Genomic DNA, 144179 nt, shown 5'->3' with positions numbered 1-144179 from the left:
CGCAGATCATCATCTACTTGAGAAGAAAAAATAACATAAGAATAAGAAGGGAGCGAAAACAAAAAAAAACAACAACCACTATTACAAATTATGAGTGAGAGTGACTAAACAATTAATAACACAACTATCATAAATTTTCTGCACACCCTTCAAATGAAAAGAAAGATTAATAGGTGTAGATGATGCACCTACAGGATTATGATATTGGGATGAGTAGTCATAAAAATCAATGAACAATTGTACAAAGATCAACAGAATGGCGTACAGAATCCTGCTTCGCTGTACCATATGGTTTATATTAACAGATAACAGAGTTGAGCATCTTATTCAGTCAAGAAACATCGCCACTTTGTCCTTGAGACTGCTTTTCTTCTTTGTCAATGGGACTAGTTCCTCTGCGCCAATGTTATTCTGCCTTTGTTTTTCAAACTCACAGGAGAACATCATATCCTCTGTGATTAACTCAATCTTGTTTTTCTCCACACGGGGTTTCTTCAGCAAGGGACCCAAAAACAGATCTAGCATGTCTTGAGCAGGGTCACCTGTTCTAATGGGATTGACTACACTTTCTTCAAGTGCCAAAGTTCCAGTTGAATTATGAACAGACACTATTTCTTTATGTGTTGGTGATCTCCTGTTGCTTTGAAGAGCATTGGGAAGCCCTCCTGACTCATCCCCAGAAAAGGCAATAGTTGTATGTGGTCTTTCGACTTCATGTTCTCCATGTGATGACCATTTTTTCTCGCTATGTTCATCAGTTCTCACATACTGCACAAGAATAAAGTAACACGAGATTTCTTTACTTCTATTTCTATTTAAGTTGCCCTTATGCCTAAAAACATCACAGGCTCTGTTGTGAAGTAATTTGTCCATTTAGGCCATGTTTGTTTGGGCAGACATGGCCTTGGGATTGATTAATAGTCCAACAAATTCATAATCCCATGTTTCGCCAAGAAAATTGGGATCCTAACTAATCATGCTAACCCCATATGGGGAACTATTGAATCCCAAGAAGTGGAGCAAATTGGAGATTAAGAAGAGGTTCAGACTAATTGGCAAAATTACAAAATTGAAATGATTTTCCCTCATAATTTTGAGCCAATCCAAACATGCCATAGGATACACAACCTAAAGAGATTGATAATCCCTGGACTAACAGTCCTGCGAATGCTAATTCCTTCCAATCCAGTCTGGCCAAACAAACACAACCTTAAGGTTATTAAGTATAACTCAAAGATCATATTGTACACTACATTAATACATGAAAGTATTTACTTGTAATGACACAACCGAAGTCGGAAAGTATTATATACATATATCCAAATTGCTGTTGAAGTAATAGGGGATAAAAAGAAATCACCTCTTGTGCAATGCTCATTAAATCTTCCATGGTTAATTCTCCATCACCTTCACCCGGAGATGGATTTTCAATTTCCTCACTACTCTCAGACCTCAAACTCTTTGCTTCTTGTTGTTTTTGACGAGCACATTCCCGAGGTTTTCTCCCACCTCTGGTGCATCTTTTCTTCTCAAACACAGTTTCGCGGAATTCACTATCACTACCTACATCTTCTTCACGGCATAATTTTTTTCTTCGTTTCTTTGACTCACATTTCGTGAGTAAACAAGTGTTCACCTCTGAAGGTTCCTGATCTGAAACCCCAAGAGGAATGTCTTTTTTAATCCGTTTAATCCCTGCTGTCGACTTGGACTTGGACCGAAGAGATTGGGATGCTATTCCTTCTTTCACCTTGTTATTTACATGTTTGTTTTCTTCTTCAGATTTGCTTACTTGGTCAGAAGCAGCTACACCCAACATCCATAGGGGTAATCGCCGCTTGGTACCCAAATCATCCATTATTCACACTCTGTTTGGTTTCGTTTTCAGAATCTGTGTTTTTACCAAAAAAATACTAAAATTTAGTTCATGTTTTTGAATTTTCAAATATTATTTTTGCAATACACACACATATATATAGAAACTGTGAGGGTTTTACCCAATTAGTTTTTAGTAATTTTCAGAAAACAGATTCTGAAAACATCCAAATAGATTCGTACTCTCACTATCTTCTTCGTGCCCAGATATGATCAATCAAATCCCAATGAATTACTTATCTACACAAAATCAAACAACAGTAAAAGAATTACTCTACTTTTTGCAGAGAAAACGAACTACGAAAACATAAATAGTGTGAAAATCAGCAATGATATCAAGAATTGGCTCAAAATTGACAATTGTTCTGATGTGGTTTTGCTTTGTGATGAAAAGAATCAACTACCAAAATCACATCAAAAGAAAGAACGAGAGAAAGTAAAGAAGGAAAGAAAGAAATAGGTGAGGGATACCTGAATGTCATGTGAGGCTCTGGTTTTGAATAGCGATCTCAAATTCGAGCAAACGAGCGAGAGAGAGAGGTCAATGGTTGGGGGCTTTTCTCAAATTAAGTTAAATTAGCAACTTAATTCTCAGGGCCATTTTCCTAAATAAGTTAAAATAGTAAATCAATTCTCAAACTAAGCCTAGTTTTCAAAGAATTTTTAGAATGAGCTAACTCACGGTTCACAATCGCGATTTCAACATTTTTCCGCCTGCCCCGCGTGGAAATGGGCAAAACTTAAATTCGTGGTTACAAAAAGTGCTTTCGATTAACAAATCGCGGTTACAAAACCCGATTTTAATTAATTTTTTTTTGCTTTTGAACTCGCTATTACAAATAACGATTTTATCCAAAAACATTCTTAATTTTTTTTGCTTTTGAACTCGCTGTTAGAAACAGCGATTTTATCCAAAAAACATTTTGTTCTTAATTCGCTGTTGAGAACCACGAGACTTTTCTGAACTCGCTGTTTGTAACCACGAGTTTAACAAAAATCATTTTTCTTATGAACTCGCTGTTCCAAACGACGTTTTATGAAAAGCAAAAAAAATCATATTCCAAACGACGCTGTGAACTCGCTCTTTGTAACCACGAGTTTAATAAAAATCATTTTTCTTCTGAACTCGTTGTTCCAAACGACGTTTTATGAACACAATTAACCACCCTCTTTCAAACCACGCTTTTTTGCCAAAATTTTTTTCTTCTATAATTGTTGTTATGAACCACGCTTTTAGCGTAATTTTTTTTTTTTAGTTTCAATTTAATTGAACTGTAAAGAAGAAATTTTGTTTTTTTTTTTTATTTCTGTTGTCATTGTTTTGGTGATAATGTATTTCAGAATAATTTTTTGGGTTAAAATTGTTTTACTGTTAATTTTTTTTTCTTATCTCTTGTCTTTATTTTGGGTTAGAATGTGTAATTCAGCATTTTTTTTTGGTTTGACTAAAGTAAATTTATTTTATTTTTTCTTATGTTTGTTTTGGGTTAGAAGGTAATAATGTAATTCATAAATTTTTTGAGCTTTAGTAAAGCCGTTTTGATGTAAATTTTTTATTTTATTTTATTTTTTCTTTGTTTTGGGTTAGAAGGTGTTATTCAGTAATTTGTTTGGGCTTTAATAAAGCCGTTTTCATTTAAATATATATATTTTTTCTTTTGTCTTTGTTTTGGGTTAGAAGGTGATAATGTAATTCATAAATTTCTTTTCGCTTTACTAAAGCCATTTTCGTATAAATTTTTTTATTTTTTATTTTTTTTCTCTTATCTTTGTTTTGGGTTAGAATGTGTTATTCAGAAATTTGTTTTGGCTTTACTAAAGCCGTTTTCATGTAAATAATATACATTTTTTTTTTCCTGTTGTCTTTGTTTTGGGTTAGAAGGTGATAATGTAATTCATAAATTTCTTTTCGCTTTACTAAAGCCGTTTTCATGTAAATTTTTTTATTTTTTATTTTTTTCTCTTGTCTTTGTTTTGGGTTAAAATGTGTTATTCAGAAATTTATTTTGGCTTTACTAAAGCCATTTTCATTTAAATCATTTTTTTTTTCTGTTGTCTTTGTTTTAGGTTAGAAGGTGATAATTTAATTCATAAAACCTTGAAGAAAAAACACATAAGTCTCCCACAAAAATACATAAGTAGTACAGACATAAGTCTCGGACAACAATACATTGTGGACACCATGAACTGAACACACAATACATAGATAAACATAACAGTTAGACAGACAAATATTAACCAGACAATCTGACAAACTCATTACGGAAACACTTACTCTAACATAGACATTACATATTAATGCATGACCTAATATTGGCGAAGTGTAGGCATTAACACCTAATTCGCGCTTAAATCGGTAGGTGGCTCAGAGTCCGAACAATCCGAAAGCTCAGCGTCAGAGACAAGCTGAGGATCCTCCATGATACCCTTGATAGCCGCATCATTTGGTTCTGTTTTGTTCTTCTGGGCATCCTTCTTAACTATGTATAGCTGCATATCGCGGGCTAACCTACGACCCATTTGAGAAATCTCACGTTGTAGTCTTTCACATAGTCGATCAACATTATCAGGATCTTCCTTTTGGATCTCAACTGAACGTGCTTTTGACACCTTCAGTCGATTTTCCCGACATAATCTTTCCATTTGCACTCGCTCTATAAATAGTACGGGCCACTTCAGAAGTCTAGCGTTTGCTAAACCATAACCTGTTTGATTATTTGATGGATCCTCCACCAAACCACATGGATCTCGATAGTACTTGGGCATGACAAAATGTCGCTTCCCAAACCTATCATTATAAGCACAAGAGGCATCTAACAAAGGAAATGGTGTTTCATCTTCAGCATCGCCACTTCGTCTTCCCCCTCCTCGTCGTGAACTGTCACCCCTTTGCAAGTTCCTACCACCTCTGCGATTCCCACTCCCTCCCATGAACCATGTAGCCATGCTAATTTTTTAAAACAAATGAATGATAATTTCGTAGGGCGAAATGAGTTGTAAGGTTGTGTCTTCACCTTTAGTCGTTTATATAGTTGGTTATGAGCAGCTTTAGATAGATGGCCCTGCATGACAATCCCACATATACGAACAAGGTATGAGTTGTCAGTAGAATGAAAAAATAGAGAAAAAGAAATATTGTGTACCAAGTCACATGACTTGACAATCCATCTGCATATACCGACAAAGTAAGGCATGCTCACTGTAAGGTAAATCAGTGAATTCACTGTTGCCATGTGACTTTCTGAATTGAGAATCGCACATATATTAATAAGAAATGAGTTGTCATTGTAATAAAAAAATCGAGCAAAAAATCGAGAAAACCAAAGTCTGTGCACCAAGTCACATGACTTGACAATCCGTCTGCATATACTGACAAAATAAGGGCATGCTCCTTGTAAGGTAAATCAGTGAATTCACTGTTGCCATGTGACTTTCTGAATTGAGAATCCCACACATATCAAATTGGTGTTGAGGTAAATCTATTTGTGTATAATTAATTGTAAATAGTGATTTTCACAAGCAAATCAAGTAAAATCAATTGGGTTTTAAATTCCTTACTAGAGTCATCATTTTGATTGGACTTCCAGGAATTCGAAGCCGACTCTTTCTTCTTTCCCGATGGAGATTAAAATTCTTTACATATAGGATCCCTATTTTACGAGCCCCAGTTAAGAGAAGCTTTTCACCGAGCTACCTATTCTGTTTTATGTGTTGTTCAAGGTGGTTGTTCGTTTGTATGAACTTTATTTAGTTCCCCAATTGGACCAACCACTTGGCTTTGAGTTTGTTTGTCCAGCCCCCCAAGTTTAGTTATCTGTCAACCCCCCGTTCCTTACTAGAGTCATCATTTTGACTGGACTTCCAGGAATTGGAAGGCGACTCTTTCTTCTTTCCCGATGGAGATTGAAATTCTTTCCCGACTCTTTCTGTTTTATGTGTTTTAAGTATTCACATAATTCAACATACATTAATCCATTTGTTAATCCAGAACATTCATTAACTCATTACAATTCAATAAAGAAAGTCATGAACTGATAAATATGCAGTTATAAATGTAGTTATTTCATAAATTTCAGGTTCATAAAACAAATACTTGAAATACATCCGTACGTTAGATGAACAACAACATTGTCTTACACTCCAGTAACGAAGATATGAGACAACATACAAATATATATGAAAGATAAAGGTGTTTGATTTCTCATTCCTCATCTGACATGTAGTAGTCAGAGAGATATTTGTCATTGTTTAAGACATTATTTCGCTCAATCACTGTCAAATCTCTGTTGCTTGCTTCTGCCATTTCGGTGGCTAGCTGAAGCATGAAATGTCGACATCTCCGCATCAACATTCTGTTGTTCTCCTTCTTAATTCTGCTAACTGCTTTTTCATAGTCACTAACATTTCGTCTAGCCATCGTCAATGAACGACGATGAGGTACCGGTGCCCCAAAGTTACGTAGATCATTAAACAATCCTTCTTGCTCCGTTACCCTGAACGCCCATTCAGCTCGGATACCAGCATAATAATCCTTCGGACTCGAGTACTTTTCGCTCTTGTAGTCATAAGTAAATGGAGGTAGCAGCCACACTTTCGGATTTCTTTGCTGGCGTGAACTTCCTGCACCTCTTGAAGATATTGTTCATAAAATAAACAAACAAATAATAATAGTAATTGTAGATATATTACTATTGTTATGGCTTGAACAAACATCATACTGGGGGTGTCGCTATTTATAGACATCATACTGAGGGTTAACTAGAGATGATTTAGTAACGATAATGCATGCTGGGGCACTATGGAAGAAGTGATACCCGTGATATTATTTTTTAGCTTTTCATTTCATGCAATCCTGAGTACCCGTGACTTTGTGTACCTATAATGTAGTCACGAACGTGGTTGTCAGATAAAATCATAATTGTAAGCCAGAGGATGACAATGCAATCCCTTCATATTGGAGCAGTGTGTTGTCAAATAAAACAACATGCAGTGAGTTGTCATGCGTATGCCAACTGACATGCTTACTTTTTTAATACAGTAAGTAGTCACTTCAAATTGACGATTTCAGTACAAATTGGTGTTTTCAAAAAATTATAAATGAAATTAAATGCTTAAATTTTCTTTGTTTTAAAGTAATATTCTTCGTAAACAGTCTACATTTTATCTTATTTTCACTTAATGAACTTCACAGTCATCCCATTTTCTTCTCTTTGCATTTTTTGCTTCTTTTTATATTCGGTAAATTACACTTTACTCCTTCAGTCCATCACATAATTGTTTATCAACATTATTGCAGTGTGGTCGTATTGATGTGACTTAGATGAATTCTGAAATGTGATAAAAAAATAAAGCATTTATTCGCGCTGCAGAAAGTCACATGCATCACGTAATGTGAGGAAAAAAGTGACAAAGTATATAAGCATGACAAAGTCAGAAAGTCACATGCATTACTGCATCACTGCATCGCTGCACAAAGTCACATGCATCACTGCATCGATGCACAAAGTTAGATGCATCACTGCATCGCTGCACAAAGTCACATAGCATCTAAGGAAAAAACAAAGCATCCAAATTATTACGTATGTTCAAGTAATTGCTGAGCATCACTGACAAATGTTGGACGTACCACTGCGCCGGGCTACAATTTATTATCATACCATACCTACTGTGTCCTTGTGAATTATGCAATCTATTAAAATTTTGTAGGGGTGTCATAACAAAATAACAATAAATTAATAAATATGTCAATACACCTAAAAAGTAAAACAAATTTCTAAATAAATATTTCAAAAAATTTCAGGCAGAGAAAATTGACTAATTCAGACGTTTAGTCCGTTGATCAGCTTGGTTTTTATTTTATTATTTTTTTTTTGTTTTTACTTTTTGTTTTGGAATAACAATAACTTATGCAATTCATAAAAGTCGAAGTGACAACTCCTATCAAGTTGATGCATAGTTGTTCAGGTCATAAAAGTTGACACGACAACTCTGATGCATAGTTATTTACAATAATTTCATACATACAACTACCATGTGTATATATGGTATAAATATCGCATCATTCCACAACAAAAGTTTTACAACTATTTCGAGCGATATCATCATGAGATATACGGTGGTTGATCTATATTCAGCAATGGGTCGCTATTGGGTTGCAGATGGAGATGAATTTGAATACCCAATAAATCCAAATTTGCGTTCCTCACGTGCCGCCGTCAATACCATGAGAGCTGAGTGGGAATTTCGCAAAACTCGAGCAAACGTTCTCGTTGAGCTATGTCGTGAAGTTAATCTTAAATTTTCTCGCCGGTTAGCCATGCGTATGCCAACTGACACTCCACAGTTGTTGCAAAGGGCATTGCATCGTATCCGCGACGAGGTTAATCGCATGACCCAACGTTTGCAAAGGTCCGGACTAATGAAGACTGCAAATGAGCATGCCGAAGATGGGTTAATGAATGATGCACACCAGTACTACGCCTGGAGCATGGATGTTATGTATGAATCTGATATTGAGATGTTAGATGATGATGATAATGAATGAAATTGTTTGGATGAACGCCCAGGGCATTTCTGTAATGCATGCAATTTGTAATGCTTATCCACGACTTATCAATGAAGGGAGATATTTCAATTGTTTTCGCATATTTCTTGTAATTCTTCATTTACTTTCTCTCTGTTATTGTTATTTTGAAGAACGCTACTTGAACTACACTTTCATGTTTTTATGCATTATTGATGTGGAATATAATAATGATACTTAATGAAGTACATGTTCATATAACAAATAGTTGAAATACACGTTTAAGCTAGATGAACAAAAATATATATGTCTACATTTTGTTTGGTTATCATTGGTTTGTACCTGAAAAGAAGACAATGAATGCAATCATTCAGAAAAGTGAAAGAAAAGGGAAAACAAAATTATGTGTTTGTTTAGATATTTATTTTGTTTCCTTTTTATTTATATTTCTCCCCACAACTATCCATTATGCAATGTTTACATTTTTTTTCCAGATTTTTTTTGTATAAAATTTTTACTAACCAGTAGCAACACAAGTGGTCCTCCAATCTCGTTCAATAATAAAATCCTATCAATTCTTATCCTTTTTTTCCTGTTTTCGTTGTCATTTTTATGGAAATCATCAAAACAAGTAAGAATAAAAAATTGTAAAATTATATTTTTTGAATAAATAAGTATGACACATTTACATCATCTGTACAAGTTTGATATACAAAAACTATAACAAAAACTATCAATAAAATTAACTATACACTCCACATCACACCCGCTAATGCCCTAACCTGCCCCCAGTCCCACAATCCTGACCGTGGACCTCCCTCTTCGGTCTCCTGCGGTAGACTCTCTAAATATCGGGCTCCCGCAATCGTAAATGCGTATCCTGTGGAGCCTGTGACTGTGACCCCCCCTCAACTGCATGTGCTGCCCCTGATCCTGTCTGTGACGGAAGATCGGATACTGCTGTGAGCTGTGAAACTCCATCATCTGGTGCAGCTATATCACGATCTGCAGCTGCGGCTCGACCTCTGCCTCTACCCGCACCCCGACCTCTGCCGCGACATCCCCCACGACCAAAACCTCGGCCTCTCCTGCGCGCTTTGGGGGGGGCTCAATAAGCCCCTCAGCGTCAACGTGGGAGATGTCAGTGAGAACTGCATCCTGTGTACTCATGGTGCGATCGAACTGTTTGGTGGTGGTAACTGGGTAGGTAGGGTAACAACGTCATGCATATATCGGGGCGGTGTCCAATCAGGGTCAGGCACATAACGTATGCCAGTATGTTGCGTAAGATGTACGTCGAGGGAATCTGCAGATATGTATGGGGTAGTATGTGGTGGGGTGACTGATGTCGAAGGAGCTGATGTGGCACGCGCTAAAGTGGAAGGCGCTAACGTGGACTGCGCTGACGTGGATGGCGCTGATGTGTCTGGAGCAGCTGCTGAAGTGTGTACACTGTAGTGGCCGAAATGCAAACGGTCTCCCCGATGGGCAAGCTGGAATGCTTGGTACAATAACTCGCAGATTTCTGCAACGGCCTGCAAGGCATGCTGCCCATCACGTCTCAAATGGGCGTCCTCAGCCAAGTGAAACGACCTCCCAGCTCCAACCACCTAAACAAACATTCAGACGTATTATTAGGCTACAGTTGACTGAAAGTAAATAAATTATGATTTTAATAATTATCTGACACATAATATGATACTCACCAATGCCTCAAGATAAGGGCCAACTCCCTGATATCCAGACTTAGACACGTGGCTCGGATTCCCGACTAGTAGGTGTGTATGTCGCCGATACCACAACATGTAAGGGTCGGAAGAGGGGATCACCTCATCGCTGTAGTCAGCCTGTACAATACTATCCTGGCGGGCATCCTATAACTGTATATATCGCATATAAAACAGATGCCAGTCAGTGCCAGCTCGGCCACGCCTATCAGTGATGTGCAACTGCCACTCAGTGTCGAACCGATCCGGCATGGACTGCACCCGACCAAACTATCGGAGGACACGATGGGGGAGATGCCACTCAACCACATCAAAACAAATAAGTGGCACTCTCGCCATCCATATCTCCTAACCCAGTCGGCAGTAGTCGGGGAGCATACCGAGGACCCCAGCGTAAGGCTGCCAGATAAACTACAATGACGACAAATAAATTAAATTTTGCTCGTGAACTCAAAACATATGCAATGAAGAAGACAACTAAAACGCAATCAAAAAATTTCATACCTCGCCCTGATCATCCGATCCAATTGGTCTCTATAAACTACCACTACGTGGGTCGAGACGACCTCGTGGCCCATGTCAACCCTCCACCGGTTACCTCGCGGTCCAGTGGGCAACTGCATGTCCCCCTCACCCATAGGCAGCTCACCAGGACCAACCAGTTGCCGCCTAGATAGGGCAATACGAATCAATCTCTCCCATGCCCAAATTTGCAATAGTTTGAACACAATTAGAATACTGACATATGGCATACAATATAAATTGACATGTAATAAAATTATTACTAACCTGTAGCAACACAAGTGGTCCTCCAATCTCCCTCATACCCACCTGAGCTGCTCGACATAGCATCCTATACAACCATGCCAAAGCCGCGCTACCCCAGCTGTACTGCCCAATCTCCTCAATGTCTCTCAGCAATGGCAAGTACATCAGCTTGACCAGGTTCTGTGACTTATCAGGGAGAAGTACCCCCCCAATAAGCCACAGAATATATGCTCGAGTATGCTGCTGTACCAACTCATCTGGAGCATGATCTGGAAGATGAGCAAAGTGCTCGCCCAGCCACCTCACCCTCACTCTACCTGCCTGTAAATCTGCTGGTGTAGGTGCTACTCCCAATAGCTCAACACATAGGGCTATCCACTGCTCCGTCGCGACAGATGGGTCAACTCCAGTAACTGCTCGGCCATCAATCCGAAGACCATATAGGGCGGATATGTCCTGCAACGTGACGGTGGCCTCCCCGATCGGGAAATGGAATGTATGAGTCTCTGTGCGCCACCTCTCGACGAGAGCAGTGATGAGTGCGTGGTCCAGTCGAATATGCCCGATACGATACACACCATAGAATCTTGCGCGTAATAGATACTGCAAGACTTTATGGTCCAATGGGTGCTCCCACAATCCAGAATCTGCCCGACGGCATGTCAACACGGTGCGTGCCTCATCCTGCACAACAGAATGACCAATTTAAATAATAACATTATCACGAAATATACAACAGAATGCAATGTATTTTAATTGTAGGCGTAAAGTCCAACAAATGTTATTGCATACCGGACGGTCCCACATACTGTCAGCCTGATGTGCCTGTCTGAACAGTGGAACCTCCTCAGGTACATGTGCCATGAAGCCTGTGCAACTGAAATATTAGATCATCCATATCAAAATCTCATTTAATCATAACATAATAATAAAGAAAACTGTAATTATTGATTTTGTACTTAACGATGTAAAATACAATAAAGTAAATGTTATGGGTTCGAGAAAAGACAAATTTATGTGCCACTTACACGGAAGCAATTCGAAATTAATGATTACATTTATGGCATATTTGACAAAACTTAAATATTGATTTTGTAATGCTAAAAGTTTGAATAAATTATAAATTTTGCAAAATACATATAAAATTTTGTAATTGTGAACAATGACTGCAGCATTCCAATTTTTAAAATTTTAATTTATAATAGATTAAATTTTTTTAAAATTTGTAAATTTTTTAAATTATAAAATGTGAACAATGATTGCAGCATTCGATATTTAATTTATTCAAAAATATGAAATTTTGAAATGGTAGAAGAACTACGTGATTAAGTATAGAATCATGTAATACACATTTTCAATCAAGTACACGGTGAAAAACTAGTACACATTTTTAATAAATTATACAAGTTTGAATAAATTATACATATTTTCAATTTTGCATTACATATTTTTGAATCAAGTACACATTTTGTAATACACATTTTAAATGTTCGACCCCGTTTACAAATACAGAATTTAAAAATACATAATTAAATGATCTATTACAAATGAAGAATTTCAAAATGATATATTACAACATGTAAGTATTACATAGTCTTCATCGACCAAGTCGCGCCGGACATGTTCGCCTGTCATGACCTGTCTGGTGGCACTCACTGTAACGAGCTGTCAAACGCCTGTCTGATATATCCATCTCATTCGGAATACGAGCCATAGATGTACGACCCCGTTTTACTTCTCGCAGACGAACTTCATTAGGCAATAAGGTCCACTGCGGATCATCCCAATAATCTTGATGCGGTATTGGATTGAATTTAGTTTCCCAAACCCTCATGTATACAGGAAGCCTATATATTGGATCAACGTACTGGAATGGATTGTCACCGCATTCAGACATTACAGCAAGCATATGAGAACATGGATAGTGTCTTATCTCATATTTCTCATAACTGCACGTGGGTTGATTCATCCGCACAATCTGTCTATTGCGACCTCGTCCACGGCGAAAAGATGTTTGCACCTCAAATACACGGCGGGGCCTATAAGACAATATTGATACAAACTAATCAAGTTCATGTTTTTAGGTGTAATTAACTTAACAACATAATAATAACAATTTTTTCACATTACAAACTAACTTGTCGTACGATATCAACTTGAAAGTATTTCCCCTTGCGATACCCTCCTCCATAGTTCTTTGCATCTCTCTAGGGTATTGGAACTCATTGCGTACATCTGTTTTAGCTTGGGCTCCCATCTCGTCAAAATATTTGACGAGTCGTCGAAATGTAAATTCAACCATAGCTGAAATAGGTAAGTTCCTTGCACCTTTCAAGACGCTATTGAAGCGCTCTGCATCATTACTGGTCAATACCCCCCAGCGATATCCACCGTCATATGCAAGGGCCCAGTCCTCAGGATTCATCTTGTGGACCCAATTGATGGCTTCTTGGTTAATTGCCTGTATCTGATCTAAGTAACCATTACACTTTCGTCGTTGATCAGCACTCCCTGCTTTCCACAGAAGTTGTTTGAGCTCCTTATTTCTGAAATGTGTGTTAAAGTTACTGCAAACATGTCGAAGGCAGTGCCGATGATATCCAACAAATTTGAGCGACGGATTCAGCCAATGCCGCCTCACAGCAGCTAAAATACTCTCAGCTCGATCAGATATCAAAGTCACTCCCTGTCGGTCCATGACAATATGTTCCTTGATATTTTGAATGAAGAACGACCAAGACTCCAAACTCTTCCTGTCGACAACAGCGAATGCAAGCGGTAATATTTTGCCATTGGCAGTGACAATCGTTGCTACAAGCAACACACCAGTGTATTTACCGTATAAGAATGTACCATCTATAGTTATAACAGGCCTACAATATCTAAAGCCATCGATGACAGGTTTGAAAGACCAGAAAACAAAGTGGAAGACGGGCATAATGGTTGTATGCCCGGTATATCTGTGCTTCCATGTCACGATGGTGCCAGGATTCGATGTCTGTAATGCATGCATAAATTTAGGCAATTGCCTATATGATTCATCCCAATCATCGAATACCATTTTAATTGCCTTTGCCCTTGCATGCCACGCCTTCTTGTATGATATACTATAGTTCATGGTCTTTTTTATATCTTCGATGACATTCTTAATCGGCATATCAGGTTCATTCTGCATACGACAATCAAATATGAGTTAGATTATCTGGATGTGAACACTATAAACAAACAAATATGTATATATATGTAAACATTTATTTTTTATACTAACCGAAACTTGTCCCAAAATATGAGAAGCAATGTAACTGGAGCTAATATTAGTGTGGTCCCTGTTCATTTGTGGGTATAAACAATGGTGAGGACCCCTGTACTGCTTTATTTCAAAAAGACCATGTTTCCTACTAAGAGATGCACGCAACCACCAACTGCAGTCGTGCTTGCAAACAGACACCCAAAGGTCTCGCTTGGAGGTTACGACCTTATACTCTCGATTATTTGTTGCATGGTACAATTTCACAGCATGTAGAAGTTGCTTCTTATCAACAAAAACCATTCCTCTGTCCAACTCGGGATTTTCAGCGCTCCAGATCCGGTTACGGGAAACGACATCACGGGTACTAATGTCAAAATCACCACCCATGTGAATGTTGTCATAGAAAGGGATTTCAACTCTAGGTGGAATGGGGGCATTTTCAGGGTCAACGGGAGCTTGGGCATCATATTCTTCATCATCATTATTATCTGATCCGCCTAATAAATTATCTTCATCACACATATCATTGTCATCATCGTTTAGGGCGACATCAGGACCGTACATGTCACTGTCAGCAAACTGCACCTCGTTCACTATTTCAGCCATATTACCAGCAACTTCAACCAGAGTGGTATGATGGCTGCATGTGGGCACATCTTCTGTGTTACTGTCAAATTCATACCCATATCCACCACGTGAACTTGATTCTACACCATGGCCCTGAAATGACTGTTGTATGTAGCCCAGTGGATAACATTGATCTGATTCATACATAGGAGACTGAAACGCTATTCTGTCAATCCCATGCGTCAGCAATGTAGTGAACGGATGAGAATCCATTTGTGTCATGTTCGGGATATTGTGTACAATCTCTTTATCAATGTAGACTTCCAAACAATTTTGTGCTTGAAAAGTTGCACCGATACTTAATACGGTGTTCAACGCCTCATCGTCATTGATTAGTAATATCTTGTATTTGCTGTGCGCTTGCCACTGGCGATAAGGATATCTACATTTGAAGGTCAATCGGACACTTTCCCCGTAACTTGCCACCTTTGACGTAAACATCTCCTCTAAATTGCTAAGCATAGTGCCAATTTGCACTGCATATATCCCTTTCGGCTCAGCATCATATGATACGCCTTCATCGGGATCTCGAATTATGTTTCCCCCCAGTAGAAAATAATTGGAACAGTGTCCATATACTTGCTTCAATTAAGACAAAAAACATTAAAATAGCAACAGTATACTTATATCTCCTTGTACTTGTAAAAGAATTATATGAATTTTAACTCATTCAAGTACAATTACTTGTGACGCAAAAACTGTATTTAAGTAATCATGAATTATAATCCAACAATCATTATTCATTTTTTAATTAAGATATGAGTTAAAATAATGATAATGCTTTAGAGTTTTTAGCTTTTTAAGAAAAACATCTTACAACACATACGAAATTAACATCATGCTCTTCTGTTATGCTTTTTACATTACTTATTATGATTAAGATCATGCTCTTGTGCACATTAAATGTAATTCAGCTAAGTTTTAGGTCTAAAAAAAATCGGGGCATTTCCCTAAATAAGCAAAAATAGTAAATCAATTCCCAAACTAAGCCTAGTTTTGAAAGAATTCTCAAAATAGGCTAAATCGCGGTTGTGAACCACGATTTCAACACATATACGCCTGTCTCGCGTGGGTTCAAACCACGCCAACCCTTTTTTTTTTTCACTCACTCTATACTTTATATATTCATTATGTAATTTTTTTATCAAAAAAAAGTAAAACATTTGCTTGGTTAACTAAATTTTTTTTCTATAAAACACAATTTTTTTCAAAATGTCAACATAATTGTTTAAAAGGTATTCAATGTATTTGGTTTGAGTTTTTTGGATTTAGTTGTTTGAAAATTGAGTTTTGTGATTTTCCTATTTTTTTGTTTTTTAATTGTATTCAACATAATTGTATTTTATGTTGTTTTTTAAAAAGTATTCAACATAATTGTATTTTTAATATTTTTTCAGAAAAATATTAATTTTTTCAGCAAAATGTACTCAAAAAATGTACGCTTTTAAAAAATTTTAGTACATTTTAATATATATTTTTTGAGTACGTAAGTTTTTTTTTTTTTTGGATAAAATCGTGGTTTATAATAGCGAGTTCAGAAGAAATTTTTTTTTGGATAAAATCATGATTTATAACAGCGAGTTCAGAAGAAATTTTTTTTTGGATAAAATTGTGATTTATAACCATAATTTAGGGAAATGCCCCCTAAAAATCTTTTATTAATTTTGGATTAATTTTGTATAAATTATAAAAAAATGATTATAAATTATAAAGTAACAACATTTGTAATCATTAAATAAATATAATTGATGTAAGTCGATTTAGGTAATTGATAAATTATAAATCTATGTAATTTACATAAACTTATAAGTGTAAGTTGTTAATCTTGTTACTTTGAGTGTAGGTAAACTTATGAATGTAGGAAAATCCAACAATCTTATGAGGTAGGTAAACTTATGAGTGTTGGTAAACCTAACTTTACATCAAAGTAACAATATTTCTAATTTACCTAAATTTCACATCATGACATAAATTATGAGTGCAGGTTGTGACTTTATATAAATTATAAAGTGTTGGTAAACTTGATTTATACATAAAGAAAACTTATTTATACATATTCGTGACCACGCTTGTAAGTAAAATATGTAAAAACGTGTTTTCAAAACACATATTGAACAAAAATTCAAAACCAGCACTCACTTTTCTTTGTCACAGACACTGACACTCACTCTCTCTATCTCTCGCTCTGACACACACACCCACAACACTTACACTCACATGTTTCACATGAAACATATATAATTTTTAATATATATAAATTTTATTTTATAAAATTCAAAACAATTAATTTTTTTTAATTTAATTTTTCTTTTGAAATAAATTATTTTTCCAATTATTTTTATTTTTTTTCCAATTAAATTTTTTTTTTCAAAGGTGGGGGAATGACTGTCATAAATATAAACCTCAGGGGTGTCAGCGTAATTTACCAAAAACAAAAAATTACATTTTCAGAATTAAAGTCAAAAAATAATCATTTTATATAGTTGATTATTATTTGCTATTATCAATTATTATTATATATATTTAATATTGGTTTGAGTTTTACAAAATAAAATTTATATATATTAAAAATTATATATGTTTGATGTGAGTGTTGTGGGTGTGTGTGTTAGAGAGAGGGATAGAGAGAGTGTTTGTGAGTGTCTGTGACAAACAAGAATGAGTGCTAGTTTTGAATTCTTTGTTGAATTTTTACATTTTGATTAGAAGTGATTATTATCCACAGGTCAACAGTAAAACCGTGGTTTGCAACCACGTTTTCTGAAGATAGAAAGAATTACTTAACAAAAGCATGGTTATGTATAAATCAAATTTCCTTAATCAGATTTACTTTTAAAAAATAATTACTTCAAAATTTATGTATAAATAAAATTTCCTTAAAAACGTGATTTGTAACCTAGACAGATATATCAATAATTTTGAATATGAAGACATTACGAAGATTCTTCTTTTATTTTTCTGTTCATATAATTTTATAGTATAATTTGTATCAAGTATTGTATTTATTTTTTCTGTTCATATAATTTTGTAACAAGTCATACAAAAATCTTAAATCATAGTGTAACTTTTTTCTATGAAATTATTATTTTTTTCATTGAGTTCAAATAACTCAACTGATTTTGTATGACTTGTTCTTAATTTTTATTTCAAACATTGTTCACGTCATTTTTTATAACTGGTGGTTCAATTAGTGAGATTTATGGACAATTAAAGAGAAGTTTATTTTATTTGCTCAAGCTTCTGCCAATAGGGACCTTAATGACAAAGTTATTTGGTAGGTTATTTCCTATGACATTATTCCCTAACTTAGGGAAATAACCTCATCCGAAATAACGTAGGAAATAACTTAGGGAAATAACGTACAAAATAACATAAATAAAAAATTAATGAGCTCTCATAATTTTAAGCAATATAAAAAACATAACAAAAAAATTATCGACCTGAATCGAGTCAAACTTGAGTTTCATTCATATTAAAGAGCTCTCATTATGTGTTAAAAATTATGTATGCTCCTTTCAGATCTCAAGTTGAACTCTCAGTATGTGTCATGTTTATAGGTATTAATTGAGATTTGTCGGATCTACGCGGAAGGGACGTTTGGTGCGGATTGTAAGATTAGTCGATAAATACGTAAACTAATTCAGACATCCGACTATCATAAAAAGTTAAAACTTAATTGAATAAACATAATACAGGCGCATAGAGAATAAGTCAATTGGATAATTCAAATGGGTAAAAATTATCTAGAATGACTCATTTTATAAATCAAATATTTTAATTTTTTCAAACATAATTCCTAAACAAATTTTTTTTTTTTTTATATCAAATGTTTTGATAATAGCATGTTCCATGACGACTTGAAAGGCCTCTTTTGGCAAAGAGGTAAAAAGTAATTTTTTGCCTTCTAATTTTTTGTGGATCAAATTATTCGACCTCTAATGTTTATATCAATTTTTTGTGGATCAGTTCTAAAAAGTCATTTATTTATATCAAATTTATAAAAGGGAATGTCATGAAATTTAAGGAGGAAAAACTCGAAAATGAAATTCAACCCTAAATGGGGCATGAAATTCAAGTAAACTATACTTTTTATATTTAACCACGATTAGATTTGAATTTAGTGCATAAATTTAGTCAAACCAATTTTTCTTATCGTAGGGGCATGTGGCATCAATGGCATATTTTAAAGTTTTCTTTCTTTAAAAAAAAATTTAGTGTACTACTTAAAGGGTCACCCATACAAAATATTAACAATCACAATCACTCTTTAAAAAAATTTAACAAGAAAACGAAAGAAGGCCTACACCGACATGAAATTCAATTATCTGACTTTTCTATTTTGCCATATCCGTATCTCCAAAATATATATATATATATATATATTTGTTCCTGGCCAAAATGACGAGAAAACTTCCATAGCAATTTCTTATCACAAATTTTGTTCCTTACTTTTCAATTTCTTGTTCTTACTTAAAAAATTAAAATTTAGAAAAAAATTATTTTTGTTACTCTATTAATTTTAAGTTATTACTACTCCACGTCACCTAATTAATAATAATTTTTACAGCCAAATTAACGTTTCTCTTTCTTATGTAATTAATTAACAGCATTAAAATTCAACAAATTATCTATAATTAAACACATTCAACAAATTCAATAAATTATCTATAGCAAAAGATTTCACATTCAACAGATTATCTATAATTAAAATTCAACAAATTATCTATAATTAAACACATTCAACAAATTCTCTATAATTAAAATTCAACACATTCAACATTCACATTCAACAAATTATCTATAGTTAAAATTTCACAAATATAAACCCTAACCCTAATTTATTATTTTTGATTTCACAACATTTTATTCACAAATATAAACCCTAACCCAAACCCTACATTCATGAACCCTAACCCTAATTTATTCACATTTTATTCACAAACATAAACCCTAACCCTAATTTATTCACATTTTATTCACAAATATAAACCCTAACCCTAACCCCACATTCATGAACCCTAACCCTAATTTATTCACATTTTCACAAATACAAATATATTCACAAATATGTAAAGTAGATGATAGAAGCCATACCAACGAGAGAGAGACAGTATTGAAGCAGAGGGAGCTCGACAGAAAGAGAGAGCAGGGAGCACAGTGACAGAGAGAGGAGTAAGAGCGAGAGAGAGACAGCAGAGGGAGAGAGAGACAGCAGAGAGGAGTAAGCGTGAATGCAAAGCACGGGGCTGGGGGAGATTATATACAAGTTTTAAAATCGTGGTTGTGAACCACGAGTTCACTTAATGGCAAAAAATTTGGGCAAAAATCGCGGTTATAAAAAGCGAGTTCAGAACAAAAAAGTTTTGCTAAAATCGTGGTTTGGAAAAACGAGTTCGAATAAAATTGTGGTTACAAATAGCGAGTTCAGAACAAAAAATTTTTTCAACAAAAGCGGGGTTGCGAACAGCGAATTCAGAACATAATTTTTTTTGATGAACTCGTGGTTTGTAACAGCGAGTTCAAAGGAAAGAAAAGTTAATTAAAATCGCGTTTTATAACCACGATTTATTAATTGAAAGCGTTTTTTGTAACCACGAATTTAAGATTTCCCAACTTTCACCCGGGACAGGCGGAAAAATGTTGAAATCACGATTATGAACCGCGAGTTAGCTTATTCTGGGAATTCTTTGAAAACTAGGCTTAGTTTAGAAATTGATTTACTATTTTAGCTTATTTAGGGAAATGGCCCTAATTCTTAAACTAGGCATAGTTGGACAGAATTTCTAAATTAGGGATTGTGAACCACACTTTGGAAATTTTGTAAAATCGTAAAAATGTGTTTTGAAACCACGTTTTTATTCGTTTAAATTAATTATTTTTTTTTCTAAAAATGTAATTATGAATTACGTTTTTAATTAAAAATTATTTTTTTTTTAAAACGCGATTACAAACCACGCTTTTAATTAAAAAAAAATTTCTATTCAAAACGTGACGGTTTTAACTATATATTTTTTTTTTCCTGAAAACTTGGTTGAATTCCTCGCAGACTTCACTGGAGAAAAACAATCCCATCCTACCATTCTTCACATACCAATGCAACGCAAACCCAACTCAACTCAACTCAACTCCTCCGAAATTCAAGATCCACACCAGAACCCTGTAAAGCCGACTCGTCTTCCTCAATCATCTAGATTCAAAAGAACAGAGAAGAGAGAGACTGAGATTGAATTGGATTTTTACTTATGTAATGTAATGTAATGCATCAGAAGAAATCTGAAGTTCAGATCGGAAAAGAAAGCAGCGGCGTCTCTTCCGGTTTCAATCCAACACCGCCTCTACTTTTCCCTCCTTCAATCCACCAAAAACACACTCAACAACAAACCCACAATCACAATATTCGCAATTTCAATTCATATCTCCATTTAAATATAAATATTTTAGACTTGAACGAATATATTTTTTAGTTTATGTTTTAAATTTTTTTTAAACATTTTGTTCAAACCAAATACGTTTGTAATTTATGTTTTTCTAAAAATAAACAGAAACCAGTTTATAAAATTTTTATAAACATAAACTAAAAACGTAAATGTTTCCAAACGCTTTAGGGATAAAATTTATTTATTTTTATTTAGGATTTAGGGTTTAATTCTTAAAATTTATTTATTTTTATTTTAGAGTTTAGGATTTAAGGTTTAGAATTTATAGTTTAATTCTTAAAATTTATTTTTTTTATAAATCCTAAACCCTAAATCTTAAATCCTAAAATAAAAATAAATACATTTTAAGAATTAAACCTTAAACCCTAAAATAAAAAAAATAAATTTTAAAAATTAAACCTTAAACCCTAAAATAAAATAAAAATAAATTTTATACCTAAACAGTAAAATAAAAAAGTAATCATTTTATATGGTAGATTATTATTTGCTATTATCAATTATTATTATATATTAAAATTTATATATATATTGAGTGTGAGCGTGTGTGTGTGTGAGAGAGAGAGAGAGAGAGAGAGAGAGAGAGAGAGAGAGAGTGTGTGTTTGTGAGAGCGCGTGTTTGGTGCATTATTGAAAGCGTGGTTTCTAATCACGCTTTCTTTACAACACAGTTTAATTAAGAAAGTGTGGTTAGAAACCACGTTTTCTAAAAAAAAAAAAAATTTATTTTATTTAAAAGCGTGATTTGAAATCACGTTTTATGATTAACTTAAAAGCGTGGTTTGTAACTACGCTTTTATTATTTCACAAATTTTTTGCGAGAGGGGCTTGGAAACAGTGAAAGCGTAGTTTGTAATAACGTTTTAGCTTAATTTGAAAATTCCGTTCAAACTAAACCTAATTTAAAAAATAAGTTATTAATTTAACTTAATTTGGGAAAAGTACGGGGAGGGAGAGAGTGTCAGTTTTTTGGAGGTGAATCAGTTTTTGGGAGCTTCTTCTGTCAATTAGACTTTCTTCGGAAAGGTTTAGAAGATTTCTTTCGAGAAACCTGTCTGGATTTTCCTGGATATTTAATAGCGGGTTCGTAGGCAAATTGGTCACAAAATTCACCTAATTCTTTTCTTCCTGTTAAATTCTGTTGTTTCATTTGGTAATGAAGTTTAAGGTCATTACATAAGGAAAGACCTTCATCGGTAATTATGGAGCACAGTTGTCCATAAGTATACTGTTCATAAGGAATAGACATCCAGTCATGGCGATTCCGAAGTTTTTTCCTAACTCGTTCGGCAAAAAGGGTAGGAAGACCATCGACCAATTTAGCTTTCCAATGGGTACTATTAGCATCAGGGCGTTGCATAACTTTGAGGAGAAAAACATCCTTATACCAGCGAAAATGGGTAAGAGATGGGCAACGAAGGTTCTGGAGAAGCTCACGACTACGATCATGAGCACTGGTACTGGTGCCAACAAAATGGAGGATGATAGTCTGGATAAGGGTATAAACAGCATCCTGCTGTTGGACAGGCTGATTGGTGGTAGGATCAACTTCGAATTTGACTGAGTTGAGAATTTCTAACTGTTGGGTGAGAGTGAGAACATTATCCCACCATCCTTTAAGGGCTCCGGTAAAACCATTAATAATAAACTTAGCAATGGCTTGGTCATTATTACTATACTGACGACATACTGTTGCATACATCAACATCTGATGTAATTTCTTATAGATTCCATATTCATATTCACCATCTATATTCCATTCGTAAATGGTCTTGCCATGGTAGCTTCCCTGGTCATTAATATAGGTTTCTTCATAAAGAAGATCAGGTGGAGTCGGTCTAGCGTAATAGTTCCGGGTAGGTGGTAACATAGAGGGTCTGGAGGAACTATACGAATGTAATTTATTAACAGATGAGGGTTCTTGGAAATTCATTTGAATTTCATGGATTTGGGCTGGAGATAAATCATCATCATTCGCTACTGGTAGTCAGCTCTAAGCATCTGGATTGATCCACTGGATTGTCCAGGTGGCTGAGATGCAGGAGGGCGAACATGTAAAGTTTGCATTTTCTGTAAGAGGGTGTCCATAAACTCTGTATTAGAGGCTTTTAACTTAAAGTTACTAATCTCTAAAGGAGGTTTAATGGATACTAGATGTAGGGCCGCAGACCCTGTTACTGGTAATGCTAAGGTTCTATCTTTAAAGGTAGAAACAGCTTCTTCAATTTTGGTTAATTGTTTACTCATTGTTTGACAGATTAAATTAGTATAATTACTCTGTTTAACTATCAAACCTTCGGTTTTAGTAAATTTTCCTGATTGAGCATCTATATAAGTTGTAGCTAATAAGGGTTGACTTGTAGTTTCACCATTAGGAGCTAACTCTAATGCTTTAGGAGGCGGATGTAAAGCATGAATAGCTTGTCCTTCAGTTGTAGTCCAGGTTTTATATTGATCTTCAATTGCGTTTAGCTGGGGTTGGCTAACGGTTTGGTACCATTCGACAAATGGTATGATCTGCTGATATAACTCAAGATGTTGGTAATATTGAGTTTTATAATCTTCTAACTGTTCAGGGGTATGACTGGTGAAATACCATTTTCGAAATTCTTTATATTTTTCCTGGTTAAATTCCTAGTTTATTATTTTTCTATTTTTACTTCCTGGTGTAAAATCCATTAAATTTCAAAATTCATATCACTGGCCGTTGGGCTATCTGGTTGAGGTGGTTTAGTATAAACACCATGAGGAATTCTGTTTTGGGAAAATTGAATTCCTTGGATTTCTGAAGTCATAGGATCATCCTGGAGGTCACTAGGTGGCCTGCTAGGAGGTCGAGAAGGTATCTGTTGGAAGATAGAGTCTACGGACTGTCGACTAGATTCTGGAAGGTCTACCTTATAGGGTGGAATTGGCTGTGAACAGCTTCCAGGTGCAGTGCTAAAACGGTTGTTGAAAAGACTTCTTGGTGCTGTTCTAAAACTAGCATTAGAAGACATACTTCTGGTAAGCAAAGGTTTCTGAAATTGAAGGTAAACATTACCTTCGTGGGTTTGAATAACATCATCGATGTTATGTTGGATAAGCGGTTTAGGAGGGACAGTATTAGGAATTTCCCATCGTATGGGAGATGTTATATTCTTCCACGGGATTTACTTCGGTACGGCTACCTGACTACTGTAAAGATTTGTTTCAATCAATACTGTTTGACCTGTTTCAGTTTTCTTTTTGGCATAAGGATTTAAGGTTGTTAAAGCCTTTATGCAAATTCGGGAATGGACTGAAAAGGGGGGAGTTCCTGGTTTATACTCATAACCATGAGTAAGAACTCTTAATTCTAAGACATCGGATAAATTAGTGTCACACAAAGCAACACTCAGATTTGGGTAGATATCAAAATATACTGGTCCATGAGACAAGCTAGTCTCAATAGCTCCCATAATGGATGCTCGCCAGTTAAGACATCGGTCATCCCTAAGGGTGCACTGAATACTGGTATTCTGACCAAGAAGGGTCAAAGGTTTGAAGGCAATTTGTACTAATCCTATGTGGATGTACTTATATTGTTTTAAAAATGGAACAAAATCATTTATATGAATTAGTCTGATTATTTCATCATTATTCTGGATACAAGACGCATGTTCAAAGGTCTTGATGATAGTTTTACTCAGAAATTGGAAACGTCCTTTTTTGTAAATGGTGTGTGGATCTACGGATGGGATAGTCCATTTATCTAAGGCTTCCTTAACTTTCTGGTAAGCTACTAACTCAGCTGCTTCGGCTAGGGAGGAAATGGTATTTCCTATGGTTGTTACTGATTCTGATCCTGGTATTTCTACGGGATTTTCTTGTTGTTCTGACATGGTTGTATAGTGATCATATATGCCTAATTTATTTAAGTTATACTTGTATTATGTTAATTTTTAAACTTGGCTCTGATACCATAAAAGGTGCTCACTAAAGGTCAAGGCTAGCACGTCTGTCAACGACTTACAGGCATCAAACGGTCAACCGCACTCACTGCTAAATGACCTAATCCCTACGCGACTTGGGTGACAACCATAAACCATTAATTAACCTACACAAGCACAAACCCAAGAATAAATACCATCATAATACATGTATAAAGGAAATAAATTATAACATATATGATCCCATTACCTTACTGTTGAGGTGGTGGAGGCCTCCTGGCCGCCTACGCACAGATCTGTTCGTTGATCAGCACCTGCAATTCTGCTATCCGCTGGTCACACTCAGCTAGTCGTTCGGCTATGTACTATTGTGTATAGAAATCTACTGGTTTATTAAGGTAGTAATTTTTCTGGTGTTGCCAAAACTCTAAATATGTTAATAATTGTTCTAAGGCATTAACAAAGGGCATACATTAAAAAAACATTTTATTGAAGAAGTACAAATATTTTACACAGAGGGAGGTTGGAAGAGATATTACAAACGAGGGAGAGAGATTACAAAAGAAGACGTTAAAACTAATTCTAAGCCTTCTCTCAACAAGGGTGAGGAGATCACTTTTATAGAACAAAGAAGATAAAACCAAACTGACAGGTGGAAAGCTTCAAGAGGACCGACAGATTTCCGCCTTATCTTCTTATCTTCATCTTTTTCGGTGCGGGGAGCATTATTATTATTCTCCTTTTACTGTAGAATTTTTGATTGGAACGAATCTTTGCTTTTTCAAAAGCTTTTTGTCTGTTATGCCGACGCTTACTCAGCAGGGCCCTTGCTTTTACTGTTTTTGTCCTTGGACATCTTATCCGCAATTATGGCTGTTAAAGAATCCCAAAAATCTCCAAGGTGGGGTTCATCTTCTGGATCCTGCGATTCTCCAGCAAGCACATGTTCGGCTGGATCGCTTTCGGGTTCTGATGGAGTCTGACTGGTTCCTGACCTCATAGAGACGTCATCTTCATGGCCAACAGATTGCAAAAATTGATCCTTGAGATAATCCATGCTTTTGACGATCAATTCACTATCTGACAGCTGTGGATACTTCTGTTTTAATTCCTTCTGGATTTGCAGAAAAGGATTAGTAACTGGAGAAGGAGCCGGAAGGGCTGGCTGCTTTACTGAATCCCAACAAGCTTGGGTATGCTGATGAATTTTCTGAAGAAGATCTTTAATATCCATCTTATCCCACCATTTGACGAAAAAGATTCTTTTTAGTCTAGGGACTTTATTCTAATAATCGCAAGCGAAGTCCCATTTCCATATCCAGGGGATGCTAAAACGGATACTGAAGTGAACTACAGATTTACTGATGGATAAGTCTCTGTTTTTATTTAAAAATGAATATGCACGGGAATAAGCCACATGCCATTCATTGTATGCTGTTCGAACATTATCTGGTAAAATTTCTAAAGAAAGACCAAATTTATCCCACCAAACGAGGAACCAATTTGGGATATCGTTTTTAAGGACATCAGGTAAAACACGGATAAACCAAGAGTGATTCTTGATTGGATTCTGATAATAAAAAACCTGGGTAAACGCATCAATGTAATCCCAGTAGGTGTACTTAGTCTGTTTGTTCCGGAGATCAAGATCCCGGGTGGTATGCGGATGAATGCCCCAAGTAGATATGGGCATAATATGACGGATAACAATTTTACTATACTGGATAGGGCTAGCAGATTTGTTGATATCATGCAGGGTATGCTTGATTTCAACAGCCCCAGTCTCTGTTAACATCTGCTCATAGATGTACCTGTACTGGTCGAAATGAGGGGGAGACTGCTGGGTAGTAAGATAACGGCGTTTGATCTCCCATGGATCGGACATCCATTGCTCATCGGCAGATTCGATCCAGAGGACTATTTCCTCTGTAAGACTGTTAGGCGTATACGGATCTTCCGGTCTAAGGAGAACATCCTTAGCCGAGGGAGTATTGGTTTGTCCTCTCAGAGGAGGAAATTCTGATGGATCATAGCGAGGGTTATTACCCTGGCCACGACCACGCCCACGCTGGCCTTTACTGGTCATTTACTGATTTCTGTAAATATTCACGGGTAAGAAAATCAGGCAAAGAGTTAGTTTCTCCTTTAATATATTCAATATCAAAATCAAAATTGGATAAATAACTCTGCCAGGTTAAAAATATCTGTTTAGAAGCAAGATTTTTAACATCCTGTTTAAATATCTGTTTAGCAACAGAGCAATCAACTCTGAAGAGAAAATGCTGGTTTAATAAATCATCCTGAAATTTAATAACACATTTTACAATGGCTAAACATTCCTGTTTAATAGTCGGATAATTTAAAGCAGCTTGATTCCAATGTCCAGAATGAAAACATAATAGTTCTTCTTTCTGGGTTTTGGGATTAAACTGTTTTAAAATACCACCAAGACCTTCATTGGAAGCATCAGTTTCAACAATTTTCTTCCAATTGGGGTTTGGTAACTGTAAACATGGTAACTGTTGGACTTTAGCCTTTATACGTTGTACTGCTAAAGTATGTTCTGGAGACCATGGTGGAGGATTCTTCCTTAACCTGGTATATAAAATGTTAGCATCGGCAGTTAAATTATGATAATAATCTCGAACATAATTGAGACTGCCTAAAAATCTCTGTAATTGAGTTTTATCTTTAATTTCATCAGAAAATTTAGAAGCAAACTCCATGCTACGGTTAATAGGTATAATACTACCATTGGAAATATTATGACCTAAATATCTGATAGTTGTTTGAAATAACTGCATTTTTGGGGCAGAAATAACTAAACCATTTCTGATAATAACATTCTTAAAGATATTAAGATGTTTAACATGCTGGTCAATTGATGAAGAAAAAATTAAAACATCATCAATGTATGAAAGAGTAAATTCGGTATAGGGATTAAAAATATCATTCATGATATGTTGGAATTCTGATGGGGCATTTTTTAAACCAAATGGCATGACATTCCATTCATAATGCCCAAAGGTTACAGTAAAAGCGGTTTTGTACCGATCCTGTTCAGCAATTTCAATTTGCCAATATCTTGATTTAAGGTCAAATTTAGAGAAAATAATTGCATCCTGTAATCGATCCAAAAGATCTTTTTTGTTCGGAATAGGATAACGAATCCATTTTAATTTGTCATTTAACGGTTTATAATTGATTACAAGACGGGGAATGCCTCTTTCAATTTCAGCATTTTTATTAACATAAAAAGCGGTACAACTCCACGGAGAGTGACTAGGTCGGATTAGTTTCTTATCTAAAAGATTTTGAATTTCTATTTTACATAATTCCATATATTCCTTTTTCATCTGACTAGGGCGAGCTGGGGTTGGAATATATTTTTCATCAAAATCCGGTTCATAGGGTAATGTGACAGTATACTTTTTGCGATTCCAAAAAGCATTGGGAACATTACCACATACTTCTGTTTGAAATTCTGACTCAATTAATTTAATTTTCTGTTGGAAAGATGGTTGTTGTAACCTCTGTTCTGTTGTAAGAAAATGAACTTCTCGTTGTAACAAATTTATCTGATTTTGTTTACAAATAACTAGATCCCTGATTTGATCTAATTCTTTTGTATACGGTCGTGTGATAAATTCAAAAATAACTGATTTTCCTTGCAATTGAGAATAAATTCCTGTTTGGTCTATTTTCTGGATAGGCATCAAAAGACACAAAAATGGAGTGCCTAAAATGATATTTGTAGCAAGATTTTTGACTAAAACAAAAGACGTTGGAAGACATAAATCTTGGTTACAAATATATGCTTCTGGAACCTTATATCTGATTTGGAGAGAATTACCACTTGCACTGGTTAGACTCTGAGTAGTCTTTTCAAAATACCTGGTTGGAACTATACCTTCTTGGATACAGTTCATATCTGCACCACTATCGACTAAAGCAATAGTATCTTTAATCAAAAAATCAAGTTTTATTAAAAATGAAATTTTAATATACCATTTCTGAAAGGTTACTTGGTTTACAAGTAATAAATACGGAGTAGAAGATTCATCATTCAGGTTGAGTTTGAGGTTTAGATTTTTGTTCATCAATTTGGATGGTACTTGCTTTCTGGTGTTTTATCTGTTGGCGAAGATTTTTAATATCTTGAGTATTTACTTCACTGGCAGTTTGCAAATGTTTTACTTCTGTTTTTAAAATATTAATTTCCATTTTTAAATCCCGGAGGGTTGTTGGTTGTTCTAAGAGAGGTTTTGTTTGAATTCTGTTTATTACATTCTTAAGGCTGTAAGCATAGTCTGGTATAGGAGGAGTTTCCTGTATTGTCTGTTGGTGTTCGTAATACATTTTTAAATATTTTATTTTAATCTCCGGGTCTTGGATTTGGTCTGCAACAGCAAGCATATCCATTTGGGTATCTGTTAAAACATTTATACTGCTGGGTTCACCTAAGTGTAAACCATTCATTTCAACTATAGATTTCCAATAATTAATTTCTGATATATGTTCCTGATTAGTACTACAAGGACAAGATTCTTCTGGTTCTTCTTCACTGGTTGAAGTAGAATATAACTGATTGATCTCTTCTTCAGAAGGGGTTTCTTCTTCAGATGAATTTTCTTCTGCTTCAAGGGCTTGAATTATCTGTTCTTTAATGCCTAAATCAAGATTTAATTCATTAACCTTAGATTTGGCTTTGGATTTGCATCTATTAGCATAATGTCCTGCTTGGCCACATTTATAGCATTTGACTTCAGATTTATTTTTAGTTTTACGTTTAGATTTACTGGTAGATTTCTTTGGATAAAACTTCTTGGTGGTTTGCGGATGGCTAGTCTTATTAGACTTTCTTCGGAAAGGTTTAGAAGATTCTTTCGAGAAACCTGTCTGGATTTTCCTGGATATTTAATAGTTGGTTCGTAGGCAAATTGGTCACAAAATTCACCTAATTCTTTTCTTCCTGTTAAATTCTGTTGTTTCATTTGGTAATGAAGTTTAAGGTCATTACATAAGGAAAGACCTTCATCGGTAATTATGGAGCACAGTTGTCCATAAGTATACTGTTCGTAAGGAATAGACATCCGGTCATGGCGATCCCGAAGTTTTTTCCTAACTCGTTCGGCAAAAAGGGTAGGAAGGCCACCCACAAATTTACCTTTCCAATGGGTACTGTTAGCATCAGGGCGTTGCATAACTTTGAGGAGAAAAACATCCTTATACCAGCGAAAATGGGTAAGAGATGGGCAACGAAGGTTCTGGAGAAGCTCACGACTACGATCATGAGCACTGGTACTGGTGCCAACAAAATGGAGGATGATAGTCTGGATAAGGGTATAAACAGCATCCTGCTGTTGGACAGGCTGATTGGTGGTAGGATCAACTTCGACTTTGACTGAGTTGAGAATTTCTAACTGTTGGGTGAGAGTGAGAACATTATCCCACCATCCTTTAAGGGCTCCGGTAAAACCATTAATAATAAACTTAGCAATGGCTTGGTCATTATTACTATACTGACGACATACTGTTGCATACATCAACATCTGATGTAATTTCTTATAGATTCCATATTCAGATTCACCATCTATATTCCATTCGTAAATGGTCTTGCCATGGTAGCTTCCCTGGTCATTAATATAGGTTTCTTCATAAAGAAGATCAGGAGGAGTCGGTCTAGCGTAATAGTTCCGGGTAGGTGGTAACATAGAGGGTCTGGAGGAACTATACGAATGTAATTTATTAACAGATGAGGGTTCTTGGAAATTCATTTGAATTTCATGGATTTGGGCTGGAGATAAATCATCATCATTCGCTACTGGTAGTTCAGCTCTAAGCATCTGGATTGATCCACTGGATTGTCCAGGTGGCTGAGATGCAGGAGGGCGAACATGTAAAGTTTGCATTTTCTGTAAGAGGGTGTCCATAAACTCTGTATTAGAGGCTTTTAACTTAAAGTTACTAATCTCTAAAGGAGGTTTAATGGATACTAGATGTAGGGCCGCAGACCCTGTTACTGGTAATGCTAAGGTTCTATCTTTAAAGGTAGAAACAGCTTCTTCAATTCTGGTTAATTGTTTACTCATTGTTTGACAGATTAAATTAGTATAATTACTCTGTTTAACTATCAAACCTTCGGTTTTAGTAAATTTTCCTGATTGAGCATCTATATAAGCTGTAGCTAATAAGGGTTGACTTGTAGTTTCACCATTAGGAGCTAACTCTAATGCTTTAGGAGGCGGATGTAAAGCATGAATAGCTTGTCCTTCAGTTGTAGTCCAGGTTTTATATTGATCTTCAATTGCGTTTAGCTGGGGTTGGCTAACGGTTTGGTACCATTCGACAAATGGTATAATCTGCTGATGTAACTCAAGATGTTGGTAATATTGAGTTTTATAATCTTCTAACTGTTCAGGGGTATGACTGGTGAAATACCATTTTCGAAATTCTTTATATTTTTCCTGGTTAAATTCTTGGTTTATTATTTTTCTATTTTTACTTCTTGGTGTAAAATCCATTAAATTTCAAAATTCATATCACTGGCCGTTGGGCTATCAGGTTGAGGTGGTTTAGTATAAACACCATGAGGAATTCTGTTTTGGGAAAATTGAATTCCTTGGATTTCTGAAGTCATAGGATCATCCTGGGGGTCACTAGGTGGCCTGCTAGGAGGTCAAGAAGGTATCTGTTGGAAGATAGAGTCTACGGACTGTCGACTAGATTCTGGAAGGTCTACCCTATAGGGTGGAATTGGCTGTGAACAGCTTCCAGGTGCAGTGCTAAAACGGTTGTTGGAAAGACTTCTTGGTGCTGTTCTAAAACTAGCATTAGAAGACATACTTCTGGTAAGCAAAGGTTTCTGAAATTGAAGGTAAACATTACTTTCGTGGGTTTGAATAACATCATCGATGTTATGTTGGATAAGCGGTTTAGGAGGGACAGTATTAGGAATTTCCCATCGTATGGGAAATGTTATATTCTTCCACGGGATTAACTTCGGTACAGCTACCTGACTACTGTAAAGATTTGTTTCAATCAATACTGTTTGACCTGTTTCAGTTTTCTTTTTGACATAAGGATTTAAGGTTGTTAAAGCCTTTATGCAAATTCGGGAATGGACTGAAAAGGGGGGAGTTCCTGGTTTATACTCATAACCATGAGTAAGAACTCTTAATTCTAAGACATCGGATAAATTAGTGTCACACAAAGCAACACTCAGATTTGGGTAGATATCAAAATATACTAGTCCATGAGACAAGCTAGTCTCAATAGCTCCCATAATGGATGCTCGCCAGTTAAGACATCGGCCATCCCTAAGGGTGCACTGAATACTGGTATTCTGACCAAGAAGGGTCAAAGGCTTGAAGGCAATTTGTACTAATCCTATGTGGATGTACTTATACTGTTTTAAAAATGGAACAAAATCATTTATATGAATTAGTCTGATTATTGCATCATTATTCTGGATACAAGACGCATGTTCAAAGGTCTTGATGATAGTTTTACTCAGAAATTGGAAACGTCCTTTTCTGTAAATGGTGTGTGGATCTACGGATGGGATAGTCCATTTATCTAAGACTTTCTTAACTTCCTGGTAAGCTACTAACTCAGCTGTTTCGGCTAGGGAGGAAATGGTATTTCCTATGGTTGTTACTGATTCTGATCCTGGTATGTCTACGGGATTTTCTTGTTGTTCTGACATGGTTGTATAGTGATCATATATGCCTAATTTATTTAAGTTATACTTGTATTATGTTAATTTTTAAACTTGGCTCTGATACCATATAGGGTGCTCACTAAAGGTCAAGGCTAGCACGTCTGTCAACGACTTACGGGCATCAAACGGTCAACCGCACTCACTGCTAAACGACCTAATCCCTACGCGACTTGAGTGACGTCTCACTAACCCTAAACCATTAATTAACCTACACAAGCACAAACCCAAGAATAAATACCATCATAATACATGTATAAAGGAAATAAATTATAACATATATGATCCCATTACCTTACTGTTGAGGTGGTGGAGGCCTCCTGGCCGCCCACGCACAGATCTGTTCGTTGATCAGCACCTGCAATTCTGCTATCCGCTGGTCACACTCAGCTAGTCGTTCGGCTATGTACTGTTGTGTGTAGAAATCTACTGGTGTATTAAGGTAGTAATTTTTCTGGTGTTGCCAAAACTCTAAATATGTTAATAATTGTTCTAAGGCATTAACAGAGGGCATACATTAAAAAAACATTTTATTGAAGAAGTACAAATATTTTACACAGAGGGAGGTTGGAAGAGATATTACAAACGAGGGAGAGAGATTACAAAAGAAGACGTTAAAACTAATTCTAAGCCTTCTCTCAACAAGGGTGAGGAGATCCCTTTTATAGAACAAAGAAGATAAAACCAAACTGACAGGTGGAAAGCTTCAAGATGACCGACAGATTTCCGCCTTATCTTCTTATCTTCATCTTTTTCGGTGCGGGGAGCATTATTATTATTCTCCTTTTACTGTAGAATTTTTGACTGGAACGAATCTTTGCTTTTTCAAAAGCTTTTTGTCTGTTATGCCAACGCTTACTCAGCAGGGCCCTTGCTTTTACTATTTTTGTCTTTGGACATCTTATCCGCAATTATGGCTGTTAAAGAATCCCAAAAATCTCCAAGGTGGGGTTCATCTTCTGGATCCTGCGATTCTCCAGCAAGCACATGTTCGGCTGGATCGCTTTCGGGTTCTAATGGAGTCTGACTAGTTCCTGACCTCATAGAGACGTCATCTTCATGGCCAACAAATTGCAGAAATTGATCCTTGAGATAATCCATGCTTTTGACGATCAATTCACTATCTGACAGCTGTGGATACTTCTGTTTTAATTCCTTCTGGATTTGCAGAAAAGGATTAGTAACTGGAGAAGGAGCCGGAAGGGCTGGCTGCTTGACTGAATCCCAACAAGCTTGGGTATGCTGATGAATTTTCTGAAGAAGATCTTTAATATCCATCTTATCCCACCATTTGACGAAAAAGATTCTTTTTAGTCTAGGGACTTTATTCTGATAATCGCAAGCGAAGTCCCACTTCCATATCCAGGGGATGCTAAAACGGATACTGAAGTGAACTACAGATTTACTGATGGATAAGTCTCTGTTTTTATTTAAAAATGAATATGCACGGGAATAAGCCACATGCCATTCATTGTATGCTGTTCGAACATTATCTGGTAAAATTTCTAAAGAAAGACCAAATTTATCCCACCAAACGAGGAACCAATTTGGGACATCGTTTTTAAGGACATCAGGTAAAACACGGATAAACCAAGAGTGATTCTTGATTGGATTCTTATAATAAAAAACCTGGGTAAACGCATCAATGTAATCCCAGTAGGTGTACTTAGTCTGTTTGTTCCGGAGATCAAGATCCCGGGTGGTATGCGGATGAATGCCCCAAGTAGATATGGGCATAATATGACGGATAACAATTTTACTATACTGGATAGGGCTAGCAGATTTGTTGATATCATGCAGGGTATGCTTGATTTCAACAGCCCCAGTCTCTGTTAACATCTGCTCATAGATGTACCTGTACTGGTCGAAATGAGGGGGAGACGGCGTTTGATCTCCCATGGATCGGACATCCATTGCTCATCGACAGATTCGATCCAGAGGACTGTTTCCTCTGTAAGACTGTTAGGCGTATACGGATCTTCCGGTCTAAGGAGAACATCCTTAGCCGAGGGAGTACTGGTTCGTCCTCGCAGAGGAGGAAATTCTGATGGATCATAGCGAGGGTTATTACCCCGGCCACGACTACGCCCACGCTGGCCTTTACTAGTCATTTACTGATTTCTGTAAATATTCACGGGTAAGAAAATCATGCAAAGAGTTAGTTTCTCCTTTAATATATTCAATATCAAAATCAAAATTGAATAAATAACTCTGCCAGGTTAAAAATATCTGTTTAGAAGCAAGATTTTTAACATCCTATTTAAATATCTTTTTAGCGGCAGAGCAATCAACTCTGATGAGAAAATGCTGGTTTAATAAATCATCCTGAAATTTAATAACACATTTTACAATGGCTAAACATTCCTGTTTAATAGTCGGATAATTTAAAGCAGCTTGATTCCAATGTCCAGAATGAAAACGTAATAGTTCTTCTTTCTGGGTTTTGGGATTAAACTGTTTTAAAATATCACCAAAACCTTCATTGGAAGCATCAGTTTCAACAATTTTCTTCCAATTGGGGTTTGGTAACTGTAAACATGGTAACTGTTGGACTTTAGGCTTTATACGTTGTACTGCTAAAGTATGTTCTGGAGACCATGGTGGAGGATTCTTCCTTAACCTGGTATATAAAATGTTAGCATCGGCAGATAAATTATGATAATAATCTCGAACATAATTGAGACTGCCTAAAAATCTCTGTAATTGAGTTTTATCTTTAATTTCATCAGGAAATTTAGAAACAAACTCCATGCTACGGTTAATAGGTATAATACTACCATTGGAAATATTATGACCTAAATATCTTATAGTTGTTTGAAATAACTGCATTTTTGGGGCAGAAATAACTAAACCATTTCTGATAATAACATTCTTAAAGATATTAAGATGTTTAACTTGCTGGTCAATTGATGAAGAAAAAATTAAAACATCATCAATATATGAAAGAGTAAATTCGGTATAGGGATTAAAAATATCATACGAACAGTATACTTATGGACAACTATGCTCCATAATTACCGATGAAGGTCTTTCCTTATGTAATGACCTTAAACTTCATTACCAAATGAAACAACAGAATTTAACAGGAAGAAAAGAATTAGGTGAATTTTGTGACCAATTTGCCTACGAACCAGCTATTAAATATCCAGGAAAATCCAAACAGGTTTCTCGAAAGAAATCTTCTAAACCTTTCCGAAGAAAGTCTAATAAGACTAGCCATCCGCAAACCACCAAGAAGTTTTATCCAAAGAAATCTACCAGTAAATCTAAACGTAAAACTAAAAATAAATCTGAAGTCAAATGCTATAAATGTGGCCAAACAGGACATTATGCTAATAGATGCAAATCCAAAGCCAAATCTAAGGTTAATGAATTAAATCTTGATTTAGGCATTAAAGAACAGATAATTCAAGCCCTTGAAGCAGAAGAAAATTCATCTGAAGAAGAAACCCCTTTTGAAGAAGAGATCCATCAGTTATATTCTACTTCAACCAGTGAAGAAGAACCAGAAGAATCTTGTCCCTGTAGTACTAATCAGGAACATATATCAGAAATTAATCATTGGAAATCTATAGTTGAAATGAATGGTTTACACTTAGGTGAACCCAGCAGTATTAATGTTTTAACAGATACCCAAAAGGATATGCTTGTTGTTGCAGACCAAATCCAAGACCCGGAGATTAAAATAAAATATTTAAAAATGTGTTACGAACACCAACAGACAATACAGGAAACTCCTCCTATACCAGACTATGCTTACAACCTTAAGAATGTAATAAACAGAATTCAAACAAAACCTCTCTTAGAACAACCAACATCCCTCCAGGATTTAAAAATGGAAATTAATATTTTAAAAACAGAAGTAAAACATTTGCAAACTGCTAGTGAAGCAAATACTCAAGATATTAAAAATCTTCGCCAACAGATAAAACACCAGAAAGCAAGTACCATCCAAATTGATGAACAAAAATCTGAACCTCAAACTCAACCTGAATCTTCTACTCCGTATTTATTACTTGTAAACCAAGTAACCTTTTAGAAATGGTATATTAAAATTTCATTTTTAATAAAACCTGATTTTTTGATTAAAGATGCTATTGCTTTAGTCAATAGTGGTGCAGATATGAACTGTATCCAAGAAGGTATAGTTTCAACCAGGTATTTTGAAAAGACTACTCAGAGTCTAACCAGTGCAAGTGGTAATTCTCTCCAAATCAGATATAAGGTTCCAGAAGCATATATTTGTAACCAAGATTTATGTCTTCCAACGTCTTTTGTTTTAGTCAAAAATCTTGCTACAAATATCATTTTAGGCACTCCATTTTTGTGTCTTTTGATGCCTATCCAGAAAATAGACCAAACAGGAATTTATTCTCAATTGCAAGGAAAATCAGTTATTTTTTAATTTATCACACAACCGTATACAAAAGAATTAGATCAAATTAAGGATCTAGTTATTTGTAAACAAAATCAGATAAATTTGTTACAACGAGAAGTTCATTTTCTTACAACAGAACAGAGGTTACAACAACCATCTTTCCAACAGAAAATTAAATTAATTGAGTCAGAATTTCAAACAAAAGTATGTGGTAATGTTCCCAATGCTTTTTGGAATCGCAAAAAGTATACTGTCACATTACCCTATGAACCGGATTTTGATGAAAAATATATTCCAACCCGAGCTCGCCCTAGTCAGATGAAAAAGGAATATATAGAATTATGTAAAACAGAAATTCAAAATCTTTTAGATAAGAAACTAATCCGACCTAGTCACTCTCTGTGGAGTTGTACCACTTTTTATGTTAATAAAAATGCTGAAATTGAAAGAGGCATTCCCCGCCTTGTAATCAATTATAAACCGTTAAATGACAAATTAAAATGGATTCGTTATCCTATTCCGAACAAAAAAGATCTTTTGGATCGATTACAGGATGCAATTATTTTCTCTAAATTTGACCTTAAATCAGGATATTGGCAAATTGAAATTGCTGAACAGGATCGGTACAAAACCGCTTTTACTGTAACCTTTGGGCATTATGAATGGAATGTCATGCCATTTGGTTTAAAAAATGCCCCATCAGAATTCCAACATATCATGAATGATATTTTTAATCCCTATACCGAATTTACTCTTTCATATATTGATGATGTTTTAATTTTTTCTTCATCAATTGACCAGCAAGTTAAACATCTTAATATCTTTAAGAATGTTATTATCAGAAATGGTTTAGTTATTTCTGCCCCAAAAATGCAGTTATTTCAAACAACTATCAGATATTTAAGTCATAATATTTCCAATGGTAGTATTATACCTATTAACCGTAGCATGGAGTTTGCTTCTAAATTTCCTGATGAAATTAAAGATAAAACTCAATTACAGAGATTTTTAGGCAGTCTCAATTATGTTCGAGATTATTATCATAATTTATCTGCCGATGCTAACATTTTATATACCAGGTTAAGGAAGAATCCTCCACCATGGTCTCCAGAACATACTTTAGCAGTACAACGTATAAAGCCTAAAGTCCAACAGTTACCATGTTTACAGTTACCAAACCCCAATTGGAAGAAAATTGTTGAAACTGATGCTTCCAATGAAGGTTTTGGTGATATTTTAAAACAGTTTAATCCCAAAACCCAGAAAGAAGAACTATTACGTTTTCATTCTGGACATTGGAATCAAGCTGCTTTAAATTATCCGACTATTAAACAGGAATGTTTAGCCATTGTAAAATGTGTTATTAAATTTCAGGATGATTTATTAAACCAGCATTTTCTCATCAGAGTTGATTGCTCTGCTGCTAAACAGATATTTAAACAGGATGTTAAAAATCTTGCTTCTAAACAGATATTTTTAACCTGGCAAAGTTATTTATCCAATTTTGATTTTGATATTGAATATATTAAAGGAGAAACTAACTCTTTGCCTGATTTTCTTACCCGTGAATATTTACAGAAATCAGTAAATGACCAGTAAAGGCCAGCGTGGGCGTGGTCGTGGCCGGGGTAATAACTCTCGCTATGATCCATCAGAATTTCCTCCTCTACGAGGACAAACCAGTACTCCCTCGGCTAAGGATGTTCTCCTTAGACCGGAAGATCCGTATACGCCTAACAGTCTTACAGAGGAAACAGTCCTCTGGATCGAATCTGCCGATGAGCAATGGATGTCCGATCCATGGGAGATCAAACGCCGTTATCTTACTACCCAGCAGTCTCCCCCTCATTTCGACTAGTACAGGTACATCTATGAGCAGATGTTAACAGAAACTGGGGCTGTTGAAATCAAGCATACCCTGCATGATATCAACAAATCTGCTAGCCCTATCCAGTATAGTAAAATTGTTATCCGTCATACTATGCCATATCTACTTGGGGCATTCATCCGCATACCACCCGGGATCTTGATCTCCGGAACAAACAGACTAAGTACACCTACTGGGATTACATTGATGCGTTTACCCAGGTTTTTTATTATCAGAATCCAATCAAGAATCACTCTTGGTTTATCCGTGTTTTACCTGATGTCCTTAAAAACGATGTCCCAAATTGGTTCCTCGTTTGGTGGGATAAATTTGGTCTTGCTTTAGAAATTTTACCAGATAATGTTCAAACAGCATACAATGAATGGCATGTGGCTTATTCCCGTGCATATTCATTTTTAAATAAAAACAGAGACTTATCCATCAGTAAATCTGTAGTTCACTTCAGTATCCGTTTTAGCATCCCCTGGATATGGAAGTGGGACTTCGCTTGCGATTATCAGAATAAAGTCCCTAGACTAAAAAGAATCTTTTTCGTCAAATGGTGGGATAAGATGGATATTAAAGATCTTCTTCAGAAAATTCATCAGCATATCCAAGCTTGTTGGGATTCAGTAAAGCAGCCAGCCCTTTCGGCTCCTTCTCCAGTTACTAATCCTTTTCTGCAAATCCAGAAGGAATTAAAACAGAAGTATCCACAGCTGTCAGATAGTGAATTGATCGTCAAAAGCATGGATTATCTCAAGGATCAATTTCTGCAATCTGTTGGCCATGAAGATGACGTCTCTATGAGGTCAGGAACCAGTCAGACTCCATCAGAACCCGAAAGCGATCCAGCCGAACATGTGCTTGCTGGAGAATCGCAGGATCCAGAAGATGAACCCCACCTTGGAGATTTTTGGGATTCTTTAACAGCCATAATTGCAGATAAGATGTCCAAAGATAAAAACAGTAAAGGCAAGGGCCCTGCTGAGTAAGCGTCGGCATAACAGACAAAAAGCTTTTGAAAAAGCAAAGATTCGTTCCAGTCAAAAATTCTACAGTAAAAGGAGAATAATAATAATGCTCCCCGCACCGAAAAAGATGAAGATAAGAAGATAAGGCGGAAATCTGTCGGTCCTCTTGAAGCTTTCCACCTGTCAGTTTGGTTTTATCTTCTTTGTTCTATAAAAGGGATCTTCTCACCCTTGTTGAGAGCAGGCTTAGAATTAGTTTTAACGTCTTCTTTTGTAATCTCTCTCCCTCGTTTGTAATATCTCTTCCAACCTCCCTCTGTGTAAAATATTTGTACTTCTTCAATAAAATGTGTTTTTTTAATGTATGCCCTCTGTTAATGCCTTAGAACAATTATTAACATATTTAAAGTTTTGGCAACACCAGAAAAATTACTACCTTAATACACCAGTAGATTTCTACACACAACAGTACATAGCCAAACGACTAGCTGAGTGTGACCAGCGGATAGCAGAATTGCAGGTGCTGATCAACGAACAGATCTGTGCGTGGGCGGCCAGGAGGCCTCCACCACCTCAACAGTAAGGTAATGGGATCATATATGTTATAATTTATTTCCTTTTTACATGTATTATGATGGTATTTATTCTTGGGTTTGTGCTTGTGTAGGTTAATTAATGGTTTAGGGTTAGTGGGACGTCACCCAAGTCGCGTAGGGATTAGGTCGTTTAGCAGTGAGTGCGGTTGACCGTTTGATGCCCGTAAGTCGTTGACAGACGTGCTAGCCTTGACCTTTAGTGAGCACCTTATATGGTATCAAAGCCAAGTTTAAAAATTAACATAATACAAGTATAACTTAAATAAATTAGGCATATATGATCACTATACAACCATGTCAGAACAACAAGAAAATCCCGTAGAAATATTTTTTTGGGTAAATTATATATAAACATTGTGAGGTTTATTTAAAGTATAAATTATCTTTTATAGTTTAAAAGATTATAAATATTTCTTTGTTGAAAAAATTTATTTAACAAAATTAATTAAAAAAATAAAATTTATAATTATTCTCCTATAAAATAATAAAATTACTTAAATTGTTAATTGAAACATATTTCTAACATATTAAAAATTGTTAATTAATTTGATAATTTATTAGTAAGATTGACGATTTGTTATGAAATTAGAAATTTAAGAGGATGAAATATAATTTTTAGAACTACATGGGATAATTTATATTTTAATCATATATATATTTTTTTTTTTTGTGCAAAATAAAAAAAAGGTTGTGAAGGCTCCGCAAGTCTGCAACCTAAGCTAAAATATTGCTTGAAGCAACGTATAAGGGAGCCAATGGAATATAAAATTCGGATAAAAGTGTTTTTGGGTCGATCCTTAACCACTGAACCCACCCCTCACGGGCTTGTGCCTAAATTTTTGTTGGGCTATTCAAAATAGCATAACTATTTGTTAAAAGTTTATTGTTTATCTGTTGAAATATCTATCCAATTATTTGTATATGCATCTGTACAATTATTAGTGGAAATGTCCAATCATCTGTTCAGAAGTCTCATTATATGTACACGTATACAACTATTTGTTGAAATGTCTCGCTTTATTTGTATATGTGTCACCTATCCATTCACATATTTGTTCAATATCAACTACTTGTTCAACTAACTTCTACCAACTATTGCCGTTGACTTCTACCAACATCGTTCACCAAACGCCGACGACTTTCAAATAACTTTTTTAGCACCGACAATTTTTTTGTGTCATTGTCATCACATATAATTAATTCTTAAATTCAATGCCTAACGCACCCTTCAACTTGAATTTAAATTAATTATTCGGCCATCAATTATCAATTAAAATTAATTATTCTATCAAATTAGGTTTTTTATTTTTTATTTTATAATTGATATTTCAACCAAAAAAAGCTTAAGAGATTTCCACAAAAAATAAATAAATAAATAAATAATATCACATTTATCATGGAGGCACCACATTTGAGAGAGAATGAGCAATCCATCACACATAAATGCTTCACTCTTATACAATGTTTGTTACAATTTTTAAGAGAAAATTCTATCTTATTTTAATTTGAGAATCTATTTCAGACTATTTGGTACAACTTCTATTTATAATTTATTAGACAAAAATAATTTAAATAAGTTGAAAAATTTTAATTATTTAAAAATTAAGAAAAATTTATTTTTAACTTCTACTTTTAGATTATAAACTTTTAGTTATTCGACCAAATAAGGCCGATGTGTAGGTGAGTGTGCTACTCACACATAATTCCTTTTTTTATTTCATTTATAGGATGTAGGGCTATTTGGTTTGATTTATTTTGAACAGATTATAGCTTCTGACTTTTTAAAAGTTATAACAGACGGTTTGATTGAGCTTAAAGGCAATAACTTCAACTTCTATAGTTTTTTTTTTTTGAGGCATATTTGTTTGAAAATCAGAAGCAGCTCCCAGCCGCTTCTGCAAGTAGATTATGCGGAGGGGGCTTCGAAATTACTTAAATATCCTTAGCATTTGAAGGTATTTACTCTTATACCTATATATATATATATATATATATTTAACCCTAATCTTCCCTTTACTGTTCACTGAGACTCAGAGAGAGAGGGGCGATTTTCGGCAGGTGATCGGCGATTTCCGATGAGGCTCTCCTATCTTCGTTTATGATCAAGAAACCCTCTCCTCTCTCTGTTCATCTCCTTCGTCGTCGTCCCCCCATCTCCCATCGCGATTGATAATGAACAAAAGCTCTCTTTTCCAGTGAACTAGAGCACTCTCTATCTCTGGCGTTGTGTCGTGTCTGCGATTTCTGGCTAGGATTTCAAGTTGTTCTCTTTTTATCTCTCTCTTTTTCCCTCACGAACTAGAGGGGCAAAGCCCTAGCATCGCGATTGACAACCCTAACCCTAACTACCGCCATCAACGACGTGATGATCGACTTTTCGTGCTGTTGTCGACGTTGCGAGATAGCCTGATGGTGATGAACCAGAGCTCACCATCGCATCCGCGATCTCCAAACCATCGCGATCCTCATCCCATTGCCATCGCGATCATGATCTGCGATGTGAACCCTAGCCACCGACAGCGGTAGCTAGGGTTTGTTAAAAAAAATTTGATAAATTAATAAAATTGGTATATTTGTAATGAATCAATAAATTAAAAAAAGGGAACTTTTTTGATAAATCCATTTTCTAAGAGCTTTATTCCATCAAACCCATATTCTTTTTGACTATTCCATTAGGTCCAATTTGAGATAAGAAGACCAAAATACCCTTTTCATCTACTTATGTTCCATTTAGTTCACATTATTTTCTTATATTTCAATAAGTCCTATGGGTGACATAATTACCAAAATACCCTTAATGTGAATGTTCACACCGTCAACGTAAATGTTCATATCGTCAATGTGTAGGGGCCCGGCTCATGTCGATCCTCGTGGGTGCCCGGAAAAATTCGAGTCGGGCCAGGCTGGCCCACAGGCCAAAAAAATAGGCCCGGCTCGGCCTGTTGATAATATGAATATTCACATTGACAAGTTAACATTCACATTGATAGGAGTGTAAAATTGGCCTGCGGCCCGTGGGCGGCCCGAAACCAGCCCGCCGCCCAGGGCGGGCCCTGGCCGGCCCGTTTACAATGTGAATATTCACATTGTCAACAGGCCGGGCCGGGCCCGCCCCGGGCCACCCACGGGCCGTGGGTGGGTTTCGGGCAGCCACGGGGCGCGGGCTAATTTTACACTCCTATCAATGTGCATGTTAACATGTCAATATGAATATTCACATTGTCACGAGTCGGGCCAAGCCCGCCTCGGGCTGCGGTCAGGCTTCGGGCCGCCCACGGGCTGCGGGCCAATTTTACACTCTTATCAATATGAATGTTAACATGTCAATGTGAATATTCACATTGTCAACAGGCCGGGCCGGGCCCGCTCCGGGCAGCGGGCGGGCTTTTGGCCGTCCATGGGCCGCGGACCAATTTTATACTCTTATCAATGTGAATGCTATCATGTCAATGTGAATATTCACATTGTCAATGGGCCGGACCGGGCCCGCCCCAGGCCGCGGCCGGGTTTTGCGCCACCACGGGACGGGGGCCAATTTTACACTCCTATTAATGTGAATGTTAACATGTCAATGTGAATATTCACATTGTCAACGGACCGGGCCGGGTCGGCCCGCCCTGGACTACTGTCCAGTTTTATACTCTTATCAATGTGAATGTTAACATGTCAATGTGAACATTTACATTATCAACTGGCAGGGCCGGGCCCGCCCACGGCCCGTGGGCGGATTTCGGGCAGCCATGAGGTGCGGGCTAATTTTACACTCCTATCAATGTGAATGTTAACATATCAATGTGAATATTCACATTGTCAACGGGCTGGGCCCGCCCCGGGCCGCTGGCGGGCTTTTGGCCGCCCATGGGCCGCGGCCCAATTTTATACTCTTATCAATGTGAATGTTAACATGTCAATGTGAATATTCACATTGTCAATGGGCCGGACCGGGCCCGCCCCGGGCCGCCAATGGGCCGCGGGCGAGTTTCGCGTCGTCACGGGACGGGGGCCAATTTTACACTCCTATTAATGTGAATGTTAACATGTCAATGTGAATATTCACATTGTCAACGGGCTGGGCCGGACCGGGTCGGGCCCGCCCTGGGCTGCTGTCCAGTTTTATACTCTTATCAATGTGAATGTTAACATGTTAATGTGAACATTCACATTGTCAACAGGCCGGGCCGGGCTCGCCCACGAGCCGTGGGCGAGTTTTGGGCAGCCACGAGGCGCGGGCTAATTTTATACTCCTATCAATGTGAATGCTAACATGTCAATGTGAATATTTACATTGTCAACGGGCCGGCCGGGCCCGCCCCGGGCCGTGGGCGGGCTTTTGGCCGCCCATGGGCCGCGGCTCAATTTTATGCTCTTATCAATGTGAATGTTAACATGTCAATGTGAATATTCACATTGTCGACAGGCCGGACCGGAACCGCCCCGGGCCGGCCATGGGTCGCGGGCGGGTTTCGAACCGCCACGGGACGGGGGTCAATTTTACACTTCTATTAATGTGAATGTTAATATGTCAATGTGAATATTCACACTGTCAACGGGCCGGGCCCGCCCCGGCTCGCGGCCGGGTTTCGGGCCGCCCACGGGCCAATTTTACATTCCTACCAATGTGAATTTTAAAATATGAATGTTCACATCATTAAATTGCTAATCGTTCAAAAAATATTTATAAGGGTATCAAAATTAAATATAAGGGCATAAGTGTCCAAGAAAATAGTGTAAATCAAGAAAATGGACTTTATGGAATAAAACTATACATACATGGGACTAAATGGGTTAAAAAATTACTTCATGGACTTCTTGGGTTAAAACACTTCTAAATTGGACTTATCAATAAAAATCCCTTAAAAAGAAACCAAATTTTATATTATTAATTGGTATTCTAATGTAAAAAAAATTAATAAAAAAGAATCACAATTTTTTTAAAATTAAAATTGAAGAAAATGGAAAATTAACAATTGTTGCTAATTGGTATTAATAAAATCACAACATTAATATAAATACATGAATATTAATTGATATTAATTATAATGAATTAATAAATTACACAAAATTAACAAAGACATAAGAGAAAAGAAGAGTAGAAAAAAAAAAAGACAGAAGAGAAAAGAAAAAGAAAGAAGAGAGAAAAGAAAACAAGGGGAAAAAGAAAAGAAAATAAAATAAAATAAAATGCAGAAAAAGGGAGAAAAAAAAAGTATTGTAAATAAAATCACAAATTTTATATCTTATAAGGACAAAAAGGACATTACACAACAAAAGATTAGTTTACAGCTTATTTAACCAAACACTACTCTACTAATTAAATCTATAATCTCATACTTACACCAAACATGTTAGCAATTTATATTTAAAGTTATAATCATAATCTAGAATCACATTCTCACAACTACACCAAATGGGGCTGTAGAAATGAGTGTATAAATGAATGTTTACCAATCACGTTTTTGTTTTTCAGTTTATATAAAACATGAAAGTAAAAGCAAAAGCAAAAGCAAAAACAAAAACAAAAACAAAAATAAAAATAAAAATGTCAACAAACAAGGCCTTGGTAACTAGCTTCATTTTTCATTCATGCTGAAAGACCTTTTTCACACTTTCTAAATAGAATTTGATGCCAAGTCTCATTTTGAGTCATTTGACAATTTTAAAAGAATTCGAATTTAATCTAGTAAGTTTCTTTTTTCTTTTTTTTTTTAAAGAAAAATTATAGTACAACTATATTGAAAAAGTAAACATTACACAAAACAAGAAGAAAAATAACAAAACGTCAAAGGACCAAATTAGGTGCTCACACAATTTTTTTTTTTTTTTTTTTTGAGGACATAAAAACAATATATTGATAAGGCATCAAGAGTACAGAAATAAGACCAAAGGGTCATCCCAACCAAACTATAAAAGAAAAAAAAAAAAAAAAAAAAAACAACAACAACAACAACAACAACAAAAACGAATCCGCCAAAAAAACAATTACGATCCAAGGAAAGCCACCGATCTTTTCAAAGATGTGGTCAGGAAAAAAGCCTGCCGTCCCTGTCGACAACATCCCCGTTGCTGCTACCCAACGCCGCCGCCATTGTCGTCGGAGAAGAGAGGACACTTACAATGGTATGAGAAAATAGTGTAGAGAGGAGGGAACCATTGTGGGTGTCGAAATATCAAAAATCTGTGTCAAAATTAGAGGAGAAAACTCTCAAAACTTGTATTTCAGACATAAAAGGCCTAGATCTACACTCGAAAATGATAGATCTATACTCTAGGAGCGTAGATCTACATTTTGAAAGTAGAAAAAAATTCACTGCAAGTCACCGAAACTTCGCCGAAAATCACCTAAAGAGAGATGCTCTACACAAATTACAAACTATAAAAGTCATCAAAAAACTAGTTGCAATTCTAAAAAATCTCCATTTTTCTCATAGAAAAACAAGATCTAGATCAAACTAAAGCCCAAACCCGCCATTGTTCCTACCGCCGCTATCCAAACTTTGTCACTGCCTTCTTGAGCATTGCTCACCGCCAGAAGACAGAGTTGAAAAAGAAACACCCACAATAGTAAAAGAAGAGATCATTATGGATGATAAAAATTCAAAAATCTATACTAGAAATTGACAGAAAAGCCCTTGAACCTCTATTCAACATTATATACACGCGAGCGTGTATATATGCATATGCACCCATAAATTTCAAAATGGAGAAATTTCTTAATTTCAACAAAACAGAGAAATTTTAACCCCAAATTGAGAAATTTCACCCTAATGCCGCAAATCTCTAATATTTCTAATACAAAAATTGTAGGTGAAGCCGTAAAAATAAGCTATATATCAATATTGTTTGGACTTCATAGACCGAATAATTTGAATCCACCAATTTCCAATACTACTAATATGAAAAACCAGACGCAGTAAAGCCAAAATGATGTGGATGATATTTGTAGTATGCTGCATGTGTGCATAACTTATCACCCACACAACCACAACCACAACCACCACCATGTGTTCAATAATAATAATAAAATAATAAAAATAATTTTTGGAAACAACTATATATAATTTCCATCAGATCAGGATTTCCATTCCATTTCCATAGCTGCGCAATTGGGAACCACATCACTATCAAGATTTCAATATCACAAACACAACATTCAAATCCAACAAAAAAAGAAGTCATTTGAAGAACACAGTAAATATATTATATAATTAAAACACGTTTTAGCTAGCAGAAGAGAGTTCCTGCAGCCATGGTCGGACTTCCATTACCACGAAAACAGAAATTAGAGCTAACTTTAACAATTGTCTCTCTGAAGTAGGGCTAAAGTCCGTAACCTTCCTTTACTTGTTGAGAGGATCGGAATAGAATGAATTTTGATGCACATCTTTGCAGTTCGCTCCAATGCGCAGCACACAAACGAAAGACGGGAGGTGAAAAGCTCAACTGCAAATCATACTAAGGCTAAGTTTGGGATGTTCCAAAAAAGCCAAAAAGCCAAAAAGTTACTCAAAAAGTTAAAAAGTTAACACTATTCACCAAAAGTCAACAATTACGGCTGCACAACTCCCAATTCAAATTTTTCCCTACAAATCAATTTTTACAATTTTTTATTACACATTTTCCAATAAAAAGTCAAAAAGTTAACCCAAACATCCATATTTTCAACCTCAATTTTTTAGTCCAAAAAGACAAAAAGTGCACTTATTTAGTCTTCCCAAACTTGGCCTAAAAATGACATCATAAAGGCACCGTATGATAACATCTGGAAATAAAAAAAAAATAAAAATAAATTAAGTGTACAAGAAAATTATAAAGGCAAAGAAGAACATTTAATTTTTTAGATTGCCCCACCAATGTTTTGCAAACTTTTATGTGCTATTTGTAATTTTTTTTCCTACCCCGTGTAATGGCCCCCCAAATTTAATCTGGCAACCCCCTAAAAATTTGTAAAAAACTATCATTTTATTTATTTATTTTTGTATAGGGATGACTGAAGTACCACAATTGTTATATCAGAAGAAAGTACAAGCCATACAAAACATGAAAAACAAAGGCAAGAAATATTAAACCAGTAGTCATCAATAACACGAATGTTTTAAGCTCATGATATCACGGGCAATAAAAAAAGAGGTCATCATAGAGAAATATCAAGTTCCATAAATGAAAACATCCAAATGAAAAGGGTGGCTAAAATTATTAGGAATGAGTGAATCGAATAGACTTACACACTCGAGCAGTTCTTATCTCTTCTACTTGCACTCAGCAAGCAAGAGGAAGAGCTCCTCGTCTGTTATTGCTCCCATCTCCATAACCCTTTCGAGCACACTTAGGCCCCCACCATCTTTAATTGATGGACGTGCGCCTCTGAATAATATCCATGTTAGGGCATGAAAAAAAATGTCAAAGAAGGAAAGGAACAGGTACCTAGTCCCTACTAATGCAGCCATAGGTTCGTAACATAAGAATCAAAACATTATGAAGGAGAATATGAAGGTAGGGGTCAAACACCCAAAATCTAACATATACAACTTCCAAACAATAGTCACAACCAAGAGAAAAAAAAGCACCGCGTAATGTGCAAAATATTTGAAAGGGAAACACCTTAATAAAATTTAGGGGTAATTACAAAAAAAAAACTGAGTATAGCTCTCATAACAAAATAAACCTTGAGTTTTTAATTTTGTCAATTTAAGTCTTAATCTTTTGATTTGTTTTTAATCTAAACCATTTGCCTAATTTCATTAAGTAAAATCAACGAAAAAAATAGTGTTTTAGTCATTAAACTCAATGAAAAATGATATTTTAGACATTTTATGTACACCAACGTTTAGTTTAATGACTAAAACACAAATTTTCCATTGATTTTACTTAATGATTTTACAAAATTAAAAATTCAGAATTTGTTATGTTACAAGGGCCATACTCTGGTTTTTTTTTTTTTGGTAATTAAATAGAATCTCCTTAAGAATATCAAACAGACACCAAAACAATTAAATATCACAAGGGCAATTGGATAGAGACAGAAAAATAGAAAGTATGCAGTGAGGGATCTTTCAAGAGTTGATCTGCTAAATACCAAAGGCATTTAAATGGAGACAACCTTAACTTTTAATGACCCAATTGTATGACACGGATGGAATTTCATGAGAGATGTATAATATTTCTTCAAAATTTACCAAAACAACTTCTATGAACACCACTAAGAATGAGATTTGAAAATGTTGTACAACTACTTGAACAATAAACATTTCACAAGACTCCATAGACAAATACTGCCAATTCAACTATAAATAGGCATTCTAAGATCCAAAAGGATTAGGATTATAAGAGAACAGAAAAAATGGCAAACATCTTTACACCAAGAGTTGGGAGGTGTGGCAAACTGTCTACAGTACCAACAGTAGCCTTGTAATATATAGATGATGCGGACCTCACTGTTCCCACCAAAACACCCTTGCTAAAACTTTAAACATGTGATGCAGAAACAGAAGATCCATGTGGCAATTTTTCTTTCTAGAAGGCATCACCTGTTAACCCAGGGTTTTTTATTTGAAAACTAAACGAAAAAAAGTCTAAAAATTTGATCCTTAACCAAACTACCAGTGCAAATATATATAATGTCCACAAAAAGAATCCAATAGCCAACAGTTATAAACCAGACTTTACACCAACTATAACATGAAAACCCCTGAGTCATCAATTTACTATCAATTAGCAAATTATTAATGTTTCAAGGCTCTTTTGTTGGTTTAGTGGACATTAACAAAGTGAGGTATCCATGGTACACTATTTTGAGAGGTATCTAATTTCTATTTTTTGATCACTAGGCTTGGGACTGCTATCATCAGTGTTTGCCCAAGGATGATCCCAACCATGAAAAGCAAAGGGTCATCATAAAAAATCAAAGCCACCTTTTCTTTGTTCTTTGTTTCTTTATTTTTTTTCTTATTTATTTTTATTTTTGTATTTTTGGTCTATTCGATGCAAACAATTTTTGTATCCCAAAAAGTGTGAGGAAAAAAAACACAAGGATCATATCACCTGTCATTTAAGCTGGGAGATGTTTTTGGTAGTACAATGGATATAATAACTAATCAGATCTGTCCTTCACCAAGAAAACAGACAGTTTTATGTTCCACATAAATGGGGCTTCACTGATGAAAGATATTACCTTTTAAGTAGAAACTTGGCCAATTGGTTGTTTCTTTTGGCAATGCAATGATGCAACGGAGTTCTTCCATGGTAGTCACACCTGTTCATATCCGCACCAAACTGCAGCAACAGCTCAAGCATCACTGGATTGCCACGATGACATGCTAGATGCAATAATGAACATCCTTGAAGACAATTTTCAGGCTTGGCAGAATCCTTAATTTTCTGACAGACCACTGGATCATTTTGTTTCTTTTGCACTGCATGGAAGCCTATTTGAGGATCTTCTTCATCAACATGGTGATACAAATTGACATCAAACACTTCATCATAAGTAGTGTTGATAATATTTTCACTTGATGTCACAATTAGGCGATACACTTCCCTCAAGTTATCAGTCCTAACAGCTTCCCAGATGTAGGCAGCTTGAGAAGGAATGCTAGATAGATTTGCTGCTTTATTGACTAGCAGTTTCTCTACATACTGGATTTGCACAATCAAAGTTAGGCCTTATTTCCAACATTAGAGCCTATTTTGACTATATAGTGAAAGATTCTAAACACTGGTGAAAAAATAGATTTTAATATAATACTCGATCAAATGATTAGGACTAAGTTCTTTATTGGTCTTAAAAAGAAACAAAAACAATGACAAGAGAAAACAGCATATATGACAGAGTTCCAAGATATACAGGGGCGGCTCCAAGGCTTGGTCAGTGGTGTCACCCGAACCCCCTGGTTGAATTTTTTTATCTATTTATTATATAAATATTAGGTTTTAGGAAAAAAATTAGTAATTGAACCCACTAAAATACAATTTTGAACCCATAATTTTAAGTCCTACTCTTTTGAACCCACCAATGAAAAAAGTTCACTTTTTTAACTTTTACCTATTTTTTGTTTAAAATATTTTATTTGTAAAGTCATATTTTTTTTTTGGGTCTACTTTTTGTTTAAAATATTTTATTTGTAAAGTGATAGTTTGTATTCTTGCTTTGGAAATTGGAGACCTGACGTCAAGGTGCATCAATCTTTTGTTTACTTTTTGTTTAATATATTTTATTTGTAAAGTGGTTGTTTGTATCTTGCATTGGAAGCCAGACTATCCTTGCCAATGCCATCTCTTTTCATTTCAAGCTTCAGGCAAGGCGGCAGATGGCTTAGAGAAACTCCAAGCTCTCTCTCATTCTTCATCACTCTCCACATCTCTCTGTTTTCATCATCAATATTTTCCAACAACGACATCAACTACTCTACTCAGTTATTAGGTAAATTTTGTAAAATCATTTCTCCATTTTATAGTATTTTGGATAGAAACAATTTTTGGGGTAAAAATTAGGGCTTTTTTTTTGTTCAATAATTGTCTTGTTTGTAAATGTATTATGTATATTTTGTTTGTATATGTTTTGTTAAAACATCAATATTGTTTAACTTCCCCCTTATATTGGGGCTAAAAATTAGGGTTTTTTTTTTCCCCTTTAGTTTTGTTTTTTGGCTCACTATTTGTTTATAATTTGAAAATGTATTATTATGCATATGATGCTTCAATGCTTGGTATGCTTTGTTAGAGATGTTACGTTGCACTGTAATTGATTTATGAGTGGTTGATTTGGTGGTATGTTTTACAATGTTTTTCTTTATTTTTATTTGCCAATTAGTTTTACCGCTATGGACAAATTTCTTAAAAGAAAATCAACAGTAGCAGAAGATTCATCTCCTACAGAAGAAACTTATTCTAAGCAAAGTCATGTAGATGTGAACAATCTTCCATCTGACCCAGGGCTACGACAAAAAATTTCTTCTTATCATCCTAACAATCAAGATGAAATCAGAAGAGCATATTTACAAAAGGGTCCTTGTCAAACTCTTGACCACAATTTTCCTCAAAGAGACATTAGTGGAGTCATGCGTCGGTTTAATCCTGCTTGGTTTAAAGAAAACAAGAATTGGTTGGAATATAGCATAGAAAAGGATGCTGTATTTTGCTTATGTTGTTATTTATTTAGACCTGATACCGGTAAACAAGCGGGTGGTGACACTTTTGTGGCGGGAGGGTTCACAACTTGGAACAAGAAAGAAAGGCTATGAATTCACGTTGGGGGTCTTAATAGTGCTCATAATCAAGCTGTGAAGAAGTGTGAGGCTCTTATGAAACAAAAGCAACACATTGAAAGTGCTTTTTCTAAGCAATCTGAACAAGTAAAGATTGAATATCGAACTCGTTTGAATGCATCAGTTGATTGCATAAGGTTTCTTTTGCGACAAGGTTTAGTGTTTTGTGGTCATGATGAATCTAATGATTCAAGTAGTAAAGGAAATTTCTGATCACATTGAATCTATCAATGAAGTTGTGTTGAAGAATACTCCAAAAAATAACAAGTTATGTCATCCTAATATTCAAAAAGATATTGCCAATGCTGCAGCAAGTGAAACTACCAATGCTATCATCCAGGATCTTGGCAATGAGTATTTTTCAATATTAGTCGATGAATCTCGTGATGTGTTGATCAAAGAACAAATGGCTGTTGTTCTGCGTTATGTAGATAAAAGGGGTATTGTTACAGAGCGGTTTCTTGGTATTGTACATGTAGCAGATACCGCAGCTTTATCACTTAAGGCGGCAATTGAGTCTTTGTTTTCTAGGCATGGATTGAGCTTAGCAAGAATACGTGGGCAAGGTTATGATGGAGCTTCTAATATGCAAGGTGCATTCAATGGTCTTAAAACTTTAATTCTGAGGGAGAATAAATCAGCGTATTATGTTCATTGTTTTGCTCATCAACTTCAGTTGACTCTTATTGCTGTTGCTAAAAATCACATTGATGTTGCTGAAGTTTTTTGCTTGGTTTCCAATTTGGTGAATGTTGTTGGAGGGTCTTGTAAGAGACGGGATATTCTTCGTGAGGCACAAGCTACTAAAGTTGCTGAAGCATTGAACAATGGTGAACTCTTAAGTGGGCAAGGTTTGAATCAAGAAACTAATCTTAAAAGGGCTGGTGATACACGTTGGGGATCACATTATGGAACAATTATAAACTTGATTTTGATGTTCCCATCTGTTATTGATGTGCTTGAGGTTGTTAAAGAGGATGGTTTACACGCCGAGCGAAGAGTTGAAGCTCGTTCTCTTATGGATTCAATACAATCTTTTGAATTTGTCTTCACTTTACACTTGATGAAAAATATATTAGGGATCACACATGAGTTGTCATTAGCACTACAAAGAAAAGATCAAGATATTGTAAATGCAATGACATTAGTTAAAGTGTCTAAGCAATGATTGCAAATGATGAGAGATGATGAATGGGAATCCCTATTGGAAGAAGTGTACTTATTTTGCGGCGAACATGATATTCCTATCCCTAACATTGATGATAGATTTGTAGCTCGTGGGAGGTTACGCCGCAAAGCTCCTGAAATCACAAATTTATACCACTACCGTGTTGAGATCTTCTACACTGTTATAGATATGCAACTTCAAGAGCTTAAAAACCGGTTTACAGAGGCAAGTACAAAGTTGCTTCTATGCGTGGCATGCTTGAACCCCAATAATTCATCTTGTGCTTTTGATAAGCAAAAGTTAATCTATCTTGCTGAATTCTATCCATCTGATTTTTCTGCGGTAGATCTCATGGCACTTGATAATCAACTTCAAAACTACATTGTTGACATGCGCTCTAGCAATAAATTTTCCGAACTCAAAGGAATTGGTGACCTTACTAGAAAGTTGGTAGAGACAAAGAAAGATATTGTATATCCATTAGTCTATTTGCTTGTGAAATTGGCGTTGATTTTACCAGTTGCGACTGCAACAGTGGAAAGAGCATTTTCAGCAATGAAATTCATAAAGAATCGATTGCGTAACCGAATGGGAGATCAATGGTTGAATGATTGTTTGGTTACATATATTGAGAAAGATGTATTTGATAGTGTTGATAATGAGCTTATTATGCAACGATTTCAAAATATAAAATCTCGTCGTGGTCAATTGTAGAAGCTCGTGTACTAGCATGCCTTTTTGCTTAAACAATAGTATCAATGTATTGAAATATTTTTGTTTATAATTTTAGAATTTAAATTAATTTGTTGATTTTTTTCTCCATAGGTGATATAATGATTAATGTGAATTTTCTGTAAGATATATGGTATTTAAGTTTTTGATTGACACCACTGACAAAAATTCCTAGAGTCGCCACTGAAGATATACATGTAGAAGTAGAACTAAGAGCTTATGATGAGAGTAATTTGGCATACCAATAATTACATCAACTTCATAAAAAGTGAAATAACATGGAAATATGTTATCCATGAATGCTATTCACGACAAGAAAAGAGAAATGCCTGTCTAGCAATGTGTTCAGTCATGTCCATTGTGAGTATGGAATTTAAAAAAGAAAAAAAAATCAAATACTCTTGTTTGCTTGTCAGACACGTGTTGGCAACATGTCCGCATGTGTCCCAGATGTGTAGGACACTGATACATGGGCTCATATCAGGTGTTGGTGCTTCACAGATGAGAGGACTATGAAGAGGTTGGATGTGAAATATCCATAGCATAAAGGCAGCTTCAAGTACAACATATATTTAGCAGGCATGAATATTATTGTGGAAAAGAACAATAGGCAATCATACAACTGCAATCTCGACAGAGTATATATTAATAAAGCAAACAATTGTTGCTTCCAAAGATCTTGCAGAAAAGTAATTAGATATTTTTTTCTTCAAATATAATGAAAAGCATTTGTCTGAGCAGAGGAGTAAACATTTCCAGACATACACAACACCAGTAAAGATATACCTTCGCATGAATGTATTTCTCCTTTTGGTGAATAGCATCTTTGGGGCTTGGTTTTGTAACAGATAAGAAAGCATTTGATTCATTTGTTCTGCATAAGATTATTTCATTCAATGGGAATCAAAAAGCGGAATGTGTTTCTTTTTAAATAAACAAAAGACAACTTTAAAACTACAAATGGTTGACAACATCAAACGAAAACTAGAAGCTAGTCATGAAAATTAAAGTAGAAAAACATATTATCCATTCAGCACAAGCTTGTTAAAGCTTGAGTTCTCAATCAAATTGTTGACCAAATATCAGTAGTATCTAAATTTTTTGTGCATTTTAGAAGTGTCTCCACAAATCATACTTTGGGTAATGATAATGGGTTATAATATTGGGTTATTGCATGTGGTCTTATAGGCTTTAGAATGTCCATAATATCACAATTTGAAACTTGTTATTTTGGAGTCCTAAATCCATGTGTAACAGTGATGTCCAACAACCTCTATATACATATTATTTTGTATGTACCGTTTTCACTGAAATATATGAGAGACAATTTTGAGATCTTGTTTTCATGAAATCAACAATTTAATCCATGAGAGGATGAAGCCTAAAGTCCCAAGGTAAAATTCCAAGCTTAATCCTTGACCAAATGAAACCTACGGGCATTACCTTGCGCACAACAGTCATTGTTGTGCGCTCAATTGGGCCATTACGGGTCCTACTTTGATAATCCAAATCGTTCATTTTTTAGGGTACATTAAGTAGAATTTACCTAGAAAAAATCAAGTTTATTAGATACCGGTAGCCTTTTCACTAAATAACATTTGTATTCAATTTTATACTTTAGATCACACTTACCATTCATTTTTTTAGATACAAATGTAATTTGATGAAAGTTTTACTTATATTTGAATCAACATGATTTTTTACACATATAATCTACTTGATGTGCTCTAAAAAGTAAACGGCTCGGATCATCAAAATGAGACTGGGAATGAGCTCCATTGGGCGAACAACAGTGACTGCTGTGCGCAAGGCAGAGCAGCCACCCATTGTCCGAACGCAATGATAATCTTGGTAAGGTCAAGCAATGGCATAATAAAATTTTACATCACCATCATAAAATATTCACAAAAAGTCATGAAGTTGCTATCTGCTAACAGTTCATAGATCAAATGCACAACAGTAGGACATCTAAAGGGGAAGAATGGAATCAAATTTATAAATGACTAATTTGACTGCACTACAAAATTCTCTTGTTTTTCATTTGTTTATCATGTAAATTTATGAAGCACCATATACAAGGAAACTTGATGCCAATATTATGAGATCCATGACAAACACAGCTAAAATTCAAAGAAGTTTGAAGACAAGTATTGCTCATAATAAATTTATTCAAATCATGATGAAAAACTATATAAAATACGCTTGAAAGATACATAAACTTAACCATGTATACTTCAACACAACATTTAACTTGAGAAACATACCTATTATTCTCAAGTAGCAGCAACTCCTCCCATATTGAATTACAATAAGCATTGCCCAAAATCTGAAATAGATCCATGATAGTAGGTTCCCAAACCTTGACATCTAAGGTTATAGACCTCACCTATGGTAGATAAGAAAAAGTATCTAATTAGCCCTAAGCTCTTGGAAGAAATTATAGTAAGCACAATATTTTATCTCTTGGATCATTTTATCTGTGGTTTCCTTCTTTTATGCAAAAGCTTTGGGAATAAGGAACTCCAAGAGTATATACATTAATAGTTAATATAAAAAAAACAACGCCCAAGTAGTACACATTAATGTGTGTTTGGGAGGGAAAAGATTGGGTACATACACACCTAACCTTTGGCATAGTGCACAAAGTGGTTGCCATGTGACTTGAACCCACAACCTCAAGGTCATTAGCCCAAGGTTTTACCATTGAACCAATGGTCACCCCTATACATTAATAGTTAATATACAACCCAAAATATATTCAACCACAATAGTGAAAGGAATTTCTCAAATGAAGCAGTCAAAAGCGATAACAAACACATTTTTTTTAATAAAACTAGATGATTCTTATATTTCTTAAGAGAGGGCTTACCTATTATTAGTCTGGTAGTGTATATAGGATCCTTTCCAAAGTCCTGACCCAGAGACTAAAAAGGGTCATTAGCAAGGTGATTTCTAAGTCCATAATCTTTTGTTGGAGGCAGGGTAGATTGTCAATGCAGTCTTACAGGCTAACGAGACAGTGGATTCAATATTGAAATGAATACTGGCCTACTTTCTTCTGAGCCTTATGCATAAGATCATAACTCGCTTATCTACATTTCCAGTGAATGGAGTACCTAAAGTGCAATAAACTGGTATTACTTTGCATATTATGCATGGTATTTGTAAAATTCAATGTATAAAGAAAAATAGAGAATTGTATTATTGATTGATATAGTTTTGTATACAATGACTCTCCTATATATAGAAGAGAAAAACATATTCACCTACCACACTCAACTCTCACCTAACACACTTACATCTACCTACCACACTCAACTCTCACCTAACACACTCAACTTTACCTACCACACTTACAGCCCCCCTCAAACTCAAGGAGGATAGATACTAACCAACTTGAGTTTGGAGAGAGTAACAAAACAGGAAAGTAAACTGAAAAATAAAATAAAACAGGATAGGAGACACGGTATGGTCGTGTCAGACCGATGTAGCAGACAGTTTATGGGGTCATGTCGGACCGTTGTAGCAGACAATTTACGGGGTCATGTCGGACCGTTGTAGTAGACACTGTGTGGTCGTGTCAGACCAATGTAGAAGACAGTTTATAGGGTCATGTTGGACCGATGTAGAAGACAGTTTACGGGGTCATGTCGGACCGTTGTAGCAGACACTGTGTGGTCGTGTCAGACCGATGTAGAAGACAGTTTATGGGGTCATGTCGGACCGATGTAGAAGACAGTTTACGGGGTCATGTCGGACCGTTGTAGCAGACACTGTGTGGTCGTGTCAGACCGATGTAGAAGACAGTTTACGGGGTCATGTCGGACCGTTGTAGCAGATTGTGGTGGTGCACCAAGGGGGCGACTTAGGGAGTGCGCCATGAGCGACTTATACATGATACTGTGTATAACCCCCCCTCAAACTCAAATAGGTGTGAAGATAGAAACCTATTTGAGGTTGAAACAAAGGGATTGATAAAGCTGACCGGTGTAGAAGACACTGTATGAGTGTGTATATAGGCTGCCCAAAAGATATACATGGATATAGATATCGAGCCCTCAAAAGTCGTGCCCTCAAAAGGTGTGCCCAATCTTTCAAAAGGCGTGCCATCAAAAGGCGTGCCTAATCCATAAAAAGGTGTGCCATCAAAAGGCGTGCCCAGTTTGTCGTCGAGCGCCGAGCGGTGCATGATGCGCGTGTCTGCCTTGGCTATAAGACGGAGGCTGAGGCTGAGGCGAAGACAAACAACTTGCGAAGAAAAACTTCTGAAAAAAAAAAATTCTGCGTTTGCGGAGAGAGAAACTCTGTAACAGTCTGTAACACTCGGTTGCCCAGAACATGGCCTCGTTTTCCCGTTCAGCTACCCAGAATATGGCCTCTTCGTCCCGTGGTCTGCTCACGCTCTTTCCCCACCTAAACGAGTCAACAAGAGAGATAACTGGTGCGGTGGCCAGTGAACCTCAACCAAGCGCCTCTGGTTTTGCTCCGTTGAACTTTCCGATGCGGTCGGTGGAGCAAAAAATGGCGGTGCAAACTGACATTGAGGCCAATCAGTATACTTTGAAGTCATGTGTGGAGACCATGACGGCGGTCACAAATTTGTCGCACCGGCTGCAGAGTAGGACAAATGAGGTGCAACAGTTAAACGCCCAACTGGCTCTGCTCCAGCGCATGTATAAGGATGCGCGAGCAGAGATAAGTGTGCTAAAGGCGGAAAATAAGGAGCTGAAGCGGAAGGCCACCGTTATGTTCCGATTTGGAGGTCCGCCATATGCTGTAGTGGAGGAGCAGGGTGGAGTGATCGTGCCCAGTGGAGTGGGAAACACGGAGGCAACACTGTCAAGGGCCGCCCAGGACGGAGGCAAGAAGAAGAGACCGGCGGCAGAGTAGAGAAGAAAAAGCCCGCTTGTGGATGTGGTTATTTTGTTTTGGTTTGTGTGTGTTTTTTTTTTTTTTGTGGTGTAAAATTGTGATCGGGGTTGATCCCTGATATGAATAAAGTGAGTGTGTTTTGCAAACTCGAATGGTAGGTGTGGTAATGCAAAAAAATCAACTGGAATGAAATTTGGTTTTTTTTTTTGAAAATAATAAGAATAATAATATATAAAATGAAGTGTTGGAATCCAATGGAATCAATGAAGGCTAGTATAATATATTTGTTAAAATTTACCTACACCTACCATCACCTACTACCACACCTACTACACCTACCACCAATTTACCCTCACCTACTCCTCACCTACTACCCAAATCCTCTTCTATATAATAGGAATCCTTGTAATAATATCAATTAATAACAATCAATATTACATAAATTTCAACATGGTATCAGAGCAGGTTTAGCACCTAATATTTTTTTTTTGCTTCACCGGCGGGCGGCAACCTCACCTTAGCCGTCCGCCGGACCTCAACCTATTCCGCTCATTTTTACACACATACCTTCCCATCACTTGCCATGTCTGCAGTGCTTGCTACTTGTTTCTTTGTTCGAAGGCATCGCATAAGACGAGAAAGGCCTCGAGCTTCACATGTTCGTGAATTCCACAGGATGAGTAGTCGTCTAGTGAAGGCAATGCCAAGCCTAATTTTTACAGCTGTAGTAGGGGATAATTGTACTTCAGCAACGTGCGCTATATGTCTTGAAGACTACAACGTTGGAGAGAGGCTTAGAGTACTGCCATGTCGACATAAATTTCATGCGTTTTGTGTTGATGCTTGGCTAACCACATGGAGAACCTTTTGCCCTGTCTGCAAACGTGATGCCAGAACTAGCACAGGCGATCCACCGGCATCAGAACGCACACCGTTGCTTTCGTCAAGCCCGGCTTCTGTTGCTTCATCTTCGGTATTGTCATCCGTAAGATCATCTTTAGCATCATCTTCAGCAATTCCAATGGCTGATGCTTCTGCAACGCCCCTACATGTGAAACAAGACAATGAAGAAGAAGAACAAGATCAAGAAAACTCCAAAACCCAGAAACGAATTTGCGATTTCTGTGGAGAATCTCAAGCTCTCTTGTACTGCAGAGCCGACTCTGCAAAGCTCTGTTTCTCTTGTGACCAACAAGTCCACTCCACCAATCAGCTCTTCACAAAACACACTCACTCTCTTTTTTTAATATTTCAACCCACTCTTTCTCTTGCCCCACATGGGCATGTCTCCCCCCACTCATTCTCTCTCTCCTATTTCTACTTTCCAACCAACCATTTTAATATTTCAACCCACTCTTTCACCCCGTGCTTTAAGCAGTGATTGATTTTTTTATTTTTTATTTTCCTCTTTTTTTTTTAAAACAAACATCATCATCTCATTTTTTTAAAAACCACTCTCTACGCACTAGCATCTTAATATTCTTTCTTTCTTCTGTTTTTTATTTTTCTTTCCCTTTCACATGCCCCACGATATTTCCCTTAAAAAAAAAAAAAAAAAACCCCAACACAATTTACAAATTTGCACAACTACCCATATTTTATTCATCTCAGGGATCCACCCCGATCACAATCTTACACACACACCCAAAAAAAAAAAAAAAAAAAAAAAAAAACAAACAAACCAAACCAAACAACCACATCCACAGGCGGGATTTTTCTTCTCTACTCTGCCGCCGGTCTCTTCTTCTTGCCTCCGTCCTGGGCGGCCCTTGACGGTGCTGCCTCCGTGTTTTCCACGCCACCGAGCACGTTCACTCCCCCATACTCCTCCACTGCAGCATATGGAGGACCTCCAAATCGGAACATCACGGTGGCCTTCCGCTTCAGCTCCTTGTTTTCTGCCCTTAGCACGCTTATCTCTGCTCGCGCATCCTTATACATGCGTTGGAGCAGAGCCAGCTGGGAGTTTAAATGTTGCACCTCATTTGTCCTACTCTGCAGCCGGTTCGACAAGTTTGTGACCGCCGTCATGCTTTCCACACATGCCTTCAGAGTATACTGATTGGCCTCCACATCCGACTGCACTGCCATTCTTTGCTCCACCGACCGCATCGGAAAGTTCAACGGAGCAAACTCCGGGGCGCTTGGTTGAGTTTCCAGTGCCACCGCACCAGTTCTCTCTCTCATTGACTCGTTGAGGTCGGGAAAGAGGGTGAGCAGCCCGCGGGAAGACGATGAAGCCATTTTCTAGGCAACAGAGTGTCACACAGTATATCTCTCAGAACTCTCTCTCAGAAAACAGAGTGTTACAGAATCTCTCTCAGAAATCTCTCTCAGACTATCGCTCGCAGGTTTTTTTTTTTTTTGCCTCAGCCTCAGCCTCCGTCTTATAGCCGAGGCAGCCACGCGCATCGCGTGCCTCTTCCCACCAGCCGACAAATGGGCGCGCCAACCAAGGCACTCACGTGCCTCGCCATGATGAATCCGGCACACCTTTTGATGAATTGGGCTCGCCTTTTGATGGCACGCCTTTTGATGGCACGTCTTTTGACAAAATTGGGCACATCTTTTGAGGGTACAACTTTTACAACGGTCCGACATGACCCTATAAACTGTCCCGACATTTGATTCCGGTTAGCATCTCCAACGGTCCGACATGACCCTATAAACTGTCCCGACATTTGATTCCGGTTAGCTCCTTTATGGGTCCGACAAGACTCTGTAAACTGTCCCGACATTGATTCCGGTTAGCTCCTTCAAGGGTCCGACAAGACTCTGTAAACTGTCCCGACATTGATTCCGGTTAGCTCCTTCATGGGTCCGACAAGACTCTGTAAACTGTCCCGACATTGATTCCGGTTAGCTCCTTCATGGGTCCGACAAGACTCTGTAAACTGTCCCGACATTGATTCCAGTTAGTTTCTACAAGGGTCTAGCAAGACTCCGTAAACTGTCACAACAACTGTCACAACATTGTCTGCTACAACGGTCCGACATGACCCCATAAACTGTCTTCTACATCGGTCTGACACCGCCATCCAGTGTCCTCTATACCGTTATGACACCACCATACAGTGTCCTCTACCACGTTATGACACCCCCATACAGTGTCCTCTACCACGTTATGACACCACCATACAGTGTCTTCACCAACGGTCTGACACGACCATACAGTGTTTCCTATCCTCTTTTATTTTTATGTATTTTCTTGTTTTGTAACTCTCTCCAAACTCAAGTTGGTTAGTTCCTATCCTCCTTGAGTTTGCGGGGGGCTGTTAAAATTTACCTACACCTACCATCACCTACTACCACACCTACTACACCTACCACCAATTTACCCTCACCTACTCCTCACCTACTACCCAAATCCTCTTCTATATAATAGGAATCCTTGTAATAATATCAATTAATAACAATCAATATTACATAAATTTCAATATTTTAGTGGGGAAAAGAAAGATGGGTATGTTGATGATATAATAAAATAAAAGTGGATATGTGAAAGATGTTGTTTTGGGTGGAGAATAGTTTAGAATGGAAAAGTGTATATAATAATAATAAGAAAAGTGAATTGGGTGGCCCGAGGAGGAGTGCCTACGGAAGTATGACTCAGTGATTGGGTGGAGATATGACACTAATATATTGTAAAATATTAAAATAATAAAATATATGTATAATAAAATAATATACAAGTGGATGAGGGGACAAAAGTGATGAATGAGGGAATCATGGATATGATGAAAGTGGCTCTAGTGGATAGAAAAAGGGCCCAGAGAGAGAGGGAGTGGGTTGATTAAAAAAAAAAAGTGAGAGAGAGAAAAAGTAAAGTGAGTTCGTCACGTTTCACAAGAATCCTCACGGGCTTATTCATGAATTTCCTGGTGATTTCAAGAGCCTCTGGTGGCATTGTGGCAGAGAACACCCCAACCTGGATTTTGGGTGGCAGCAACTGAGAACACCTCAACCTGGATTTTGGGTGTCAGCAACTGGAAAATATCATAGATCTGATCTTTAAAAAACCTCGTGACAGCATTTCATTAGCTTCATCCAAGACAAACATTTTGATGCAAACATGGCGAAGTGATTGTCTCCGCAACATGTCAAACACACGACCAGGAGTACCAACAACAACATGAACCCCACTGGAGAGAATGCGCTAATCTTCGCGCACACTAGTCCCTCCAACACAAGCATGAACCTTCACACTTTGCTGGGCAAGTTCACGAGTGGGTGGAAGAACCAAAGCTTGGCACTCAACCAAGCTATAATCTAGCTGCTGCAGAATTCCAGAGCAGAATGGTGCAGTGTTTCCAGTTCCAGACTGTCTCGTCATATGAGGTGAAGAATTCTTCTCCATCAGCCTCACACATGACTACAGTTGCACACATGACTATAGTTGCACAAATCTTTGTTGATTTTATCAGCGGAATAGGTTGAGGTCCGGCGGGCGGCCAAGGCGAGGTTGTCGCCCGCCGGTGAAGCGAAATTACGAGATTCTTAACCTTGCTCTGATACCATGTAAAATTCAATGTATAAAGAAAAATAGAGAATTGTATTATTGATTGATATAGTTTTGTATACAATGACTCTCCTATATATAGAAGAGAAAAACATATCACCTACCACACTCAACTCTCACCTAACACACTTACATCTACCTACCACACTCAACTCTCACCTAACACACTCAACTTTACCTACCACACTTACAGTATTCAATATTCTTTCCGATGTAAGAATGCTTTATACTACACTTATGTAATGTTTGGCTTGAACACGTCATGTTAGTGTCTACAGTACACTTGTGAATTATATTGAAGAATTGTACCATTATTATGAGAATGTGAAACTAAAGTAGATTTGTTCATGTGCTTCACCAAGACTTTGTAACTAGGGTGAAATCGGACAAATTTGTGTTCTTTGATTTATTAATCAAGGTGCTTAATGTTGGAATTAGAATATTTAGTATCCCGCGATTTATGGATCACGGGTTATAAGGAGTAATTCATGTAACTGGTTTTTATTTCATAAATTGTAGTCTTTTTTTTTCTTTTTGATAAATATTTCGTAAATTGTAATCTATTCGCCAGAGTATATATACGTGTGATCTCAAGGTGCTCTAGTGTTATTTGATATTGATTTGAGGTTAGGTTATCATCACTTGAAGATTAAAGGTAAAGATGTTGAGAAAACAGCCTTCATAAGTGTTAGAATAGGAAATTATATTAACATATTTTATTCTAATTTGGTGTAATGGGCTGTAATAAGCTAGCCCATAATTCTTGCCTTATGGCACTCCTGTAATTATACTTTATTCTTAATACAAAAAAGGATGAGGTCTCTCTCATTCTCTAACTCTTTCTCTTCTCTAAAATCTTCATGGTATCAGAGCCACTCAGACCCCAGCTACCCTATTCCACTTATACACAGCAGCTTTTCCCAGCCTAGAGCCTCTCTTCTCTTCTCCGACAGCCTCCCTTCTTCACCTTCTCATGCCCAGCTTGTTGAGAATGTTATGAAATGGTTTGCTCCCTATTCCTTTGGTGAGAACAATGGCTAGTTGGTCCCCAGTCCTCACAAATGGAGTACATATGGCGCAACCAGAGAGGTTTTCCTTGATGAAGTGCCTATCAATCTCCACATGTTTGGTTCTGTCACGTTGAACTAGATTATGAGCTATGCTTATAGCCGCTTTGTTGTCACAATACAACCGCATGGAATCGGTTTGATGGATCCCCAAGTCTTTCAACAATAGTCGAATCCATAGCAACTCACATACACCCTGAGCCATAACCCTAAATTCGGCCCCAGCACTAGATCTAGCAACCACATTCTGTTTCTTATTGCACCATGTGACTAAGTTGCCTCCAACAAATGTACAATATCCAGAAGTTGGCCGTCTGTTAGTGACTGATCCAGCCCAATCCGCATCAGTAAATGTCTCCACACCGAGATGGCCAGTTTTGAGAAATAGAGACCCTTTCTAGGAGAAGACCTCAAGTACCTCAGAATTCTCATAACGACCTTTAAGTGGAAAGTTCTAGGAGCATGCATAAACTGGCTAACCATGCTCACTGCAATGTCAATATCTGGACGTAAGTAGAATAAGTATATGAGCTTACCCACTAGTCTCTGATATCTCCCTTTGTCCACTGGCTCTCCCTCTTGATCCTCAGTTTCTGACCCGGTTCTAAAGGTGTATGACATGGTCTACCTCCAAGCATCCCAGTTTCCTTTAGCAAGTCAAATACATACTTTCTCTGATATATGAAGATACCATCCTTGGACCTAGCTACTTCAATGCCCAAGAAATACTTCAAAGTGCCCAAGTCTTTGATTTCAAACTCCTAGGCTAAATATTCCTTCAACCGAGGGATCTCCTCAATGTCATCTCCTGTCAAAACAATGTCATCAACATAAACAATAAGAGTTGTGGTCTTACCAAGAGAGGAGTGTTTCACAAATAAGGTGTGATCAGCTTGACTTTGCTTAAACCCATATCTCAGCATAGCTTGAGCAAACCTTTCGAACCAAGCCCTAGGAGATTGCTTTAGCCCATAAAGTGATTTCTAGAGCCTGCATACTTGACCTTTGGACTTAGCATTTGCAAAACCAGGGGGAATATCCATATAGACCTCTTCTGCTAGGTCTCTATGAAGAAAGGCATTCTTCACATCAAATTGATGAAGTGGCCAATCCAAATTTGCCGTAAGAGAGAGTAGTAATCTCACAGAGTTCATCTTAGCCACAGGTGCAAATGTCTCCTGGTAATGTACCCCATAAGTCTGAGTGGAGCCCTTAGCAATTAGTCTTACTTTGTACCGTTCTATGGAACCATCGGCTTTGTATTTTACAGTGTACACCCACTTACACCCAACTGAATTTTTGCCTCTAGGTAACTCCACTAACTCCCAAGTGCCATTCTTGCTGAGAACTCTCATCTCCTCCATCATGGCATGTTTCCATTCAAGAATAGAGAGACCATCATAAAAATTGGTAGGTAAACTCACAAAAGACACTTTAGACAAAAAGGGTTTATATGAGGAAGACAGATTAGAATAAAAGACATGATTGCTAATAGGATGTTGAGTACATGACCTAACCCCCTTCCTATTAGTAATGGGAACATCAAGATCTGAACAATTAGAACTAGGAGCACAAGAATTAGAATTATCTAGACTCTCAAGAGAGTGGGGTGACTCTGGACACTTATCCGAAGAAAAAGTTGGCAGTAAAGGAGGGAAAGTAGGCTCTTGCATCTAGGTGACTTGTTGTCTGTCCTTGTCCTTGATATGAATTTTGCCTGCGTCCTTTTCCTCAACAACTGTTGGCTTATCATCCTCTATCTGGGCAACTACTGGCGGACGTGGAACAGGGGTCTCTTCACACCAAGGCGCCCCCTAAAGGGAGGACTGTGATACCGCGGAGGGTAGAAAGTAAGGCTGAGACTCAAAGAAAGTGACATCTATTGAGACAAACCATTTGTGAGTGGTAGGATGATAACACTTATAACCCTTTCGGGTGGCAGAATAACCCAAGAAGACACATTTAAGAGACCTAGAATCTAATTTATCACAAGTAGGTGAATGATTATAGACAAAGCAAACACAGCCAAAGGTTTTAGGAGAAATGGAGAACCCGGAAGCGGTGGATCCGAACAAAACTTGAAGAGGGGTCTGTTTGTGAAGGACTTGGGTAGGAAGACAATTAATCAAATAAGCGACAGTGAGAACCGCTTCCCCCCAATAGGAACGAGAAACCCACATCTCAAAGGATAAACAACGGGCCATATCGAGGAGACGGCGATTTTTTCGTTCTGCAACACCATTTTGTTGAGGGGTATTAGTGCATGAAGTTTGGTGTAGAATGACATGAGTGGCAAAATAATTGGCAAGACCAGAGTCGATATATTCCCCACCATTATCAGAACATAGAATCTGGTCAACCGCCCCAAACTGAGTACAAACCATTTTATGGAAGTTTTGAAACACAAAAAACACCCCACTCTTATCTTTCATCAGATAGACCGAAGTGGCTAGGGAACAGTCATCGATGAAAGTAACAAAACATTTTTGACCTTTTAAAGACAAAACGGGATGAACCCCATAAATCAGAATGAATTAAAGAAAATGGAACTGAACTTTTATTAATATACGGAGCAAAAGAGGCTTAGTGGTGTTTTCCAAGTTGACATGACTCACATTGAAAATCAGACACATTATTTTTCTCAAAAACAGAAGGAAATAAATGCTTAAGTAATAAAAAAGAGGGATGTCCTCAGCGACGGTGCCACAGCCAAATGTCGTCCTTGGTGGATGGTGACTGGATAGATGAATGAGCCAGCTTGTCTGTTTGATCCAGAATGTAGAGACCACGTTCCTCTCTACCACTGCCAATCCTCTTCCTAGTGATAAGGTCCTGAAAACAACAATGATCAGGAAAAACGTCACACTAGAATTTAAATCACGAGTAATACGATTCAAAGATAAAAGATTAAAACTAAAATTGAGAACATGGAGTACAGAGGACAAAGGAAGGGAAGATGTGGCATAAATTAAACTTTTCCCTGACACAAACGAAATAGAACCATCAGCAATACGCACTTTTTCCTAACCTGAGGAGGGGTTATACTCGGAGAATAAATTAGAGGAGCCATACATATGGTCGGAAGTACCAGAATCAATAATCCATGGTACAAGTGTATGAGATAGCAATGCACATGGGGAGGCAGCCAAGTTACCTGAATTGGTAAAGGAAGAAGAAGGTGCACATGTAGCAGAAGTGGAGGCTCGACAGTCTAGCAAGTGGCGAAGAGCAATCTCAAAATCCGAGGCAGATAACCTGGAGACATCAACAGCTCAACAGTGTCTGAAAGATGTGCCCAAGCATTGTCCCCGCAGCCTCTAGACTGACTAGACCTACCCCTTTGAGTACCAGGACGATCTCCTCGGCCACGAGAGGGAGTTCCATGTAGCTTCCAACAAGTCTCTCGTGTGTGTCGAGGTTTACAGCAGTAGTCACAGAAAAGATTATCCTTCTCAAAGGAAGGACGAGAACCACGAGTATCACGAGGGGGTGCAGAAACCAAGGCTAAGCGATCAGTAGCAGCAGAAGGACGCATCGCAGAGTAGCGACTCTGCTTATTCTGCACAAAAGCAAAGGCTTCCTGAAGAGAAGGAAGTACATCAATGCCAAGTACTCTGCTCCGAATCGGATCGTACTCCACATTAAGGCCTTCTAAGAACTTGAAGACCCGCTCTTGTGCCACAAACTTCCGGTAACCAGCAGAATCAGTGGGATAGACAGGCTTGTAATCCTAAAGGTGATCAAGCTGCTTCCACCTATTGCTAAGGAAGGTAAAATACTGGAGGATAGTCATCTCACCTTGTACCGACCGTTCAATGGAGCGACATAACACGAAAGCCTGTGCGAAGTTTCCTTTCCTGGAGTAAGTAGCAGCCACAGCCTCCCAAATATCTTGGGCAGTGTCTATAGACAAATAGCCCTCTCCAATCTCAGGTACTATAGAATGTATCAACCAACCCATGATTAGGGAGTTGGTGATCTCCCACTGGTTATAACTAGGATCCGTGATACTGGGTGTCTGTATCCTTCCATCAACATACTCCATCTTCCCTCTGCTCTTCAAAAAAATAGTCAGACTTTGCGACCAGACTAGATAATTCTGACCACTGAATAGAGAGGTGGTGATCTTAAGGCTAGGGTTAAGGTTATCAGTCATACTAGGAGATATAATGAAACTCTCACTCTTAGATGGCTAAGAGGGAGTGGACTCACTAAGGGGATTTGCCATGGATACTCTTATTTAACTCTCAAACACAATGACAATTACAAACCCAAAAGATAATAGTAGAAGGAAAGACACAACTACCACGATGAAAGTATAAAGATTTAAGAACTCATGTATTTTTTTTTTAGTGTGTTTTTTAGATTGAAAACATTACATGAGAGAGACAGCAACTAGCCAACAAAAGTCTGGATGCTGGGATCAAGTCGACAGAGGCTGAGAGAGCCAGAAAGGCTGTCATCACAGGTGGAGAGTCCTAGAGGCTTGTCGACAGGAGTCCTGGATGCCACAGAGCAAGCTGACACAGGCCCATAGGCATAGAGAGGCTCCCGACAGACCCCTAGAAGGCCTGAGGAGCTGCCAACGCACCCCAATAGGGTGTCGGGTAGCCCAGGGGGACTGTCAAAGCCTAGGCAAAGGCTTTTGGGAGGCCTAGTCTGGGCTGGGTTGACTGGTAGGCACTTCATCAAGAAAAACCTCACTAGTGGCGCCATATGTACTCCATTTGTGAGGATTGGGGACCAGCTAGCCGATGTTCTCACCAAAGGAATAGGGAGCAAACCATTTCATAACATTCTCAACAAGCTGGACATGAGAAACATCTTTGCACCAACTTGAGAGGGAGTGTTAGAATAGGAAATTATACTATTAGAATAGGAAATTATATTAACATATTTTATTCTGATTTGGTGTAATGGGTTGTAATAAGCTAGCCTATAATTCTTGCTTTATGGCACTCCTGTAATTATGCTTTATTCTTAATATAAAAGAGGATGAGGTCACCCTCATTCTCTCTAACTCTTTCTCTTCTCTAAAATCTTCAGTAAGACCATTATCAATTTTTAGTAATGCTATTTGGAGTTGCAAATGCACCAATAGGTTTCATGGATTTAATGAATAGGGTGTTTGAACCATAATTGAATGAGTTTGTTATTGTGTTCACTGATGATATCTTAGTGTACCCAAAGAATCTTGTAGAGCATGAACAACATTTGAAAGGCACATAACAAACTTTGAGAAAGAGGAGATTGTATGCTAAATTGAAAAAGCATTGAGTTTTGGCTCATTACTATTTCATTTCTAGGTTACATTATTAGTGATAAAGGAATTTCAATTGACCCTCCAAAGATTCAAACGATAATGAATTGGCCAAAGCCAAAAAAACGTTGCAGAGGTTTGTAGCTTTTTGAGGTTAGTTAGGTATTACAGGAGGTTTGTGAAGGAATTCTCCCAGATTGTTATTCCGTTGACACAATTGACTTAGAAAATAACATCTTTCGAATTGACTGATGAAAAGGAACAGAGTTTCCAAGACCTAAAGAACAGGTTAGCATCAGGTCCTACATCATCTCTTCCATTTGGTATTGAAGGGCTTGTTGTTTGCAGTGAGTGATGCTTCACATAAGCGTTAGGGTTGTGTTTTTATGCAAAATGATAAGTTCATTACTTATTCTTCTAGGTAATTGAGACCAAATGAAAATAAATACCCAACTCATGACTTAGAATCGGCAGTTGTTATCTTGCTTTAAGAATATGGCATCACTACTTGGATGGTGCTACTTGTGAGATTTATACAGATCATAAGAGCCTAAAATATCTCTACACTCGGAAAGAGTTTAAGATGTGGCAAACAAAGTGCCTTGAACTCAATACCATAGGGCTTTTGGTCTGAGATCATGAACTCATCCCAACATCCCTATATTTAAATCCAATAATCACAAAATTACAAAATACCAAGTTCCAAAAAATCACAAAATCACTACTTGTCCTTGTTTAACATTACTCCATGTTCAACAAATGCTGGAAATTTGTGTTAATGTATATAATATGATAGTGGTGTTGGTGGCATGCATAGAATATGATAGTGGTAGATAATAAGATAGTGGCATATGATAGTGGTGTTGGTGGCATGTATATAATATGATAGTGGTGTTGGTGGCATGTATAGAATATGATAGTGGTAGATAGTGGTAATATATAATATGTAAGTGGCATATAATGGGTTATAATGATGTTTGTAATATCTCCTATATAAGGAGTGTCATTTGGTCTTGTAAGATAAGAAGTTTTGAATATAACAAAAATATATTCCTTCTTCCTCATATTTTCGGAGTTCTTCTTCCTCATATTTTCTAAGTTGGTATCAGAGCAACAAAAAATACAGCAGCCCTAAAACCGTCATAGCCATGTCGGAAGTCACGTCCGAAACCACTTCAACCCCTGCCGCTGTCATTCCGGTGAAAACGTCCAACTCTCACTCTGTCCAAATCACCACCATCCGCCTAAATGGTGATAATTTTCTCCGCTGGTCACAATCTGTCCGGATGTACATCCGTGGGCAAGGAAAGATCGGTTACATCACTGGTGACAAGAAGGCTCCTGCTGTTAATGATCCGCTATTCGACAGTTGGGACGCTGAAAACTCCATGGTTATGACATGGTTGGTCAATTCCATGGAGGAGGATATAAGCTCTAATTACATGTGCTATACTACTGCACAAGAATTGTGGGATAATGTTAGTCAGATGTATTCTGACCTAGGAAATCAATCTCAAGTTTTCGAATTAACTTTGAAGTTGGGAGAGATTCGTCAAGGAGATGATTCCGTCACCAAATATTTCAATTCGTTGAAAAGGTTGTGGCAGGATCTTGACATCTTCAACACATACGAATGGAAATCGGTTGACGACTGCAACCACCACAAGAAAACTGTGGAAGACAGCCGTATTTACAAGTTTCTTGCCGGCCTCAACATTGAGTTCGATGAAGTGCGAGGAAGAATTATTGGCAGACCTCCTCTCCCATCCATTGGCGAAGTATTTGCCGAAGTCAGAAGGGAAGAGAGCCGAAGGAGCGTCATGCTTAAGAAAAAATGTACTGGTGAATCAATTGAAATTTCTGCTTTAATTAGCGATGCTGCGGCCAACAAGGCTGCAAATTACCAGCACAGGTTTGATGATAAGCTACGGGTCTGGTGTGATTTTTGCAACAAGCCTCGCCATACACGCGAAACGTGTTGGAAGATCCATGGCAAACCTGTCAACTGGAAAAGCAGCAAACAAGGAGAGAAGAATCGTGGCTTTCCTACCGCTAATGAAACCGATTCAGGTCCCTTCAACAAAGAGCAGATTGATCAACTCTTAAAGCTAATAAAATCCAACTCCTCATCCGGTACTCCTAGTGTTTTGTTGGCACAAACAGGTAGAAATCCTAAAGCCTTCTCTTGCCTAAACTTCTCTCCGTGGATCATAGATTCCGGTGCCTCCGATCACATGACTAGTTTTTCCCATTTATTTAGTACCTATTTCCCTTGTTCTGGTCATGACAAAATCAGAATAGCCGATGGTAGTTTTTCACCTATTGCAGGAAAATGATTTATTAAACTAACTGAGAAAATTAATCTCAATGTTGTTCTTCACGTCCCCAACTTAGCCTGTAACCTTTTGTCTGTCAGTAAACTATCTAAGGATTCTAATTGTCGTGCTACATTTTTTGAATCCCATTGTGAATTTCAGGACCAGAACTCGGAGATGATGATTGGGCGTGCTAGGATGCTTGAAGGTCTTTACTACTTTGATGAAGTACCTGTTAGTAATAAAAAAGCTCAGAGCTTTAATAGTACTAGTTCAATCTCTGTTCGAGAAAAAATAATGCTATGGCACTATAGGCTAGGACATCCTAGTTTTCTTTATCTGAAACATTTATTTCCAGAATTATTTCAAGGGATTGATTGTTCTTCTTTTCACTGTGAAAGTTGCATTTTTGTAAAATTTCATCGCTCTACTTATTTGCCAAAACCTTACCAGGCTTCCAAACCTTTTTATTTGATTCATAGTGATGTTTGGGGCCCTTCTAAAATCACTACTCTTTCTGGTAAAAGATGGTTTGTTACATTTATTGATGACCATACCCGCTTATGTTGGATTTATTTGATGAATAAAAAATCTGACGTGAAAAATTTATTCACAAATTTTTACAATATGATTGAAAACCAATTTCAAACCAAAATTGGTATTTTACATTCTGATAATGGAACAGAATATTTCAATGAGCAGTTGGGTGAGTTTTTGGAAAAAAAGGGGATTTTTCATCAATCTACATGTCGGGATACCCCTCAACAAAATGGCATTGCAGAACGAAAAAATAAACATCTACTTGAAGTAGCACGTGCTATAATGTTTTACATGCATGTTCCTAAATATTTATGGGGTGAAGCAATTTTAACAGCCTCTTATTTGATAAATAGGATGCCTACAAAGGTGTTAACATACAAAACACCTTTTGATTGTCTCAAAACTTTTTTTCCTGACACGAGGTTGTTTTCTGATTTACCCGCCAAAGTTTTTGGATGTACTGCCTATGTTCATGTTCCCAGTCAAATTCGTTCAAAACTTGACCCCCGTGCTATAAAATGTGTTTTTTTGGGTTATTTCTCAAACAAAAAGGGGTATAAGTGTTTCGATCCTCAAACCAAGAAATTTCATGTGAGTATGGATGTGTCATTTGTGGAAACAAAATCCTATTTCCCCAACACTTCTCTTCAGGGGGAGACAAGTGGAGTAGAAGACCGTTTTTGGGATATTTCTATCCCGCTCCCCAATGTCATTTATCCTACACAAACACCACATCTGTCTGATAATGATCACTTAGGAGAACCAAGTTCTATGGTGCCTAGTCAAGAAGATTCTTGTTTAGGGGGAGAAGTACTACAAAATGATCTAAATCCTGAGCTTCAGGTTTATACTAGGAAGCGATTTCATCTGAGGAATAATGACCCGAATGTCCATCCTAATGACCCGAATGTCCACCCGAGTTCTGGCATCGAAATTTTAGGTAATCCTATTCCTTCTATTTCCGACCTTGATGTTCCTATAGCAATTAGGAAAGGTGTCCGAAATTGCATTAAACATCCTATTGCAAATTACCTCTCCTATCAAAGACTGTCTAAAACCTATAGAGCTTTCACATCTAGGATTTCACACTTGTTTGTTCCAAGGAATATACAGGAAGCATTGGATGATCCGAATTGGAAATTAGCAGTCATGGAGGAGATGAATGCTTTAAGGAGAAGTGGTACTTGGGAGATAGTTGATCTACCCAAAGACAAGAAAACAGTTGGGTGTAAATGGGTGTTTACGATAAAATGTAACGCAGATGGAAGCGTTGAGAGATACAAGGCGAGACTGGTGGCTAAAGGCTTCACTCAAACTTATGGGATCGACTATCAGGAGACGTTTGCTCCTGTTGCTAAAATAAATTCCATCAGAGTACTGTTATCTCTTGCAGTAAATTCAGATTGGCCTCTACATCAACTTGACATTAAAAATGCATTTCTCAATGGTGATCTTGAAGAGGAGGTGTTCATGAGCCTACCGCCGGGATTTGAGCAGAGACTTGGAAGCGACAGAGTATGCCGATTGAACAAGTCATTATACGGACTCAAACAATCACCAAGAGCGTGGTTTGAACGCTTTGGGAAGGCAGTTATCAATTGTGGCTTCTCGCAGAGTCAAGCAGATCACACAATATTTTATAAACATTCAAAAAACAGTAAAATTGCAATTTTGATTGTTTATGTTGATGACATCATTTTAACTGGTAATGATGAAGCAGAGTTAGCAGCCCTCAAAGAGAAACTCGCAAAAGAATTTCACATTAAGGATCTGGGAGCCCTCAAGTATTTCCTCGGAATGGAATTTGCAAGATCCAAGGAAGGTATATTCGTTAATCAGAGAAAATATGTTCTTGATCTCCTTGGAGAAACAGGTATGCTTGGTTGTAAGATGGTGGAGTCTCCGATCGAGCCTAACTTGAAGTTACAAGCTGCTAAGGCTGAAGAAGTCAAAGAGAGGGAACAATATCAGCGACTTGTAGGGAAATTGATTTACTTGTCTCATACACGGCCTGATATTGCCTTTGCAGTCAGCATGGTAAGTCAGTTCATGCACTCACCAGGGGCAGAGCACTTTGAGGCCGTTTATAAGATCTTAAGATATTTGAAAGGAACTCCAGGGAGAGGCTTACTGTTCAAGAATCATGGACATCTTCAAGTTGAAGTATACACAGATGCACACTGGGCAGGAAGTGTTACAGACAGGAGATCAACATCCGGATACTGCTCCTTTGTAGGTGGGAACCTAGTTACATGGCGGAGTAAAAAACAGAATGTGGTAGCTAGAAGTAGTGCAGAAGCAGAGTTCAGAGCTGTTGCCCATGGAATCTGTGAAGTAATGTGGATTAAAAGAATTCTTGAAGAATTAAAGCTTTCTCACCCGACACCTATGAAGGTCTATTGTGACAACAAAGCAGCTATATCTATAGCTCATAATCCAGTTCTACATGATCGCACAAAACATATAGAAGTGGATAAACATTTCATCAAGGAGAAAATCAATGCTGGCATAATCTGTATGACCTACCTTCCAACAGGTAAACAATTAGCTGATGTGCTAACGAAAGGACTACACAAGAAGCAATTTGATAAGCTGACTAGCAAGCTGGCTATGGAAGATATCTTCAAACCAGCTTGAGAGGGAGTGCTGGAAATTTGTGTTAATGTATATAATATGATAGTGGTGTTGGTGGCATGTATAGAATATGATAGTGGTAGATAATAAGATAGTGGCATATGATAGTGGTGTTGGTGGCATGTATATAATATGATAGTGGTGTTGGTGGCATGTATAGAATATGACAGTGGTAGATAGTGGTAATATATAATATGTAAGTGGCATATAATGGGTTATAATGATGTTTGTAATATCTCCTATATAAGGAGTGTCATTTGGTCTTATAAGATAAGAAGTTTTGAATATAACAAAAATATATTCCTTCTTCCTCATATTTTCGGAGTTCTTCTTCCTCATATTTTCTAAGTATATGGCAAAACAACATTTGTGCAGATGTTTCCCCAAAAGAAATACATTTTGATCATTATGATTAAGTATATTTAAGAAATTTCGAAGGACAACAATTTCCCAATATCTCCAACTTACTTTATAGTGTGCCAAGTACTGTTAATATATCCACTTAAAAGTTAAAAGGTGTGCTATTAACAGCATCTATGTTGCAACAAAAACAAGAGAGCACAGAAGAATGAAGAACACTCTATACTTCCTTGGTCTTATTACCTAGGTACTTCTTGACACACTTGAACTAATTTGTGTGTAACATATTATGGTGCTTGCAGTAAAAAAATTCTCTAAAAAATATTGAAGCTGAGAATGTTAAGCTGTAGTGAAATTCACCCCACATACAGTAATTTACCCCACATACCTACTATAATTTTCATAGTTGTTAAAACCTATCACCTACTTCACCCACTTAAACCTACTCCACTAAACCTAACCCACTACACCACTACCACCTCACCTACTCCACTAAACCTAACCCACTACACCACTACCACCTCCACTTCACCTACTCCTTACCTACTACACACTCACCCTCTTCTATATATAGGAATCATGAATCTTTGTAATAAATACATCAATATAAATCAATCAATAATACAATTCTCTATTTCTCTTTATACATTAAATTTCTACATGGTATCAGAGCAAGGTTAAGCACTTAGTATTTTTCGTTTCACCGGCGGGCGGCAACCTCGCCTTGGCCGCCCGCCGGACCTCAACCTATTCCGCTTATTTTCTACACATACCTTCCCATCACTGCCTAAATCCTCTCTCTTGAGGCCAATGTGAATTCCTCTTCTTCATAATCTGCACTAACCGTGGCATCTTTTCCTGGGGCAAACTCTGCAACCCAACACTCAATCTATGCTTCTCCTCCATGCTCATTTGCCTCTTGTTAGGATCCTTCACCTTCGGCTTTGGTTTGGGCTTCGCCACAGCCTTGAGCTTCACTGCAGCTTTCAGCTTCACGGCAGCCTTCGGTTTCACAGCAGCTTTTGGCTTCGCAGCTGGCTTGGCCTTTGCCGCTGGCTTGGGCTTCACAGCGGCTTTAGCTTTTGGCGCAGCAGCTTTTGTCTTAGCCGGAGCCTTCTTTTCCTTTTTCGCTTTTACAGCCTTCGGCTTTGCAGCAGCCTTCGGCTTTGCTTCCCTCTGGTGGCTCCCCAGGTTCCACCTGAGCTGCATGATTCATTTATAGCTGCAATTGATAAGGGAAGTATTAGAACAATGCCCAATAGAAGTATGCCAGCTGCTCCTTACCCTACTCCTGGAGCACTATTAATAGGTGATGCTTTCAACATGCGTCATCCTTTAACTGGTGGAGGAATGACTGGAGCCCTGTATAAGGTGTTTTGTGCATCTCCTGATCAAGCAAGGAAGGAAATGCGTGAAGCATGTTTTGATTATTTGAGCCTTGGAGGTGTGTGTTCAACAGGACCAGTGGCTTTACTCTCTGGTCTAAATCCTAGCCCATTGAGCTTGATACTCCATTTCTTTGCTATAGCCATATATGGTGTTGGCCGTCTCTTGCTACCATTTCCTTCCCCTAAGCGCCTGTGGATAGCAGCTAGATTATTTTTGGGTGCATCGGCTATCATTTTTCCCCTCTTTCTCTCACATGGGCTTGTCCCCTCTCTCTCCTCCGTTTGATTTCAAAATCCATTATTTTTATTTATTTTCTCCAAACCACTTTCCTTATTTCCCCCATCTTTCATTTTGATTTCAAATATATTTTTATTATTTCTTTCTTTATTTTTCTTTCACATTATTTTTTAATCTTTTTCAAATTCCATTCATACCATATAGCTTTGCACACCAAACCATCTTTTATTCATCTCAGGGATCAACCCCGATCACAATTTTAACAAAAAAAAAAAAAAAAAAAAAAAAAAAAAAAAAAAACAACCACAACAACACAAACCACAACATCACAAGATTTGTTTTCTTTTCTGCAGACGGCCACCCACCGACCTCACCTTTTCGCCTATTCCGCCGGTCTTTTCTTCTTGCCTCCATCCTGGGCGGCCCTTGACGGTGTTGCCTCCGTGTTTCCCACTCCACTGGGCACGATCACTCCACCCTGCTCCTCCACTACAGCATATGGCGGACCTCCAAATCGGAACATAACGGTGGCCTTCCGCTTCAGCTCCTTATTTTCCGCCTTTAGCATACTTATCTCTGCTCGCGCATCCTTATACATGCGTTGGAGCAGAGCCAGTTGGGCGTTTAACTGCTGCACCTCATTTGTCCTACTCTGCAGCCGGTGCGACAAGTTTGTGACCGCAGTCATAGTTTCAACACAGGACTTCAATGTATACTGATTAGCTTCAATATCCGTTTGCACTGCCATTTTTTGCTCCACCGACCGCATCGGAAAGTTCAACGGAGCAAAACCAGAGGTGTTTGGTTGAGGTTCACAGGCCACCGCACCAGTTATCTCTCTTGTTGACTCGTTGAGGTCGGGAAAGAGAGTGAGCAGACCACGGGAAGAAGAGGCTATGTTCTGGGTAGCTGAACGGGAAGAAGAAGCCATGTTTTTGGGTTGCTGAGTGTTTCAGAGAAGGGTTGGTTACAGAATGTTACAGAGAACGAAGAGGTTTCAACTGGTTTGTTATGCTTCCAAGCCTCAGACTTCGCTTTGGTTTATAAAGACAGAGACGACGAGGCCGACACGCGCTCTGTCAATCACGTGCATCGCCGCGTGTCAGGCGCCCCTTTTGATGGCTCGACGCTTTCTGTCGGGCACGTCTTTTGATGAAGTGGGCGCGCCTTTTGATGGCGCGCCTTTTTATGGATTGGGCACGCCTTTTGAAAGATTGGGCACACCTTTTGAGGGTGCGACTTTTTAAGGGTCCAACAAGACTCTGTAAACTGTCCCGACATTGATTCCGGTTAGCTCCTTCATGGGTCCGACAAGACTCTGTAAACTGTCTCGACATTGATTCCGGTTAGCTCCTTTATGGGTCCGACAAGACTCTGTAAACTGTCCCGACATTAATTCCGGTTAGCTCCTTTATGGGTCCGACAAGACTCTGTAAACTGTCCCGACATTGATTCCGGTTAGTTTCTACAAGGGTCCAGCAAGACTCTGTAAACTGTCACAACAACTGTCACAACATTGTCTGCTACAACGGTCCGACATGACCCCATAAACTGTCTTCTACATCGGTCTGACACCGCCATCCAGTGTCCTCTACACCGTTATGACACCACCATACAGTGTCCTCTACATGGTTATGACACCCCCATACAGTGTCCTCTACAACGTTATGACACCACCATCCAGTGTCTTCACCAATGGTCTGACACGACCATACAGTGTCTCTTATCCTCTTTTATTTTTATGTATTTTCTTGTTTTGTTACTCACTCCAAACTCAAGTTGGCTAGTTCCTATCCCCCTTGAGTTTGCGGGGGGCTGTTAAAACCTATCACCTACTTCACCCACTTAAACCTACTCCACTAAACCTAACCCACTACACCACTACCACCTCACCTACTCCACTAAACCTAACCCACTACACCACTACCACCTCCACTTCACCTACTCCTTACCTACTACACACTCACCCTCTTCTATATATAGGAATCATGAATCTTTGTAATAAATACATCAATATAAATCAATCAATAATACAATTCTCTATTTCTCTTTATACATTAAATTTCTACAATAGTGGTACCTACAGTAAACATAATTCTTAAGTGATTGTACCGATGAAATTAAAGTGTCAAAGGAAAAAAGAAAAAGAAAAAGCAATGAAAAAAATTCACAACTAGGAAGGGAAAAATGTTTTAGACTTTTCAATAATAAATGCACCTTCGAGATATGAACACCAAGGTTCCGGTGAACACCAGAGCATTCAATGCACATCAAAATGCCAAGATTTAGAGATGCCCAATCAGGTTCAGGAGCACCACATTCTACACAAATATCATTTCCAGGAATTTCTCTGAGAGACAAAGAAACACTAGGGAATTCATTGACTTTCTTGTCATCACGTAAGTTTTGATGATTATGAATTGATCGAACATCAAAAGAAACAGCACCACTAGCATTGTTATTTTCCATATCAATTCTCCCGGGATCTAGCTGCACAAGTTACAATTATTTCTTGTCATTCAAAAATAAAAATATTCATGTCATCCATCATAGTTTAATCGGGAAGGACTAAAATTTCAGAGAGTTCAACCTGCCGTAAGTGTGAGTTCAGAATAGATGCAATAACTCCTGTGATTTTGTTCATCCAGTCGATCCTATCAACTTCATTTTCAGCCTGCCCACACCAGGTGAAGGAAAGGTTCAAATAATTTCGAACAAACTAACTATACAATTCAAAGATAAGGAAGAAAAAGAAAAGACCAACTCTCCTTTGCCAAAACTATTCCAATAATAAAATCATGTATAGCCTACATGTGAAATTAGTCTTATGATTATGCATGTGAAATTCAACAGATTTCACCTGCAATGTATAAGTTTTTGCAGGGGAAATTATTCTGAAGCAAAGACGTAGATCTGTATCCTCTGCATCAATCTTTATTGTTGAAGTACGAAGATCAACAATACGACAACCCAAGTTTTCCTCGCCAACTGATGATGACCTGTGGTGCCTTGGACGAAATCTTCCAAAGACCCGATGATTGTGTTCCATTGAACTAAATGAATGGACTGACGTAGAGCCCTGAGAAAGTAAGGTTAAAATTTTCAAAATAAAATTAATCTGAAGCAATTCATGCATGATTATCACAGTAAATTTCAAAAATTTCAACATAGAATTTCAAGCATACAAAAGAATAGAATTGATAAAGTGTTAAAGGCTCAGGCTGTCATGCGAAAGAGTATTAGTTCAAGTTTTAAAGAAGCCACATTGAACAGAGAATGACAAAAGTTACGTATATATCCAGCCTGCCCAAATCCAACACCAGAATTCAAGACAAGGAATATCATTTCCATTTGTTTCCATTAAAATAACGGGTTGTTTCCATTTCTCAAGAGACCAAAATGAAACACTAGTTGAATGATTAAATTCTAGTTGTTTCCATCAAAAAACATAGCTAAAGTCTAAATACACCAAAACACAATACAATACACCGAAACAAGTTGTGTTGACATGAACTTAGAATTTTTCATATATGTTTTACATGTTTTGAGAAGAAAAAAAAAAGGGTAAGAAATGCTGTTTCTTCCTGTATTAATAAACTAGCAGTTGCCCGTGCCATGCATTGGAAAGATATTTTTTCAAAACGATGTTCCATAAAATTTAGCTAAATTATTTACATGTATGCCTATGTGTATGCATATAAAATTATTTTAAAAAATGCATTGCAACGTATGCAATGCATGACAATAATCTTAGCCCTAATGTAACTTAAATATGATAATTTTATATGACATTAAATTATAATAAAGTAAACACTCAACTTAATAGTAGAAATAATGATTAAATTACAGGGAGCGTTAAAGAGTGATTCTAAAATTTTAATTTTCTTTTTTTAATTTGTTTTATAATTAACAATGTATAGAAACTGAAGTTTAAAAAAAAAATTAATTTTAAAAACTTGAATAGAAAGTATGTTGTGGCATATGTATTAATTCAAGAGAGAAAATGTAATATAAAAGAATAACTTAAATAAATATATATGATATTAGATTACAACATAGTAAAAAATGAATCTTTATCAATTAAAGAACATTAAAGTTTTTGTTTCAGTGCTAATAAAAAACATATCGAAACGGAGTTTTGATCCTTGTTCACAAAACAAACCTTAGATGCAGGGAGTAAGGATCTCCTATTATTGGCGACATTTATGCTCCAACCAGCAACAACAATAAAATAATAATAATAATAATAATAATAATAATAATAAGAAGAAGAAGAAGAAGAAGAAGAAGAAATCTTACAAAATATATAAACACTCCCTTAGGCACTGGCAGCTTTAAACTCTTCTATGTGCCCTTGCCCCCACTTCGTGCAACTAAAGGACAAACACTAATGTTGGAATACCCTAATATAATTATTTGAAATTTGGTACTTATCTATCATTAAATTGTTTTTGTAAGTGGAATTCCCACATAGCTATGATGCCTTGATTAGTGAACGATATGGGTGAATTAAGTTGTTCATTGATTTAGAAGCTATTAAGAGCATGTGTTTTTGTGGTGTTAAATGATAGCTCCAAGTTTGGTTGTTCTGGAATTAATATATTGGGAAGCCCCACTAGTGTCTGATGTGTAGAATAGCTTGATATACATTATTAAGCCCATTTCCTAATAGCCAAAGCTTTTGGAATAATTGATGAATTAACACAATATCAGAGCTCAGGTTGAAAGAGGTCTCGGGTTCAAGTGTGTTTGCTGACATTTGATATTTAATCTAAGTTTCTGAAAGGTAACTATCCCCGTTTCATATAGAATCTTTGAAAAAGGCTTTCCTTCATAAGAAAGAAAAGACTTACTATCTTTGGGATCTGATCCTACACCGCTGCTCAATACCTTAGTGCATCGACTCTATTACATAAGTTGATTCCTAACTTTTATCGCACATCATGACATAACTAAGCAATTATTTTTGTATCAGCCTAAAACCTCACTTTGCTCTTCTTCTTTAGGCACATTTGGCATGGTGCTAGAACCCTGTTCAGAGATATTTTTGCAGGTATTGACCCAGATTTGGGTGCTCAAGTGGAATTTGGAGCATTCCAAAAACTTGGGGATCCAACTACAAGAAGACAAGTAGTCTGATACAACATTGCTTTGGTATCTTTTGCTTTATTTCTTTTTGTGATTTGACATAGAATACCAGAGAAATCTAGATTTGAATCACTGCTTTTCTTTGATTCTTATTCTTTCTTTATCCGAGAGATGATCCTAAATAAAAAAAATAGGTATGGAAGCCATAATTGTAAACCACGATTAAATCTATTTTGGTTGTCTTATTCTCTGTTTGGTTGTCGGCTTCTCTTTCTATTTGGTTCTTTGTTTATCTCTCCACGACCAAAACATGGTTGCACGTGAGGGAGGGTGTTGAATAGCTTGATACACATCGTTGGGTCTATTTCCTAATAGTTTAAACTTTTGGGAAAACTAGTGACTTGACATGATGAACATCTAAGAGGAGAAGATTAGAATCATTAGACAATTTGGTTTTCCTGACATATAAATGTACTTCTCTAGTTGGTATTCAACAATAATTTATAAAGATTTTGTTCATCTCCAGATGGAAGCATAGTTTGGGAATATCTTGTAGTTATGGATGTGCAGCACTTTGTCACAAAATAGGGTAGCTAAGATGTGGTTGTTGAGCATATTTTCTACAGAAAGCTCTATGACATCATGTAAGATGTTGACAAGTTTGATAACACATTTCTCCTTTAGCCGATGGATAAACAAGAAGTTATCTCAATAGTAAACTATGGTTGTTATGCAGGATGTTGATTAGAGAGTTTTTTCCAATCCTAAAACTTTGATGCAGGAGCATCAACATAAGTTACTGTATTATTACAATTTACAAACCATTAGGATTGTACCCACACTGGTCACAGTGCTGCAGCACAACATTGTTCGTGTTACTATAGTATGACGTTATTCATACTATATCAAAGGTTTTTATTGGGGGGTTCCTTCTAGTATTTTACCATATCTTATAAAATATGAGATTAAAGTTGGTCAGTGACAGTGACCAAGAATACAGGATTTATTATTACAATTTACAAACCATTAGAACGAGATTTTACTACTAAAATTTGATTTTGGCTTTTGTATTTGCTAAGAGTAGGGGTCACATGGTTAGAACTCTCCCGGGAGGATTTTCCTTTGTTTCCCGCAAAGAAAAGTACGCTTCAAAGGAGATCGAAGTATGAGCCTGGCACCTTGCATTCCCCAATATCACACTTGCATAAATGACCTTCCCCTCAAAGTTGTAGCACATCAACCAGATTAAAATTATTGAGATTCATGTAAGCCTAAACAGAAGTTCAGTTTGAATTGTAATCAAGCCAAAATCACATGTTAGTGCCACTGAATTCATCACCCAAAGACAGAAAAGAAAGACAACATACCGCAGCTTTGGTACCCTTATTGGTATAATAATACAAAGTTCCATGACCGTCAAGGACAAAGAATCGCCTCTTCCAATCAACCCTCAAGCTGGAGGAACGTTTTAAGAGATACCCTTGCTTGATTGTCTGTATCTACAAGATTTGAAATAGCCCTTCAAAAACTGCCCCTTTAATGAATTAGGCTTAAAGCAATGAAGTGTTGAAAAGTCATCATGAATTATAAAAACTTCCTTGTAAGTACAGAAGAAAATAAAAGTCCGTATGTTTATTTTATTCATCCCATGACAAGATGAAAATAAATCCATTGAAGGGGGGGGGGAGAGGGGAGAGAGTAAAAACCTATGTAAATGAATGAATTACCTCCCCTTTTGCAGTGGACTGCATAATTGCTTCTATGTTTTTGTAAGAACTCATGCCAACACCATTAATATGAACAGCACTCGTTGACACTTCAACATTACTGGAAGCTCGTAATTGGTCCAGCTCTGTTTGTGTTCTGAACTCCTGGATTCTCTTTGCAAGGTTATCTTGTTCAATGTTGGCCAGTTCTTTAGATTGTTGTGCATACGTTAACACCTGAATTTAGGAGAAGCAATCCATTTATATATGGCTACTATATTTTCATGAGCCAACTGAGTCTGAAGTGCACAATCACATTGACAAAGACAGGAGTCAGATCAGCAGATGGGCATAAAAGATTACCACCCATGGCATATTGTATTATAGTGCCTGTTAATGTTTCACCTTTCATGAATCTAGTCTCTAGATGCATATCAACAGATAAACATGGGAATACCAATGGTTCGAACTACTTGAGATAAATGTAAGGAATCCATAAAAAAATTATAGAGATGGCATGACTTTCAAGTTACATAGATAGTGGCTTTAAAAATGAAAATTCATTATATTTTATGATAATGACAAATACAGAAGGTAATATATGTGAAAAGCATAACAGATACAAAAGGCCAGAAAACATAAGCCCAAAAAACTAGCACATAACCTTTTTTCTTTTTCTTTTTTGGTTAGTGAAACCAGCACATGACCCATAAAAATAAAAAAACGAAAGGAGAGCCTAAGAGTGGAAAATAAAAATTATTTAAGCACACAGATGGCAAACTCCTAACACAAAAGCCAAACCACAACAATCATGAACTGGATTTAAAAGGAGTATAAAAGTGACAATGTCAATGCTAAGAATAGAAACATTTTCTGCTTCATCTATTGCCTTCATCAATCAGCATACTCCTTACTTTTTTTCGTTGCTCAAGGAACATAATTCTAATAGCCATCCAAGCAAACCATCCCTTCATACCCAATGTTGGAAAACCCAACCATCCATCAAATATCCAATAGATTTATGCATCAACCAGTGTACGCCAAATAAACCAATGAATTGCCACCAAAAATAGAAGGGGTGGACAAAAAAGTATGTGGTTAATCAATATTGTTTGAATATAATAAGAAATATGAAGATATCCACCATTAAGTCTTATCAATTACACTACCTACAAAGGTCACTTGAGAATAAACCAGAGACTTCCAAATTATCTTCTGCAGAAAAAACTTCCCAACCTGTTTCCCCAAAAATCCAAAAGGAAAAGAGAGTAAAAATAGGATACTCCATTTATCAATCCTATTTTCCTCATCCATTCCAAAAACATGCTGTATTCAAGTGTCCATATGCAAGAGAGTATTGACACCACTCCATTCTAATTCGTGACCATGCACTAAGAAACCTTTGATATCCCATAAATGTATCATGATGACATCAAGAATTGTGTTAGCTAGCAACAGAGGGCACTGCAACAGGGATCATTTCCATTTAGGAGGAAAAGTAATTTTTCTAGTCCTCAAAATTAAGACCTCACAATTAGAGAAAGGAGGAAACCACATGGAAAGCAGAAGATCCCAAACTATGAAGCACGGGCACGTGAAACTATAACAGGGATCATTTCCATTTAGGAGGAAAAGTAATTTTTCTAGTCCTCAAAATTAAGACCTCACAATTAGAGAAAGGAGGAAACCACATGGAAAGCAGAAGATCCCAAACTATGAAGCACGGGCACGTGACACGACACGGACACGAGCACAGGCACGCAAAATTTCAAAAAATGGGAGACACGATACGCTGGGGAAACATTGAATATATATAATTAAATTTATTTATTACATGTCATAAAATTATAAATAATAATAAAAAAATCATTAAAAGGTAATAAAAAATACAAAATAACACTATTAATAAAAATTGGTTCCTATAATAAAATTAGTAAACACATATCATTAAAATTAACAAAAACTAATTTGTTCTTATAAAGTAATCAAGCAAAAAAAAAAAGAATATAAATAAATAACAGATAGAGACAAGAAAAGTCAAAAAATATATATATATAAAAAATAAAAAATAAAAAATAAAAATCGTAGAGAGAAAGAGAGAGAACCATTCAGCATAAAAAGAAGGGAAAAAATGAAGAAAGACAAACTGAGAGAGAGAGAGAGTGACAGAGAGAGAAACAGAGAGGGCGGCTGAGAGAGAGAGCGCGATTGAGAGAGACATTGAACGAAGAAGAAGATCAAAAGAAGAAGAAAGGCAGAGAGCGACTGAGACAGAGAGAGTGACTGAGAGACAGAGAGCAACTGAGAGAGAGAGAGATCAAAAAGCAGAAGAAGATGATCAAAGAACATACCTTCATAAGAGCAACGAGCAGACTTCTCTCAGCCTCTTCTCCTCTTTCTGTTTGACATCTAGGTTAGGGCTTGGTTTACTCGCTTCAATTTTTTATTTTTTACAAACTGACCCCCAATTGAAGTTTCAGAAATTATGTTTTTGGCCCCGCAGTGTCTGAAACGTGTCCATAATGTGTCTATAGCATGTCTGGCTGCAAAAAAATCAAAAAATAAAATAAAATTGACACCTTCTAGGACGTGTCGGACACGTGTCCACCGCGTGTCCGACGTATGTCCATGTCCTTGACCAACACGTGTCCAACATTGAAATGTAGCCCTCGAAAAGGTGTCTGTGCTTCATAGATCCCAATGGCTTTCATTTTCTAAATTATACTTCTTGAATTTGAGCAATGACTACTTAGCTCCATTATGTTTTCCCATCATACTACCATTGCACTATTCTCTCAGTCGTCTCCTTTCTCTCTCTCGACAAGGCCAGTTCCTCTTCAAACCTCAACTTATCACTCCATACAACAAGCCTTAGTTAATTATGGTCTTTTGCCACATAACATGCACCATAAAGAACATAACCAGTAGAGCATAAAAATGATACCAATGAACTATGAAACATGGACACGGCAAATTTCATGCCGTGGCAGTGTCTGACACGGGGACACACCGGGGACACGTACGGGACACACTAGGTGGCATGTCCCTTTAATTTAATTATTTTTTTGCAGGGGACACGGCGGAGACACGCGTGTCCACCAAATCTGGACACAGAGAGCAAAAAAGAAGAGTAAAGGAGAAGAGTAAAAGTCTTGAAACAAACCTAGACTTCGATCCAGTCGACTCGCCTGTCGATCTCCATGACTTTGACCACCATAAGCCGTCGACCTCGACCTCCATCCCCTTCGACTACGACGATTCGATCCCCCTTCGACTTCGACGAGCTCTCTCTCTCACCTTCTCTCTCTCTCTCTCGCGATCGCGATCGCTTCTTCGTCTCTCTCTCTTTGTCGCGTCTTTATCTTCTTTTAGCTTCTTGATTCATATATATATATATATATATAACTATTATTATATAATAATAATAACTGAAAGTATTATTATTATTATAGTTAAAGTTATTATTATATAACTATTATATTATTATTATATAACTCTTATATTATATAACAGTTATTATACATATAATATATTTATAAGATAATAAATAATACATATTATAAGATAATATATACTTATATATATTAATAATAAAAAAATAAACACATGTATGTGAAATAAAATAAAAAAAATTATTGGAACACATTATTTAAAAAATTTAATAAATAAATAAAATAATTAATGTGTATTAAAATAAAAATATTTATAAAAAAATTAAAAAATCTGTCGTGTCCCCTGCCGTGTCTGTGTCCCCATTTTTTATAAATTATCGTGTCCCATGTCCGTGTCCGTATGCGTGTCCGTGTCTATTGTATGTTGGAACATGTTAACCACACCATTTCCATATCAACAACTCCATGAGTATGGTGCCACATGTTAACCTTGCAAGGTGACACATGAACCATAGATCCAAGGATAGTGCACGCAGCTTATAGAGCTGCTTATAGCTTCTTCTTTTTTCTTTTTTTTTTTGGAAATATACGCCAGAGTGTTTGGTGCACCTTCTGTTTATAGCTTATGAGACAAAAATTGCTTTTTTTTTTTTTTTTGATAAATCAAAAATAGCTAAAATTAGATACAAAAAAATTGATTAGTGTGAATCAGGAAAATAGATATTTTAAGCTTATACTTTCTGATTAAGTTTGCAATAAGCTACAACAAAGAGGCCTATAGTACCCTAACCATGAGCCTAAGCGTAAAGAGACAAGTCACTCCTTAGGCCACTCATGGCATCACCTTGGCTCAACCAAGGATTCTTCGCCAAAGAGAGCAGATTTCCATATTCATGGTCATGCCACATGGCACTCCTCTGACATGGTCAAGTGGTTCTCCAACCGAGCATGCCATTCTCCAACACTTGTCTCGTCTAAGATTAAGGTGTGTTCTCCATGCAACAAGGATCAAAATTCCATTTTTCAATCTATTGTTTTGATTAGCATGGAAACAAAAACATTCTAGAACCAACAAAAATAATTTGAAAATATAAAGATATGTTTGGAAACATAGATCGAAAGCTACCAAAACTCATAACATCCTAACAATGAATTAACTACGCATATCAATATTTATATAGCTACAAAATAAAGAACAAGTGTAAAATGAATAAGATATTTATGAACCAATTTTTTTTTAAATATTAACTCAATTTTATTGAATGTTGTTTCATCAATTCAATTTAACCCACCAACGTAGTCCAATGGTTTAAGGGAGGCTTAGGACCAACAGTAAACCCGGAGGTCTTGAATTCAATTAACATTGGCAATGCCTCGTCTTATCCGATACCAATGGCTTGCAAATGGTAGTAGGTATCCAAGATTTGCCCTGTATGGGTGGGTCTAAAGTGGACTTGTATTCGAGGGATTCCTCGCCGTCAAAAAATATACATCTTTTGACACAAGTGTAAATGATACTTAAAATGTGTAAATTCCAACAAAATAAAGCTTAGTTGCATAAAGTGGGGCGGGGGCAAGGGCAACAGTGGCAGTGGGAGAGGGAACAAGGGCAAGGAAGCGAGGACATATATCAGTTTCTAAGGTTGAAAACATGTATATTTTGTATATATTTAATATATAGATATATTCTAATAATTGATTTTTTTGCTTAGTTGTAACTTGTAATATATGTGTTAAAATATGAATAAATATTAGAGAATGATGCCAACTACAAATTGTCTTTGTTAAGTATAAATAAATATTATGTTAATAGAAAATACTAGAATAAGTTTATATTATTTTTCTTTTCTTTTCTTTCTTTGAGATTTGTATATTTGAAAGGTTTTACCTCAGTTGGAAGCAAGTTTCTTACTTAAGAACGTGAAATCGAGTTTGTGAATAAGAAAGGCCACTCAACAAGGGCTTTCCCGCTACTAAGAAATAAAGTTTAAAAAGTGACTTGGGCAATAGTAATAATAATCTTACTATATTACTAATATTTGTTTTTTTGATAACTCAGGGTATCCGAGATAGCTTGTGCGCACCTCGACTAATCTTTGGGGGACTAATCCCACCGTCCACTAATAGGGGGCCCATTTAAAGTCAAAGCAAAGCTCCGTATGGACTGGCCAAACACAAAGATTGATAGCACCTAAAAGGTTTTGAACCTGAAACCTAGAAATGAGCAAACTCCTAAGTCCTAAGCCTACACCACTAGGCTTGGGGGTTACTATATTACTAATAATAATTATTAATATAGTACAAAATACAATCATTTATATTTTCTCAAAAAAATGAAATATTCTAAATTTGTCCGACAACTTATTGTTTCGATATATTATGTTGTGCTTTGGTGCATTTCGATGGAAACACTAGAATTTCATCATTCCACTAGTATTTTGTTTTGGTTTTAGCCATTTCAATGGAAACAAATAGAATTTTTGTTCCTTACCAAACAAACACATCCTCTCCATGGTATCTCCTCGCATTGCTTCGGCTTGTCTAGGCATCCTCCACCAAAGTAGCCTCTCCAGCCCATTTAATTGGTCTCTAGAAGGGTTTTCTATTATCGCCGTCACAACCAAAGTTAGAAACATGGCCTAGTGTCACGGGCTAACTCTTTTAGAGGTGCAATGGACCAATTTTTTGCTCGTGCAGTACTCAAACTCCACCAAGTTTAAGCCTGCCATACTTCACGAAAAATTGAGTGTTGATGATTCCACCCGTTCTGATCATTTAGGGCCCATTGCTTTGTCAAGCAAGAACAACTCCCATGAGGAAAGCTCCGTCTCTACCGGATGCCACAAGTAGGCTTGACACCTCATGTGCACCATGCATAGCTCAAGTCGCTTCAAAGCACTAAGCTTGTCCTAAGCAAGGTGCTCTCCCAATTGAGGTCCATGTCATCAAGACGCCTAGCCACACGAGAATGTGCTAGTGCAAGCCCTCGACCTAGCCAACAAGCTCTAATTGGGGTCTGCCATAGCACCTCGAAGAGTCATAGGGTCTAGCATACCTCAATCCTTGTATACCGGGTAGCCACATAGTCAAGCACAATCCACAAACCAACGAGGATCACCATAATGCCCATGGCATAATCCTCATGCATACATGCGTGCTTGATTCGGCCTAAGGCCTTCACATGCCCTTAGCGTTGCACTAGTGTGCACTCGAGTAAGGAAACATATCAATCCGTACCTTCCATATAGCATTTCAATATCCCACTTGCTAAGCACAAAGTGCTCATCTCATAGTCTAGTTTGATGCCTTCATCGGCGTTTCCTTCTAGCTAATTTCTTTAAGCCAAGGACCCCCACGTGCAAGGTCGAACCTAAACCATGTCTGTGAGTTGGCATACGAAGCCTATGGTGGTGCCTCAATAGACCACTCGGTCTAGAACACCACCCAAAATACTAAAACTTGCACCTGAGAGGTGTGTGCGATGCCAGCACTAATGCCCTTCAATGGCACCGTCCGTCCACGGGGCTCCCAATTCCATGTGGAGACCTTAAACACCCCTTTGGATGCCTAAACCCCGCCTCTAGGTTGCCTTAGGGTTGCTCACTTGAAGCATAATTTGGTCGGGGAGGCAAGCAAGTAGCACACCTTGCACCCTTATATATGCATTTCAAGCTCTTGACAAACTAGCAGGAGGAAATATTGCCTATGTCTGAGGAGTCATAATCAATTTTCATATATTCTACAAATTGAGAAAAATCACAAAACTTGGCCCGGGGAACCCTTACCCTAAGGCCTAATCCCAATAAAAATATTTGTCCAAAACTCCTCCATTTGGTCCCTCAAATCGAACCCCAAAAACCTGCCCAGCAGGCTGCTGGCGCTGGGCGCAGTCGGCAAGGCCAGCGGGTAGGCAGGTGCGCATGCATGGACGTGGGCAGCCGGCCAGGCGCCCGTGTAGGCAATGTGCTATGCATGCACATGCGGCGTGCTTCTGGCTGCTGTCGTCGTGTGCACCTTGGGCTGCTTGGGGCCACGTTGAGGTATCGAACCATCCACTCAGAATCTCAATTGCATTCATCTAGGAACTTCCAAGGGTCACTCTTGAGCACTCCAAAGATCACATCCACACATGCAAAGCGTCACGGAATTGGCCTTGAAACACTTAGGAACCCCACTGAAGATCAAAAGGCTATATGGCTTGGAGGCTAAAATTAGGGATCGCCAAGGTTGCTTGGCTTGCCACTTAGTGCGTCTCCACCTTAATCTACCTCAAAGAGAAAGGGGCTTTCACCAAGACATATGACATCTTGAAGAGTGTATCATACCTAACTCTTCAGCATACCTATATGGAAGTGTATCTTTGTAATAGTTAATAAGATCAAAGCCTTTCATTTTCTAAGCAAGCAGAAGGACTTGAAATATACAAAAGACGAAATTCTTTTAGGTACTTTCAAAAATAGCTGTTGGGACAAACTTCTGCTCTACTATCTGGGACAGTTGGGTTGTGAGAAGCAAAATTCAAACATCTTTTTGGCCGCTACAAGGATGATAATTGATTATACTCAGTTAAGTGATTATTTTTTTCTTCTTTGGGTGCGACGGCAAAGTGCTACATTAATTGGAGTGGCTCCCATCACTTTCTTCTGAAAATAAGACCCTAGATGAGAGCCAGATTAAATCCCAAGTTTTTGGTACACCTACTGAATGACATTATCAAGTAACTTTTGGTTTGACGAACTAGTTTTTTGTAGCCAAAAAGTGAGCAATATGGAACACTGCTCAAAGTTTCAAGCCACTCATAGAAAACAGAAGAACTATATATACACACAGACATATATATATATATATAGAGAGAGAGAGAGAGAGGGACAAAATGGGTTGACTAAGGCTTATTAGAGATAGAGGGAAAGAGAGCAAGAGAGATACTGATGTGCTGGAATTTCCCTTTGGATGGCATGTGGCAACATCATGATAGCACATAGTCAAGATGGGTTTTCCCTTGTTCATATGGACAATCAATATTCAAAATGGTAAAAGAACTGTGCCAGGGAGTCTACGGTTGTATTTGGTAGAGTTTTCTAAATATGATTTGAGAATAGAATTGTATTTTGAGTTTGTGAGTTTTGAAATTATGATTTGAGTGTGAAAAATTTGTTTGGTGAATGAGTTTTGAAAAGGGTTTTGAATTGAGTGGGGAATTTTTGATGTGACATATGATATTTGATACAAAAACTTACAACTCATAACCAAACACACAACTCAAAATTCTATTCAAAACTCATAAAAAAATTTAAAAAATTCAAAAAATATTTTTCATTGAATATATAAAATTAACATGTGTCAATTGCAAAATATATATATATATATGCCCTGTTCCGGTCAACTGGCCGGACGTTCGGTGGGATGACCGGTTAACCCAAATTTTCCCGCTTTAGACAGAGTTTTCAAAAGTAAGTGTGGAATTAATTTTTGAAAACCATAAACAAACATGGTGTGCAAATCAAAGCCTGGAACTAACGTTCCAAAGCTCTACCAAACAGAGCCATAGCTTTCAACTGAGATTCTCAAATCTGGACCATCCTTTCTTCCTCTGGTTAAGGTGTCACCTATTGGATTAATTGCATTGAAGATGTCATTTATGCACCCATAAGATCACTACTCACAACATGAATCAAGTGCTTATAAGGGGGAAGTGCTTATAAGAGGAAAGGGGACAAACATACCAACAGCACCCAGAAAAAGAATCTATACATATAAATAATAAGGCTTTGTTGGATTAGACTACAATAAATAATAAGGATTTTATGTGAGAAACTATGTAAGTGGTCTGAAATCCCAAACAATTCAAGAAAAAAGGTATTGGATGCCAGAGTTTAAAAATTAGACGGCAATATTCCTTGGCCAAATGACTTGATAGTCACCAATGCCACATAGTCCTAATAATATATAGTGGAAATCTCTAAATAGAAGCTGTGAGGTACATGCCCCCACATAATTGCTCCTCAGAAATCTTAGAACAATGCTAATAGTGACAGGAAATAAAAATAATGTGAGAAGGGGAGGGATAGGCGATTAGCTCGACTACCAGAATTTTGCATCTATTATGTTCAAGGTTGCAAATGTTCATATTCTCCTGCAAATCATTCTGGTTGAATTTTAACCTCTTCAAAACATGGACATACCTGGTGAATGAATGGCTCCAATTGGCTTAACAATTCATAACCCTGAAAGAATAAAGTCAGCAACCATGTTTAGTCAACATGATGGCAACCACATCCACTTGTAAAGAAGAAAGTGTATAATAATTAAAGAAACGCACCAACTTAAAGAATCTCAGATGAGCATCCATAATTGCACTTAAAGACTCCAAAAACTCATATTTCTTTTTGGCTTCAATATTCATAAGAGAACTTACCTAAATTCCTTAAAGGCAACACAAAAGTTGATTAGGACCAGAAAGATGGAACAAATAAGAAAGTAAAGAATTGCAAATGTATTACACATACTAGATTGAAGCGGCTTCTCTCAAATGCTGACTTTGAGTTATGTAGATCCTGTTGAAAAAACGAGCAGATAAGCACATGCATGATAGAAATAAACATAGGATTACTAGGGATAAGTTAATAAAGTTCACTTGCATATTATTCACACAAAGCAACGTGCTGCACTTGCTAATTACGTGACTTATTTACAACATTTTAGAGTAAAATAATAATTATTCCAGTAAATTGCCATTGTTCACAGTACTAAAGTTTACATACAAATTAGTTATATATGTAGAGAGGTATGCAATGCAATTCACATAAAACAAGTTCAGACCACACGTTTAGAAGTATACTCATTATAGAATCTACCAAAAAAAAAAAAAAAAAATTTTTTTTTTGGGTACTATGTCAACCTCTGTTGATAAATAAATAAATAAAAAGTAAACAAAACCTGCCCTCAACTGTAAATCAATTTCCAAAAATCAAAAACCAAAAACCAACCTTCACATTGTCAAGCAATCTAACAACAACAAAAAAACATTTCACCATGAAATATTTACCGTCCACTTCATCGACAACTTGACAATTATCTTAGAGTTGATGGGCAGAGTGATAATTGGATTTTCCCCAACCAATAGGCCAAACAAGCATTTTACAGCAGCATAAATGAGCCCGTTACCAGGCAGAAGACCAAGGTGAGCAATTATAACCAAGCTTCATTGGTTTTGACATGAGACATTTTCTAGGAATACACACGGTGTTTTCAAGCAATCAGTTGCTCATAGAATGTTTCACTCTGATTCTAGGGAAAATAAGCTTTATAACCTATACAGGGAAAATAAAATTTTATTCTAGAAGTTTTGCTAACAAGCACTTCATGATAATGGGCCCAAACAAATTCGCTTGTATTTTAAAAAAACTTACATGGACGCATAGATAAATGGGGATAGATGCACCAGAAAACGTCTTTATACCATATAGGTCACATTTGATTTTCGGATTAATTTAAGGGGGGGATTGATATCATGAGATCGTGATTGGGATTAGCAGGGATAATAAGTAATATTATGGGATAATGGATGAGATTAGATATACCATAAGATTAGTTGTACTATGTCTGGTTAGAGTGGGGTAAAGGATGGGATAAGGGTACAACAACCCAAATAATACTACTTAAGAAAAATATACTATTTTCTATATTTGAATGCTTTAAACCAAATTAGTTATTTTATAACATAAAATTGATAACTAAATGGTTGCGAAAGAGAATAGATAATAAGTTTTGACCATATGAGCTTCCTTGTCAATTGGTAAAAGTTAAAAAGCAATCGCCTTCTAAGTTGTCAAAGTAAATATATACCACACCAAGTATAGTATTACATGACATAAATAAATAAATGGTAAATTATTAAGATGGAAATGGAAATGTGAATTTAAAAGGAAATTATTAAGATGGAAATGGTAAATTATAATTTAATAATTATATAATATTCTAGAAATGGAAATGTGAATTATTAAGATGGAAGGTTCAAATATAGATATAATGGTAAAGAATTTAAAAGAAGCATATGTGATTAAAATTATGAGACTTAAACAAATTGGATCAATTTTAAGGAAAGCATTTGTATTAAATTTTAATGAATAAAATTGAGCTAGAGGATAACTTTAAACTTGAAATTGAAATATTTGAGCATCTTAGAAACTTTAATTGAAGAGTTTGATAGCTTAATTTGATGTTTAGAATATTTTAGAGAATTTGTTGAAAAACCAATCAGATTAACGGAAATAGGCGAGTCTAATTTAATAATTGGAAGTAAATAGGTAATGAAGATTTAAAAATTGAATCTGATTAATTAAACTAAATCAAGACTAGTGAGTTAATGAATTTAATTAAATTAGAAGAGATTTGTTTTGAATCAAGAATTGAATGATTATCTGATTCAGAAACCATAAGTAAGAAGTTTAATAAGTTTTAGTTTAATGTGTAAAACTTTTAGGACCTTAATTAAATTTAAGTGAGATTAAAATAAATTCAGACTTAATTGAGATTCAAATTTCAATAGATAAATTAACATGAGAATTATACATAATTAATTAAGATTAATTAGTGATTAATTAAGCTGAGGGATGATTAGTATGTTAATGTAACTTGAGTCAATTAAATGAAAGATAAAGAAGTTAAATAAATTCAATTTCATGTGTAGGATTATTATTTTGAATCAGAAATTGAATACTGAGATGAATTAAGAAACCATAAGTGACGAGCTTAATTGAATCAGTTTAACATGTAGAATCTCCTGAGAGTTTAATTAAAAATTTGATTCAAATTAGTAAAATTAGGAATAATTAAATTAAGCTTCAATTGAAATTAATCATATTACTTAAGTTATATGGTAATCATAATCTGTTAAAATCCACCTGCTCTCCACCTACTTCACCCACTTAAACCTACTCCACTAAACCTAACCCACTACACCACTATCACCTCCACTTCACCTACTCCTTACCTACTACACACTCACCCTCTTCTATATATAGGAATCATGAATCATTGTAATAGATATCAATATAAATCAATCAATAATACATACAATTTATTCTCTCTCTATTTCTCTTTATACATTAAATTTTACATGGTATCAGAGCAAGCTTAAGAACTTAGTATTTCTCGCTTCACCGGCGGGCGGCAACCTCGCCTTGGCCGCCCGCCGGACCTCAACCTATTCCGCTTATTTTCTACACATACCTTGACTTCTTCAACATTTTCTTACACCCCTCCTCCGCTATGTCGGCGGCGGCACCCGCATCATCGTCTAGCCTCTATCGCCGTTCACCTCGCCTCTCACATATCCGTGGTTGTACTCTTACTCGTCGTCGTCGTTGGCGTTTCTGGCGCTGCTTTTCTACTCGTCACTGCTGTTTTTTTCCCGATTTGCTCTCTCTCTCTTAGCCATGGATTTGGGTGTGGGGTGTAGAGCTGTGGCTCTGTTGTTGGTAGCCATGTTTGCTGGCTTGAAGGTTTCAATGGCAGCAGTGTACAAGGTTGGGGACTCCGCTGGTTGAACCATCATTGGGAATATTGATTACAAGGCCTGGGCTGCTTCCAAGATGTTTCATGTTGGAGATGTCATCATTTTCGAATACAATTTTCAATGTCACCTGTTGCAAGTGCCCCACAAAGAATACCAAGCCTGCAGAAGTGTAAGACAGTAACATGCATCTTCACATACAGCTTGGGTAATGTGTAACTATCAAAAGCACAAGCTTCTTGGACATCCCTCTCTCTCATCTTTTCCCACTTTCAAACCCACTTTAATCATATCTCTCCTTTCTCTTAATTTATTTCATCCACGTTCTTTCACCCTTTTCTTTTATTTTAATATATATATATATTTTATTATAATATATTTTCCCTATCCCTTGTTAGTAAGCATCACCCGTTTTCCATTCTCTTATTATTATTTATTTTATATTCCACCAAAAAAAAAAAAAAAAAATCTGCTGTTTTTCTTATCACCCATCCACAAATATTTTTCTCTATTTTCTTTATCCATTATTTTCTTTTATTTTATTTTTCTTATTAAACAAAACAACACCACAAAATAACACCAACAACATTCCACAACCTTGTCATTTTATTCATATCAGGGGATCAACCCCGATCACACTTTTACATCAAAAAAAAAAAAAAAAAAAAAAAACCCACACAAACAAAAACAAAACTACCACACCCACAGTGGGATTTTTCTTCTCTACTCAGCCGCCGGTCTTTTCTTCTTGCCTCCGTCCTGGGTGGTCCTTGCCGGTGTTGCCTCCGTGCTTCCTAGACCACCAAGCAAGTTGCCTCCTCCCTGCTCCTCCACTACAGCATACGGTGGACCTCCAAATCGGAACATCACGGTGGCCTTCCGCTTCAGCTCCTTATTTTCCGCCTTTAGCACACTTAACTCTGCTCGCGCATCCTTATACATGCGTTGGAGCAGAGCCAGTTGGGCGTTTAACTGCTGCACCTCATTTGTCCTACTCTGCAGCCGGTTCGACAAATCTGTAACCGCAGTCATGGTTTCCACACATGACTTCAATGTATACTGATTGGCCTCCACATCCGACTGCATTGCCATTCTTTGCTCCACCGACCGCATCGGAAAGTTCAACGGAGCAAAACCAGAGGTGTTTGGTTGAGGTTCACGGGCCTCCGCACCAGTTATCTCTCTTGTTGACTCGTTGAGGTCGGGAAAGAGAGTGAGTAGACCACGGGATGAAGAGGCCATATTCTGGGTAGCTGAACGGGAAGAAGAGGCCATGTTTTTTGGGTTGCTGAGTGTTTCAGCGAAATAGCAATTTCAGACTGATAATGTTCGGAAGGGGAGTGTTTCAAGATTTGCAGCTCTTAGAGGCAATCTCTCAGAAAAACGAATATCTCTCTCAGAAAATGAAGAGTTTTTCAGAAGTTTTTTCCAGGTTTTTTTTCTTCGCTTCTGCCTCAAGCACAGCCTCCGCATTGGTTTATATCGACACTGACGACGCGGCCGACACGCCACTCTGTCGCTCACGTGCCTCGCCGCGTCTCCGGCTCACCTTTTGATGGCTCAACACTTTCTGTCGGGCACGACTTTTGATGAAGTGGGCGCGCCTTTTGAGGGCGCAACTTTTGATGGCACGTCTTTTTATGGATTGGGCACGCATTTTGATGGTACGTCTTTTTATGGATTGGGCACGCCTTTTGATGGCACGCCTTTTTAAAAGATTGGGCACACCTTTTGAGGGTGCGACTTTTTAAGGGTCCGACAAGACTCTGTAAACTGTCCCGACATTGATTCCGGTTAGCTCCTTCATGGGTCCGACAAGATTCTGTAAACTGTCCCGACATTGATTCCGGTTAGCTCCTTCATGGGTCCGACAAGACTCTGTAAACTGTCCCGACATTGATTCTGGTTAGTTTCTACAAGGGTCCAGCAAGACTCCGTAAACTGTCACCACAACTGTCACAACATTGTCTGCTACAACGGTCCGACATGACCCCATAAACTGTCTTCTACATCGGTCTGACACCGCCATCTAGTGTCCTCTACCCCGTTATGACACCACCATACAATGTCCTCTACATGGTTATGACACCCCCATACAGTGTCCTCTACAACGTTATGACACCATCATCCAGTGTCTTCACCAATGGTCTGACACGACCATACAGTGTCTCTTATCCTCTTTTATTTTTATGTATTTTCTTGTTTTGTTACTCTCTCCAAACTCAAGTTGGTTAGTTCCTATCCCCCTTGAGTTTGCGGGGGGCTGTTAAAATCCACCTACTCTCCACCTACTTCACCCACTTAAACCTACTCCACTAAACCTAACCCACTACACCACTATCACCTCCACTTCACCTACTCCTTACCTACTACACACTCACCCTCTTCTATATATAGGAATCATGAATCATTGTAATAGATATCAATATAAATCAATCAATAATACATACAATTTATTCTCTCTCTATTTCTCTTTATACATTAAATTTTACATAATCAATTAGGATTAAGTGAGATTTGTATAGATTTGGAATGATTAAATCAAGACTTAATTAGGTCTAATTGGATTAATTAAATCAAGTGTTAACTATAATTAACTAAGATTAAGTAGTGTCCAATTAAATTAATATGTAATTAGCAACTAACCTAATTCTACTCAAACTAATCAGAACATGTGTATATTTGGGAGGAGTTGAGTACATTCTAGAGAGTTTGATAGAAGAGGGTGTGTGTGTTTATCTCTTACTTTGTTGTTTTCTTTTGCTGAAAAGAGAGAGAGAGAGAAACAGAGCTCAACTACATGCTTTGCTGGAGACTTCAAGAAGTTGAAAAAGAGAGTTGAGTTATCTTGCTGGAGGAATTTTGAAGAGAGTTCACAAAAAAAAAAAAAAAAAAAAAAAAAAAAAAGAGGATTTAGGGAAAGTGAAGAAATAGAGAGAAGGCTCAAGAATTTGTGAAGGAATTCATCAAATTGAAGAAACTTAAATCTTGTAGATTAATTACTTAACAACCAAAATTAAGAAGCAATTAGGTTCAATTTCATGAAAATAGAAAGAAATTAGAAAAGAATAAAGAAAATTGAATTAATTTAACTACGAAGAAATTGGTTTAGAAATTAATCATTTGAGTTTGATTTTGATTTTGATTATTTTTTATGACTCTGAACTCAAGCTTTAAATACCTCATGATTTTTACAAATTTTGGAACTTTAATTTTATGATTGAAAGAAAAAGGAAGATAGGTTTTCAAAACAATAAGTTCATGAAGTTTTTGGCTTTAATCTTGAAATTAAAAGGGTTTTGATGCAAAAGAATTGGGAATATGTCATGTTCTTATGTTTAATTAATGGAATTGCATGTTTTGGATGAAGTCTTGTATGAACCCTAGCTGTGGAATTGAGTTTTGGGAAGTTGAATTTTCAGAATTTTTGAACAGAAAAGTTGCAAACCGCTCGAGCGGTATATAGACCGCTCGAGCGGTATATAGACCGCTCGAGTGAAGATGATTGGAACCCAATATCTATTTTGCAGACCCAAACTTCTGTAGCCTTGCGTTCACCGCTCGAGCAGTGAAAGCACCGCTCGAGCAGATTGCCTGTATCAGCCAATTCTGAAAACTAATTTTTGTTAATATTTTCTTTCTCATTTGTTTCCGAGTATCTTTAGGCATAAATTAAATCAAATTAAAAGTTAAATAAGTTAGAAATTAACAATAAGTTAATTGATTAGGAAAATAAAGTAAGAATTTAATTAAATTAATTAAAAAGGAAAAGCAAGTTCAATTAATTGTAATTTGTTACCAATGTTTATGTGTATATGCATCATGTAGGTCGGACCATCGGAAAGCATTATGGGGACCAAGCCCATAGTAAAGTTATGTTTATTAAAGCCATGATTTGAAATGCAAAACTATGTATATTTATGAAAGTAATGTTATGATTTACTATGAATGAACATCATATACTTTTTATCATGTACCTAGATGGCATTTATGGATCATGTCCCAAAATTGGGGGAATATCCAATCATGTTTACCACATGCGGGTACGTACTTGCCACCTTCAGGTGAGGCCAATTATTGGGGCTCTAATACCAATAATACCTTGTTAATCCTTGGAATGCTCATCATTATATAAATGTTTTCATGTCAAGTTATGCAATGTTTTGCTTAAGTTAAAGCTAAGTTCAAGCTATGATTTATGCTTTGTTTTATAAAAGCTTGTTGGTGTTCATTCATTTACCACTTTACTGTGCTACTATTCATTGGGCCTAAGCACCCCCCCCCCCCCCCCCTTTTCCCTATATGTATGTAGGTGAGCGACATGGAGAGCATCCTTAGATTTTGCATTTGAAGACCTTTGGGACAGTTTTGAAAAGTCAAGTGATTGAGCTTGTGTCTTGTGAATGCTTGTATTCTATTTATTATGTGGGTGAAGTAATAATATGTATGTGACACTTCCATGTCATTTACGCACTGCTCAATGGACAGGGTTATTTTATGATTGGTTGTTGTAAAAAATAAAAATAAAATAAAAAATTCCACTTATGGCCCCATATTATTCTATAAAATATTTTGTATTTTGTCAAGATAGGCCTTCAGTAATCTAAGATTACTAGCCGATTACCTTTCTAACCTTTAGGGGCGGGTTGGGGACGTGACAAAGGGGGAGTGATCATTTCTGACTGTTGGATGGAGAAGGAGAAAAGTTCCATGTCCTGGGATAAGTAATACCGTGGGGGAGGTGGTATTACATGTACCCCATTTAATCCCCTGGGGGATTAATAATCTCATGCTCTCAAGTCCAGTTGGCTCCACATTGGGGGATTAATAATCTCATGCTCTCAAGTCCAGTTGGCTCCACATTTGAATATCTCTAATATCTTCAATGTGCAGCACATTTTACCTTATTTTTGTGGCTGATTTTTGTGCTTTTGTGGCTGTTCCAACCTGAGGACAAGTTCTTTTAAAAGAGGGAATCCTGATGTAGTTCGAACTTTAATTGAGTTAGTTACTATTTAGTTGTACTTGTTTTGTGTTGTACTTATTTTGCGTGAGTTGTCCTATGCATATAAATAAGTGTTTAGGCTTCTAATAATCAGTTTTGGATGATTAGACATTCTATTTTCTTAGATCATCCTCTTTGTACCTAAGATTTAGGGTTTTCTCTCTTTAATATATTGAATTTCTAGATTTGATTGCATCAGAACCAATGGCTATTGCAACAATGCCAATTCAAACAAACACATTATGCAATAGAAGAAAAGACCAATTGGTATTAACAATAGGGAAAAGTAAGTGAAAAAGATCGAACTCATAAGAGATGCATTATTCTATTATAGCAAACCTAAGAAAATTGAAAAGCTTATGTAGGATACATATTATATATAGATAGATAGATAAGTTAAGTTGGATATTACATTCTACAATACATTCAGAAAATGCAACAAAGTAGGCATGAATTTCGCTTATATGAGATTTGCAATACAAGCCTACAAATTAACATACGAGAGAATCTTATCATTGAACATAATATCTCTCCCTTTTGCTTGTATTAGGTGTCACAAGGATTAAAGAGAGATATTTTGGCCATACTATATATAATTTGGTTTCTACTTATCTCTCTTTCCAAGATCATTTTCTTGGATAACAATTTTGCATCCCCCTAGGGTTTCTTATTTCATTTTTTAATGATCCATAGGTAATCCTAGACATGGGGATTCCTCACAACAGAAATAATAAAAATAAAATAAATAATAAAGTATTGGTTGCTATGTATTTTATATATAAAAATTAGAGATTCAAATGGCAAGAATATAGTATAAGACAACAAAACAATGATGATGATGATAATGACAACAATGATGATGACAAATACACATCATAATGACACTAATAGAAGCAAATAGAACATCTGGTTTGAATATACCTCTTCCAAATCAGCAACAACATCATCCCGTGTACTCTTCTTCAAAGAAGAACACCTATCCCGGGCCTGACCATGATTAATGACAATAAATATGTTGAAGCTCACAATAAGAGTACTAAAATAACATGATAGAACAAAAACAAGGCATCAATTCCCAACCGAAAATACCCAAGGACAAAAAATCCTGTTTAATAATACAATAACTTTACGTCAAAGGTTAAAAATATGAACAAGTTATTAAAAGAAGCTTAAGCCCACCTTGTTAGCAAGTCATATTATTTATTCTCTTGTTGTCTCAAATTTTGTCCCATTTCTTTGTATTCCACCACCCATCTTTGCATATGTTGTCCATAGTTACAGAATATGATGGCCAAAATGGCACATAAAGGGGGTCAAGGCGGACTTCACAGCCAGAAATAGACTCCAAGCATGCAATATAAGCAATATGACACTTCATGATTGGCATGACTATCCCATAAGTATGATAGTTGTGTGAACTAATAAAAAGTCTACTTAGATACTACATGAGAAGCAAATAGTCAGGGAACGACAAGAAACTCAATACCAATGATATGGTTCGGAGGAGGCCTAATTGGTATGTTTCCATAGTGTGTCTCATGTGCAGAAGGGGTGAGGAGAGTTTTGACCAACTTTCTTTGCATTGTTCGGTGATGATGAGTTTGTGGTCAATGTTACTTCAGTTGGCAAAGGTTCATTGGATGATTCCATCCATTAATAAGGTTTTCACTATTGATTTCAGTGGCTTTGGCTCAAATAAGAAATCTAGAGCTCTGTGAAGTTGTGCAATTTGTATGGTGTTGTGGGTTTTGTGGCGTGAAAGAAATGCATGAATTTTTTTATGATAAATCAGATAATGCAGAGGTGTACAGGATAGGTTGTGTCATTTGACTTTCTTGGGTGTCATCTCAGCTCCTTTTAAAAAAATTCCTTTGTTTCTTATTAGTAGGGATTGGAGGAAAATTTGTTAGTTGTAATTCAGTTTTTCTTTTTTCCTTCCCATCTTTGGAGGATACCTTGTCCTCTTTCTTTTAAAAATCTTTCTCTCTTTGTACTTACTATTTTATGTCTAATAATATTCTTTTGCTATTGATAAAAAAAAATGTATAATCAACAAAGAGAAGATAGGACCCCAGTAAGTATCATTGCTCTATTACTAATATGCTTCAAGCCTTTGTAGCAATGATGGAAGGAAAAGAATAGGAATCATATCAAAACCCAAAAAGAACATTAATAATAATATATATTTAAAAAAATAATAATCTTTCTCTCTTTGTACTTTCTATTTTATGTTTAATAATATTCTTTTGTTATTGATGAAAAAAATATCATCGACAAAGAGAAGATTGAACCCCAGTGAGTATCTTTGCACTATTACTAATAATGCTTCAATCCTTTGTAACAATGATGGAGGGAAAAAAATAGGAATCATATCAAAACCCAAAAACAATATTTTAGAAACAATCTGTAACAATAATACTATGTATTTATTAAATAAAAATAGACTAGCATAGTAAAAAAGTAAAATAATTCTACCAAATAACCATCTTATAGCATATAGCTGATAAACTATTTTTTTTTTTCTTTTTAAATTTGAGTAATAAAGCTTCCCGTCCAAGTTCTCCTTCATGCAAAACCCATCCTTACCAATAAAAGATTGGAAAGTTCAACTAAACAAGCAGCTTCATCAATTCCTATTAGAAGCCACTTTACACTCAAGTCAGATAGTTATTTGGGCGGCATTTGTTTTGTCTATACATTGAATATCTAACTCTAGTATTGTATTACTATTAGCTGACCTTTTATTTTTCGTTTCTCTAAAGAATACATCACTTGTACTTTTTCTTTCATTTCTTCAAAAGATATTTTCAGTTTCTTATCAGATTAACTATAATTTTGTTTTAATATGTTATCGAACATGCAGCAAACCTTAAATGATCCCCTAGGCATAGGAAGTATCTAACCCAAGGGTGGGTTTACAAAATATCACATAAAACCCCCTCCCTCTCTCTCATTTGTGCCTTTGTGCGCTATATGTGCGTGTATAGATACAAAAGAAAATGTCCTCCAAATTGGAAAGATGTAGAGTAATAATTAAAAAACAAAGCCTCATCAAACGAACTACTTAACATTTAGGCCCTTCGTCTTTTTTGGGGAACAATATATATATGTATGAAAAATCAATAACATATATAACAAATATAACCAAAAAAAAAAGGGAATAGAATGGGTATTTGCCTAAAATATTAATATCATCATTATCATATATGGTATTCCTATCAATGCTTCTTGAAAAATGTGTTTGGTGGTACAAAAACAATCACAAACAAGAAAACAATTCCATATGATACATTGGTTGTTGATAGGTTTTAAGGCTGAGCGTTCTGCAGAAAGATATAAAGCTTGCTTGGTTGCTATAGGTTTTGCACAACAATATGGTCTTGATTATGAGAAAACTTTTGCTCCTGTTGCCAAGATGACCATAATTCGTACCTAGATTGCATAAATAAATACATTCTTTAAAATAGCAGTGTTCTTTTGTGATCAGGTTAGCTTTGAGATGCATTCCACATGTAATGTGACATGTCTGCGGGTTAAAAATAGCCCTATTCCCGACCTTAATTCCATAACCTCCAACTAAATTCCTAAAACATTCAAGAAAGCTACAAGAGAAGATAAAACTTTCAAAAATCATAACTATTATCTTAGCAAAACTTTTTAATTAAATAATAGAACAATCACATGTAAATAATCAGATAAATCATTTTTGGTTAGATCTCAAGTACCTGATCATAAGCATGTATCGCTTTATCAAATCGTTGGCGGGAGACCTATAGTAAAAAAAGGACAACATATACACAAGGTGAAAAGAGTACAAATATACAATGTATTCATCAAGGGACTAAGCACTTGCTTAGGAGAAAGAGAAACCAAAAATGCATTGATTTGTTCCCTTTCCCTTTCAAAAATCATTTTTACAAGGGGCAAAAAATAAGAAAAGGGCAAGAAACTCAAACTCAAGCTTATTTCAACAACTGTTTCCATAGCCTGTAAAAGTGAAGCTTCAAAAGACTGGAAGTTAATTGTAGATAATAAAATAGCGACATGTCAAATATTTTGGGACATAACAAACCAAGCCATAATTTAACACTTGTTATGGGTAGGAAGAAAGGAGAAGAAACATAAAAGGATTTATTAATGACACCTATTTCAAATCCCCCCCCCCCCCCCCAAAAAAAAAAAAAAAACACACCCACTTTTTCACATTTTCTGTTTATTTATGTATCTCTGTTGTGATATTATGTTGTTCGTAAAAGATTTACCTTTGTTGATGTTGCTTCCTAGCATGAATAGAAAGATTTGTTTTTTCCTACTTTAAATGCAATGACAAAAGGTATTAATTCTTGGTGAATAATCTTGACATTATGACGGAACATATTTAGGAGAAATATTTAACTGAGTAAAGTCACTGCCTGGAAAGCCTTTGACAAAGTACATCCCAGGTCCAAGTTACCATCACATGTTTGAGATGAAAGAAAAGAACAATAGAAAGAAAATCTTCAATGCCTACTTCTTCGCTAAAGCAAATTAAAAATTCAAAAGGCTAACATTAGTAACATGTAAGGAAATGCAAGGACGACTTAGATATGTTCATGAATTCATTCATGATGTTACAGTATTTTATTTGGAATTGGTTTTAGTCTTGTAGGGTTGTTTATGCCTTGTGATTTTGAGTTAGATGATTGTGGCTATTGGTTTGTTAGAACTTTGTCCATTCGACAATGTGAATAGGTTCTTAGACTGTAGTGTCCCATGGGCCAAAGCTCCTTGTTTCATGTGTTAGTCATGTCCCCAGATTTGGGGTGTAATACTATCCGATTATTACAAAATTTCATTATGTTTATTAATTTTGGCCGGTGATTACTGTAAGTGGAATAACTTGATATGCGCAGAAATATATTTAAGTTGATTGATGGATCTTCTTTAGTTCTCGATGAAATTGTATTAATTATTGTTTTGGAATTGCATTGAATCTCGTGTAAACTTTAGTTTCTGGAGATTCATGTCATCTGTGTTGGGATTTATTCTACATCCCTGAACACAAACAGAAGTACATCCATGCACACACCGAAGAGGAAAATACAATCACACCAACAATTTACGTGGTTCGACACAAACTTGCCTTCATCCACAGGCTAGAAAGATTCTCCACCATGTTCTTTAGAAAATTCAAACATGAGACCAAAAATATCCCAAAACCCGACCCAAATACCCAATCCCTTGTAACAATTCCAGCTCCCCGCCCAAGAGTAACTGAGCCCTGAAGCTGCACCCTCCTTCCGCGCTCACAGCTGGTGCCGCCAGTATTTTTCCATCTCCCTACATCTCTACAACCCTCTCAATCTCACACCTCTAAAATTCCTACAAGGTCCCTATTTATAGGTAAATCATAGAAACCCTAATCCCATACAATTAATAAAACCTATATATATTAGATTCCTGGTGAATGTCGAACACTACTAATCCAAATACATGTAAAATACCAATAACTGTATGAATCCCACAGAACACAAGACACACCCAACAATCTGAGGATCTATATATTCTCACTGTACTTACATTATTCTAACAATGATGTTAACGTTGTTTTGAGATATAACATGAGCTATCGGAATATATTTACTCATACTGTGGTTGAAAGCATAAAAACTAGGGTCAATAGATGGCACAATGAATCAAGCTCTGAAAATCATTGTGATTTCCCCAAATTTTGAAGTCATATGAAACATCACTAGATGTGGGTTTGTGGCATAGACTAGTTGAATATCGATAAAAGGGAAATATTTGGATATAATAACAAGGTAACTTGACCAAGTATAGAAGGAAAAAGTATGTTGAAAATTTAAAAGAAGGAACCACGAGATTAAAAAAGAGATAAATGAAAGAGAGTTAAAATGATTGAGTTGAAACAAAATCAGTCTTATTCACGTGCATGCATTCACTATGCATTGTGGATACATTATTGATTGTCTACCTATATCCAGTTTATTATGTTGTTCATGCAATTGACACAAATATAACTAATGAATTGTATGCATTGAACGTGATGTGGATACTCAGTTATGCATACTTGGCATACTGTTGGATTGTCAAATGATGTGTTGTTAGCATTGCTGTTATGTGGTTATCTTCTTCGTGTGCACTGCACCATGTATAGTATGGCACTACACTTGGGTGTTTCCAGAGTACAAGGCATAAGCTCACACCCTAATAGGCATTGCCAAAATAGTCAAAGCTGGGCTGAGTGTAGAGTTTGAGATGGATGACAAAAGTGCATTGGAGCAGCGTATTACCATTTTTCATTTTTGAGACGTTACTTTTTAAGCTGTAAAGTTTATTTTTGAGATTATAGTACTATTTGGTATGGTGTAGATGCTTTAATGTACCTCATGGGCATATTTAGACATCATTATTTTGAAACATTTATAAAGAAAAATTTTGTTTTACCAAAAATTACTGTATCTTTCTTAAAATTATTTTCTAAACCCTAAGATTTCAGGGTGTAACAGATTTATTCCTCGTTCTGGGAGTTGGTGGACATTCAATCCAGAAGATGCAGCTCTAGAGCTTTCTCTAATATTGTTTGTGTTTTTCCTTTCCCTTTCCCTTTCCCTTTCCCTTTCTTCCTCTCTGCTAGTTATTCTAATAATTTTATTTCATATTGTTAGTCTTATTAATATCACAATTTATCCTACATTTCAAACCAATGCAACATCTATTGAATGGCTAAATAAGTATAACAGACTTTGGAAGCCTAAAATGAAAACCATGGGTCTAACGATAAGAAGCCTTTTTTAGTCCAAAGAAGAGAGAGACTGGTAGTGTTTGGGGGATTTATTTACAATGAGTATGCTGCTTGCTTTTTTTATTTATGTTTATAGTTATTTTAGGAGTTACAAGTATTTTGGTAATTTTCAATTTGACATGTAGCTTCGGTCCATGGGTACTAATATGGGCCAATTTATATTTTTGGCCTTTTATAGGGTTTTTTATTAGATTCAAAATATTCTTAGTATAAAGATTTACTAGTTTTCTTATTTGTGAGTCAAAACTCATTGTAGTAATAGGAGAACCATAACAGCCTATAATCTTTGTAATTATCCTATTCTATATTCTATTCAATACAGATTAGTTTTGAAGACATTGCCATTGTGTTTGTGTGATTTGCTTAGCCCTCATGCGGGCAAGTCCTTAGGTTCATCAGTCCAGCGATTTCCAGCATCACATACACTGCAACCAAACATTCCACTGTTTTCAACCCCAAGGATTCATTTGATAGAAAGAAATAAATGGTGAAAAGTGAAAGAAAATATATTTTCTTGCATGCCTTTGATTGGGATGAAAATTTTTCAAGGAAAGAGAGAGAAACTAGGAATTCTAATTACAAGTAACTACTTTTATGAACAAATTTAAATTTTATTGTATTTTCTAAGTTTGGTTTTGGAATGAATTTCAAAATGTCAGAAACCATGAAATGGCTGATATATTTTATGGGCAAAATCATACATATTCTTTTGCATCTAATAAATGATGAAATCTAGAGTGCACATTTTTCAATACTAAAAAGATTTTTTTTTTTTTTTCATTTTTTTACTTTGCATTTAAGGATTAATCGATTAACAAAGGAATTTTCCTATTCAGTTTCTGAAGCTCACCAATAACCATTTTTGAAAGAGATTATTGTAAGTACCTTTGCATCTTGCACATCAACAGATAAAAACTGTGACAGACGATCAATCAAAACATGCTCTACCTGCAAACAAGATTTATCATATCTCAGATTCATAATATTAAACATCTTAAAAAGTTTCACAATTAGGGGAAAGGATACCAGGGTCCCCACTGTAAAATGTGTGATGTGTCTTTTGTCATATCCCAAGTAGCATAAACATAGACACATGACATGTCAATTTTTTAAAAATGCAGGACACGACACGCTTGTGACGGGTTAAAATTTTCTAAAAGTTGCAAAATTTTACAAACTAATTATATATTATATGTATGAATAATTTATCCAAAAAAGATAATGAAAAGTATGCAACATAACAGCTATGACATTAAAAAGCTATATATTTCATAACTTAAATGTCAAGATATCATTAACATAACAATTACATTCTAAAAAATGCAAAACAAGTATAGAACATTGTAATACACACAATGTATTCATCTAATAAATGTTTCAAACCCTATTTAGAGAGCATAAATTGTGTTATGAAGAATGCAAAACATTGTATTATGAAGGGATTCATCACATAGGATGTGTTTGGATGGTTCAAGTAGTATCACCAAAGTGCCCACGAAGTGACGGTAAAGTGCTCAAAATTATGAATTTGAGTTTTTAATTAAGACACGTTGAAGAAGTGTAAGACACGCTTTTAAGAGTGTCCAAAGAGTGTTGGTGTCAGATATGACACGCTTCCTCCGTGGAAGTGTCTGTGCTTCTTAGGTCATATCCATTGTTGTCAAATTAAATTACGAATTGAATCATGAATCATCTTGCTAAAATAGTAAATCACTATATGTGAAACACGTATTGAATTGTATGAATTGAAAGATACAAACAACCATGGTCATATCAACTCTTGACAATCAAAAAACCTGCCACTAATTTCTCTTTGGAAATCAATAGAGAGCAGAGGATCTTGCTTCAATGCTTTCTTGTAAAGAAATACATAAGCAAAAAATCATAAATGTTTTAGTAATGGTTTCATATTAGTATAACATCCTTATTCATAGTAGGAAAAATAAAATAAAATCAATCTTTAGGGCTTACAGATATGGGCATCTTCCATAAAGGTTCGTCTTCTTCCTTGAATTCTTTCAACTTCGTCTTCTTTCTAGAATTATTTTCATTACGTTAATTCATTCCTACTTTTTATTGATTTTGTGTCTATTTTGGCTTCTTCAACTTCCATTTGCTTCTTCCATCTCCTGGCTTCTTTGATTATTCACCTTGCTCCTTTTGTGGTTAGAGCATCATCTATTTAAGAAAGTTGTTATGAGTTGTGGAGCAATTGTAGAATTCATGGGTGGGAAAGCTTTAAGTTTATGAGGAAACTTGAAATGATTAAGGATACATCAAAAATGTAGAATATGGAGGTGTTTGGGCATTTAAACGAGGTTAAAAATGAAATTTCTAAGATGGTTGATGAGTTGGATGGCTTAGAGAAAAGGGGTTCTCCTGATGAATTAATGAGGAATAGGGTTGAATTGAAAGCTAAGTATGAGAAACTAGTGCTTAGGGAAAAAGTAGAGTGGAACCAAAAAGAAAAGATTAAATGGTTGAAGGATGGGGATAACAACTCAAAACTGTGTCATAAGGTGGCAAATGAGAAATGGCAAAAGGAAAAAGAAATTCATTAAGGTTGTGTTTGGATCACTAATTTGGGTAGGGATTTGGAAAGAGTAAGGGAAAGGGAAAAGGTGAAGGAAATGTGAATGAAATATAAGTTAAATTTTTTCACCATTTCCTTTTCCTTTTCCAAACACGATGTAAAGGATTGAAGTTGACTTGGGATATTGTTTTGGATAGAGAAGATCAAATTCTTGGGGACACCTTTTGTTATAATTCAGGTTATAATCTTTGAATTGAATTAATAGGCTTGGAATTGAATGATTGGAGCTGTTTCTAATTGATGATTGCAAGGCTAGAAGTTTGGAGAGACCTTTTAATGAGGAAATTAGAAGTGAATTTTTTTATTGTAAGGGGATAAGCTATGTTACATGGACTCAGGTACAGGTGTCAAGTGTAAGTGTGTATCTAGAGATAAGACCTATCAAACCTTAAATTATGGGTAGGCAGACTCGGCAAAAAAGGAATTATTTTATATTTTTGATCTATTATATGAGATAAAATGGTGTTACATGTAACATGTAGTGTCAAAAAGCATTTTATTCATTTTATAAGAATGTACAAGAATATATACATATAATGATAGTGTTAAATACAAATATATAAGAAGTATCCAATGGAAAGTCTCAAACAAATTCCACACCCTTGTCCAAGTGTCAGTGTCCGACACGGGTATTTGCTTTATTTTGAAGAGTCTATATAACTTAGGGGATAAGGCATCATGGCCTAATAGATTTTCTTTGGCTGTCTTTTAGGATTATTGAGAAATTGTTAAGATTTGATGAGTGTTTTTGCGAAATACTTTTAAAAAAGAATTATCAATGCTTGTAAAAATGCATCTTTTATTTGTTTAATTCCCAAGAAGGAAAATTTTGTGAGGATAGGTGAATTTAGACCAATCAATTTAGTCACCTTTTTGAATAATATGATGCCTAAGGTTATATCAAAGAGGTTGAAGATTGTCTTAGGGTATACCATATCCCCTAATCAGAGGCCTTTCGTTGAAGTACGCTAGATTTTGGATGTAGCTTCAGTTGCTCTTTAATAAGAAGGGAAATATCTTTGAAGTGAACTTTGAGAAGGCATATGATCATATGGAATGGAATTCTTTGGATTTTATTTTGCAAGCAGAAGGATAAATGGAGAAAATAGATTTTGGATTGTTTTTCTTCTTCTAACCTCTTGATTATTGTTAATGATAAGCCAGAAAAATCTTCAGAACTACTTAAAGTTTTAGGTAGAGTGATCCTCTATCCCCTTTTAGTTTACATAGGTGGTTGTTTTGGGAAAGATAGTGGATAAGGTTAAGGAGTCAGGTTTGGTGGAAGGAAATTTGTAACTGGGAGGGATGTCATTTCTCATTTATAGTTTGAAGATGGTACTGTTTTTTTCTCCACGAGAATCATTAAGATGGTTTCAGGGCTTAAGATGACAATGAATAAAAGCTCTCTAGTTGGTATTAATGTTCCTCTTGATATGATGCAATGTTTACAAGAAATTTTAAGGTGCCCTATTGAGTCTTTGCCTATTAGATATCTAGGTTTACCTTCTGGGTGGTAATCCCAGATCTATACATTTTCCGGATTCAATCATTCAAAAAATAGTGAAGCATTTGGATGAGTGGAACAGAGCATTGATTTTCACAAAAAGCAGGTTCATTTTAGTTTAATCTGTAATGTCTAGTGCCCCTGTTTATTTTTTGTCTTTGTTTAGAATCCAAATTGAACTGACAAATATACGTGAAAAGTTAATGAGGGATTTTTTGTGGTAAAGAAGAGAGTAAGGAAGAAAGATCATTTGATTAGTTGGGAGATAATTTCTCTTCAGGGCTCGCTGTTGGAACATTAAGGCTAAGAAGTTAGCTTTACTTTTTGTATGTTTTGAACTTTCTTTCTTGTTTTATTGATAATATTTTATTTTGTAGTCAATCAAAAAAAAATGTGGGTCAAAATAAAATATGGGTTACAGCCTAATGGTTGCGATTCTCAAGTGGTTAGTTGGGAGAGTTCTGTAGCTCCATGGAAATGCATTTAAGGAATTTATCATTCCGTGCTACTTGTTCACTTCAATGTGGGTAACGAGGAGAATATTTGTTTATGGGAAGACGCATGGAAAGGAGAGAATTATTTTTGTCTTCTCTTTACTCATTTGCATCATCGATCAAGAAATCATAATTTTTCTATTACAGCAGTGGTTTCTTCTCATTTGGCTCCGATCTCTTGAAACTTTAATTTCTTTAGAAATCTTAATGATTGTGTGGCCAATGATTTGGCATCTTTGTTGTCCATTCTTGATGTTTCTTTGAGAAGGAATGTGAGAGATAGGAGGGTTTGGAGTATTCATTCTTCTGGGATGCTTTCTTGTAAGTCGTCTTTTTCTTTTCTTTTCTTTTTTTTTTTTTTTGATAATCCAGATGTGCCACCCTTTGAATCTCACAAAATGATTGGAAATGCATATATACCCCTCAAGGTTAAAGTAGCCTGATCTTTGGCACATAAAAAGCTCAACACTAATAATTTGATCCCAAAAAAAAAAAAAAAATTAGAACTAATTGAATTTTGTTTCCTCAATGGTGCATCATGTGTAGAAGGGATGAGGAGAGCATTGATAATTTATTTTTGCATTACTTGGTGCCTTTGTTTTCACAGCATACCATATTTCATATTCAAGTATGGATTGAGTTGCTCCTTTCTCTTGTCCTCAAACGCTTCACAGTGACTTCAAGGGATTTGGATCCAATACTAAAGCTCGTGCTCTATGGGAACTGTGTTATTTGTGCATTTTTTGTGATTTGGACGGAACAAAAAGCAAGGATATTTGATGATCTAGGAGAGTTGTGGTATGGAGTTTCTTATTTCTCTTCTTTCTGGGTGTCAGTGCCCCCTCCTTTTAAGAAGATTCCTTTGTTTTTTATTTGTAGAGATTGGACAGCAGTATGTAAGGTGATTTTGGCTCTCCTTTTACTTTTTCTTTTGTTGGTGGACCCCTAGTCCTCCCTGTTGTACTCCCGCTTTTGTTATGAATAAAGTTTTTTTTGTTATTGCTGATCAAACAAACGGGCTTACAGACCAGCCTAGGACTTGTTCAGCCTTTATCTCACAACCAGTGTTCCCTCGTGTAGCTTTTCACCCATTTGATGTTTTTCAGTCAACCATTAATTGGCATGAAAGGGATAGCATAGCAATACAATCATATGTTAACAACTTGAAGAATCAACTGGTACGACAAAATAAACATGAAATTTCATTATTAAAAAAAAAAGGCATTTTGAGCAAAGCAATGGGGTATAACCTAACTACTGAAGATACATATTAACTAAAGAAACTAGTATAGCTCTCTCTGGAATTCAAACTGCCATATAAAAATCAGAGATAAAATCATGTCCTGTAATCAATCATCATACGTTAAGATCCTGAATACTAACTGTAATGTACTACTTACTTGTGAACGAAGAAGCTCCTTATAACTAGCAAGCTCACGAAATGCAGCAATGAACTTGGACATGACTGGACCTGGGGCAAAGGAAGCAAAATAAATTGTCTGTGTCTCTCTGGTGGTTGTAAGCTGCGCACAACTTACAGACATAAGAAGCTTCGCTCAATTTACAGAGAATTTGGAAGCGAATTCGTTGGGCAAAAGAAACAGGCACTCGGCAACTCATGTTGGAAATTCTTAATGGTTCATTGATTCAGATATAACCAGAGCAGATTTAAGACAAAGAAGAGAAGAATGAGGAGACAACAATAAAACCCAAACATTAAATCGGGGAGACAAATAATAAAGTTTAAACTACTAAAACACAGCCAAAATCCAATTAGGAACATGACAGAAAAGACACTGAAGTGGCTTCACAATTAAAGTAGTTGAATTTGTACAAAGGAAAATCATTGACAAGTAGGGTTGCACCCAAACCAGCTCAACCTTTTTTGGTCATTGGACTAATCATTTCAATTTGTAGGCCTGGCTTGGTCTAAACTTCTTCAGCCCGAACTCAATTTGAGCAGGGCCTAGGTAAGAGCATCGGGCAACCTGAACCAACCCATGCCCAACCTCTTATATATCCACACTGCATAGAAGTGTACGTATATATATATATATATATATTATGCATATCTTATGTGTAAACGTTTAGGTATTACTTCTAAAAGTCTTTTATGCCATTGGATCTTCCAAGTCAAAACAAGAATTTCAGTTATCAAAACTGTCTCTTGATCTATGCATCTCTCTCAAAGGTGCCAACAACTCCACAATTTGCTTGAACTTTGTTGATTTCAAGCAAACCCACCACAAAACTCACCATCACATTGCCAGAGATTCAGAATTCCCTTGCGGTCCATGGCAGCACCTTTTCCCACAGGCTTAAGTAAATCTCTATCATCATTATATCCCCCTCTCTTTCCCCTTCATATTGCTATGTACATATACATGTATGCAAGTAGATTTGTGTGTGCAAATAGATGAATATAGTATCGGTCAAATGAATGGGGATTGTTTGATAGCTTGATATATATTGTTAAGGTGGCATCAAAGCTCAAGTTGAGAGAGGTCTTGGGTTCAAGTCTTTTTGTTGGCATTTGGTACTTAGTCCCCGTTTTGTTTCTACTTCTCTATTTGGTTGTTTGCTTCTCTTTGTGTTTGGTTCTCTATTTGCATCTCCACGTGCAAGATAGGCTTAGGGTGTTAGATAGCTTGATATACATTGTTGAGCCTATTTCCTACCAGCTTAAGGTTTGGGGACAATTGGTGACTTAACAGAGATCACGGAGGAAAGCTTCACATATAATTTAAGCAAAGCAAGTGGCAACTAAGACAACCGAAAGTTTAGATTTGTTTAGAATTTTTAATTTATTTATGATTTCATTTCTATTTCTTAATTATTTATTTTGTTTCCTTTCGACGTGCGCACACACACACACACACACACACACATATAGGGTTGGCATGTAATGTCAACTTTGGGCATAATTGAATTTACTAAGAACCATCAAACCAGTCTCACTCCTCTATCCATACTCTGTAATACCTTAGTTATTACTTTGCATACTATGCATGTGCATTCAATAGTCTTCCCTATGTGAGAATGATTTATGCTATGCATATGTGCTAGGTGGTTTGAACATGGTATGCTAGGGTCTTGACTATGCCTATGAACTTCATTTGAAGAGTTGTACGAAAGTAAAATTAAAGTAGATTTGTCCACATGCTTCACTGAAACTTTGTAATTAGGGTGAATTTGAACAACTATGTAATCTTAGATTTACTAATCAAGGAACTTAATGGACTGATCTAATGTCATTTGGTATCCTAAGGTTTTGAGAGATTTTAATCTTGGAGTAGTTAAACTAATCATGATTTGTTAAGGCTACGTGCGATCAATTAAAGCTAAACAAGAAGAACTAAATTTAAGGGTGATCATAAATTTGGGTTAATCATGGATTAACTAATCTAATGACTTTGATTAATTACTATAAGCTTTAGTCTCCAGAGATAAATTCTCAACTAGGAAATCAGTGGAGATCAAGAAGAAATTGTTTGCATGTATATAAAGCGAAGGACGAGGCAACCAAGAGTTAATATTTGTTTAGGAGGTCTAATTTATTTAGGATTTTATTTCTATCTCTTAATGTATTTTTATTTTGTTTGTTTTTCACCTATATATAAGCTCGGTGAGTAATGAATTATAAAATGCTGCTTAAATGAATTTAGTGACGATTACCATACCTTTCAGTGACAAATGAATATTTCTGAGCCTTGCCTTTCAAAGTTTTTGAAAACCCGACCGGTTGACCCGTCGACCGGCCCAATTTCTGGTCTGGGACCCAAATAACCGTTTGTCTTATAAACTCGCTTTGGCCCGTTTGAACTACTGGTTGAACCGGTGACTCGCTTGAACCACTCGCTTTAATGAACCATTGGGGTTGATAGAAGCATTCTAAAAAATTATGATGGTGGAAGGATTCGAACCTCCAACCTTTCACAAAGTATTGTAGCTTGCTAACCACCAAACCATTCATGCATCTATTGCTTTTTATTCGAAAAATAATTGTATTATAACGTTTTTTTAGTCTCTTCATTTTATTTTATTTATATATATAGACTTTCTTTCTCTCCAACTTAGCTTATTTTACAAATATATTTACGACATCACGGTTTAATTCCGGTTCACCCATAGTTGAACTAGTGACCCATCTACCCGACACTTTTCCGGTTCACTCATTGATCCAGTTTTCAAAACATTGCTTTCAACTACTTGCAAACCATGTACAAAAATATGAGAGTGTTGAAGAGTATACAAAAGTGTTCTCCCACCTGTTGTTCTGATACCAAAATGATGGAATCAAATATCAAAGAGAGGAAATCTAGAGACAAAATTCCCAATTGAGAATTACTTAGAAAATATGAGGAAGAAGAACTCCGAAAATATGAGGAAGAAGGAATATATTTCTGTTATATTCAAAACTTCTTATTTTACAAGACCAAATGACACTCCTTATATAGGAGATATTACAAACATCATTATAACCCATTATATGCCACTTACATATTATATATTACCACTATCTACCACTATCATATTATATACATGCCACTATCTACCACCAACACCACTATCATATTCTATACATGCCACTATCTACCACCAACACCACTATCATATTCTATACATGCCACTATCTACCACCAACACCACTATCATATGCCACTATCTTATTATATGCATTAACACAAATTTCCAGCACTCCCCCTCAAGCTGGTTTGAAGATATCTTCCATAGCCAGCTTGCTAGTCAGCTTATCAAATTGCTTCTTGTGTAGTCCCTTCGTTAGCACATCAGCTAATTGTTCACCTGTTGGAAGGTAGGTCATACAGATTATGCCAGCATTGATTTTCTCCTTGATGAAATGTTTATCCACTTCTATATGTTTTGTGCGATCATGTAGAACTGGATTATGAGCTATAGATATAGCTGCTTTGTTGTCACAATAGACCTTCATAGGTGTCGGGTGAGAAAGCTTTAATTCTTCAAGAATTCTTTTAATCCACATTACTTCACAGATTCCATGGGCAACAGCTCTGAACTCTGCTTCTGCACTACTTCTAGCTACCACATTCTGTTTTTTACTCCGCCATGTAACTAGGTTCCCACCTACAAAGGAGCAGTATCCGGATGTTGATCTCCTGTCTGTAATACTCCCTGCCCAGTCTGCATCTGTGTATACTTCAACTTGAAGATGTCCATGTTTCTTGAACAGTAAGCCTCTCCCTGGAGTTCCTTTCAAATATCTTAAGATCTTATAAACGGCCTCAAAGTGCTCTGCCCCTGGTGAGTGCATGAACTGACTTACCATGCTGACTGCAAAGGCAATATCAGGCCGCGTATGAGACAAGTAAATCAATTTCCCGACAAGTCGCTGATATTGTTCCCTCTCTTTGACTTCTTCAGCCTTAGCAGCTTGTAACTTCAAGTTAGGCTCGATCGGAGTCTCCACCATCTTACAACCAAGCATACCTGTTTCTCCAAGGAGATCAAGAACATATTTTCTCTGATTAACGAATATACCTTCCTTGGATCTTGCAAATTCCATTCCAAGGAAATACTTGAGGGCTCCCAGATCCTTAATATGAAATTCTTTTGCGAGTTTCTCTTTGAGGGCTGCTAACTCTGCTTCATCATTACCAGTTAAAATGATGTCATCAACATAAACAATCAAAATTGCAATTTTACTGTTTTTTGAATGTTTATAAAATATTGTGTGATCTGCTTGACTCTGCGAGAAGCCACAACTGATAACTGCCTTCCCAAAGCGTTCAAACCATGCTCTTGGTGATTGTTTGAGTCCGTATAATGACTTGTTCAATCTGCATACTCTGTCGCTTCCAAGTCTCTGCTCAAATCCCGGCGGTAGGCTCATGAACACCTCCTCTTCAAGATCACCATTGAGAAATGCATTTTTAATGTCAAGTTGATGTAGAGGCCAATCTGAATTTACTGCAAGAGATAACAGTACTCTGATGGAATTTATTTTAGCAACAGGAGCAAACGTCTCCTGATAGTCGATCCCATAAGTTTGAGTGAAGCCTTTAGCCACCAGTCTCGCCTTGTATCTCTCAACGCTTCCATCTGCGTTACATTTTATCGTAAACACCCATTTACACCCAACTGTTTTCTTGTCTTTGGGTAGATCAACTATCTCCCAAGTACCACTTCTCCTTAAAGCATTCATCTCCTCCATGACTGCTAATTTCCAATTCGGATCATCCAATGCTTCCTGTATATTCCTTGGAACAAACAAGTGTGAAATCCTAGATGTGAAAGCTCTATGGTTTTTAGAAAGTCTTTTGATAGGATAGGTAATTTGCAATAGGATGTTTAATGCAATTTCGGACACCTTTCCTAATTGCTATAGGAACATCAAGGTCGGAAATAGAAGGAATAGGATTACCTAAAATTTCGATGCCAGAACTCGGGTGGACATTCGGGTCATTAGGATGGACATTCGGGTCATTATTCCTCAGATGAAATCGCTTCCTAGTATAAACCTGAAGCTCAGGATTTAGATCATTTTGTAGTACTTCTCCCCCTAAACAAGAATCTTCTTGACTAGGCACCATAGAACTTGGTTCTCCTAAGTGATCATTATCAGACAGATGTGGTTTTTGTGTAGGATAAATGACATTGGGGAGCGGGATAGAAATATCCCAAAAACGGTCTTCTACTCCACTTGTCTCCCCCTGAAGAGAAGTGTTGGGGAAATAGGATTTTGTTTCCACAAATGACACATCCATACTCACATGAAATTTCTTGGTTTGAGGGTCGAAACACTTATACCCCTTTTTGTTTGAGGAATAACCCAAAAAAACACATTTTATAGCACGGGGGTCAAGTTTTGAACGAAATTGACTAGGAACATGAACATAGGCAGTACATCCAAAAACTTTGGCGGGTAAATCAGAAAACAACCTCGTGTCAGGAAAAAAAGTTTTGAGACAATCGAAAGGCGTTTTGTATGTTAACACCTTTGTAGGCATCCTGTTTATCAAATAAGAGGCTGTTAAAATTGCTTCACCCCATAAATATTTAGGAACATGCATGTAAAACATTATAGCACGTGCTACTTCAAGTAGATGTTTATTTTTTCGTTCTGCAATGCCATTTTGTTGAGGGGTATCCCGACATGTAGATTGATGAAAAATTCCCTTTTTTTCCAAAAACTCACCCAACTGCTCATTGAAATATTCTGTTCCATTATCAGAATGTAAAATACCAATTTTGGTTTGAAATTGGTTTTCAATCATATTGTAAAAATTTGTCAATAAATTTTTCACGTCAAATTTTTTATTCATCAAATAAATCCAACATAAACGGGTATGGTCATCAATAAATGTAACAAACCATCTTTTACCAGAAAGAGTAGTGATTTTAGAAGGGCCCCAAACATCACTATGAATCAAATAAAAAGGTTTGGAAGCCTGGTAAGGTTTTGGCAAATAAGTAGAGCGATGAAATTTTGCAAAAATGCAACTTTCACAATGAAAAGAAGAACAATCAATCCCTTTAAATAATTCTGGAAATAAATGTTTCAGATAAAGAAAACTAGGATGTCCTAGCCTATAGTGCCATAGCATTATTTTTTCTCGAACAGAGATTGAACTAGTACTATTAAAGCTCTGAGTTTTTTTATTACTAACAGGTACTTCATCAAAGTAGTAAAGACCTTCAAGCATCCTAGCACGCCCAATCATCATCCCCGAGTTCTGGTCCTGAAATTCACAATGGGATTCAAAAAATGTAACACGACAATTAGAATCCTTAGATAGTTTACTGACAGACAAAAGGTTACAGGCTAAGTTGGGGACGTGAAGAACAGCATTGAGATTAATTTTCTCAGTTAGTTTAATAAATCATTTTCCTGCAATAGGTGAAAAACTACCATCGGCTATTCTGATTTTGTCATGACCGGAACAAGGGAAATAGATACTAAATAAATGGGAAAAACTAGTCATGTGATCGGAGGCACCGGAATCTATGATCCACGGAGAGAAGTTTAGGCAAGAGAAGGCTTTAGGATTTCTACCTGTTTGTGCCAACAAAACACTAGGAGTACCGGATGAGGAGTTGGATTTTATCAGCTTTAAGAGTTGATCAATCTGCTCTTTGTTGAAGGGACCTGAATCGGCTTCATTAGCGGTAGGAAAGCCACGATTCTTCTCTCCTTGTTTGCTGCTTTTCCAGTTGACAGGTTTGCCATGGATCTTCCAACACGTTTCACGTGTATGGCGAGGCTTGTTGCAAAAATCACACCAGACCCGTGGCTTATCATCAAACCTGCGCTGGTAATTTGCAGCCTTGTTGGCCGCAACATCGCTAATTAAAGCAGAAATTTCAATTGATTCACCAGTACCTTTTTTCTTAAGCATGACGCTCCTTCGGCTCTCTTCCCTTCTGACTTCGGCAAATACTTCGCCAATGGATGGGAGAGGAGGTCTGCCAATAATTCTTCCTCGCACTTCATCGAACTCAATGTTGAGGCCGGCAAGAAACTTGTAAATACGGCTGTCTTCCACAGTTTTCTTGTGGTGGTTGCAGTCGTCAACCGATTTCCATTCGTATGTGTTGAAGATGTCAAGATCCTGCCACAACCTTTTCAACGAATTGAAATATTTGGTGACGGAATCATCTCCTTGACGAATCTCTCCCAACTTCAAAGTTAATTCGAAAACTTGAGATTGATTTCCTAGGTCAGAATACATCTGACTAACATTATCCCACAATTCTTGTGCAGTAGGATAGCACATGTAATTAGAGCTTATATCCTCCTCCATGGAATTGACCAACCATGTCATAACCATGGAGTTTTCAGCGTCCCAACTGTCGAACAGCGGATCATTAACAGCAGGAGCCTTCTTGTCACCAGTGATGTAACCGATCTTTCCTTGCCCACGGATATACATCCGGACAGATTGTGACCAGCGGAGAAAATTATCACCATATAGGCGGATGGTGGTGATTTGGACAGAGTGAGAGTTTGATGTTTTCAATGGAATGGCAGCGGCAGGGGTTGAAGTGGTTTCGGACGTGACTTCCGACATGGCTATGACGGTTTTAGGGCTGCTGTGTTTTTTGTAGCTCTGATACCAACTTAGAAAATATGAGGAAGAAGAACTCCGAAAATATGAGGAAGAAGGAATATATTTCTGTTATATTCAAAACTTCTTATTTTACAAGACCAAATGACACTCCTTATATAGGAGATATTACAAACATCATTATAACCCATTATATGCCACTTACATATTATATATTACCACTATCTACCACTATCATATTATATACATACCACTATCTACCACCAACACCACTATCATATTCTATACATGCCACTATCTACCACCAACACCACTATCATATTCTATACATGCCACTATCTACCACCAACACCACTATCATATGCCACTATCTTATTATATGCATTAACACAAATTTCCAGCAGAATTCAAAAGCAAAATTCAAAAGTATTCAATACCAACTGATCAAAAGTTAGATAGGAGATCATTACACCCCTAATATATAGACAACTAACAAAACTACAAATATCTACTTACATCAGCTTATCAAGTCCGGTCGGTTGCCTCCACATTTGATCAACTCCAACACTTTTAATGTCCAACATTTGGTGCCTAATGTTGTAGACTAGTCTTGTGTTTGTGTTGTCCTAACTTGAGGACAAGTTCTTTTAAGAGCAGGAGTGCTGACGTGGTTAGTTTCATTGTTGGTTATTAGTGAGCCTAACCTTTATCTATAAATAGATGGTTAGGTCTTCCATAACTAACTTTTGATATTTTGAATTACAAATTTCAGAGCTTTGCTCTTGTATCCCAATTTGAGAATTTCTCTAATTAGAATTCCTTTCTCTTTGATCTTGATTCCATTATCAACACATGCATGTATTGTGTTTTATGTTTCACTGGGATCAGTAATTGTTGTTTAAATAATACCACCACCTTTTACCTCAACGAGAGCTTCATCATCCATAAGTAGCACCTTTCCTTTTATATCATTTTCTTAATATCAAAGCAAAACAGATTATCAGTGCTGAAAATTTCAATAACCTCCTATGGATACGCTAACAGGATCATCTTGGCCACCACCAAATGCTTCTAAAGAGTCTGCAAAGCTAGTATCTCCGTTACATGCTTCTCCCAGAGTTTCCCTGTTATGTAGAGTGAGAGGAGAGAAAGGATTAGCAACTTCACTCAGAGCATGGTTTCACATTATCTAAAAGAAAGAAAAATTAAGGACAAAGAAATGACATTTTATGACCAACAAATTCAGGATTAAGGGGGAGAAAAAAGAAAAGAAATACTGTTGTATTACATTTTTTATAGAAACATACTATATAGTTATATTAAATTAAAAACAGTACATAATAGGTAAAGAAAGTGTAATTGAGCAAATAAACCAAGACATGTTTAAGCATAGGACTCAATTCCACACTTGAGATGTTTATTCCCCTGTAAAAGAAACTTGTCCTCAAGTTGTGATCATTTAAAATCAGTAACCAAACTAATACCTCAATTCAATGGAATAGTGGCTTGAATCTGGGTCGAACTCACGGAGTAAGAGGCTAAATTTTATCGATTCATAAATCAAGTTTCAAGTTAATTCGAAGAATTCTGATTGTGATGAGTAAATTAAAGTTCAATTTAATTAAATGTAATCAGGAATAATGGTGATTCAAAAGGTGAGAATGACTTAGAGCTTCAAAGTAAGAACTTGTAAGATTGAAACTTGTAAGAAACTTGCCCCGTCGATAAAGAAACTCGCTCCCAACTGAGATAAAAACCTCTCAAACATATAAATCTCATAGAAACAAAAGAAAAACAACTCAAACTTATTCTAGTAGTTTCTATTTATATAATAGTTATTTATACTTAATAAAGACAATTTGTAATTGATATGAATCTCTAATATTTATTCACTTTTTAATATATATATTACAACTAAGCAATAAAAAATAATTTTTAGAATATCTTCATATATTTAATAAATAAAATAGATAGATGCTCCCATAGGCGCTCCCAACTTAAGAAACTTCTATATACACTCACTCTTCCGCCCACGCTCCAACTTCCGCTCCGTCCCCGTCCCTGCCCCTGCTTCTTGCAACGAAGATTTAGTAAGTTTAAAATTTGTTAAACATGGAATTTAGGGTCCCCCACGGACCATGATATGAGTTAAGTAGTCTTATTGGGTGTTTTTTTTGATAAATAGTCTTATTGGGTGTTTACTCTTTACAAATGTTTTAGTTGAATTTAGATGAGTTTTGGAAGTCAAAGTTCTACTTTTCTTATCAAAAATCCAAGTTCTATTAAGTTATGGTCGCATATCACTCACCAACTACCAAAATATATATAAATACATACACACATATATATATGTTCATATGATAGCCTTGGCCAAATTTGATTTGTCATTTTTTCCCATCTTTAAAATCCTCAACCTTGGCACACATAAAAATATTCAAAATAGAAAAAGTACTATTCTAGAGTATTGCTCACAACACCCAGAACAGCAACGGAATTCCTTCTTTTCCCCTATTCTATTAAGCACTAATTCTATGTCCTATGATACCCCATTATACGTCCAAAAATTCCATGTATATATTAGCCTTAAACCATAACAGAAGCTGACAAAATACAGCTTGTAATGTTCTTCAAAGCACCTATATTAGTGAGCACACTTCCATAACCCTTTACTGCCTAATTTAGCAAGCAAACTTCCAAAAATAACAAAGATGCAATTGTACAAAGGTTATAGGTGTAAATTTTACATAGGCATGTTCAATTTCTTAACTATTTGATTCTTATTTTTCTTTTTTATTATATATTATGAATCCTTTGTCATTACATATTATTTTTGAAAAGTGTGTTTTACTTCAATCAAATGTACACTTATGATTTGCACTTTGCGCCTACGCTCTAGGAGGCCTTTTCCTTGAGTGCACCTCGCTGTCATTATATATATTAGTTTTGAAAAATATGTGTTTTACTTCAATCAGACAAGTGCTTATGATTTGCACTTTGCGCCTAGGCTCTAGGAGGCCTTTGTACTTGAGTGCGCCTCACATCAGCAACATTGTGAACAATACAGTCAAAGGAACAAGAAGGTAATCTGGATAATCAAATAAAACCATAACTACATGAAGAATATGAAGAAGTTCTCACATATATTTCTTGCATCCTTTGTATAGTCTTTGACAGCGATCTTTTAGCTCATCTGTTTGCTGTTCTATACCAGATATCTGTTCAACAGCAGAAAGTAAGGAACAAAACAAGTGTAACCATGCTTTCTTTAAAATACCAACAGAAGAGCCTTGGACGAATCAATTAATAATAAGTCAACAGAACAGATAAAGCACATAGTTCAATAACATCAAAACAGTGAGACCATGGATGTGCATATCTGTAATGCATGGAATGTGAATAGCTAAGCAGTGTACTGCTTATTGGGAACACAGGAAGTGGAGCTTTTACTCTTTAGATTTTTTAAAACGCTAGATTTGAAGTTGTGAATTAATAATGTTAATTTAAATGAAAATTTGGTTTCACATTCATTTAACTGAAGATGATCAAAAAAATCAAATGCACAACTTCAATTTCAATTTTAAAATATAGCTTGATCTACATTGACCACGGAAGGGGACCACATTACCTAATTCATGCTTGTATTGATCTTTTTAAGTGTGATACTTTTCTTGTCCCAAAGTTTATACCATGATATTGCCTTGCCAAAACAGGAAAAACAAGGATACTAACGTAAAAACCAGAAATGATCTAGATGTTAGGGTTGCAAGTTTTAGGATTCTAGAACACAACGTACTAGCACTAAGATACTCAAAACATGGCTGCCTATATATGGATTTAAAGTGCAATAAGTTTACAACAAGTTTGTCAATACAGGGGTCAAAATGGTAAAGGTCTAAGAAGCACAGACACTTCTATAGAGGAAGAATGTCATGTCAGACACAACATACTAGCACTAAGATACTCAAAACATGGCTGCCTACATATGGATTTAAAGTGCAATAAGTTTACAAGAAGTTTGTCAATACAGGGGTCAAAATGGTAAAGGTCTAATAAGCACGGACACTTCTATAGAGGAAGCATGTCGTGTCGGACACGACACTCTGCAAACAGCCTTAAAAAAGAGACAACTTTCAGGTAAGAAGACAGTATGTGACAATTATACATGCCTCCACTACCACAACTCATTTTGATTTTTGCTGTTTTATGTTTATTTGATTTTTGTTTGAACATTAAAAGGTAGAAAGCAAGGGCGTCTATGTAAAGAAGAGGATGTTTTGTCCTCAAGACAAACACTGTAAGTTTTCATTTTTATAGGCTCGTGTCGACTCTTGGATCCCATGTATCATAAATGTATCCAAAAAATAACAACAAAAAAATTTATCAACTAAATAATTTTGAGGATACATTTAGGATACATATCTATAGATACTAGTACTTCAACCTATTTGAAGTGTACATGATTCCTAGGCAACAACAGATTTTTTGTCTCTAGCCACTAAACCACAAGACTCCAATCCAAAGTCCTACAATGCATGTCAAACCATTTGGCATACCTACCTGTTGACCTAGGTGGAGAGATACAAGGTATCACCTAAACTTATTATTATTAGATAGCTTAATATACATTGTTGAGCCAATTTCCTAACAGCTTAGGTTTTTGGAAAAATTGGTGACTTAAGAGAGATCTTGAGTTCAAGTCTCTCTATTGACATTTCGTATTCTTTCTCCATTTGGTTTCTTCTTCTCTATTTGATTGTTTGCTTCTCTATTTGTCTCTTCACGATGCAAGATAGGGTTGCACATGAGGGAGGGTGTTAGATAGCTTGATATATATTGTTGGGCTCATTTCCTAACAGCTTAGGCTTTTGAAAAAATTGGTGACCTAACATAGTATCAGAACTCAAGTTGAGAAAGGTCTTAGGTTCAACTCTCCCCATTGGCAATTTGTATTCTTTCCCATTTGGTTTCTTCTTATCTGTTTGGTTGTTTGCTTCTCCTTCTGTTTGTCTCTCCATGTGCAAGACAAGGTTGCAAGTGAGCGAAAGTGTTAGATAGCTTGATATACATTGTGGGCCCATTTCCTAGTCTAGGTTTTTGGAAAAATTGGTGACTTAACAATTATAGCTCACGCAGGATGCCGAGAAGCTTGCTCGTCACATCTCTTTCCAAAGTGGAAGGCAGAGACATTTGCTAAGTATTATTTCCCAATGTAGTTCAATGAGACTGAACACATGTCCCTTACCAGGTCACACGTCGTGATCTCTATGGTGTTGTGGAAAGCATTGCGTTTAATAACATGTCAAAGACACATAGTGAGTGAACCTATAGCAGCAACTTCAAAAGTTCATAAATTAAACAGTTTTTTCCGTATGTCTTCCATGGACGATGAATATGACTGGCAAACATCACTTCCAACCAACAATCATTAATCAATTCTGTTTCTAGTTTTTTTTTTTTTCTAATTTATTTGCAACAAAAAAAAATCCTGTACTTTCCTTTCTTTTCTTTTTTTTTGAACTAGGTAGTGCATGGACCACATTTCATGGTGCATGAATGAAATGTACACCCTTTTTAAAAAAAATTAAAATTAAAATTACACATCAAAACAATAAAGGATGATTTGGGCACTCCCACCCAATAACAAAAGCCGTAAATCTTCATTGTATACATATATATAATTTTAGAATCGTAATTTCAAATCAAAGCCATGCTAGTTGACAGATTTTATTGGGGCATATTCAGATTCAGAAATGAAAAGGGAAAGGGATCAATATATATATATTGATGTAGACGTAAATGGATTCACCTGCTTCTGGAACATCGGAGAATCGTCCAGATTGATAAAGGCACCCATTGCTCTCTGTTTCTCTCTCTCTCTCTGTTTCTCTTTCTCTTTCTATTTCTGTCTCTCTTCAGTGGAGGATTCGGAGCTGAGATGCAGGAAAGGTAGCCGATGCTGATTGTTGTAGTTTTGTCACTTCACGATTATAATTTGCTGTATTTTAGCCCCCCAAAAAACAAACTAATAATAATAATACTAATAATTGGGTGGGATGGTCAACTCACATGAAAATTATTGGGTAAATTTCATTGCCACCCTTCAAGTTTGCCATTAATACAGGTTCTCCTTTACACTCCATTTGGATCGTGGAGTAAGGTACCAAATACGGGAGAAAAAAAAAATAGTTTTCTCATTATTATGTTTAGATAAATTAAAAGGGAAATTATTGGTTGGAATTTGGGGATACTGTGGTGTCCAAATGATATTGTGATCGGTGGAGTGGTGGGACTAACGAATTTATATTAGATGATTGGGAAAATATTATGGGATATAGTGAATTGTGATTGGTGAGTAGTATAGTCATGTAGTGCCCTATACCAACTAATAATTTTTTGAATAAAAGATAAGATAATGTGATTTCTTACATAATATTGTTTGAATAGAATAAATAAGAGAAAATAAAGAAAAATATTGTATTTCATTTTATCAAAAAAAAATTTCATATTAATAAGTTATATTTTTTTATAAGGGTAATTTTGGTACTTTAAAAAACTTTCATTAAACCATGTTGGGTGATTCTACTTATACCACCATTTTACCTCCTTACACCCTCTATCTCATTACACCACTAAAAAAAATACAACTCTCATTACACCCCTTATTATATTACCAATAGTAACCCTAAATTAACCTTTCATCTCTTTACATCACTTACCTTTTGAAGAGAAAAGAGAGAAGCAAGTCAGAAGCAGCAGCAAGGAAGACGACGGGTCCGACGTAGAGAAGACGAGTGTTTCGAACGGCGGGAGGGATTTGAACGGCGTTGTGCTATGTGTTATCTCATTCTTCTCATTTGCTCAAGGTAAGTGAAAAACTCTTCTTTCTCTCTTTATATTAACAGACATATATATGTATCTATATATGTATCTCTATCATCTATATCATTTTTTTTTTGAATATATTTATCTATCGTGGTCATTTTTGTCCCTTAATGTTTATACTTGTTTAAGAAAAGAAGGTTATGTTGCTTAATTTCTGCAATGTATAGTCGTTATAGTGCCGCCACAGCACTTTCAGAGCAAGAAAGACATAATAGAGGCTGTAGTTGATTTCTTAATTTCCCCCCCTCCTGGAATATTCTGTCAATGTTTGAATTAGAAAGCATAATCAAAATTGGTTCTGTCAATGTTTGATACGTAGCCAGCAAAAAAAATGCCAAATATATTTTCGATTATACTTTTTGGTTCTGGTGTGAATGGTAAATTATAATCTAAAACAAACTCTTTTCTATATTGGTAATAGTTGTGGTCCCTCCTACCAGAATCAATATATTGAAAATGAGACAAGGTCTATGACAAGATAAAAGCATTCTCATGAGTACCAGAGTAACTTTAGCCAAATCACTAGTTTTAAAGTTGCAGAAGGGCGTTAAATTAGAGAAATTCTTCATATATTACAGAGTTAAATTAGGATGGGGTATATAAAAATTTCATAACAGAAGATTCAAAACTTCTGTCTAGACCATGTGTTGCTAAATGATTTGTATTTGCTCCTCAGTGACTAGGGTCTACGATAAATTCAAAACTCTGCTTAGAGCAAGGATGACACAGATATTAAGCCCCAAAAGTAATCTGTAGTAGGTGAAAATAGCAGTAAAACTGGGAATGGTATTCTTGCTATTCTGGTGAATAAAAAAAGAAGTGATGCAAAAAATGTCAACCATGTTGCTATAGCGTGTCATCTAAATTGGGATCACACACTAGATATGACCTCTTTTTATTGTCTACTCTATACAAAATATAATTTGGATTTTTAACTGTCATGAAAAAGTTTTAACTTGTAGAGCATTAGTATTCAAACATTATAGCAAATCACAATTAAAATCTTAAGGGAAAAATGCACTTGAATAACAAGTAAAGATGTATATTTAAAAACAGAAAAATGAGCACACATGGCACTGACAAGTAAAGATGTATATTTAATAACAAGTAAAGATGTATATTTAATTACAAGTAAAGATGTATAATAACAAGTAAAGATGTATATATGTCTGTGGGGACTATTGGTGTGTTCCAATTCAAGTTTTCATCAGAATGGTTCAGATTCAAATTCCAGTCCTTTTTACCCAATTGTTCAGCTATTTCACCAAGAGCTGCCACTGCAGAAATCAAAACCATGTTGGCTTTTAAAGTAATAAGAGATAATAAGGAGAAATATGTATGTATGAACACTAAGTATGGTTGAACACCTTAATATTTACAAATTGAGCTGAAAATCAAGTCCATGCATATGTAAAGAAGGTGAACTTTGTTTAATGGACAAATTGGTTATACATGATAAATAGTCATATAAGGAACCTTTTGATGAGATCATCATGTTAGATCACTACTAGTCCCAAAAGTTTAAACTGTTAGAAAATGGACCCAATAGATCACTACTAGTCCCAAAAGCTCTTCTTCATACTCACAAATCAAAAAATAAAATAACACAGAAAAATGAAATAGAAATGAATAAACTGAAATTATAAAAGGCCTCTTACTTTCATCAAGGGGAATACGTCTAGTTTGTGCTTCAATTCCACATGCTCCAAAGCATATTAGTATAAACAATACAAGCATAAAAGTGCATATAGCTTTCGGATATTTACTAACTGTTACCATCTCTTGTTCTAAATTTGACTTCTTTAGCATATTGTTTCGGTAGTTATTACGTCAGGGCTGATAAGAGTATGGAATTGCTGAATACGGATAGTATATGCTTTCTCCCATCTAATAGCACACGGGCGATGAAAACGAATCCAATTATTTGCTATCGGAGGTACTGGATGACCAGGTTGCAGATAAACCTATAACAAAGAAATCAATAAATATAATTACAAAATAAGACATGGTAATGATGTAAGTAGGCTCGGTAGTTACCTGCATGAAATGGTTTCCATTTACAAATCCTATCTCTTCAATCAGGTGTTGCAATCGGTACTGATCTAAGTGGTAAAAACGTCAAGCATTGTTGCATAGATAAATGGTAAAGAACAACTCGATAGTATGATGCTATCAAATGGCCCATGTCGGGCATAGTCATCCAATGATTAAATCCAGGGCTAGGTTCGAAGTAGAATAAGATAGAGTTAAGTTCATCAACTCTTTCTTATGAACCAAATAGTTGCACGTAGTGCACTACATTCGAATGCATCTCAGTCAACAAGTTGCGCCTAACTTGTTTCCAATCATCTTCACCTAAACCAATCAATCCAGCTATTGCCCTGAAGCCACAATTGCCATCTGCTTGTACATCTTTTATGTGACGGATATATAGTCTCAACTTCTCCGGAAATTATTCGAAGTAAAAGATACGATTTGTTGATTGCGTCATACAAACCTATATCACAAATATACAATAATGGATATATGAAATAATTAAAATGAGGTTGGAAAACTATAAAAATATATTTTGTACATAGTTACAAGTTTTATGTAATTACGTACATTATCTTTTTTTGCCTTCTTCCGTTGTACTTGCTTACGAACTGGTGCAGTTGAGATGGTAACACCCTGTGAATAACTATCTTCCTCAGATAGTACAAACTCAAACGCAGATGACTCGCGTTTAGTAGACGTATCGATTTTGAATTGACCACGGCCGCGACCTCGGCTCCTTCCTCGCGTGTCAGTCTTGAGTTCAGGTTCCATAAAAAATATATTGTCTGGACTAATTAACTCCCTCAACTTCTTCAGAATGATCACTTGTTGCGTCTCGTCAATCGTTTGGAATTTCTCAATAAAAAAATCAGTCTCTGTTTTGCAATCCAACTTCACAAAAGCACTTTCTGAAACTGGAAGCATATCTAACTTCCTCCAATGAAAATTTACACACGAGAGGGGAATCGGTCGACCTTGTTGAAAATACTCAGCTATTTCATGTGCACATGGCAACCCATGTGTACGTCTTAAAATGCAGCCACATGCAACAACATCTATTCCCACACTATTCGATCTCTTTGACTCTACTAATATTTTGTCCAAACTATAAATTGAAATAAAACCACGTAACTCAGTGAACTCAACAAGTGTGTAGTTGTGTTGAACTACAATCAAACTCTGCTGAAACGAGGCTTTAATGGCAGCATGCTACAACTCTAACAAATTGTGTATTTTGGTCCAAGATGTCTCAAAATTGCCTTGACTTGATCCAAGTTGCCTCTTCAATTTAGCATGAGAAATTTCCGCCCTACAAGTTTGTCTATTTTGGTATTTAATATAAAAATCAAAGAATTATAGTAATTCATAAATGCAATGACCATAATTTACCTGTTTGTAGTAGTATTTTCGAAATGCATATTACTATCTGTCCAAGCTGCAACAAATTTTTCCTTGTATGGCTCTAACCAATTGGTAGTAACATACTTAATAGCTTCAGGATACGTACTAAATTCAGTCTTCATAGTGGAAAATTGTTCATTGAATTCTGTTTCTGTTCTAACCAATACCAAAGCACTCCAACTATGCATGAACTTATCCCATTTATCTGTCATCTCAAAAACCTTCTTCCATTTCATCATAACATTCTTGCTAATATGCCATCTACATAAAAGATTAGTGGCCATAGGTAGAACTTTTGCTATGCTTTTCATCAAAACCAACTCCCTATTTGTAATAATGACTTTTGAAAAAGCAATATTCTCCATAACAGTACGCAATACGCCTAAAGCCCATGTATAGTTGTCCTCCCGTTCATGACCAAGATAAGCAAAAACAACTGAAAAAGTCAAGTGCGTTGATGTTACCCCAACAATCTCTAAGAGAGGGAGTCGATACCTATTAGCCTTGTATGTGCAATCCATAATCAACACATATGGAAATGCACGTAACAACTCCAAACGAACTGGGTGTGCCCAGAACAAGTTAGTCACCATCTCTCTATCATCACATCGATGCCACTCAACATAATTTTGAATCGACAATTGCCCCAATAGTTGTTGCATTTGTGATCTTTCCGCCCTCTGTACTACTCGATGTCAATGATGTGCGTTGTAGATTGTCTTGATTGTTGTCGCATTAAAGGCATCCCTTTGTTTCAATGTAGCCAATATCTCTTTTGGTCGCACCATACTCTTCGACATGTCAACTAATAAGGATGTTTCTTCTTTAGATAATCTGCCAGCAAATGAGTGCCCTTCAAGATGTTCAGCAGACGAATGATTGTGCACTCCACATAAGACATGCAACATCCACTCGTCATTTGTAGGTAATTTTTTTTCCCTTAATAGAAATGAACATCCACACTTTTTAGAACCTATCAACCTCAATCGTTCCCCCTTGATCTTTCTGTTGTCTCTATAATAACCACTTCTTTCACAAGCAAGGGTAAGTCTTGGTTTTTTGTCATTACCTCCTGCATCTGATGTCTTTATAACAATGACAAATCCAGTCTTCTTTCCAACGTCATAAGCCCATTTAATTAATGCTTGACGACTACTAAAAATCTAAACAAAATAAATACATTTTTACGTCAAATTATTAATAAAACTCAATACAAATTAGAAATAAGAAAAAATTATATTTATAAAAAAACTTAACAAACCTCGTCTGCAATGAATTCATGATTGGAGTTCACTAATAATGCAGTACTTACATTGTTGCAATTAGTATAAGTACAATCCTTCCAAACAAAAAAAATAAAAATAAAATTAATACATAGCAATGAGTAGCCAAATAAATTTAAAAAATCCGGCTTTATATTACCGGAAATTTATATTTTATTCGGCAATTTGATACTAGACTTATATTTTTTTTTCGGCACTGTGATGCCGGATTATGTTATTTTGTTCAATTTCGAAAGACCGAACAAAATTCGCACACCAATCCAAAAAATCGAAACAAAAACCCATAAAATCGAAACAAAAACCTACCAAACTAAAAAAAAAAACTCGCCATTTCACTTTTTTGATAATTTTTCACCACCGTTTTTTCATCCATTGCCTTTTTTGATGATCAAAACACTATGATTATCAGTTTTTCAAAAGAGATGTATGAGAGAAAAGAAAAGTTGAGAAAGGAAAAAGACAAGCAGGAATTGAAAGGTCAGGGGGTGTAAGGAGATAATCAAATACATTTAATTTTAATGTTTTGTCCCTTTAAGTAATTTCACATATGGATAAAATTGGAAGACAAAAACAATCTTATATGGAGGGTGTAAGGAGATAAAAGAGTAGTGTAAGTAGAATCACCCAACCATGTTTCCTTCTCACCAAATCTCATCACTTTTGGTAAGAAACAAAACTTAAGGAAATTCTATTTCCACACACCTAATTAACTCATGGGACAAACTTAATGAATTTTTAATTTAATGACAATTATATTATAAATTAAAATGACCATAATAAACATCTAACATTATATGTAAAAATTCTCAATACATATCTTCATCCTTTTAGGCTCTCTATTACTTCACTGCTTTTTTGGGCAATGTAATAGTGACGATTCTTTTCCTCCATACAAGAGTGTCTGTGAGCATCAGGGTCGGATCTGGGAGCCATAAACAGCTAGAACCTTCACCGTAAGATAGTGAACACCTGACAAACTCTAGCCACTGTGATGAAATTTCTGCTATATTTTTTTTGGTTCCATTATATCGAAAACATGGAATCACTTTGGAACTATAGAACCGAAGAAATTCATCAACTTTGGAAACTAAAAAATACAATTTATTCAAAAGTTATGTTCCGAATTCACTCTATTGTTTTAAAAAACCCAGTGCCGAAAAGCCCCAAACCATCACTCACATGACCGGAATTGAAGGTTTTATGCCAATAAAGTGCACATAGATCCGAAAATGATAAATGCAATAACAAAATGATAAATGTAATAAGAAAATAGAAAGATTTATTTCCTTCGACACTATTTTGGAGGATTTACAATGGTTTTCAATGGAGATTCAATGGAGGTCTTCTATGCAAGTCTTCAATGGAGGAAATTTCACTTCAAACCAAAGTCTTCATGGGCGTAACTGAGTCAATGTGGAAGTAGGATCAATCAAAAGTGTGTAGAAAGAGGGTTAGTGATATGTGTACAATGGTTATGAGTAAGGGGTGTAATTGTAATGTGTGTGAATTGAGAAAATTAATTGATAATCAAATTAGTCAATGTGTGTATTGAAAAAAGATGTGCTCTAAGCTAATTAGGTGTGTGGAAATAGAATTTCTCCAAAACTTAGGTTTGGTGAGAATATTTGTCACAACCCAAACCCGCCCATATGGGTTTAGCACCGTAACCGGCCAGTAATTCGTGATTACCGAAGGCCTGCTTAACAGTCAAACAATAATACAGAGTACAGGGGCATGGTGGAAGCCAAAACAGTAAATAGACAATGTCCAATGAGCTGTGACAGTTTGTATGCAAAAAAACAAAACATTATGTACAATATATACAATCATTCAAAACAGGGACTTAATCCCTACTAGAACAGTACAGTACAGTAACATTCAGTCTATATAGATTATAAACAGAAAGGGGAAATCTAAAACTCCCCAAGCAGCCTCAGCTTGAACAGATCAGGAACCTCGAAGTGAGGCACAAAGGTTGGCTTGACAAAACTGGAGTTTACCCTGACGCTTCTAGCAACGGTCCGGTGCTTGTACACCTACATATATATATATATATATAAGCAGTGAGTTAAAGCCCAGTGAATAACATAATGCGTAAAGAGGTTAAGAATGAATGTCCTTTCAGTATTGAAAACAGTCAATTGATTCAGTATATCAGTCATTCAGTCATAACAGTCATATGTGGTACATCCAATAGCAGAACAATACAGTAAACAGTAGGTCTTGAAAGACCGAACAGTCAATGATGGCCATCAGTAATGGTTCCAAATATGGGAACTGACAGAGATCTCTGTAACAGTAGCAGTAACAGTAACAGTAACAGTAGTTGCTAAGGATGCCACAGTACAGTTCAGAATAGAGGACAAACATTCATTCAGTTAACAGTAAACAGTTCAATTGATCATTCAGAAAATATTTATTTTCGAACATATCTTTATAACATTGTTACTCACAGAGTTCTGGGCTACAGATAAGCTAGAGCGCGTCTCCGAAAGCCAATCCTATACAGTTGCAGAATGAACACACACTAAGCTACACAGTTGGGAAAAAAATAACTTGATCCCTATCTTGACTTGGTGTGGTTCTACATCAATATCCTCATTAAGATGCCTTATACTAGGCCTAAGAATGCCTAGGATGGAATGAGGATGCCAAGATGCACTTTAAAAATATTTTTAGAATTTTCAGAAAACAGGGGTCTCGCTCGAGCGTGGGATTCCCCGCTCGAGCGTACATGCAAACAAAAGACTCCGCTCGAACGTAAACTTTCTCGCTCGAGCGTACCGAAAAAGTACTGGATGTGTGAAAATCATGCTCGATAGGCGCTCGACACCCGCTCGAGCGTGTGACACAAGTTCCCGCTCGAGCGTGCAAAACCCCGCTCGAGCGTACTGTAAAACAGATGAAAGTGCTGGGAACATGATTTTCCCGCTCAAGCGCCAGTAATTCCACTCGAGCGGAAGTCCAAATTCTGGAAATTCCAGATTCGAACCTCAAGCTCAAAACCAAGTTTTAAAACACCAAATTCGATCCTTTTGGGCTAATTTTCTGGAAAATACTTCAAAACTCATAATATAACATGTTTCAAAGATCAATTTGAGAAATCAAGGCCCAAAGGTAGTTCAATTAAATCCAATTTCAGACCAAACTTCCAAGAACAAGACTAATATAGAACATGCAAGAATTTAAACACTTCAAAGCTTCAAATGCTAGCTCAACTGAGCCAATTCTTTTCAAAACAAGATAAATTCATGGTCCTTAGCAAAAATATGAACATGCATGTGACAATTTTCCATGAAAACAACTTTAAACTCATCAATATAGGCATGCATACATGAAATGAGCTTCAATTCAACATATAGAATAAATTCTAGGCTTTAACCCACTAAATTTCCATGATCCATGAAGATACAACTTAAATACATAAACCAAGGGATAGAATCTCTACCTTAGGTCTCCAATCACAAGTCTAGAGGCTCAAATTTTGCAATAAACTCTACAATTCCTTCAATTTCCAAGCGAATCAACAAGTTGAACTCAATTCTCTCACTCTCTCTCTCTCTTGGTCGGCTAGGAGCTCAAGAAGGCTGAAGAAATGTGTTGTCTAATGTATAATGAAGCTCAAAATGTTTAGATAGTGGCCACTTTGAGTGGCAAAGTTATGAATAAGGCCAACTTTGCAATTTAACATTATTTATCCTAATTTAATCGTACTGAATCACATTTCAGATAAATATGCCATAAAATCCCATTAATTCTAACTAACACAAATCAACAATCAATTCCAGATTCGGCCGCCGATAAGGCCTTCATTTTGCAGTTTAAAGCATAAAACATGAACAGATAGTTTAACAGTCAACAGATAGATATGCATTTAAACTAGCACATTCAATCAATCAGTTCAGTTTTTCAGTCAGTTCAATTACTTATCATGATCAGTCTCAGTTTAGCAGTAATCAGTAGCTTAATCAGTAATCAGTGGTGAGGGTTATTACAGTCTCCCCTCCTTAAAAAGAGTTTGGTCCTCCAAAATCGAATTACCTTCATTCTGGAAGAAAACAGGATTCAGTGGAAACAAGTCAGGATATCTCTTGGCCATGTCATCTGTCCTTTCCTAAGCGACATACACGCCACCATGGTTTTGCCAGTCAACTTTCACTAACGGGATCTCTTTATTTCTCAACTTCTTGATCCGTCTGTTCACAATCTGAATGGGTCGTTCTTCATAAGTGTAGTCATCACTTAGCACTACACGAGTAGGCTCAATCACATGGAAAGGATCCCAAAGGTATTCCCTCAACATTGAACTATGGAACACGTTGTGCATATGCTCCATTTCAGGAGGAAGCGCTACTTGATACGCCACCGCATTGATTTTCTCAATAATCTTATACGATCCGACATATCTCGGCGCTAACTTACCCTTGACTTCAAAACGAGTCTGGCCTTTCATTGGTGTCACTTTCACAAAAACGTGATCACCTACTTCATACTCTCTGTCTCGCCTTCTGACATCCGCATAACTTTTATGTCGGCTCTGTGCGGTTTTCAGTCTTTGTTGGATCAGTTTTACTTTCTCAGTCGTTTCATATACAATCTCGGGCCTAAGCAATGGCCCATCTCCAACTTCTGTCCAGCAAATCGGAGATCTACATTTTCTGCCATACAATGCCTCGAAAGGCGCCATACCAATACTTGAATGGAAGCTATTGTTGTAGGAAAATTCAGCTAACGGTAGATGACTTTCCCAATTTTCCTAGAAATCAAGAACACACATCCGCAGTAAATCCTCTAGAGTCTGGATGGTCCTTTCTGACTGGCCATCTGTCTGAGGATGATATGCATTACTCAATCTCAGTTCAGTACCCAATGCTGTCTGTAAGCTTTGCCAAAATCTCGATGTAAACTTCGAGTCCCTATCAGAAACAATGGACACAGGCACTCCATGCAGTCTAACAATTTCATCAATATAGATTACAGCCAATTTGTTCGCATTATAAATTGTTTTGACAGGTAAGAAGTGAGCAGATTTAGTTAGTGTATCAACAATAACCCAAATTGAGTCAATACCTTTACTGGAGCGAGGTAAACCAACGATAAAATCTATGGTAATATGTTCCCATTTTTACTCCGATATCGGTAAGGGTTGCAGTAAGCCTGCAGGTCGTTGATGTTCGGCTTTAACTTGTTGGCAATGAAGACATTTTGACACAAAATCGGCAATTTCTTTCTTCATTCTCGGCCACCAGAAATTCAGTTTTAAGTCTTGATACATTTTCGTATTCTCTGGATGGATAGATAATTTTGAATTGTGGCCCTTTTGCAGAACTCTTCTTTTCAGTTCAGAATCATTCGGTATACATAGTCTTCCTTGGAATTTCAACACATTATTCTCATATTTGAAATCCGGCTTCAGTTTGGATTCCCGTCCTTCGATGATCTTCTTCAAGAAGTCATCCTGTTGTTGTTTCTCTTTAATTTCTTCAATCAGTGCCGGTTGAGCAGAAATAGCAGCTATTGTTCTACCTTGTTCTCGCAAAATAATCTCAATGTCAGATTTCTCAAGGTCAAAAAGCAACTCTTTCTGTCCGGTAAGTAACAGGCTAAGTTTCCAATCGATTTCCGACTCAGTGCATCGGTAACGGTGTTAGCTTTCCCCGGACGGTACAAAATTTGCAAATCATAGTCTTTAATCAGTTCTAACCATCTCCGCTGCCTCATGTTCAGTTCTTTCTGTGTGAAGAAATTCTTTAAACTCTTGTGGTCTGTGTATACCTCACATGTAGCCCCATAAAGGTAGTGACGCCAGATTTTCAGTGCAAACACTACTGCAGCAAGTTCTAGATCATGGGTCGGGTAGTTCTTTTCATGCGGTCTCAGTTGTCGGAACGCATAGGCAATAACTCTCCTATTCTGCATTAAGACACATCCCAAACCCTTATGAGAAGCATCACTAAAAATGGTAAAACCATCCGTACCTGAGGGTAGGGTAAGAACCGGTGCAATCACAAGTCGAGTTTTCAACTCTTGGAATGCTGATTCTCTTTGGTCAGTCCAGTCAAATGATATCCCCTTATGAGTCAACTGTGTCAGTGGTAAGGTAATTTTGGAGAAGTCTTTGACAAATCTTCTGTAATACCCGGCTAATCCCAAAAAGCTTCGGACTTCTGTAACATTTGTTGGTCTAGGCCAATTTACCACGGCTTCAATTTTCTGTGGGTCAATGGAAATGCCATCTTTACTAATAACATGTCCCAAAAACATAACATGATCAAGCCAAAATTCACATTTACTCAATTTCGCATACAGTTTCTGTTCTCTTAGGGTCTGTAAGGCAAGTCTCAGATGATGTTCATGTTCTTCTCTACTTTTAGAATAAATTAGAATATCGTCTATAAATACAACAATAAAGTCATCGAGGAATGGTTTAAAAATTCCGTTCATAAGGTCCATGAATGCAGCAGGTGCATTAGTAACTCCAAAAGGCATAACTAGGAATTCGTAATGTCCATACCTCGTTTGAAAAGCAGTTTTGTCAATGTCCTCTGGTTTAACTTTCAGCTGGTGATATCCGGATCTGAGATCAATCTTAGAGAACACTTGAGCACCCTGTAACTGATCAAATAAGTCATCAATACGCGGCAGTGGATATTTATTTTTTACAGTTACCTTGTTCAGTTCACGGTAGTCAATACAAAGTCTCAGTGAACCGTCTTTTTTTTTCACAAATAAGACAGGTGCGCCCCATGGCGAAATACTGGGCCTGATGAACTTCTTATCTAACAGTTCTTGCAGTTGCACTTTCAATTCTTTCAGTTCAGTCGGAGCCATTCGGTAAGGAGCTTTAGATACTGGCTGTGTACCCGGAATCACTTCAACGGTGAACTCAATCTCCCTGTCAATCAAATCCCCTGGCAGATCATCTGGGAATACATCTGGGAATATATCTGGAAATTCTCTGACTATAGGAATATTGTTCACATCAGTAGTATCATTAGTAGGTACAATCAATACAGAACATGGGTACCATTTACACCCCTTTCTAATCAGTTTACAAGCTTTAATAGATGAAATCAGATATGGGGGAGGTACAACTCCTACTCCGTTAAACACAAATTCAAGCAGACCAAGTGGACGGAAAATAACTTGTTTTGTTACACAATCTATGGTAGCATGATATTTCGTTAACCAGTCCATCCCCAATATTATGTCAAAATGGTCAATATTCAATGGCAGTAAATCAATATACAGATGCATATCCCCAACAATAATTTCACATGCGGGGTACATATAAGCACAAGTCACAGATCCCCCAACAGGTGAAGATATAGCTAACAAGTAGTTCATGGGTTCCAATGGTCTATTCAATTTTTGCGAAAAAACATGCGATACATATGAATGCGTAGACTCTGAATCAATCAGTACATAAGCATTTTGAGTACAAATAGAGAGGATATCTGAAACGACGGTCTCGGTATTTTGTACGTCTCCCGGTACGAGTGCGAACACCCAGCCTTGCCTCATAGGCTCTTTTCCAGTCGCTTTAGGGTTGGGTTTTGGTGGAGCAGTTGATGCTGCGGTGCTGGCTGCAGCTTTACTATTGCCTTGAGGAGCAAAGGGGCAATCTTTTATTATGTGGCCCACCTTGCCACACCTGTAACAAGCACCAGATAATTTGTAACAAACCCTTTTGTGTTTCTTACCACATTCAGAACAGGGTGGTATAGAACCACTTCCTTGACTGGAACTAGTTGTTGACCCTGAGTTTTGCTTTTTGTTCAGTGGGTTGTTTCTGCCTTTTTTGAATTTAAAACCCCGTTTCTTCCCGCGCCACTCAGTCGCGGGTGAGTCAGTCTGTTTCAGTGCTTCAATATTTGCTTCAGCCATAATGGCTCGGTCAAGAACATCCATATATTTCAGTAATTTCAGTACATTGATCCTGTCAAGGATTTCAACGATAAGGCCGCCTTCAAACTTCCTGGCCTTCTTGTAGTTGGTGTCCACCATGTGTGGTGCATATCTAGCAAGTTCGGTGAACTTTGTTTCATACTCTCCTATGGACATGGCGCCTTGCTTCAGTTGTTCGAACTCGGTCAGCTTTTTGTCCCTAACACACTGTGGGAAGTACTTTTCAAAGAAGGACTCCTTAAATTGAGCCCAGGTCATGACAGCATTTGTATCACGGATCAACATCCACCACCTTCTAGCTTCTTCTTGTAAGGTGAAGGTAGCTAGCAACACTTTATGTGCTTCGGAGCACGGAAACACTTCAAACAATTTTTCTGTTTCAAGAACCCAAGCCTCAGCCTTTAAGGGTTCAAAGCCTCACTGAAAGGATGACGGTTTCATCTTACTAAATTTCTGTGTCAAAGCTATGATATCATCATTAACAGGTGGCTCTGGTTGTACTGGAGGAGGTGGGGGCTATGGATTCTGTTGTTGCTCTAGTCTTTGAGTTAGTAATTCCACCATTCTCTCCAACCTCGCCATCCTTGCCTCAGAGGATTCAGTTTCATCAACATGTCTTGCATTGTCCATTTCACTATAGACAGTTATAACAATTATAAACATAGGCAGTTGCATACTTAGACAGATTATCACATTAACAATTATATTCATGTCTTAGCCACACACACTTATCATGCTCATGTAATGCCCTAATCACTTTCCTAATACATCCTATAGCTCATTTGGACATGTGTGTGCGGTATAACTCGTGGTTTAGGTATCACTCTGATACCACTCTGTCACGACCCAAACCTGCCCCTATGGGTTTAGCACCGTAACCGGCCAGTAATTCGTGATTACCGAAGGCCTGCTTAACAGTCAAACAATAATACAGAGTACAAGGGCATGGCGGAAGCCAAAACAGTAAATAGACAATGTCCAATGAGCTGTGACAGTCTGTATGCAAACGACTTTTCATATAGATTCATATTCAGAAACAAAACATTATGTACAATATATACAATCATTCAAGACAGGGACTTAATCCCTGCTAGAACAGTACAGTACAGTACAGTAACATTCAGTCTATACAGATTATAAACAGAAAGGGGAAATCTAAAACTCCCCAAGCAGCCTCAGCTTGAACAAATCAGGAACCTCAAAGTGAGGCACAAAGGTTGGCTTGACAAAACTGGAGTTTACCCTGACGCTTCTAGCAACGGTCCGGTGCTTGTACACCTACATATATATATAAGCAGTGAGTTAAAGCCCAGTGAATAACATAATGCGTAAAGAGGTTAAGAATGAATGTCCTTTCAGTATTGAAAACAGTCAATTGATTCAGTATATCAGTCATTCAGTCATAACAGTCATATGTGGTATATCCAATAGCAGAACAGTACAGTAAACAGTAGGTCTTGAAAGACCGAACAGTCAATGATGGCCATCAGTAATGGTTCCAAATATGGGGCTTGACA

At 36.6% G+C, this 144179-nt stretch overlaps 2 protein-coding genes and 1 long non-coding RNA gene across 12 annotated transcripts; all 3 read right to left on the bottom strand.

The window, feature by feature from the left end:
- Positions 1 to 60: 60 nt before the first annotated feature.
- On the bottom strand, positions 61 to 2482 carry LOC114296315 (uncharacterized). Of its 2 annotated transcripts, XM_028240628.2 has the most exons (4): positions 2347 to 2482; positions 1998 to 2115; positions 1361 to 1891; positions 61 to 768 (listed from the first exon to the last, which is right to left on the bottom strand). In XM_028240628.2, the coding sequence occupies exons 3-4, from the start codon at positions 1856 to 1858 to the stop codon at positions 328 to 330; spliced, it is 939 nt and encodes a 312-aa protein (XP_028096429.2). In that variant the 5' UTR covers positions 1859 to 1891; positions 1998 to 2115; positions 2347 to 2482; the 3' UTR covers positions 61 to 327. The 2 variants fall into 2 exon arrangements, with proteins under 2 accessions (XP_028096429.2, XP_028096424.2); XM_028240623.2 differs by having other exon boundaries at positions 1361 to 2115; positions 2347 to 2475.
- A 45221-nt stretch (positions 2483 to 47703) lies between these two features.
- On the bottom strand, positions 47704 to 129360 carry LOC114296327 (ADP-ribosylation factor GTPase-activating protein AGD4). Of its 9 annotated transcripts, none has more exons than XR_014343509.1 (21): positions 128958 to 129360; positions 126290 to 126366; positions 124175 to 124275; positions 115505 to 115575; positions 110399 to 110461; positions 106434 to 106478; positions 103630 to 103695; positions 94696 to 94743; positions 94509 to 94604; positions 94372 to 94413; positions 84819 to 85034; positions 84459 to 84590; positions 80864 to 81082; positions 80594 to 80677; positions 80221 to 80493; positions 57075 to 57196; positions 55597 to 55684; positions 50819 to 51282; positions 48873 to 49011; positions 48373 to 48409; positions 47704 to 48102 (listed from the first exon to the last, which is right to left on the bottom strand). XR_014343509.1 is itself a non-coding variant. In XM_028240639.2 (20 exons), the coding sequence occupies exons 1-19, from the start codon at positions 129003 to 129005 to the stop codon at positions 48897 to 48899; spliced, it is 2370 nt and encodes a 789-aa protein (XP_028096440.2). In that variant the 5' UTR covers positions 129006 to 129360; the 3' UTR covers positions 47704 to 48102; positions 48873 to 48896. The 9 variants fall into 9 exon arrangements, 6 of the variants coding, with proteins under 6 accessions (XP_028096440.2, XP_028096437.2, XP_082749700.1 ...); XR_014343510.1 differs by having other exon boundaries at positions 84459 to 84584; XR_014343511.1 differs by having other exon boundaries at positions 124074 to 124275; positions 128958 to 129145.
- LOC145801848 (uncharacterized) lies at positions 98039 to 98324 on the bottom strand. Its single transcript, XR_014343512.1, has 2 exons — positions 98192 to 98324; positions 98039 to 98087 (listed from the first exon to the last, which is right to left on the bottom strand). It is a non-coding gene; the product is annotated as an uncharacterized LOC145801848 (long non-coding RNA).
- Positions 129361 to 144179: the final 14819 nt, after the last annotated feature.

This window comes from Camellia sinensis, chromosome 11 (genome assembly GCF_055761805.1).
Source record: "Camellia sinensis isolate YWXY chromosome 11, ASM5576180v1, whole genome shotgun sequence".
Taxonomy (NCBI): Eukaryota; Viridiplantae; Streptophyta; class Magnoliopsida; order Ericales; family Theaceae; genus Camellia; species Camellia sinensis.
This window is presented reverse-complemented; position numbering and strand designations above follow the sequence as displayed.

What these genes read in the sequence shown, in the direction of transcription:
- LOC114296315 (XM_028240628.2), bottom strand. Translation starts at nt 1,858, where the DNA reads ATGGATGATTTGGGTACCAAGCGGCGATTACCCCTATGGATGTTGGGT. An exon ending in TAATGAGCATTGCACAAGAG is followed by an intron (nt 769 to 1,360) that starts GTGATTTCTTTT and finishes ATTCTTGTGCAG; the next exon opens with TATGTGAGAACTGATGAACA.
- LOC114296327 (XM_028240639.2), bottom strand. Translation starts at nt 129,005, where the DNA reads ATGGGTGCCTTTATCAATCTGGACGATTCTCCGATGTTCCAGAAGCAG. An exon ending in CAAAAACTTATACATTGCAG is followed by an intron (nt 80,678 to 80,863) that starts GTGAAATCTGTT and finishes TGGTGTGGGCAG; the next exon opens with GCTGAAAATGAAGTTGATAG. An exon ending in CTGCTACTTGAGAATAATAG is followed by an intron (nt 55,685 to 57,074) that starts GTATGTTTCTCA and finishes AATCTTATGCAG; the next exon opens with AACAAATGAATCAAATGCTT.